At 49.7% G+C, this 144179-nt stretch overlaps 1 protein-coding gene and 1 long non-coding RNA gene across 8 annotated transcripts; one reads left to right on the forward strand and one right to left on the reverse strand.

The window, feature by feature from the left end:
* Positions 1-1690: 1690 nt before the first annotated feature.
* On the reverse strand, positions 1691-113253 carry LOC116957907 (netrin-1-like). 7 transcript variants are annotated; one of them, XM_032980415.2, is made up of 8 exons: positions 112245-113253; positions 91104-91218; positions 84539-85825; positions 49529-49717; positions 34166-34315; positions 32195-32245; positions 11032-11106; positions 1691-7739 (listed from the first exon to the last, which is right to left on the reverse strand). In XM_032980415.2, the coding sequence occupies exons 3-8, from the start codon at positions 85716-85718 to the stop codon at positions 7312-7314; spliced, it is 2073 nt and encodes a 690-aa protein (XP_032836306.2). In that variant the 5' UTR covers positions 85719-85825; positions 91104-91218; positions 112245-113253; the 3' UTR covers positions 1691-7311. The 7 variants fall into 7 exon arrangements, with proteins under 7 accessions (XP_032836306.2, XP_032836284.2, XP_032836291.2 ...); XM_032980393.2 differs by lacking the exon at positions 91104-91218; XM_032980400.2 differs by lacking the exons at positions 91104-91218; positions 112245-113253 and adding an exon at positions 86492-86894.
* Positions 46512-51667, forward strand: LOC116957960 (uncharacterized). Its single transcript, XR_004405270.2, has 3 exons — positions 46512-46600; positions 49877-49977; positions 50349-51667. It is a non-coding gene; the product is annotated as an uncharacterized LOC116957960 (long non-coding RNA).
* Positions 113254-144179: the final 30926 nt, after the last annotated feature.

Consider the following 144179-nt stretch of genomic DNA (forward strand, 5'->3'; position numbering starts at 1 on the left):
TTCACTTCATTGAGCTTTGAAACTCACGGCGAATTCCGAGTACAATTTCTGAAATTCGTGGACTTGAAAACAATATACAGTATTTCTACGTACTGTACACGAGTGTACACAGTGAATGAAACCAGTACCTCTTTGCGGGCAAGTCAACAGCGGCTGTCCTATGGATAGACTCGCCCCCACCCATAGAAATGTGGAATGTCCACCAGTGGCCCAAGGCTGTAAACGGTGGATGAGTCCCGCTCATTGGAGGGGGCACCGCTTTATACCGAGGAAGGTCAATCGTCTGTGTTGGTGGACAAGAGGAGTATCTGTGTTTTTTAAACACACTTTCTGAGCAAAGGCCCAAAACGTCAAGTGGCCAGCAACAAACTTAGCATTGCCACCCTGCCCAGGATTGACCCGGACACCCCAGGAGTTGGCATCTGTGATCGGGTGGCATAAATTTATTTGTACCAAGGTCTTGGTAGTGGTGCTGTGTAGAACTTCATCACAGTAGGCTGAACAGTTTTTATCACAGACGTGGTCAGGTTTGGTCTCCGGTGGTAAACGTGGCCAGCATGATCACAGATGCGATTGATGAGAGTTAGCGCGTTTCTTGAATTTAGCAGAGCAGTTGTAATATCGTGGGAACAGAGAGAACGAGAGGAGGGAATTTCAAAGTGGAGCAGTGCGAGGGAAGAGGCCCAAAGAGAGATGACCCGCAGTGCGGACGTCGAACACAGAGAGGAGGTTCGTGGATCTAGAACAGGGGTCGGCGACCAGACTAACAAGAAGGAGACATTTTTTGTTTTTCGAATTCCGTAACACAAACTCAACATTTAAAGAGCCGCAATGCACGTGGTAACTGACGTCACAAAGGCAGCTTTTAAAGAGCCGCGTGCGGCTCTGGGTCCCCAGGTTTCTGACCCCCTGATCTAGAACACGTGGGTGGAAACAGTGCCGGATTAAGCTGGTGCGGGGCGTGTGAGCATATGTTATAAAGGGGCCAAAATGTTTTAAAAAAGAACACTAATTTTAAAACAGACATTTTTAACTTGCATAATAAAGTAATTGTATTTTTTCATTTGCTATACAGCCACAGATAATACGACATATCGCTAACCGTAACCTCTTTGTTGAAGGCGGTATAGTACTATAGTACTATAGTAATAGAGCAAGTGCGGAATCAGTAAACCGGAATGAATAGCTTAAAAGCATTTAGCGCGGGGCCCTTGAAAGTGCGGGGAGCCCGTAGCTACATATGTAGTAGCTACTTTTGCTCCTAGGATAATCCGGCACTGCCTCTACACCACCACCACGACTCTACACGTGCGTTGACCGTGATGCATTTCTCAACTCCGTTGAGCAACCGGTAAACATTGGGGGATTGTCTTGAAACTCGCGGTGCTTCAGTAGAACGGGCAAACAAATGACGCGATGAGGCGTGGACCTTGCAGAGAACAACAAACTTGAGGTTGAGTGCCTCTCCACCCGCCGTCCCGGTATTGTGGGGGCACACAAGACAAAAAACCCCCCTCCCCCCGTGTAGCCTTCATAGACTGTTGGGGCAAGTGCTGTTAGTGAGTAGCACCTATGAAGGTCGATACGGCGCACGAGGGGTGGGTGCTCACACACACACGCGCGCGTGTGTGTGTGAGCAGTAACAGCGTCAACTATTTATTGCTTTCGCACAATGAATCTGAGGAGCCGCTTCGTTGTTGCAGTGAGGTTGCGTTTATTACGATTGATAACGACAGACAACTGTTAAAAACCAAGCAAAAAGCTTTCAGTCGTAATTTTTAAAACCTTTATTTGCTTAAATGTCCTTTAAAGTTATGCCTAATATTGCGTAAAATTGCAGATATTCACAACGCTAAGAAAATCTTCAATTTGATTTCTAAATGATAAAATAAACAAACAGTCTTTTAAATTAAATAAGATATTTATTTTATATAATGCAACGGGGCAATATATTAGTGTATAGGTAAATTGAAAAAAACAAAAAACCTTAAAAAAAAAACCTTTAAAAAATAACTACGAAACTAACATTGAATTATTGTAAAGTGTTTAAAAGTAGTAAAATAATACTATGCGTTCTGAGGTTAACACCTACTTGTGAAAGTTCAAAGGTTAACTGTGCCCTCAACTCTCACTCCACGAACTCACAGGCAAAGTGACTACCAAGCCAGGCATATAAAGGACACACAGAGGGTTACTGAACACTCGTTATATACACAACACTTTATACAAACGCATTTTACAAACCGTTTACCCTGTGACACTTGCTTCAAAACGACCGCTTCGTCTTTAGTCTACCAACGTTATAAAATCCACTTTTATATCGAAAATGCTTAATTTTAAGTTGCTGCGATGCCGCATTTAAATGGAATGCTGCCCTATTAGCCCATTCATCGGCCATTTGTTTAATGCGCTCTATGCACGGCGTACCTATTGGGGATATTTGAACAATTAAACGTCATGTTGGCCATGATAATTAATTGGATAATTGCTCATTTCAAGACACGGTCTAAATCTGGAGAAACTGACAGAGCTCACAAGATCTCTCTTTAAAACGTGACCACTCCGCTTCATCGTCTGGAAGCCCTGCAGTCCAAATGCTGAACAATATGGTTTTTATCATTGCAATGTAACTCGAACTCTCTATACTCTGTAAACATGACTAGTTGGCTCAACTTGGTTTGAATCGGAGTTGTCAGCTTTCCTGTGCATTTTCATATCCCCACCAACTTGGCACTTTCGTCGTTTAGGGCTCCACAAACCTAACTCTGCTCCACAATTGAAAGTCACACCGAGGACCGCGGCGACATTTTAGCTTTTCACTTTACACAAACTCTAACAGATGATTTTTAAACCATGCACACAATCTGCATTTACTTCTTAAAATTAAGCATTCACTTTTCCACAAGGATCATCACACGGTCGCTTTGTCGAGAGTTCCTTGTTTCATATAAAGCTTGACTAATCGTTAAAACCCTACACACCCTACAGCACTTTAATAACAACACTGCGACATCAATCCAGCTCCAGGCGGTGGGACTCTGTGTGAGATTCTGCAGAATCGTACAACACGTTTCGAGTGTGAAGCGTTACTGCATTGATTCAATATTTTATATTACCGCAGTGTAGCAGTTTATCACCGTTGATAGCTTAGATACTCTAACTGACAAGGCAGCAGTGACCAAAGATTAACATCTTATCCGATGAATACGATCGAACATCGATGCTGTAGATCTTTAATTATTTTTCACCACCCTTGTTTCACCAGGAAGTCAGCCTCTTTTTAGGAGGGACACCGCTAAGTTTTCGCAGTAGGGAGCGATGTTGCTGTGTAATCCAAATTCATGAATTTGCAAGTAATTTGTCAGCAATGGGATGTTGGGCCATTATCAGTTACATTGCGGTTTTTTTGTATTCGCTATGGGAGGAAAACCCATGCAGAACAGCGGGAGAAACATCTAAACCCCACACAGAAAGGTGCTTGAGTCGGGAATCGAACACAGGCGCGTGTTTCTTTGAGGCTCGATTGTTACGACTGCGCCACCTTGCCACGCAGTCCCGTGACAATGCAGCGCATCGCATCGGAGTCTCAAATCAATCCTGTAGGACCACGCATGGCATTCAATTGCCGTAGAGTTCTTAATGAACGCTTTGCTTTTCAAACACTACGAAATGTCCTATATGGCATCATCTGTGGTAGTTTATATGTATTAAGTGGAAAATGACAGTGGTAGTCAGGACTATTACAATTAAATCACCAAGATATTTAAAGATATCTTAAACTAGCGAAATAAAATGCGTAACTTATCACATAAAAAAAATCATCAATATCTTATGTTACCCTAAAATTATATAGAACACTTAATAATCCTGTCGGATAATTTTGTAAGACTCTGGATTATTGTAAATGTTGCTATGTAAGAGGCTCTTGCCGAGGTGCATATCACAAATGCTTTCGTCCCTTCACAAGGACTGGAAATCATCATGGTTTTACTTTAAGCGTGTTCACAACTCTGGTTTCTTAAATGCAAAACCATTTTCAGCAAGGGCCCGATGAATTCAGCTGAGTCCGAGTCTACTATATTCAAATATAAGCAAGGATTTATTTATATTCTATCGAGAAATTAAACGGTTTAATTGTTTATTTGCTAAATTGACATCCTCATTCGTATAAATACCTTAAAATATTTGTTACGAAACAATTAATCACACAACAGGGCCCACTTCCATATCTGTCTCTCCACGTAACGAGTTAAAGTATTTTTTACACATCCCATCAGCCACACATCCTTCTGGAAGCTATTTTTTCAGAAACATTGGTTCAATGCAAGGAAACCGTCTTGCAACCAATTACCACCACCACAAAAAGTTCTCCACTCTTATCTTTTATACGGAGGAACAGATATGGGAAGGAGTCATACCGTCTGATGATATATTTTGTCACTTTTATTCTCCACAATGACGCGAATAATGACGTTGTGGCATGTATGAAAATATACGCGTACAATTCGGAATCGTGTTTTGTTATTTGATCAAAAAAGTTGTCCGAGGATGCCATTGGATCGACCCTGGGGTCCAGAGCTCCCGCACCGCGTCGAGACACCACCAGAAGCACTTTGACGCTCTGCGCACTCACAAATATTTCTACCGTTGTGTCCGGTACGAAAACAATATCTACACTTTCCACGCTAGTGTTTGATGAATAACGTCACCTGGCAAGCAAACGCCAGCGACAGCAAAGCGGAGGACGGCAACAGGCCTCAAAGTGACGTGGCCCAAACGCAATGAATGCCACCCACGCGCGCGCACGCGTCTCCTGCACGACCGCCTTGCCTGCAGTGGCTCGTGCTCGGCGTTTCTTGTAAAGAAAACAATGATCAAAGGGCAGATTCAAAAGTGTCGCACATTAACCAGATGAGCGCTCTATGCTGTCAGTCATTGCCAGAGAACTGGCACTCAGCGTGGAAGATTTTGGGGGTCGCATAATGTTTACTAAAACGCTCTGAAGGCAAACATAAGAAATGGATAGTTAAGAGCTACGTTTGGCATGTGGCGATGTTTGCCTGCAAGCCATGGACAATCGGGAAGGAACGCACAGCGACACCGGGGAAGGTTGAGTGCAACCGCAGCGACCGATCCAGAACCGTGGACTGCACGGTAACGCCACTGCCCGCTTTGATCACTCCGCCGGCAGAATTTCGGACATTCCCCATGAGGCTACACGTGAAGCCGTCCCGCTGGCTCACCTCGGCGTGATCGCACAAACGCCGCCGATCAAGTGCCCGCCTCCATGCGGAAGAAGAGGATCACAGACATCATCAAAACGACGTCGTCACATTGGCCGCTGAACTGCAAATCGCGATGCCCTATGATGAATACATTTTTTCCGTTAAATTCTCGTTCGAAAAGAATCTCTACTCGAGGTATGGTGATGTCCACCGCGAGCGAAGGCAGGGGGGGCCCAGCGAGACCCCGGCTCTCTGTCCCAGTGCTGCTGCGCAGCGAGCGCTATGAGCGGCGCGGCTGCTCCAGCACTCGAAGGGGAAAGGCAAAATACGACGAGAGTTGCGGCCAGTGGCGGCGCGGTGGGAGAACGGAGCGCAGCCGCGCCCTCCCCCCGCGCATGCCCCACCACCACCACCCTGCAGGGTGCGCGGTGTCTCGATGCGCCTCCTCCTCCCTGGCCGCCTCGGTTGCAGACTTAGTTGGGGAGCTTTGTTTTTTCGGTTAAAAGGAAAACAGCAAATGCCACGCACACCGTAAGCTTTCAATGCAGCCATTCTGGCCCACCGTCAAAAGGCAATTTGTGAGATAAATTCAGTAAATGATTTATTTCGCGTTACTTTGCGTTGATTGTTATACTTTATGATTAGGTGATTTTTGTCTTGCTAGCTTCAGATAGCGATAGGACGACGCGCGTGAGTTCGTGAATTATCAGGACGGCCAGCTTTATGCGTTTACCACTACTTTGCCTTACAATAAATTCATAACGAGCAAACGTAGACGTCTAAATTACAGTGCGTTGCGTCTCTGTGTGTGTATGTGTGCGCGCGCGCATAACTTTTATACATGTGAGCGCGTTCCAAATGACACCGACGTATTTTAAAGACACCGTTCTTTAAAATGCACGCGTTGGCTGAATGCACACTCGGTGCACGTGACATAGGGCAACGTGTCTGTCCATTGCCACGTCAATTGAAAGAGATTCACCAAATTAAATAAATTCATTGTCGTCACCATCAGCCACGCTCAATCCACTGCTGGTATGAAAACCTCTCCAATCTGTCATCTCTCACGGACCCGAATCACATCCTCAGTGCGAAGGCAAATTCTAACAGGAACGGTAACAACCTGGGAGCGATCATGCAAGAGTGAGAATTAAATGACCTCCCTGGAGTAATTTACTCGTGAGAGTTGTGAATGTTACGAACTTGCAGTGAAAGTCCTTCCATTCCATATTCATTTACTGAAAGGGAATAGCGCAGGTGGTACATTGTGATCGTTATGATGGGATCATAAACGATAACTCGTTCTTTTTTCGGATTGCCCGGAACCCATGATTTGAATATGAACTGCATTCAGTTTGCTTCAGTCGTTATTCTGTGGTGGTATTTTCGTAAATCTGCCAACATGGTGTGAACGGACATGTGTAAGCTATGCGTTGTGACTGGTGATCGTGTCAACATCCCTAATGCAAGTTGCTCAGCTCTTCCCCGTCAAGATGAAGTTGTTCACTCGAGCCGTATAACATCGCAGTCATTGCTGTTATGCTTCACAACACATTAAGCATGCAATAAAAAAAACATTGTATGCTTGCTATATATGTATATACAGGCGCATACATATATACGGGGGACGAAGGTGGGAATTATAGTTTACTAACTCGTGCACAAGGACACAGACGCGGACACGCTCCGCCGATTATGAACCTGACGCTGTTGGAACGCCGTGAAAAGTGACGGGCCCGCGGCTGCAGCTTCGCTCTCCGTCGATTTTGTTTCTCCGCGCTTCTGCGGAAGTCCCCTGGCCGAGTCAAGGCCTCGACCTCGACGCGGCTCGCTCCGTTTGTCCAGCTCGGCGAAACAAAGAGAAGCGACGCGCACGCAATCCACGTGGGCCTCCCGCACGCCACGGGTCGGACTACCGGCGGCGATCCATCACGCGACCGACGCTCGCTCTCTCTCTCTCTCTCGCGACCGCAGAGGAGCACCGGGCCGGGAGGACGGGATGGGGCGGTTCGGCTCGGCCGAGAGTCGACGGGTTGGGGGGCGTTGGTGGAGAGACGCGGTGGGAGGGGGGGGGTGGAGGTGGGCCTCATAGCTTCCCGCAGCGGCCTTTCTTCTCCCTCTGCTGGAACTTCCGCACGCGGCGCGCCCACGTGTCGCGCCACTGCACCACCATGCTTGAGCGGTCGGCCAGGAGCCCTCCGGTGGCGGCGATCGCGGCCGGAGGTGGGCCCCCGCCGCCGCCGCCGCCAGCACCCCACTCGGAAGCCCCCGCCGCCCCCGCCCCCTGGTGGGCCTCGCCGCCCAGCACCAGGTACTTGCGGCCGACCTGCAGGCGCGGGCAGCGGCACGCGACGTCGCGGCTCGGCACCCAGAGCGCGAGGTCGCCGCGGCGCGCGCGGCCCTCGCCGCCGCCGCCGCCGCCGCCACTGCGGCGCCGGAACACGGCCACCACGTTCACGCTGAACTTGGTCCACTCGCCCACCGCCTCCTTCTTCAGCACGTGTACCTGGATGGCTGCGCACGCACGAACGCACGCGTGTGTGTGTGTGTGTGTGATTCGTCGTGCGGCTTTGTAGGTGTCCGTTAGAGGGGATGTTGAGTAAGAGAGAGAGCTATTGGCGGGCTGCATGATCAGTTTCAAAGCAGCGCGGGCGGTGGCCACCTCCATGCAGCTCACCTGCCCCAAGCGTCCTCAACCTGGCCATGCACCTCCTGCACCAGTGGATGATGAGTAGCAGCCCACGGTACGGTGACCAATCTCAAACCTGTATGTCATCTCTAAGTAAGTAATATGCAGGACGTTTTCATAATTGAGTTGGTTGGTCAATACCTGTTACATTGTACGCGTGCTTATACTGCTTCAGTTACAATTGGTAACTGGCATTTTGTAAATGTGACCGCCCTTTTTGTTCCAATGCAAGTGTTTGTGCCAAAAAGATGAAACTTAAAAACATTCAGATTTCCCCCATGACTCTTTGGGCCAATGTAATACGTAACTTATTTCCATATTCAAGGTGCTTTAAAAAGATGTTAACACTTCCGAGAATTTGCAACAATACCACAATAAATGTGCTGCAGCCTCCGGGCTCTGGAGACCACCTGGAGAAGATTCCAGGCCACGTGTTCACAATGATGGCGAACAAGTGGGGCCTCTGACTTGTTGAAGCTATTGACATACATTTGTTATCAAGTTACAGTGTATTATCCGTTCATTTTCCATTACAAACGATATTCCCATATAAGTGTAAAAACATTTTTAAGCACCCTGTATATGTAAAAAAAAGTTGTGCACAGGAATGTGTTGTTTTGACATTGTAAATGCATAAACAGCACAAGAGAAGGAAAACATATCCAGAAGCTCCGGAGACGGATGCCTCAGCATCAGCGTCCTTGCCAAGAAGTCCCACGGGCGTGGCTTCACTTTTACTGGGCGCATTCCGGTCGTATGAAATCAGAAGAACAAAATCCATTTCATAGCCACGTGGTTACGGGCAGAGAGCAGAATGAGTATACCACACGTGCCGCCTGAGGTTCGCACAAACAGCCCCGCCGCTGTGAACGTGCGCCACCGCGATCTGGCATATTTATCGGTGACCGCCATCACGAAGCGGTGGCGGCGGTGGCACGGAGACGGCGCTGCTGCCCGCGGGGGGTAAGTTGAGTGGGCAATTTTTTTTATTGATTTAATGACAAATAAGTGTAGTCTGCGTTCTCTATGACTTCAAATACACCACCAGTGAGACGACACTATCTGTCGAATGAACTCGTTAGGTGTTATTGTGAAGCATTATGGGTAACCGCGTGGATACGCTGAGCTGGATATAAAAAAATAAAGTTTTTTGAGTCCGACAGCCGATTGGCTGCTCGAAACCAACATTGTCCAACAACGTTTATTTCTATTCTTGGGCCTTTCGGTAAAGTCACGTAGATAGGTTCAAAGAAAAATGAAAATTACAAAAAACTACGACGTTTAGATCGCAACACAAGCAATCGTCATCGGGAGAAAAAATAGCGGGAAAGCTGCTGAGGCAGGATGTTTTAAAGGTTTGAAATGGGTCTAGCCCAAGGGTCATAAGCGACGTGGGCGGGGCTAGTGACGTTAAAGTGAGAAATTTGCATGTCAATGTAAGGTCGGAGAGCTACATTTGCCACCTTCGCAGCTTCGTCGTAGTGGAGGTAGCTCTCTGATCGTACATTGACATGCAAATTTCTCATTTTAACGTCACTAGCCCCGCCCAAGTCGCTTATGACCCTTGGGCTACACCCATTTCAAACCTTCATATCACCCTGCCTCAGTAGCTTTCCCGCTCTTTTTTCTCCTGATGACGATTGCTTGTGTTGCGATCGAAACGTCGTAGTTTTTGGTTATTTTTTGTTATTTTCTTTGAACCTATCTACGTGACTTTACAGAAAGACCCAAGAATATGAATTCCCGCAGTCACAAAAGCTTTAAGTCCAGATTTAATGTTTATTTAAGCAAGCTAACTCCGGACCAGTTTCAACCTAAATGGGTCTCCGCAGCAGAATCAGGCTTGTGAAACTCACGCTTCTGCTTTACGGGATGTCATGGCAAGAACACTCCGTCTATAATATAGGGCCTTGTTCAATGGAAACAGCGATTGGGGAGACTGCACCTCAACCCATCTGCACGCACACCAAATATTTCCACCAGGAGCAGGTCCACGCATGGGCACAGAGGAGGGAACTCACATGGATATCCCTCAGCAGGCTTCCACTCGAGTACGCACGTGCACTCTCTAACAGGTGCACACGCGTGTTTACCCTTGCACACGCGTGCGCACGGGAAAACACGCGCGCTCACTCGTAGCATGAAGCGAATGCAGGCGCAGCACACGCACGCACACAGGATGCACGCACACAGGATGCACACACACATACATGCACACACGCGCATGCACACGCATGCACAGGAACGCACACACATGCACGCACACACACTTACACACAAGCACGCACATACACATGCACGCACACGCGCACACAAACGCACACGTGCGCACGGCGGCAGGAGCAGCAGCTCATAAGGGAACGAGCTGAAGAGACGGCGTTAAACAAATGAACCAAATAAATTAAACATTTGTCATAGAAGCCCCAGGGGCCACTAAGTCCAATAGCGCTGCCAGAGCTGGCACTACAAGAGTGAAAACAAGCGTTTAAAATCTCAGATGACGTTTTGGAGAAGAGGAAATTAAATTTCTCAGCCAGACAAGCACCCAATGTACAATAACCGTCTCATTTGCCACTGCCATGGTGAATATAAACAAAAATCAAAGTGTTTAATCTCTGCCTGAGGCCTGCCCCTCCGGAGCTCATGACTGATCTTGGCAGGCTACGGCCTCTTTGAAGATGTCTGAGTGGAGTGGTGGTGCAACACTTAGCGCTACGCATTGAATTCCGGTGGCCCGAGTTTGTTTCCCGAGCACGGCTAACATCAGTGGCGAGTGATATCTGAAGCAGCACAGGGCCCCGTAGGTTACACAAAGTGCTCTTGCCAATAATATCTGGCTTACTTTGACGAACTGTGGAACAGGACCTGGCCCCTTGATCGTCCACCTGGGTGCGCTGCTGAAGGGCCCAGTGGTGCTGGAGCGTGCTTGGCATGGGCCCCTACTGCAAGGAGTGAAACGGGGCCCAATGTCCACTGCACCCCCCAACCCCCGACCCTGCCCTCGTGGAGCATGCTGCCCGGGCCCCTCTGGCCCTTAGGCCCCCTGTGTCGTCGCACTGCTGGTGCACGTCTCGCGAGCTACACCGCCGCTGCAATAGCTTCCAGCCGAGTCCTCACCGTAGTCTTTCTTGCAGTACTTCTTGATGTTGAGCTTCTGCTTGCTCTTTGGAACTTTGCAGTAGGCCTCGCAATCTGCACGCGCGCAGCCAGCGAAGAGAGAGGAACGCCAGAGGACACGAGCGTGAACGTTTATGCGCGAGACGCGTTCTCCGGGGAACACAGACAGCGAGCAGTTCACCACCAGAGCGCAAATCAACTTTGTTCGCTCGTACCTCTGTGTCACGATCTTCATCACAATGTGAGAACAAAAGAGTTGCGTCTATATTGTCATAATTTGCATCAATGCTCAGGTGTTTATTTGATTCATTTTAACGATGTAGTCAAATACATCCATAAGGTTTCTTTATTATTCCTAAAGCTTTTTATTGTTAGATTACAAAAACAAGATGTTGGAGGATGTTTATAGGTGCGGCTACATCCTTTGGGTAATTATTCCAGGTTCCGTGAGTTATAAGTGAGAACTGCAATGGTCATGTGACTGTTTACACTGGGTTGCACAAAAGTAATTTGCCGCGAATTGGTAACATTTATCACGCCGTGCCCAACGTAAGGGTTAATGATAAATGATATGCAATACAACAGACAAATGTAACTTTGAAATCGAGTGCCAAAAATATCTAAACTGAAGCCATATGCGTCATTCCTGTACCAATAATGTTTCATTTTAAACAAAAAGATACACAATAAAGAAGCAGACAATCCAGCTCCTTCCCATCTATAAGTAAACGTATTTTGTTCCACATCTCCTCAGTCACATGGCCTTCTGGGAGTGCTCATTTTACCAGCAGCATCAGCTCAACGCAAGCAACCTCTAGACTCGCGTTTACCTTAAATGTCTCATCAGCAGTCAGGCTTTGTTTGAACCAAAGCTTGCGAACTGCCAGATGCTAAGAGCCAAGGACCTTTTCTGTAAGATATGGCTCCTAATTTCAACACGAAACTATATAATACGCAACACAAAATAAGCAAAAATGCAAGTAACAAAATACGTTATATTTTCCAAAGATTATTTCAGGTAAAAAAAATATACAACTCAGAAAATATATATAACAATGTTTTCAAGGTAATTCTGTTCATGTCATTCAATACTTTACCATTTGTTTTAAGTCACATTTGTCAATAAACTTTAAAGTCTGCTTTCAGATCGAGTCTGCATTTAAATAACCTGAGCACCACTCCCCAAACATCCATTCACACCGACGGCTCCTACTTTTCCTCTCCTGATTTTGTAGCAACATTTTTGTTTTTCAACTCAAACCCCCCATTCATCCAAAAGAACAGACACGGCGTGCTACATTTGAGCGGGCACATTTTATTTTTGTATTCATTATTATGGCGCTGGTATTTTTTTGTTCGAGTTTGCGTTAAAGGCCGGTTTTGCGGCCCGGCGGTTATTTACATACTTTGGTGACATCACCCACATGGGAAAGAGCCGCGGCGGAGGCCGCGAGCGTGTCAGAGTGGCTGACCCCTCTGGGGCAGCTGCCCCCCCTCCCCACCCACCCCCCTGTGTTTGTGCTCTGCCGTGCCCCGCTCAGTGTCATGGGAACGCTCCCAAAGCATTCAAAGGGGTCCCGTACGCACACACAACAAAGACAAAGATCCCCCGTATAGCCTGAACAGACCGTTGGGGGGGGGGGGAGGGAAAATGCTGCTAGCGAGCGCGGCGGCTCAAGAGGCTGGTGCGGACAGCGTCACGCCCGTCCGCCTTTGTCTCCCCGGTGTCGATGTTTACACACGCAGCCCCACGCAATTATTATTTTTTTTATACTGGGTTGACCCAGCCGAGGCCCAGAAGCGGTTTTCGTCACGGATTCTTGGCCGTGAGAGCGAATCGAACTCGAGTCTCCTGTTCGTAGCTCAGTGCGCGAACCACGACACCACTGACCCCCCCCGCCCCCACACACACAGGCTCAGCTTGCCAGCGGCGTGGTGTTCTGTCGCTCTACGTGCCCAGGTGCCGTCACCCAAGTCCTGTTACCGGCAACGGTCAACGTGCAGTGGCGAATATCTAAACCGCTCGTAGAACATCTCCTAGGTCAACCGAGCCTTTAAAACGGTGCTAGAGGCTGCGTGCCTAGGTATCGACACTTGGAAGCCAAAGGTGGCCTGGCGTGCTCGCTAGCAGCATTCGCCTCAACGATCTGCATGGCCATCAGAGAGACCTTTGACTGCGTACGCTGTACACTCACTCTCACAGCCTGCCACAAGAGTCTGCGATGGAGGGGCGTCTTCATATCTGCACGGAATATACGCACAAGTGCTGTTTGTACAAAATGCAGTCAAGAAGTTTCAGCGCAATTTTGAATCTGTATACAACTATTTCATTATTTTAATTGCCACAAAATATAACGGCTCCTAGCTGCACTAATTGTTTTCACTATTAGTACACAACTATTATTTTCAGCTGAAAATACACCTTCTTTAGAAGGATAATGGTAGGAGTGGCAGCAGGAAATATAACGCGTCTGAATGGACACCAACTAAGCAGATGAAGTGATGAAATCATTGAATGCACAGGCGCAGGTTGGATTGCCGTTGTGCAACATCGTAATAGGTGGTGGTGGCTTGGGGTGGCCTTCATCCAGCAGCGGATTGATCATGGCCGATGATGACCGATGATGTGATGATGAAGTTACGCCATAGTTTAACTGCATATGACTCTGATTAATTATCCAATGTATAGGTAAACATTAACAGAACGTCTCATTGTCTTTCGCAAATAAAACCGCTGCTAAAGTTGCGACTCCCAGACAATGGGCAAACGACAACTGTAAAATCCTTTGCCCGGTGTTTCCCAAGCAGTGGCTTACGGCTAAGCCCCGGGATTTGAGGACGCATCAAGGAGGAAAATTCGTTACTAATTAGGCGTGTAACGAGATTAAGAGAAGCCCCCCCCCCCCCCGTTTAATTGTAGCAGCTCTCCGCTGGCACGAGCGGTGACAGTGACGCGGCTCTCGGATGAGACCTGGGTGCCCCCCTTCGCCCTACCCACCGCCACCGCCCCCTCCACACCCAGCCATCCCCTGCTGACATGCCGGCAACTTAAACCAACCCCCGGGGACAATCCCCCACCACCCCCCCACCCACCCCACCGAACGTTCACGGGTTAATTGGACAAATTAACCTTTACAAATTGGCTGTGCCGTACGACCTGGGGGGGCCTATTTTCAGAGCGGCTTACTGTGGCGGGACGAGCAGAAAGGGAGCGCACGACGGGGCGCGCAAGGGGGAGGGAGGGGGCGGTGTCGTGAATTTACAGATGAATGACAGAGGAAGCAGCCGGACAAAGGAACCGCGAGCCCGTGGCCGGCCGGGGTTTCTCGTCCGTGGAAATTCCCTCCTTTACTCGTGACCCGGCTCACTCAGCCGCGTCTCGCGGCGTGCAGGCCCAGCTCTGGGTGCAAACGCCGCCTGGCACAAATGCGGTATTCGGTTGATTATTTTTGCCAACGCTGAAAAGTGTCCAAAGAAGTGTGGAGCGACGCATACTTTGATTTCTAAAATCTGAAACTAACAAGGGGGTGCATTGTGTAAGAATGGTTTATTGAATGTGATGTAACATTTTATAGAACATCTACACGAGCGATGGCCTATCTAGCAACAAACAGCACGTGACTCTACAACATTGCTGTGACAAGGCTGCAAGCCGATGTCTCATCTCAAAATGTGCATCTGGGTAAAATAAAGTTAAATAAAAAAAACGGTCAAAATTAAAGCTATGCGCCTGCAGGGGTCAAATAGCGATTGTGAGCCCATCTCTCAAAGTGGACTTCCAAATGCCACGTTCTGCAAGAAGCCATCAACACGTGCTCACTCTTGACAAAAAAATTTAACATCTCCGTAAGTAGGCGACTTAGCAGAGAATGGCGTGGGTCGCGTCACGTGACGGGGGAAGGAATCTCGCGACACCGAGACTCGGTGTGCGCGCGCCGTGAAACGCCCCCCGCGCGCGCCGGGGAAAAACGCGCGTGAGAGAGAATCTGTGCGCTCGTGACAGGTGCTGATAACCCAGTGTCACCTGTTAGGGAGCTACGGCCAAACAAAACGAGAGAGCGAGGGAGGAGAGGAGGAGGGCAGCCTGCAGCTGTCAAGAACGACGGGGAGACACATTTGGCCGGGTGATGTAGGTTTGCGGAAATTTGACGTAAAGGGCGCTGCAATGATTGCCAAGTCCATTCCAGGAGGTGACGACACGTATACAGATTAGGAACAACAGGAGGAATAAATATGACGTGAGATAATTTTTTCACCTCTCCGTCAAATTTTTTAATGAAATTCAAATAAATTATACGTTTAGAAAAAGGTCAAACCTGCAGCTATGGCATCTAGAATAGTATTTTAATGAAAAAAATATATACTTTTATAATAGCCGCACCTTGTTTAGCTTTGCATGATAAAAATGGGAGTGTTTTTTAGGTATGTCTCATGGCAATACCGATAAACTTTTCTAGAACGTACTCATGATATAAGCTGCAATATGGTGACATGTAGCACAGTGGCTAACATACTGCGCTACGAGGCTGGCAACAGGAGTTTGATTCTCGGCTAGAGCTAACACCAGTGGTGAGCCATGTCTCGCTCTCGCTCACTCCACCAACTCATACTGGCTTTTTATTTCTTCTGGAACGCAGTTGTTTTTGGTACTGATTTCTCTTTGCTTGTTTCTTTGCTTTTGCTTTCATATCTTTCGTGACGCAGCCCACTCTTGAAACTTTGACTTTTAAGGGCATCTTCAGTTCTCACCCAGCTTAACAAAATAAGCTTAAAACTTGAAACTGACCAGCGTATGGTCAAACAACCTCTATGATTGATACAGCATGCCAAGGCCTGCATCTCGAGGTAAAATGACACAGGTCTTTAAATAATTGTTGTTATGCTGACCAGGGGAACTTAGGTGTGAGACAGATTCTGGATTCTGGACTTCACATCCCACTAAATGCATGTGCCTTCAGAGAATATACATGCATACGCCGTGCATGCACTGTAGCCTTTCCCTCATCTGATAATTGCTTGACATAAAACGCATCGAAATCCACAAGGGTTGAAGCTCCTGTGATAGTTTTGTGTGAATAACAGGTAACGGCCAGTCACGTGCAACACTTTGCGCGCCAGCTACAAGCCTTGAAGAATTATGTGGGACCGTCTATGCAACACACCATTGTCGTCGCGTGCCATGATCGATCCACTGCAGGATGAAGGTCACCCCAAGACACCTCTCACTATCTCACGATGTAACAATCCATCCAGCACCCACTGCACATGAGCTGCTCTCTTTGCTCCATCTCCTCAGTGGACGCCCTCTAGGACACGTTCCATTCCTTGGCTGCTGCTCCGTTATAATTCTTGACCATCGGTCATCGCCCCTTCTAGCCGTGGCGTGTCCTACCCAAGCCCACCGCACTTGTGTGAGGCATATTAGTTGTACCACAGTGTGATTGCTTTGAGCCTGGTGATTGAGAATGTATGCAGTACAGAACCACAGAGAATGCGATTGGTGGTGTTGACTGGGGTGGTGTTGATATTGCGTGGTCTTTTATCAGCATTGGTATTGGCAATGTCTGCTACAGATTTGAAGTACAGTAACAGTAAATACAACTATCAATGAGGATGTCCTCCCCTCTTGGAAACCCTCGAAGTCATGAGACGCGATTGTGCGAGTGTCTGGCTTGCGGGGAGGAGACACTAGGAGTCACCCCGGAACGCAGAAGGCCCCACACACGCAGATTAAAGAGTCAATTTCTCACGTGCCGCCTCCAGCCCACGCCACGGCACGGACTGAGTGAGTCCCACGAACGCACAGCAGTCGTAGCGGTACCTCCATCTGTTTTATTCCCGTGGCATTTCTATCTTGTGTTTCCTTATCGCCCAAGAGTTCCCTCCAATGGCGACTGTGATGACCGCGATGGAAGGACGCGCTAGGCGTGACCCGTCATCTCTCTGGTGGCGTCATTAATCCCTACTGCAGGTGCTCCCGAAGATCAATGGAACACAACAATCACGGAGTATGATCTCGAGCACCATTGTCGAGAATATGAGCAAAACAATGAATAATCAGACAATACACCTAGTCATATCTGTCTCTCCACGTGAACATACTAAATATTGCTCACACATTCCACCATCCACAGGGCCTTCTGAAAATTAATAATTTCCGCAGCACTGGTTCAACACAAGGGAAACTCTGGACCAGGTTTCAGCGTTCAACGTCTCGTCAGCAGTCAGACTTGCCTGAACCAACAATCCCTCGTGAACTACCTGAACATTCCAATAGAATTCCCCCGTGAGCCCGTTGGCATGGCGACGCGAGGTGCCCTCCGCGTGGCTCCCGAGTGGCTCCCGAGTGGCTCCTGCGTCACTCTCACGGCCCCGCTCGTTATAAGTAACCGCTTGCACACGCACACCTGGAATCTCACAAACCCATTGGCGCTGCCACCAATAATCTCACTCGCTGCTGTGACCGTCGCTCCCCCTTGCCAACCCCCCTTCCCCCGCCCAGCTTCCCCAGAGCCATTTCAGAAGTGCCGCTGGGGGGCCGCGAGCCCGCTCCGCTGGTTTATAAATAACCGTGTTGATTGTTTTTCGCGCAACTTAACATTTGCCCTTCTGCGAGCAGGTGCAGCGACCGGCCATCCATCAGCCGGCCCTGGGGAGAGTGCGCGATGGGCGCCCTCTTAGCAAACATTGTACGCCTTGTTGTTATTATTATTATCATGATTAAACGTCCTGAATACGGACCGATTGATCTGGGGTAGTTACCCCCCCACAAAAAAAATTCACGGGCGGCCCCGGTGTTTTTGTTTTTAAGTCGGCGAGAGCTAAAAACATTGAGCGCAGCAGGTGGTTCATTAGGCCGAGCTGCGTAATCATCGCAGCGTGCCGGCGGACAGCGCAATCCAGCGACGACATGGCCGCGGTTAAGCAACCGGTTTGCGGGCGGTGTTAGGGTTTCTTCGGCAGTCGTCGGGCAAAGCCAGAGGATGCCTTCTGGAACCAATAGAAACAGCCGGGAGGTAATTGTGTAAGAGTTATGTCTTGGCCTTTTTGCAGGCGAGAGTCCAGTTACACGGCCTGTGGAGCGAGGTAACAAATCACTACCTCCCCCATGAGCAGGTGGCGAGTCGGCTGCTCGACTTGAAACCCTCTGCGCTCATTAGCCGGCCCCACCAACCCTAAGTGTTTAAGTATGTGGGTGGGCACAGGGCTATGTTTGCCTCCCTGCCAGAAAGGGGAAGAAAAAAAAACATCCAATTTGCTTGCCTTGTTAAGTTGTTTCATAAAACTTTTCGGCGTACATATTTGTCTTTTAAGCTTGCAGCAGCAGCAGCAGTAGCAGCAGAGACGGCACTCTCGAACATCGCCGATCCACTGCAACGCTTTTCTGGAATTACGGGAAACAAGGCGAGACTTTAAACGTAAACATTGCCATTTCATCTAAATTGCACTGCCGTGGAAACAGAGACCGGGCAAAATCAACTCTGCGCGGTTTTGTTTTTTGTTCTTTAAGGAGGGAAGGATGAAGGGGAAGAAAGTGCCAGAAGCGAGAGGTTTTTTTTTCTTTACTTTCAGGGTCCAATGAACCATCCAAGCCCCTCGGGGCTCAGCGATTCTAAATCCTTTTTTTTTCCCTGAGGCAGTGAATTCTCCTTTTAATCCTAAACCCCCCGGAAGTGAAAGTGCCATCGTTTTATCAGCGCCTCATTCTCCTCTTTGTCGGCCTGATTGACGCGAGAGCCTCTGTCCTCTCGCTCGCCAGCTCCCCTCCGAGGGCGCCCATTTTCAAAGGCAGAGCCGGTTGGGTCTCTGATTTCCTGCCTAATCTTTCCGTCCCCAGCTGGAGACAATTTGCGTCTGGTGATAAGAACAAATTGCTGGATTGCTTGCTGCGAGCCCGCGGCAGCCTGGATCCATTGCTTTATCGGGCGCTGGCACGTGAGCAGCGGAATGATTTCCTGCTCGGTAACACGACTCGCGCTATGAAGTGGCTGCGAAGGGAAATGACTCTGACCGATTTTAAACCCTGGCGAATAGGGCTTTTTAGGTAACTCTTCTGTCTCTGTCTCTCACGTCCACGTGAAATGGGACGAGGGGCACAACGGCCACCCCGCGTGTTCGACCGCGCGCAGCTATCGGGGCCGCTGATTCGAGGGGTCGGCTGAGAGAGGTGGGAGCGCGGTGCGGGTGAGGAGACACGAAACTGCACACGTACGGGACAGCGAACACAAATATCCACGCCGAGGCTTGTCTGGGTATTTGTCCGCATCTGTGTTCGAGTGGCGGGGATTGCTTCGTCATGAGATCTGGTGCCGGCGTCGCATAACTTTGATAGACCTCGTACAGACTTAGAAATATGCCTGCGTTTGTTCTGCAGTGGAAACGGCGTGGCAACACTCGGCCCAATTCACACCGTGTAAGTCTCCATGACATCCAAATGAGACTCATCCCGGCCTGCCGAGTTCTCATCTGGTTAAACAATGAGAGACTTAACGCTTATTCCATAAACATCCCGATGTTCACGCTATATGCCTGTGCTGCATTGTAGCAATTCGGGCAGATCATTGAAGTACACAAACAGAGGAAGCCCGTCTCGACGTTATTCAGGGGCGTCAGCATGGCCCAGCTGGAGCGCGTTCACCGGCTGCCACGGAGGTTCACGATTCAACCCGGCAGGCCGCCCCGATTAATACTGGGCGTGTAGTAACCCATGAAATACGGTGCCCCCATCTGCTTTGCAGTTGATGTTAAAGATCCCGTGATACAATTCCAAAAATTTGGGAGACCAAACCCCCCCCCCCCATAGCAATCACCGACCACCACTCTGAAAACATGGCAGGACCCCTCCTGCAAAAAAGAGTTTCGAGACTCAGTGAGGTCCTCCTGGTTGAACAAGTGAAGTAATACGAATAACACCATCATGATAATAATGACACCCCTCCCGAGTGAGCGGCGAGCACAGCGCGACGAGCCTCGCGGTCGTAATCAACTACCGCCGCACACCGCACGCTGCTGCTGCTGCATTTACATTCAAACTTAATTTATCCCCAACAAATGTGCCCCCCTTCTCTCCCTCCCAGTGCTCCCCGCCCGTCCGTCCCGTTCAACGGGCGGCCTGTCTAGACGTCCGTCTGTGCTTCCGTTCCGGTGCTCACAATGGGGACGCTTACCCATGCAATTGGCCCGAGCCAGCGCTCAGCTCACAATTACAAGCGGAGTGATCGTCAACGCAGAGACGTATGTTGCTTGCGAATGTTATAGGCGTCGCAGTCGATCGAGAGAGGGGTGAAGCGACACCCACGTCCCGGAACCAGTGGTCATCGTCCCCGCTAACCATGACACGTCCTGCGCAACTCCAATTTCTTTTCGCAACAGCTTAACGTGACGCCTCTGACTTGCGTATGTTCTCCAACCCGCGTGTTCTGCTTCCCGTCTCTCGGTGTAATCATACCCCAGGTGTGCACTGCTCCACACGTCTCACAGCCCTTTCAGCTTACACCCCACAGTCACTGGCAGTGAACGCGTTTCTGATCCACACGCAAGGTACGTGCACTGGCTCAAACAGCATGGGATACAATTAAGCAGCGGCGCAGTGGTTTGGGCACTTTGCAACGGACTCGGGCCTGAGTTCGATTCTCGGCTGTGGCTAACAACGTTGGAGTGCGATGTCTGACGAGGTCCTGGTGATCACCCTTCACCAACCTGAATTAGACAGCGTGATGAAGTCTAGTCAAACAACCTCCATGACCGAAAGCCACAAGGATCTCTTCATCCAGGAGTGGACAAAGGTCTCTAAACTATTTGTTATTTTAATGAAATTGGTCAAGTGCTGATAAAAAAAAAACATGTCATGAAAACTATACTTTTACCGTGATCGTTACATAATGATATGAACACAATTCTTCATGCGCTGTGGATGGCGGCAGAGTGGTAGAGTACACGGCTTGTCATCTATAGCTTGTGAGGTCCAATCATAATCACACATGAACTACGGGGTTAATAAAACAAGTAGTTGTCCTATAGATGAACTAACCCCTTGCCATAGGAATTTGCAATTTCCCACACTGGCTCAGCACTGTAAACAGAAACAGCCATCACCCGAGCTTAATGCCATGGGGACATCACTTTGACTTTTCATTTAGAATTCTAGATCGCCGAGTGCATTACCACCAAGGGAGAGGTTTCGTCAAAATCTCCCGGGCGGCAGCTGAAACACGTGCTGCACTATCAGGCGCGTGAGGGGTGAGCGCCGATTCCGCTAACACGCGGGAGGGGGGGGGGCCTGCACACACGGCAGTGGCCGCGCGTGGCGTTGACCGCCGCACTTGCGGAATCATCCACGGTTGAGCCACGGCTGGATGAAGGCCTCCTCAAGCAGGGCCCATCTCTCGCCATCTCTGGCTGCTGCGTCCGAGCCGATCTCATCTCTCCATACCACGCTGATGTCAACGTTCTGGGCACTGTGAACTAGGGCTTACCGATTAATCGATTTCAAATCAAAATTTGACAAAACGCGATTCACAAATCGCAAAGGCTGCGATTTTTTGCGATTTGAAAAGTCATATTACTTTCTTATTGTAATTTTTTTTATTATAACTTTATTTATTTAACTTCACAATTGTTCTATTCTTTGGGTCTTTTGGTGAATTCCTGCAGTCACGAAAGCTTTGTCAATTGTTCTATGTTTGATTGTTCTATTTCAATTAAAACATTTTAATAAATACATGTTGAAAGCAATTAATATTTTAAGTTCTCATCCTTGCATTAGAATATATAGAGCAGTTAATATTTTGATGATATCATGTGGTAATGCTCCATCACATGTTTTAAATCTATTACACAGTGAATATTGATTGAACTGAAGCTTGACTTTAAAAAAATGTAATTGAAAATCAAATCGCAATATCTGTCAGAAAAATCGTAATTAGATATTTTCCCCAAATTGTTCAGCCGTACTGTGAACTGAGCTGTAGGTATTAGGGTCTCCCTTGGCAGAGAACTAACGTCTGTCAACGGCCTCTCATCTGGTCAAATAGCTGGATAGAATTGCATTTGTACTCGTTGTAAATTATCAATGTTTACTAGTGACATGATAAATGGGAAGGCAACTCGCCTCCATCGCACATCCATCCCTCCAAATAAAATATATTATTTTTAAAACATATCATCAGCCACACGGCCTCTATAATTACAGCAGCATTGGTTCAGCACAAATCATCTGAGCACAGAATTTAAATTTTTACACAGTTGCTGAGCACAGGGCCCAAAGGCTATAAACGTAAAGCAGCTTACAACAAATCAAGGTTGTCGTGACAAAATAAAGAATCAAGCCACGTCTTCTTCCCATATCCATCTCTCTCCATAAAAAAAAAGTATTTCTTACACAACCCGTTACCGGTCCAAAGTTGTAACCGAGTCTAACACATCTCGTGAATTGAACAAAGTTGTTACTGTACGCACTTGGGGAAGAGAGACGACGGGAGAAAGGAATTCCAAAGCGGAGCGGTGCGAGGGAAGAAACAGAAAGATAAGTGCGGTGAGTTGCAGTGCGGTGATCTGCATTGCGGTGAGCTGCAGTGCGTGAGTGTCTGGGAGTCCGAATCCTCAGCATTGGTGGCAGGAATCAACGAGTGAATTTCACGGGAACAGAAACCATGGAAGTAGCAATAGAAGAGTGATAAGGAGACGACTGAGTGCGGTGAATTAGTGAGCGATGGACAATGAATCAATCTGACTGCGCCTACACTCTATTGTCTAAGCCTGCCCGTGCCTCTCAAATCAGAGATCAGGAACTTAATTAGCAGCCCTCGTGTACTGAACAATTACACTCCGGCCACACCGTCCACGATTTCAAGGCATCGCGAAACACTTGATCGGGCGTGCCCGCGCGACAGGAAACACCGCCACCTGTTTGGTGTTAACGTCGTTAACAAGAGAGGAGGAAAATCTCCTTTAGTTGGCGTAATATTTGAAACGGCGTTAATGAGCCGGCGGGAGGCCACGCGCTGCCGCACCTCGCGCCCGTGGTGGGCAGCGCGCGGCAGCCTCGCGGTCAGCCAGCGGTTAAACCGAGATTAACCGCGCCAGGATGTGGCCAGTGCAATATCTGACCTTTGCTACCGCGGGTCGAATTTGCCCACACATGCACTCCACTCAGCGGCAGATTTATTGCCGTCAGCCGTCCGAGGTTCTATCTGATGACAGCCTCCATATTTGTGCCGCGATAATAACGATGGTATACAACAATAGTTTACAACGATGTTATACAATAGCATACAAATACAATAGCAATGCGCAGCCAACTTTGCCAATCCAATGCATGCTTCACCACAATGGTCAACTCAGGCCGGCGGTTCATGGCACAGTCCACATGGCACCACCACCACAAGTCAATTCGTGTTCGTGTACGTTAGAACTCGTGTATGTGTTTCCCCTCCTATCGCACGTGGATTGGCTGCATGCACACTGGCAAAGAAACTGAAGCATACGCTGAAAAGTGTGTAAAGAATCGAGATGACGCTGGGAGACAGAAAGAGGAACGTGGATTGGAGAACAATCGCAAGTTAGAGACATTGTTGGCTGTACAGGAATTAAAGTAGACTTGGGCAAGACGTGTCCGGGCGAGAAGGATCATGGTCAAGTATCATGACTGAGTAGCGGCCAAAGGAGGGAACACGCCCACGGAGATGGAGTCATGAGATCAGCTCGTGTTGCAGGAGCTATATGGAGGAGCTATATATCGCAGAACCATGAGAGATGGCGATCGCTTGGCAAGGCATTAATCCAGCAGTGGATGGATGATGATGGGTGCTAAGCAGAACATTTTCCCTATGAGTCAGACCTCCTCGTGAGAGTAATTGACAAGTCACGCCTTCTTTGAGCCAGGCACGGCTCAGAAACAAAGTTGGTGGAGAAATTCTGTTAATTCCGATTGACCGAGCCTGCCTCTGGCGCAGGGCCAGCAATCACAGCTGCCGTCCGAAAAAATCACTTCTCTGGAGCTATTGCCATCATTCACATTATGCCCACAGGTGTGAGACCAACTATGAGTGGACACCGATTCCTATTGCATTTGTGCGGTTGCCAGTGGCTTTGCAAATATCGCTAACATTTTTCCATGAGCATAGCTCAGCGGACAAATGTTTGCTTTGTAAGCAATTTGGATTTTTTAAATTGAAAGTCAACTGAAACCCAAGGTCCCCCTTGGACGAAAAGTATTGTAGGAAATACATTTATTGGCATATCTGTGCGGCAATGAGCAGGCAGGGTAAACCACGCAGTTAGTGTCAGGACAAGCAGCCATCAGGCTGGCCATTGCCTCGCGGATTGTGACATCAACAGTCTGCACACGCAAACGAGCGGTTTGGAATGCGTTTTGAGCACCGAATTTAATAATGAAAAGTTAAATAGCAATGTCCCCAGAGAGGAAAGTGTTAAATCAGTGCACGTACCGCGACATGCTATGACTTACGGTTCACAAACACGGTCGAAAAATACAAAACTCAACTTGAAAATTGTGCAAAGCAGCACAGATAGACGCACTCTTGGATTTACATGGAGAGACGGAAAGATGAGCCCATAGACCAGAGAACAAACGCAGATCAATGACATCATCCAAACGCTTAAGAAAAGTGAGTGGGCTTGGGAAGGACACGGCTAGAAGGGACGATGGGCAATGGTCAAGAATAATAGCGGATCAGAGAGGCCGTCCACCTCGGAGATGGAGTGTTGAATCGCAAGATCGTGAGAGGTGGCGGTGACTGGGGGAGACCCTTCATCCACCAGTAGATTGAACATGGCTGATGGTGATGAAGCTAACTGAAACACCCATGGAGGCTGTTTAGGATCTGATAAACCGTTCTACTTGGCAATGAAAGTCATTCCCCTATCTGATTGAATTCTCTTCTGGTTTGGAATAATAAAACATAGATAAAATACACTTACGCATGCAAAAACACACCCATAATTTGAAAATGACAATTTATTTTCTCGTTTAAAGAAAATCCCTATGCATTCATCATCATAGGACGCGTGACCTTGTTTGTGTAAACGACCATTGCGCCTCAGAAGAAGTATTTTATAATTGCCTTTTCTTAAAATTACTCCCCGTTGGCAAATCACACGCTTTCCAAAATAAATAAAACACAAGTGACAACTTCTACCGACGGCCACTTTCATTCAACTTCAGCGTCGTGTTTCTGCTCTGCGACTGTCGAGGGTAACTGTGGAGTCTCTGTTTGGAATTGGGTTACCGGTCGTTCTCATCGCCACTCGCGTTCACTTGGGATAGAATATTATCTTACTTTGGGTGGGAATCTTATCTCCTCGGTAATTTAACAGAGCTATTTACTTAATGCCGTAGGGAGGGGAAAAATATGTATTTGCATCAGGTACTCAAAAGGCATTCGATTTAGTAGAATTCACAATTGTTATGATAACGCTCGGTTACCTAGGGAGGATTCGGTGAGTCTCAAGACCCTTTTTCAGGAGGGTCCTGCCAAGTGTATTTTCAGTAGGGGGGCGCTATTGCTGCCGTCTATGTCAACCCAAATTAATAATTTGCAGGTAATATTTTGCATTGCGGATGCCTGGAAGGAGCCATTTCCCAAAACGTTACCTATTGTACAACACTAAATTAATGCCCGCAGTGTTGTTGACGTATGTGTTGAGTTTTTCTTTTGTTATTTATTTTCTTTTAGTAGCCTGGTAACTGCGTGTGTGGCAGGAAGAGTTTGCAAATTGCCGTCACGCCACGTAATTACGCACTTCTATGAGCAGTCACCATCACCCACGCCGGGTTTGATAAATGTCCAATAGGACCCGGAATGTTAACAACTTTGCGCTCTTTCAGAAATTTTAAAATTACAAACTTCAAATGTTGGCACAGTACATGACCTGCTTCTGTTATGATTTCACGTTTTAAGCGGAATAGTTGTGTTGCTAGATGTTGCTTGAGTATACCTGGAAGGCATTTGCCAACCACAAAAGCATGCTATATTCTTACGGTGGAAGTTTTTTGTTTTTAAAGAACTAAGTCCTCAATGAACCCTTTTTCCTAAAAGGCACCACCTGGCCTAGCTGTGCAGAGCCGTGGTTTACAAACAGCAAAGCGCTAAATGTAATTTTGTACATTCTTCCAAAGTATCATAATTTTAACAGGTGGCTCGGCGGTAAAGCGAGCAGTTTGCAGCCGGAAGGTTGCGAGTTCAAATCCTGGTAGGGGGTGACTCAAACCATTGTATCTCCGGCGGTCAATCAAATTTGTACCACTTTATGTAGGAAGATTTAATAACGGCTGTCATACAAATACAGAATTCCCACCACTGCACTGCAGGGCTGTACACAGATGAGCACAAATACCTCAATACTCACTTGAACAGAAAATCATTTCCATTTTGAGTGCTCACGAAGTAATGGCAATGGCCTTGATGAGCCGCTCGAGTGGTAAAAAAAACACAGTCGAGATGCTTGGAACGTCTCCTCTGGTTCAGCGTCCCCTGCGCATTCTCGCCACGCTTTGCCTGCTTCTATTCCCGCGACCATAGGGCAGCGCGGGACGCAACAGCGGCAGCGTGGGGCAGCGTGGGGCAGCGTGGGGCAGCAGAAGAGCGGGAAACGCCTGGAAACGAGCAAACGTCCCCAAGCCCATTAGCGGCCCAGCGTCCATCATTCATCAGAAGCTGGCGCACTTGGTACGAATTGACATTTTTACAATTTGTCCGTTGGTCTGGCAAAAAAGAAGAAATGCACAGGATCACAAGAAAGGAATCTTGCGATCATCACGCAATACTGAGAGCCTCGGGCAATTCACTCGTGAGGGAGGTGGCACGGGAGGGGAGGGGGGGGGCAGACTCTGGCTTTTTAACACCTGCTCCTTTCAGTGAGGGCGACTCTTGGAAATGTCAGCATTGAGCCACTTCACAAGACTCCCCTCCCACAAGCAACCGCTTCGACAATGGAGCTTTCTTCATCGCTTAGCTCTCATTCACACGCACGCGAGTACACACAGACACACACACGCACACACACACACACGTGCACACACACACAATAACAGCACAAAGACAAATAACCCTCGAATAGCCGACACGGACTGTTGGGGCAATTGCGGTTAGCGAGCACCTATGAGAGCGCAGGAGTTTGGGTGTGGCAAGGACCACGTCGGCCCACCTTGGCCTTTCCAGTGGTGATGTTTCACACACCGTGCCGATTACTCATTGAAGGATGCGTCGACATAAGGGAGAGCTCAGGACCGGTTCATATATTCGCCGCTGATGTTGCCTATGAGCAGGAAACACTCGCGCAGCCAGGTTCATAGGGCAGTGGAGTGCGAACCCCAGCGCGACCCTACAAAGACAAAGATCCTCCGTATAGCCTTAACAGACTGTTGGGGCAAGTGCCGTTAGTGAGCACCTATAAAGGCCGGAACGGCACACGAGGGGGTGGGTGGCTAGCACCACGCCTGACCGCCTTTGTCTCCCCAGTGGCGATGTTTTACACACCGCACCAGGTACTCATTTGAGGCTGAGTCGAAATATGGGAGGCCCAGGACCGGTTCAGTTAATTGTCACTGCGTGTTGGCCGTGTGCGGGAATCGAACCCAGGTCGCCGGGTTCATAGCACAGCATAGCGCTAACCGCTGCACTACCGCTCCCCACACACACTCTCGCGTGCACATATGCACTCGAGCACACACAAGCCCGAGGATTGTACACACAAACGAGTATGTGTACACACTCCCACGTAATTCACTCTCACGCACGTCCTCACAAACACGCAGGACGGACTAAAATACCTAACGCGGACATTCACAACGAGTTTACAGGAAATGCTCCGAATCTACGAATGTTGAAGCAGGGCGGTTTTCAGGTTCACGCTGGGGACACTCGTTTGGATCTGGATGTCGGGAAGGCATCGGGAGTCTCTCTCTCTCTTCGTACCACCATTGCCAAATCGAGGCTTTGCCCTGAACGACGTCACGCCCCCATCAGAGGCAACAACACACATCCACTCATTCTCAGCGATGGTTTTAATCTACTCTTGAAAACGTGCACCTGTAATTTTTTTACATTAAGAAATGATTGCATATCTTGTGAAAATTTAATCCCTGGGAAAACGTAAATCTGAAGAACAAAGACGCGACTTTACTACTCGGACGCCAAGTAGGAAGCGTCGAGGAATCTGATGAGCTTTAAAATCTATTTTTCACAGATGTCCAACAGGAGTGGCAGGTATCGCCACCGCAAGTGATTCGCCACGGGTACCAACGCTCTCCGGCTGCTGCCAAAGTCAGTACAGCGACGACGCCTGTTAAATATATATTTGTATTTATTTCAAGACGCATTCGGAGCAAAGAAAAGCAGTGGTTTAGTAACGTTGCGTTAATCTTGCGAGAGTCATGTCAATAACTCGTGGGTGGTCGTTAGAGCAAAGCGCAGCGGAAACCGACCATACGTTCAGGACGCTTTGGCATCATCGGTGGCGCGGAATCTCTGACATCAACTCCCGCCGCCAAACCTTGCACTCGGCTACGTGCTTTAAAACTCCCATTCGCAGCGTATGATGCGTCTTGATATTGCCCGGCTGCATTTGCAGCCGGCAATTATTTTTTTTTCCACCTGATCGTCAGATTGCTTGTGTTGTGATCGAAACGTCGTATTTTTTTCGTTTATTTTATTTATTTCCCGAAAGACCCAAAGAATATGAATTCCTGCAGTCACGAAAGCTTTAAGTCAAAATTTAGCATTTGCATAATTTATGAAAATAGAACAATGATGCCAATTTATGCACATTTATAAATGTACATTGGGTCATTCCATGTGAACTCAATCAGAACTTCCCACCTCTGGATGTTGATTTTTCTGATAGTTGTCGAGTGCAAGATTCCGATCAGGTATGAAAGCAGGTCAAAATATTTGTGCTCAGCGATGACTATTTACTTACCGTTGTATAATCAGTCCCTGTAAATTCCATTGAGATGGATCATCTCGTTTGCAAGGGTGTCAGAGTGTTGATTGACACACACACACAGCACACACACGTGATGTGTGTCTGCCCACACAGTGAGGGGCGGCCATGCCATCCACCAACTCTAACAACTCCTGTATCGAGAATTCTCTGGCAAGTAAATATAAATTAGCTGCATATCATCACTGCAGGGCATCCTGTAAAATTGTCGGGATCTCTCGTTTTTCATGGGATTGTATCTGCTCATTCCATGGCTAAGTAAAATATTCCCAGTCTAGGGGAAGATCGCTGCACATATTCCTAGCTTCACCTATGGCATGCTGCAACTTACACATTAGCCATGATAATAATAATAAAAACACAGTTCAGAGACACATTGTGTCCTCAGGGTACACGATAACACATAAAAAATAAACCTACTGCAAATCACAGTGCTTGTAAGTGCTCCTGATGCTTCAAGCCCCACGCAGTTGTACACTCTCAAATCCAAATTTGCCTCTATCTGTTTTACAAATCATCAAAGTGAGCGGACCGCGTTTCAACCGACAACAGCAGCGTAGGAAACTGAAACGGTTTTGTTCTGGAGAGAAATAAGTGTCCCCTGATGTTATCCGTTCGCTGCGTCCGTCCATTCAAGACAGAGAGGGAGAGAGAGAGAGAGGGAAGAGAAAGAGAGAGAGAAACATTGTGTCTGACATGTCCCAGCAGGGTGGTTTTCAACAACGAGCAGAACCGCGAGGATCTCGACGCAAATCAGACTCGGTTCCGGGCACGCACCAAGACGCTCGCTCGCTCGCTAGCTCGCACGCACGCTGGGAAGAGAGCACTATTCGGGGATCACCTTTCATTTAATTTAATGTTGCACGTCGTTCATTAGCCGGGAAGAGTAGGCCAAGTGTCCCATAGCGGGGCTCCCCAGAGCTCCCTCGAGTGGAGGCAGTGCGGCCAGCAGCAGCGTCAGTCGAGAGACGCAGCACTGCACCTGAACCTCTCCTACGGATCCAGTACTCAGCTCGTCAAGCCATACCAATCGCTCAACCGGTTACACCACCATATGCCTACTGCCTCTCTGTCAATCCACTGCTGGATGACGGTCTCCCTACACCGTGTCGGTCACGGGGTTATTTGACCATACTTCACCACCCTGATCAGTACAGTTTTGGTGAAGAGACCAGAATGGGTTCGGATACTGCTCGCCACTGATCGTTACGAGCCTGGGCCAGCAATCGAACTCAGGTCGCCGGGGTCATAACGCGGTGAGCTAACCGCTGTACCACCGCTCCACTCCCCCCACCCCGAACAGAGATAGTATCGGTATTTTAACGACATGATGGCACGGCGTGGTTTGCGGTGTCTGAAATAAGATGTAACAGATCGAAATCGAGAGCTAATTTAAAGAAAAACAAGAGGCAGCAGCAGGAGGAAGGGTGTGCAGGGTGGGCGGCGGGGGGGGGGGTAATCGGGGGAGGGGGGGGGACCACGAGGCCTGGACCCACTGCAACACCTCCTGCTGAAGTTAAAGTACGCACTATAAGTAATAAACGTCCAAAATACAGGTTGTTTTTTGGGTTAGATCGCGTAAATATATAAATGTGTCGTTAAAACCCACCACCACCCGACACAGCCAACTAGTAAGGGTTGTCACGTAAACAGAACGTGGCCAATTCGTCACTAGTACAGCACACTGGTGTGTTGGAGAGCCAAGCCACAACATTTACAATCTGAGTACGACGTTTCGCCAGTAATTACAACTAGCTTCATCAGGCAACAGCAGCCAGATTAGTAACGAATTGGCATGTTCTGTTTACGTGACAAATCCTGACTAAATGGCTGTGTCGGATGATGGCGGGTTTAACTACACATATATTTATACGATCTAATCCAAAAAAACCTGTATTATGGATGTTATTGGTCGCGAAATCCTACGTGTTAAACTGAGCAATAAACGACCGCTATTGGATCCGTTTGCTTCGGAGCATTTCACATCCCAAACAGGCACAGACATTGTTCTCTGTTTAGTCAAAGTGCCCACCGACCGTCATCCATATAGAGAGACACACTGGCCGATGAGCACGGTTGGTCATGTACGGTGCGAAAGAAGTCCAACATAAATACGTTCGAACGTTGCGATTAAAGCATTTACGAAGACATTACCGGCACGCTTATCTGGCCTCTTAATTCCACGTTTAAACCGTTCCCATTTCGGACGTGCCCTGACATTCCTGTGCTGTGTCCCATGGGCCAACGTGCAAATTGTCCTTTGCACGTGGAGGCTCCTCGCACGCGGAACAACGCCGTGTCGCTCTCGTGCCTCACAACGTCAGGACACGCGGCCTGGACAGCTCTTACCAAACCCTGCGTTAGGCCTCAACCTTTGGAGTCTTTGTTTTCACCATCAAAGCGATTCCCTCCTCTCAGACGAACATTGAGTCGGTACTCATCTGCCACTTAAGAGCTCTGAGCCACTTTCCTTTGGCGGGGATCGTGTTTCTTTCTAGCACAGCCACTGTTGACTTCTACACAAAGTGGTGCTAATTTTATCGACCCCAGAGGGATGATTGCCCCTCGGTGTGGGTTGTGAACTGGACACGGGCCGCCCCTTGCGCGTTGGAACGAAGCTGCTCTGGCCGATGCACAGCCTTGGCCTACTTGGCTCGCGATTTTATCCAACGGCTCTTACCGGTGCGGGCCAAGGGTGCCTACCGCACCTGATGCACCACTTGCTCCTGATTGCAAAACGATGCCGGCTTTTTTGGCACGCAGCCTGAGAGTGCGCAGCGTGTACGCAGTGTTCCTGGTTTTGTCGTGTACCTTACACTCAACAATAATCGTTCACGGGCCAGTTCAATCCCTGGCTTGGGTGGGGGAGGGGATTGATTCAGCCCATTAGCCCTCTGGAGCCAATGAAACGAGCACCACTTTGTGGGGGAAGATGGACAGTGGCTGTCCTATGGCGGTGGAGGAATCAACGAGCGAAGTTCATGGGAACGGTAACCGTGGAAGAGTGATAATGAGACGACTGACCCCTGTTGCAGTGATTCCAAAAGTTCTGTATCATCAATCACCCTGACTGCTGTACATCAAGAGCAATGGGATAGGAACAATGTGCGCCGCACACCAGGTGGACAGCAGTGTTCCCACTTCGTTTGTCCATGTCTGGTGCCAGTTGCCGTGCGTTGGTTGGCCCTGTTGCGCTCACCTGTGGAGTCGATGCTGACCGTGGGACTCGTGGGCGGAACCACGGGGATCTCTGCAGCAGAGGGACGCACGCAGACGCACGCAGACGTCAGCGTCAGCACCGTGGGCATGAGCCCCGGTTGCCGTCCGCTGGCCCAGGCGATGTTTACACATATCAGGGGGGCCAGCGATGTCTACTTCACTAAACACTCATCATCACCGCGCAAAAAACGACATTGACACACGAGGTTTTTTTTTGCTTACATATTTGTACATATTTTATCACGAAAGTCCATTCACCAAAGGAAATGAGGAATTGTATTTCCTGTACAGATTACGGTCTCCCAGTCATGGGGGTTGTTTGGCTATACTTCACGCTGGCCATTGCTGGCACATCCCTCGGTTTCGTAGCGCAATGCGCGAACTGAGGTGCCACTGTTCCACCATGGAATGCATTTAAGCGTCCCAGTTATGAACCATCACCTCCGAGCACTGCTCAGCGCGAGACACAACCCAGCAGATCGTCTCGGCGGGAAGGTCAGCACGGACGGGCCGGATGTCCACCACACAGCGGATTAATTCACAACGCGTCCACACGCCCCAACTGAGGCCCATGCCACGGTGACCCAGCGCTGTGGTGTTGCGGCTCAGGTGAGATCGTGGGCCTTGGGAATTGTTTACATTTACCCACTCGTTGCTGATTGCACAACATCCCACCGTCATTTAGAATGAGCCACACGGAATTTAGTCTTTTTTTTATTAAAGCGACGACGTGTCCCATTACTACCCCATGTATGTTGAACTTATTTTGCACCGGACGTATCGGAAGTGCGGAGCCCTCGATGCATACTATACCCATGTGTGCGTTACAAACTTTGAGTCTTGCAATGAGTTTTGCAATTTGTACGAATAAGGTTATGTAATACAACAAAAATGATAATTATTATATGAAGTATGCCTTGGTTTCAAGTGGTCCTCTGGCCTTGCACTTTAAAGCTGCTATTGTAAAAAAACGCATGAGTGATTTCAAGTAGTTTTTTTTATTCCAAGAGAAAATAAGAAAAGAATTAAAAAAAACCCTTATATATTGGGGCTTTGCACCATTGGGGATTAAAGAGAGATGTGGGTTTCTGTCTGTGAATGTCAATCCATGACAGATCTTGTTTTGCTTGGCACGCAAACAGATACTAAAGTCCTTTAATCAGCAGAAGAAGAAGAAAAAGCGTCCTGCAGGACAAGCCGACGAAGTGAGCCTCAATAACTCCTGCTTCCCCCATGGGATTGGGAGGCGACTCTCCCACTAAAAGTTCGGATGAACGATGACTAGGGCGACCGTCCTGAGCACCGCTCACCACTCACAGGACCTCCAATGTGAGACCCTCCAGAGACGCCAAGAATGTGACATCAGAATGAGACAATGTGGGGTTCTGTTGTTATCATCATACGATATGTATCTATATTATTCCCTGTAAGTTTGAAGAACATAGCCGATGATGTTTTGTAGAAGTTTCTTGTAAAACTGGTGGAAACATCCTAAGTCATGAAACCTACCGCTGTTGCTAAGAAATTGCATTGCACCGTGAACTGGTATCGGTATTGCTGTGTTGACCTCGATTGCTGTATGCTACGCAGTTTTGATAATAGACCGCGGCTGCCTGACAAACGTCTCTGAAATTAAACGCACTCTGCTAAGGACCCAGTGACCCGAGTTTGATTCCCACTCACGGCAAACACCAGTGATGATTATCTGAACTGGTCCTGGGCCTAACCCTAGGTCGACTCAGCTTTAAATGAGTACATTGTGCGATGTGTGAACATTGCCACTGGGGAGACAAAGGCGGCCGGGAGTGGTGCTGGTAACGCACCCCCTTCAAAAGGTGCTCACTAACAGCACTTACCCCAACAGTCTGTTAAGGCAATACAGGGGATCTTTGTCTCTTTATGTTTGTGCACGTGCATGTGTGCGTTTGCGTGTGCGCGCGTGTGCACGTACTTATGCAGGGCGCGATGTGCGAGCGGCTCTGCTGGAAGCCCTTGGCACAGCGGTTGCACGTGTTCCCCGTGACGCCGTCCTTGCAGGGGCACTGCCCCGTCGTCTGGTTGCACGTCTTGCCCGCCGCGCCAACCGGGTGGCAGTCACACGCTGCGCATCCCGCCGGCACGGGCGTGCACGGACAAACGTTCAAAGCGAACACAAACCAGACGCAAATTAAGCACAAACCAAACACAAGCGGGACACAAACACAACGCTTCCGTGCCGGCGTTGCTCTCAGCTACGCGTGATTCGCAGCGGTGGAGCGAACGGTGGAGCGAGCGGTGGAACAAGCTGTGGCCCAGCGGTGGAGCGAGCAGTGGAGTGAGCGGTGGAGCGAGCAGTGGAGCGAGCGGTGGAGCGAGCAGTGGCCCAGTGGTGGAGCATGCGGTGGAGCGTGCGGTGGAGCGAGCTGTGGCCCCAACGGTGGAGCGAGCGGTGGAGCAAGCGGTGGAGCGAGCGGTGGAGCATGCGGTGGAGCGAGCTGTGGCCCAGCGGTGGAGCGAGCAGTGGAGCGAGTGGTGGAGTAAACGATGGAGCGAGCGGTGGAGCGAGCAGTGGAGCAAACGATGGAGCGAGCTGTGGCCCAGTGGTGGAGCGAGCGGTGGCCCAGCGGTGGAGCGAGCAGTGGGGCGAGCGGTAGAGCTAGCCTCTCTCTCCACCTCTGATCTTATCAAGGCACATTTCAAATAGTTCAAACAACACTGGCTTGTGGCGTTTCACACATTCAACAGAAGGTTACATTTCATAAAATTACTGTTCAATGACAGTGAACTAAATGTCTAAATCAGGTTATTTATAGACACTGCAAAGTACAGATCGCCACGATAGACACGCACGCACACCACAATGTGTATTCTTAAAGCAGCTTGAACCCATAAATGTGAAAGCAATGCTCGTGAATATGGCCGTGGACATCTAATCTGCTTACACAATTGCATGATTATTGAGTTACAGTCACGAAAGACACATCTCAGGACCTAATGTGCGCATAAAGCACCTCAACACTCGCCAGCCGATACGTTGAAGGGGACACATTGAATGAGTTACCACCCCAATTCATCGTTGTTTGCCAATTGAGGCATCGTGATTTAATCGCCTTGGCAACTCCCTAAAATGTTTCAAAAGCAACTTAGAAACAAAGTGGCTGCAGAGCGGGTTAAAAAAAAAAACAACAACAACAACATAGTGTCCCTCTCTCCGTTTTTCTCTCCATCTCCCTCTCTCCATCTCCCTCTCACCATCTCCCTCTCTCCATCTCCCTATCCGGGCTCGAGAGCGTGGCGTGAACGAGCGGCAGCCTGGAGACCGCTCCTCCACACGACTAAAAGCACACGACTAAAGCCCATACAAAATGGAAAAGTTCAGCCGGTGGTGGTTTGAGATATAAGCAAAAGTTGCAGGTTATTTAATAAAGGGTACTTTGTGATTTTTATCTCCGAATTGCTGAGCTGAGCCGAGCTGAGCATTCTCATGAAATGTTGCTCGCTGCACGAGGGACGGTATTCGGGAACGAGGAAGGAGATCGCAGGCTCCACTCAATTTTCAGTTGAATATTTTAAAAAAATGTCCCCTTGCCAAAATGAGTAATAGCCAAGAGTGCGAGTAACCAAAACCCTTCACAAGTAATAAGCGTATAAACTAACATGGTGCGTGCATTTGTACAAGCATTTCACGTCATCTGCGTGTGAATAAAATCCAACAGATTCGAAAAGTCGCGATAATGGAAGCCACCTGCTTGTACTGCACAAGTATTACAACAAAATCCAAACAAGGGGGAATCCACGCAAACAAAGCCACTGCCAGCGTGCATAGCACTTTGGAGTAGAACGCCGCTCCGTCAAGCATGCGTGGAGTCACGCAATCACAATAAAATAGCCGTCCCCTTCCCGTACACGTCTCTCCACAGCCCTCGCCGAGTGCATTTTGTCAGCAGAATTGATTCGATTCAAGCAAAACTCTGGAGTGATTTCGACATGCAGCGTCTCATCAGCAGAGCCAGGCACGTCCAAACCAAATGCTGGTGAACTTCCCGATGCTTACAGGCAAGGATCCTCTCAAATAAAAAAAGGGAATTGACGATACAGATGAAATAAACGTCTAATTATAATCCTCATTCATAAATTTGGTATGTGATTGGCTGTAATAGTGGCTTAGACTGAGACAGCCGAGAACGGAATGCGGAAGGCCTTCCAAAGAGTCCTGAACTATATCTGCGAGCGCCCTGCCACCCAGCTGTTCTCCCCAGCTGTTCTCTCCAGCTGTTCTCCCCAGCTGTTCTCGCCAGCTGTTCTCCCCAGCTGTTCTCGCCAGCTGTTCTCCCCAGCTGTTCTCGCCAGCTGTTCTCCCCAGCTGTTCTCGCCAGCTGTTCTCCCCAGCTGTTCTCCCCAGCTGTTCTCCCCAGCTGTTCTCCCCAGCTGTTCTCCCCAGCTGTTCTCGCCAGCTGTTCTCCCCAGCTGTTCTCCCCAGCTGTTCTCCCCAGCTGTTCTCCACAGCTGTTCTCCCCAGCTGTTCTCCCCAGCTGTTCTCCCCAGCTGTTCTCCCCAGCTGTTCTCCCCAGCTGTTCTCTCCAGCTGTTCTCCCCAGCTGTTCTCCCCAGCTGTTCTCCCCAGCTGTTCTCCCCAGCTGTTCTCCCCAGCTGTTCTCCCCAGCTGTTCTCCCCAGCTGTTCTCGCCAGCTGTTCTCGCCAGCTGTTCTCCCCAGCTGTTCTCGCCAGCTGTTCTCCCCAGCTGTTCTCCCCAGCTGTTCTCCCCAGCTGTTCTCCCCAGCTGTTCTCTCCAGCTGTTCTCCCCAGCTGTTCTCCCCAGCTGTTCTCCCCAGCTGTTCTCCCCAGCTGTTCTCCCCAGCTGTTCTCCCCAGCTGTTCTCCCCAGCTGTTCTCCCCAGCTGTTTTCCCCAGCTGTTCTCCCCAGCTGTTCTCCCCAGCTGTTTTCCCCAGCTGTTCTCCCCAGCTGTTCTCTCCAGCTGTTCTCCCCAGCTGTTCTCCCCAGCTGTTTTCCCCAGCTGTTCTCTCCAGCGCTGCTTTTGGGCAGACGTGTTTGGAGTAGGGAAACATCCATATTAGTTTGGAAATAAAATATCAAGCTTTACAAAACAATTAACCTGGTGTACATTTTAACAAATGTTTCACGACATTATTCAATTATACAGAGCAAGCCACCCAAACTTCTCTGGAACCAAATCCAGTTTGTTGAAAAAATATCCGCAAGTGAATTCTGCCCTCTCTGCTTTCCCTCTGTCCACGGGGGATGCGAGCTGCTGGAACGCGCGCCACAGATCTGGCAAGGAGGAAAGTTGCCAGATCTGAAGGGTTTCCAGTGCCGGGCTCTCGACAGCCCTCTTGGACATCCTTCCATCAGATAATCCCGCAAATCCAGTGTGCTTAGCTCCCTCTGAGAACTCCTCAGGGCCATCCCCCCCCCCCCCCCCACCGCTTCCCAAAGGCTCTGGCTACCCTGTCATGAGTCACGTCTACTGCAGAGACGCCTTCTCAAGACGTTTGCATCTGTTTTAGGCAGGCATCCTATTTATATATTATGAATAATTAAATAAATATGTATTGCTTCCCCGTCCAATTGCCATGAAAAAGCCGACTTGTTGTGCACCTGTACAGATTAGCGTTGGGAATTTGAGTGGCGTGTAGTGATTGGGTTATTACTGAAAATGTTAAACAAATCTTTATAAAATTTAATCATGGTTTTACGTCTTAGCTCAATATAAATTTGGTGTTCTCTTAAACGTATATGCTAAAAGTGTGACGGCATATGTAGAGAGCTATCATCAGATCGCTGTGTCCGAAACAACGCGAGCAGAACGGAGGCAGACTGAGTGTGTATGGTCGTGCAATCATTTCCAACAAAAATATTCATTGCAGATAGCGTCACGCCAAAATTGTCACTCAATAAAATGTGTCCTTCTTAACAACACACAATTTGAGTGTCAACATAATTATTCAGGGGCACAGATTCATCATCACTTTTCCATCACTCCTACCACGGTTACTGTCCCCATGAACTTCGCTCATTGATTTGTCTACCCATGTTCAGGAATCAGATTACCAGACACTGACTGTTTCATCTCATCCTGCACAATGCAGCTCACAACAGCCCACTCAGTCACCCACTAAGCCACTCACTCACCCACTCATTAACTCACTCACCCAAAGACTCACCCATATACCAACACACTCATCCACCTCACTCACTCACCCACTCACTCCCCACATTGCAGGTCACCTCACTTCTTCCTCTTCCCATGCACCGCTCCACTCCTGAATTCCCTCCTCCCATCGTCTCTCTTCCCAAGCTCGTACAATAATAATATTAACCTCGCTCAATTCAAGAAACACATTAACTCATCTATTAAATAACTTTCATAGTGCCATTGGTTGCTGGCCCCTTGACGTTTTGAGTCTTTGGGCTGCCTCTGTGCTCAGCCAATCTGTTTGAAAAAAATTAAGTTTCCATTCGTTTCCCACGCTATGCAATCAGCCGGCCTCTCCTAAGCATTTGGCACAAGCTACTTGACCGTCAAGAAGAACAGAAATGGCTGCAGCTTTGTCCATTCTTTGCCAGCTCCCAAACTGTGGGTCACAAAAGCAGTCCTGGGGTTAAGTATAGCCTTGCAATGATCAGATGTCACATCTCAGGAAAGGAACATCAGGAGGTCAGAGGTTAGAAGAGCGGCAGCAGCACATGGCTATGAGGTCATCGAGCAGGTGTCCGGATCGGTGTTGGATTCTCGACCCAAAAACAATGTTTCCTGGAAACGGAGTAAGAAATAAATTAACAAAGAAAAGATGTTGGCAGCACAAAGATACGATCATGCCTCATGTCAGATACGAGACTGGGAAGAGGATTAAGCTGAAATGCGTGAGAGTTGCGGAATGTATTTTTAAACGGCCCCTCGAAAAGAAGTGTCTGCGTGCGTTTAGTGGCAAGCGATGCCGCTGAGAACATCTCGGAGATGTCCATGCGCGCCACGCGAGGGGGGAAGCACTGCGGGTTCTTGAGAGACGAGAGCAACGCACATCGCCCGCCGCCCGTGCCCATGCCGTGATGCTCTCTCTCTCTCGTGGGGAGGCCTGCACCGGACTCGGCGCTCGGGGTGCGAGGAACACGGAGGCCCCCTGCGGCTTGAAGCATCGCTCCACTCTCCGAGGCATTTCTGTTTAAACCACTGTGGCTCTTGTCAATTATTATCGTTCACATGTTTTTTTTTGTGATGTATTCATATGTCTGCTTCTCGACAACGCTGCTTTATATTCGGCTATTGTTAGCTGTATTTGTGAAGTAAAAATGAGTAAAGTGCTAGAACGTTCTCTCTAGCGGAACGTCCTTTCTGATTGGCCACCAGTTCTCTCTCATTTACCACCCTGTACCAAATCTATGAAATCATCCACGTATTCCTGCTCCTCCTGCCTACTCTCCTATGAGAATGACACATCACAATGCCTACCACAAGCTGAGACTGGTCCAGAGTGTGGCTTGATTTTAACCGTGCTGCTGAAAAAAATGCACTCCCAGAAGGCCGTTTGGCTGATGAGATGTATAAAAAATATTTCAAACTGTATGGAGAGACAAATATGGGGAGACGTATTGTCTGCGTATTTATTATAATTACCATTTTTCATGCATTTTACCATTCTGAATGGTATATGGGAAACTCTCATACAATGTACTCTTGAATGCAAAAAATACAATGACTTAAGGAGAAACTACGAATCAAAACGCCCATGATCACTGTTTGTTGCTGGCCGCTTGGTGCTTCTAGGCGACGGCACTCCTCCTGCCACGTGGGGCCCCGCCACGCCTCGCATGATGCAAGCGCTCACTCCTTTGGTTTTACACGCAACGCTTTCATATATATATATTTTTAACCCGAGATATCTGCTTCGTACACATATTCTCGATAATTAAAATCCCCCTTTTTGATATCCACCACCTCCGTGTAACCCTTCTACGGCGTCATTGATTTCTATCCGGCGAGCCTAATGTTTCCGAAAGGGAGACTTCTCGCACCACGCGCCGCATTAGATTTGGATTTGCGCCGACCTTGCGCTCTTTGGCAACGACTTGTGCCCAGGAGAGCGGCTACAAGCGGCTCGCAGCACCGGGCCACACACAAAGGAGAACGCTACTCTGCCCGAGTAACCCCGAGCGAACATCTTCCTGGCTTGTCGCTTCCCCCGTAAACTCCGGAGCACGGTGAAATCATCGCGTTCGGACATCATCCACACGGCCGATACGGTCATCTCTGCGACTGCAGAAGGGAGGACGCCCGCCCGCCTGCACACCAAGGCGATAGAACGGCGGTGGCTATCGAATGGCTAAAGAACCCAGACGTCAATTTAGAACTTTTGCTGCCGTTCCAAAAATCAGTCGCCTCTCCCGGCAACACGCCGTGCAAAAGAAGGAGAAGACGAAGGCTAAACTGCTCCTCCTGACGCACTCATCTGGCTCAACCATCTCGATATAAAATCACAGACGTCGCTCTACATCAACATCACCCGTATGATTAAGACTAAGCCCTAGCAAGGCCTCGGGGCAGCTCGCGCAGCACGAGGTGCCAGCTGGCAGGGTGGGCTCTCCTTTACTTATGAAACAAAACGGTGGGGGAGGGGGGGGGGGAATAAAAAAAAATAGAAAGATTAAAAGTGTTTTTTTTTTTACTGTAAGAAAAGCTCTTGGGTAGACTTTTCTCTGGCTGGCTGATGTTGGAAGAGACTGGGATTGCACTGGCAAGTCCTTGCCAGGTTCAGTCGGGCGCTGAGCAACCACTGGCTTGCTCTCTGTTTGTGCGCGGCCCGAAGGAAATTAAATTTGAGGTCCCTTCCACACGTGGCTGCGTGCGCGCACTGTGCGTACGTGGACGTGTGTCTACGTGCGCTGTGTGTGTACGTGGACGTGTCTACGTGCGCTGTGTGTGTACGTGGACGTGCGTCTACGTGCGCTGTGTGTGTACGTGGACGTGCGTCTACGTGCGCTGTGTGTGTACGTGGACGTGCGTCTACGTGCGCTGTGTATGTACGTGGACGTGTGTCTACGTGCGCTGTGTGTGTACGTGGACGTGTGTCTACGTGCGCTGTGTGTGTACGTGGACGTGTGTCTACGTGCGCTGTGTGTGTACGTGGACGTGTGTCTACGTGCGCTGTGTGTGTACGTGGACGTGTGTCTACGTGCGCTGTGTGTGTACGCGGACGTGTCTGTGCGGAGGGAAAGTGTTTATCTGTTCGAGAGCACCCATACGCGTCCCCTTGTGAATGCGCCCAGCGGCATATGGTCCGTGTTTCCAATGTTACATTCAGGAGTAATAATGATCCTAGTTTATCACCGAGGAAGCTTCTCGTATTTCTCTCCATCTTTACGCAAACCATGCTCACCGATGCAGTCGACAATGTTAATGCAGGGATGGACCTGTACACCATTGCTGTTGTCAACTCAAAATTGTTAATGTGTCAACTTTTTTTTTAAGTTGTTCAGGCTTTATCGGGGCACCACAGTGTAAATGTATCTATTTTATTACAAAATTAGTCAATCTTTTTGCCCAACACCATTGTTCTTGCCCTGACTTCTATTCGCTTCCTTGTTCTTACTCTTCATGTTGTTGCTTTTTGTCATTGTGGCGACCGTAGTCACTGTTGCAAATTGGACTGTCCTAGCCTCTTCGTTCTCACCTGAAACATCCAAATAGTACTACATAAGCTTCTGCGATATTTATTCATGATGTAGTGTTCGGGCTCCGAAATAGGGCCCTACGTCGTCGGGTAATTTGCTTTGCCAAAAATGTGGCAAGTTGGAGCAGAGCGATCGAAACGCCGAGCCTTCATTCATTAATGAGCAGGTGCGCCGTGAGAAAGGAAACGTTTTCAAAGCGCAATGCGCGAAGTAGCTCGGCCTCTTAGATCCGGAGGAAGAGGGGGTTGGGGGGAGGGGGGAGCTTTCTGCAGTAGCAGCGAACGAATATCCAGCGTGAGACGGGCGATGTGTGCGCGGTAAATGTTTGTTTTGTTTTTTTTTAACACGCGAACGCAAACATTGTAAGTCACGGCCTGCGTTACGACACGCCGTAGCCATCGGCGGATGGCCACAGTTTTGACACGAAATGCCGTTGGGGCCGCAAGGAGCCGTTGGGCGTTGCGTGAACGCGGCGCCTCGGGTGCTGGTGCGTCTCGGCCTCCGGGATTGAGCTGCGCGGGTGGTGTCAAGCGGAGCGGCGGCCGGACGACCAAGGGTGAAACGTCTGGTTTACAGAATGCACCGGGGCGAGGAATTCCGTCACAGAACCCCCTCCACACTCTCTCTTTCTCTCTCGCACCAGGTGAGAGGAGGATGAACCAGGCCGTCCTGGGTGTCTGATCCGTGCCAGAGAGGGCATGGTGGCATGAATGGGTTGATTCTCTTTTCTGTGCGGGCCCCATTTGTGTGTCCACAGTCAAATGCCCCCCCCCCCACCCACCCTCGAACAAAGCATGGGCAAAGAGCATATCACTTCCGCATGTTTAGATAACAACATCAATAAGTGGACAATATGCCTTCTTCCAATATCTATGTGGATGGAAATAAAATTATTTTTCAAGTGGAGGGACAGATACATTAATGAGGTTCATTTTCTGATTGTTTACTTTGTTACTTATGTTACCCACAACGACACATCATTATTTCACATTAAAGTTGTTGAGCAATAATTTTGCCACATAGGCAGACAAAGCATGGAGGCTCATGCCTGGTTTGACGGCTCGCGTAGAGATTGGGGAAAATCTCAAATGTTCTGGGTGGCGCGTTAGGAAATGGCAGTGTGGCGAGTGTGTTGATAAATTCATCTGTGCAGACCTTTCAGTTGTACCTCGTCATATGGATATTCTCCATACATCCTATCTTTTTCCCCAAAGCAAACACTTCTTACAAAAACTGCCCAGATATCCCAACGCAGGGCCCTGTTCACGAGTCTTAAGGCCGAGTGAGGAGTTTCTCAACAGATGTATTCTAACCTTGCACATGATGGCGGCATTATGTTCAGGAGGGAAATGTCACGGTCGATGCCTGCTGGCCATGAGAGGGCTTCAGGAGACAGAGTTCGTTTTAGTTTTGCACAGCCCACAGTGGCTTCACTCTATGGTCCATAGCTTGGGTTTCATGGCTACGATCGCACTACAACGATGGCTTGTGTCCTTAATTTTACACCCATGAAGAAGCTCTGCACAATGGCCTTGTTATCTTCTGATATTGTTGATGGTTACACCTGGTTACACCAGTGAAAAATTTACATGGCTTCTAAAGTTGACTTAAAGCTTTCGTGACTGCAGGAATTCATATTCTTTGGGTCTTTCTTTTGCCTCAGCAGCTCTCTCGCTATATTTGTTTCACCTGATGACGATTGCTTGTGTCGCGATCGAAACGTGATAATTTTATTATTTTTCTATCTACGTGGCTTTACCGAAAGACCCAAAGAGTATGGCTTCTAAAGCTGAATAAGTTCTATTTAGCAGCTTTATTATTAATGTCCCACGTACTTATACAATAAAAGTGCATTACTAATCCATAAAATACAGAATAAGTGCCTCGTTATAACAGGGACAGTCACGACTGTGACGCAGGGGAGGTAAATCCCCCAAAGAAGTCATTTATTTCCTGCTCTTTCAAAAAATCCAATGCGTTCTCAAAACGAGAAACAATGAAAAAAAACCGTTTCCGTTCACTCGAGGCCAAACATCACTTTGCCGTGCGTCGACTCATTTTTTTATCCTTTCCGTACACCCCCCCCCCTCCTTCCCCCCTCAACATTGCACGCGTGGGATTGCTGCTCTTGGAAATTGTAAAAAAAAAACGTTCACTTTTAATTTAGGCCGTAATCCTTCAAATGGGCCTGTTTATATTGCTTTCCATCTGAATGGCCCAAGCGTTGCCATTGTTGGCCACACAAATCGAGCGCGGACAAAAGCTTTTCTCTTGCCACTCCTTTGTTTTCCGAAGAGCGTTCCGCCCTCACGCACAACGGTGAGCCGCCCCCTCTCGCCGCTAATCGAGATGAATTTGTTAGCAGCAGGCACTCGATCACCCCCCACGGACACCTCTTAAAGTGAGCAGAGGTCAAACGTGAGCCTCGTTTGGACACCAGTGACATGGATTTATCATCGATCTTCCTCTGAAACCCCAGGAAGTAACAGATTCCTAAGACAATTAAACAATAAAGAGCCTTCATATGGAGGGAGAGACATGAGAAGGAGGCGTATGTTCGGCTCTTTAACTCTGATGTGCATCATTCGCCGTACTTTTGATAATGGTTTTACCCAAAACTTGCATTCTTTTCCTAAGACAGAAGTGACAAGAGTTATTGTGCGGTTGATGTTGGCTTGCGCTGTACGCGCAGGCGTCCATGTGCGCGAGTGGAAGCTCCTCCACCCGCTCTATGTACGCAGAGCCAAATTCGGTTTCTTGAGCACGAGACTCGAAGTGATCTCCATCGGGCATCGAGGCGGTGCTCATTTCTCGCTTAAAGCCTTGAACCAGTAACAATAATTCCACATACCCATGGTGGGGGAGAGTGGTGGTCCATCGGACCACCACTGCTGCTCTTCCCCACCGAGTGATACTCATCTCACCGACCTTAGAGGGAGGGATTATGGTCCGAGTAAAACCACTCAACCAGGATTTGAACTCAGAACCTTCCAATCGCGAGCCACTCTCTCTCTCTCGAGCGTTGGTGCCACGTGGCCGATGAAGTTTAGTCTGTGATCGGAACATGGTTCTCCGCTTCAGAGGCAGCCACGGTGGCTGCCCCTCCACGCAGACTCTTGTTTGCTCCCACAGCAACTCTCGTTCAGTTCCCACGGCGACTCTCGTTTGGCTGCTACGGCAACTCTCGTTGGCCTTCCACGGCGACTCTCGTTCGGCTGCCATGGCGACTCTCGTTCCGTTCCCATGGCGACTCGTTTGGCTGCCTCGGCAACTCTCGTTCGGTTCCCACGGCGACTCGTTCGGCTGCCACGGCGACTCTCGTTGGGCTCCCACGGCAACTCTCGTTCAGTTCCCACGGCGACTCGTTTGGCTGCCACGGCGACTCTCGTTGGGCTCCCACGGCAACGCTCGTTCCGTTCCCACGGCAACTCTCGTTCAGTTTCCATGGCGACTCGTTTGGCTGCCACGACGACTCTCGTTCGGCTCCTACAGCGTCTCTCGTTCGGCTGCCACGGCGACTCTCATTCCGTTCCCACGGTGACTCTCGCTCGGCTGCCACGGCGACTCTCATTCCGTTCCCACGGTGACTCTCGTTCAGTTCCCACGGCGACTCTCGCTCGGCTGCCACGGCGACTCTCGCTCGGCTCCCTCCCATTGGCTTTGGTGGCCTTGGTTCCGAGTAGCTCACCGTGACCACAATGCGCTTGGCGCTCGGCCGTGCCCCACGCTGCAAGTGCCGCTAATTAGTCCCCTGCACGTCGCTTGGCTCACCGTCTTGGATTTGGTCGCGCTGCCCTGAAGATGTGTACCAATGCTAATGTTTCCCCGAATACAAGTTGAGCAACATTTAATTATTCACATTATGTCTTGGAACCAACGATGGTATCGTGTTGCAGGAAATCTCAATTTAAATTAATAAAATCAATCAAGTTGACAATACCCCCTCCTTCCCAAATGTGTCTCTCCATATGTAAGTACTGTAACGTAATAATTGTGTTCCTTGTATTTTCTGTAAGCAGGAAAACAACGCTGTGGCATATTCTCCGTAGGAATGCCAATGGCGACGTTGTGCTGTGATTTATGTCCATTTATGTCGGACTAGGTACCAATAAGCAATACGTTTCATGCGGTACAATAATCCTGGCAAGCCACAGCAAACGTTAACCACACATTAAGTCAAGTTGGCCCATTCAAGTGACATTGGCTTTCACAACTAGACCATCGCCAGAACCTCCACGAGTGTTGAAACGTGAACCGGCAATCTCCTCCCCACAGCTCGTGGCTCAACGCGCACGCACGGAGGCCGTCCACGGAAAAAAATGAGATGGAGAGGAAAATAAATTAAAGCTATTCGAAACAAACTACACGAGTGTAAATGATATGTAGAAAAATATATAGAGTGGTAGATGTTTGTGCTTGAGCTGTCACAAGCTACGTTATAACCTAAACATGGGGAGCAAGGGAGCGGCCCATGTTATCCTGACGCTTTGCTGAAGAGTGAAAACTCCCATTCATTAATTAAAAAAAGAAACACATTAATTTATAGTCAGCCTCACAGACGGCTGAATAGGAGGCATTGTATTGCAAGTTGCTATTACTCCTTTGAGCTTAGGAGACGCACGCTCAACACGGAGTCTCTGCGCAGAGTGGACTCTCTTTTCCGACGAGGAGTGCTTCAGTCTTGGCAGCGACTTGCCGGAGGGAGTTTGAAGGAATCTGAGGTGAGAGCGCGTCCAGGCGGGATGTGGGAGTGGGCTCTGAGGTGGTCGTGCTCGTGGCACGAGTGGTGAGCGAAGGCTGCTCTCATCAGCAGAGGAGTGATGGCGATATAAATTATATCGTGCATTAAACTAATGTTGTTGTAACAAGACTGATGGGGAGGGGGAGCGTTATATTTCCAAATGAACAAATTAATTACAAAAAAATAACATAATTATGGAAGAGCAGTGGCGCAGTGGTTAGCACACTGCGCTCTGAGTTTCGACACCTGAGTTTGATTCCCAGCTACAGGTGACATCCAGGATGAATGATATGTATGTATGTTGAACTTCTTTCGTACCATACATAGCCAACCGTGCAAATTGGATGTGCCGGGGAAGGACAAAAAGCAGTTCTGAACCAGCCCCCGTGCCACCCTTCACCAATCTTGACTGACTGACGTAGTGACGACATCGCGTTGTTCTGCATACGAAACGCGTGGTTATCGTAATGGGTTCCAATGTTAGGCGTCCATCAGTGGCGTTACGAGCGGCGTGCACGTCGCTCTGCGAAGCCGCCGTTGTGTGCGAGCCACCACGCCGGGACCACCGCCTGGCAATCTACGAGGCGCGCACTGCCAACCGAGCCTCTCGGCGCAACTTCAGATGGAAGCCCGGCGCGTCGCTCGCACCGCAGAACCCAACAACGTGCCGGAGTGTGCTCACGCCGTTCCACCAATCTAGCCATCCGCAAGCTAAACAAACACACACACACACCACGGTTCTCTTTGTATTCGTTAGCAATGGGGGGGCAGGCGGGAGACCAAAAATTTGCTGACAAAAATGTCCATGATCGCAGCTGACAATGCGAGTGCCCTGGATCTACCATGACAGGGCCGATAACTTGAGCCCAGGAGCGTCACAAAAAAATATACATTGCACCTCTTGGCTCGTTATAATCTACATTGTACCTCTTGACTCACTAGAATCTACATTGTACCTCTTGACTCACTAGAATCTACATTGTATCTCTTGACTCACTAGAATCTACATTGTATCTCTTGACTCACTAGAATCTACATTGTACCTCTTGACTCACTAGAATCTACTCTACATTGTACCTCTTGACTCACTAGAATCTACATTGTACCTCTTGACACACTAGAATCTACATTGTACCTCTTGACTCACTAGAATCTACATTGTATCTCTTGACTCACTAGAATCTACATTGTACCTCTTGACTCACTAGAATCTACATTGTACCTCTTGACACACTAGAATCTACGTTGTACCTCTTGACTCACTAGAATCTACGTTGTACCTCTTGACTCACTAGAATCTACATTGTACCTCTTGACTCACTAGAATATAAATTGTACCTCTTGACTCGTTAGAATCTACATTGTACCTCTTGACTCACTAGAATCTACATTGTACCTCTTGACTCACTAGAATCTACATTGTACCTCTTGACTCACTAGAATCTACATTGTACCTCTTGACTCACTAGAATCTACATTGTACCTCTTGACTCTCTAGAATCTACATTGTATCTCTTGACTCACTAGAATCTACATTGTACCTCTTGACTCACTAGAATCTACATTGTACCTCTTGACTCACTAGAATCTACATTGTATCTCTTGACTCACTAGAATCTACATTGTACCTCTTGACTCACTAGAATCTACATTGTACCTCTTGACTCACTAGAATCTACATTGTACCTCTTGACTCGTTAGAATCTACATTGTACCTCTTGACTCGGTAGAATCTACATTGTACCTCTTGACTCACTAGAATCTACATTGTACCTCTTGACTCACTAGAATCTACATTGTACCTCGACTCACTAGAATCTACATTGTACCTCTTGACTCACTAGAATCTACATTGCACCTCTTCACTCGTTAGAATCTACATTGTACCTCTTGATTCACTAGAATCTACATTGTACCTCTTGACTCACTAGAATCTACATTGTACCTCTTGACTCACTAGAATCTACATTGTACCTCTTGACTCACTAGAATCTACATTGTACCTCTTGACTCACTAGAATCTACATTGTACCTTTTGACTCACTAGAATCTACATTGTACCTCTTGACTCACTAGAATCTACATTGTACCTCTTGACTCACGAGAATCTACATTGTACCTCTTGACTCACTAGAATCTACATTGTACCTCTTGACTCGTTAGAATCTACATTGTACCTCTTGACTCACTAGAATCTACATTGTACCTCTTGACTCACTAGAATCTACATTGTACCTCTTGACTCACTAGAATCTACATTGTACCTCTTGACTCACTAGAATCTACATTGTACCTCTTGACTCACGAGAATCTACATTGCACCTCTTGACTTGTTACCTTTCGTCCGCGTTGGGTGAGTAAAGGCATTCTGGCCTCCGCAGGGACTCTCTCTTAGACATAGGTCCACGTGCGACGCAACCACTCCACAGGACACCAAAGTAACTCGCCATTAACCAGGAGGCGATAATCACGAGCATCAACTGCAGGCGACGATGGAGGGATTCGGCGCTGGGTGCGGCGCTACATATGTAGTAGCTCCATGTGTAGTAGCTACATATGTAGTAGCTCCATGTGTAGTAGCTACTTGTGTAGTAGCTACGGACCCCGCACTATCAAGGGCCCCGCGCTAAATGCTTTCAAGCTATCAAATTCCGGTTCAGTGATTTTGCTCTTGCTCTATTACTATAGTACTATACTGCCTTCAACTTTTATGAACGACTGGGTGTTTAAGGTTAGCGATTTGTCGTATTATATGGCTGTATAGCGAATGAAAAAATACAATTACTTTACTGTGCGAGTTAAAAATGTATGTATTTTAATATTTAAGTGTATTTTTTTTATTTAGGGCCCCTTCATAACATACGCCAAAGGCCCCGCGCTAGCTTAATCCGACACCGTTTAAACTCACGCTTGCAGGCCTTGCGGTCGCTGATGTGCTTGCCGAGGTCGCGGTAGAAGCCCTCCTTGCAGTAGTGGCAGTGCCGCCCGGCCGTGTTGTGCCGGCAGTTGAGGCAGATGCCGCCGCTCTTGCGGCCCGACAGCTTGTACAGCTCCATGTTGAAGCGGCACTTGCGTGCGTGCAGATTGCAGTTGCACGCTGCGGTGACACGATGGGGGTGGAGGGGTGGGGGGAGACATGATCAGCACTGTTGCCGCTGCTGCGCGATGGGCAAGCACGAACATCGTGGGTATCAGAATCAGAATATTTATTTATACCGGAGGATTCCGATGAGTTGTAAAACTCTTTTTTTCACAGGTGTAAAAGCGGCACTCGCTGGGGCTCCCACGGCGTGAGACGCGCTTCGGCCGCTGGGTCACAAACGTGGCCTGGGCACAGACGGCTGCAGTGTGGAATGGGTAATTATAGAAACGCAAAACATTCCCCAATAACGGCCTTAAAAAGGTACACAACAAATAGCAGGCGACGTTTTGGGTAATGACCCTTCACCATAATATTATCAACTATTTTTTTATAAAGTGGTTTCCTCTCAAGGCTGCGGTGTTATTTGACGAATGTGGTGGGGGGGGGGTTTTGTTACTTGTGCACCACTGCCAATGTGGCATCACCAAAAAAAATGTTGATAAATTATGGTATTATTTTTGCAACGTGGACCGTGGACAAGCGCAACTATTGTGAGGTGAGACAATCTACAACCGGTAGATGACAAAAAGGCAGGGACCATTCCGTTTCTCCGACTCCTAAACGTGTTGTGCGTGGCTCTCGACAGGGTCGAGGCCAAGTGGGAAGGGCTGTGATGATTCCCAACGAGCAGGGGAAGGGAGGAGCGGATGGGGAGGACGAGGAGGTCGACGCCACGGCAACGAGGCCAGGGGAGGAGCCGAGCGGCGCGACCACGACGGAAGGTCTTGCATCGACTCGTGTGCACGATGTCTGGAATCTCTAGGCCTAGGATCTGTAACTCATTAAGCACACAGACGTGCATTTGTTGATGTGACACTGACGGCGAGCTGATTTTTTTTTTGACGCAAGTAAAATCTTCACCGGTCCCGGACACCCCCATCATTCCACAACCCGTACTGACCAGCGAGGGGAAGTATGGTCAAACAGCTGCTATGACCGACATGGCATGGGGAGGAATCTTTCATCTTGCATGCATTGACAAAGGGCTGTAAATTACTTCCATCATCATTATATATACTGCTTCTGTATAATACAAAAGGATGTGAGAGTGCCCATATACATATAAAACTGGGGTTTTTTGTACAATATTATGACTTTTAGTAACATACTCTTAGTTAAACACGTGATGCACGGTCCCAAAGATATTTTAATGTTGTTGCTTCTGACCACTTTTACCGTTGTTGTTGTTTTTGTTGTTGTTATAAACGACGTTCAACATCGCCGGCAATCCGCTGCCTTTGTGGCGAGCGTTGCTTCGCAGCGCGTGTGCGAGGACTTTCAAGGAGCTCGTTAAGCCTCCCCGAGGCCCTTAATACGCAATGTTCATTTTAAATTGGGGCTCATTCTGAAGATACGAAGCAGACCTCGGGCTTTAGTCATCCCGTTAATTACCCTTACGATTGATTAATGTAAATCACGCGACGGCTGAGCTTGCGTTTTCTGATGTCTGGGAGCTTCGTTACCCCGGGGCCTTCAGACACCGTCACGTGTCCACAAAACGAATTTTCCTTCGGAAATTTTCACCATCTGTGTCCTTACGCTTCCGACTGCTGTGCCATTTTACAGTTTTGTGTGTGTTTTAAGATTAGTTCCTTTATTGTTTAACGCAAAGTTTAAATTGTCAAACAATTCATAATCCAGACCCATTCGCGCTTCGCGAATGCTCTGTGGCGTTATTATGTTTTATTTTTTTTAGTTTGTAAAGCAATCTCCGGGGTTTTACCTCGAGTGTTTATGAGACGAAATTATTATACGCGCATTTGTTGAGAACATAACGAACAAAAATAAGCAGACAATACGCCGCATTGTATCTCTCCTTCACAAACGAGATGTCCATCTCCACGGAGTTAAGCAGACGAAATATTTTACTCGACAAGCCAAGAGCTTAAAGATCCACAGATGTCGTTCGCTGTGCAGCACCACTTGAGATTCCATCTCGCGAGGCGGTGGCCTGTACGATTATAGTATGTTTGTGCCGGATGTACCGATATTTAAAGTATTTAGCACCGTATGTAATTAACCATGTTAATCGGGCTGGCCGACTGCGCGTCTCAACGGCTAGCGACAGCAGTAGGTTCATTTAAATTCCAGTTTCATCATTGACCGAGCAGATTCATAATGAAAAAAATAGGTTCTCAAGCTTTTGTCAACATTCTGGCACGTCGGAACAAGAATAAAATATTCGATTAAAATCTCCTGGAACAACCTAGAGACATTTTTAATTGAGGGTAAGAATCAAGTGGAATTAATTTTCACGATAATTTTCCAATAATTTCACAAAATGATGAAAACACAAATTGTGGACGTGGATCATCTATTTTTCTGACATAATCAGCATCCACACAGGTGATTCGAAAGCGTTCTTTACCGACCAGCCATTTTAGCTTCGTTAAGGGCCACAAATCCTGAAATAATGAAACGAACAAAACCGGCTTGAGAAATAACACGACCGCAGCTGAGGTCACGATTTACAAACCCAGAACGTAAATCATGAAAAATCGTGCAAATTATAAGTGCCGAAATGACTTGGAAATTATTTGTCAAATGCTCAGTTTATATGCAACGCCTGTGGTGATATGGAGACAAAGAGGATCCAGAACTGAAAAGTAAACCTTATCAATGTTTTGTTGACAAAGAGAACGGAACCAAAGACAAAGTGTGCATAGATGTATGACAAAAATTATGTTTGTAGCTCTAGTCAACACTATGTTTATATCATTTTGAAGTGAGCTGCAGCTTCTATGTAAAATGTAGAACCTGTCAGGCGTGGCAAACGTTGAAACCAATCACCGTAGTCCTACTCACTGTGGATGTGTTTTTAAATTATTGATAGCACCTACGCTGCATATACAAACACGACTTCAAAGCAGCTCTATTTATTTTGTAAGATGGCCATGAATAAATGAATGCAATTTGCTATTTCTTACTTCTCTACGCCTGCAGCAAGGACACTGCTTTTCTTTGATCTCACAAGGCTCTCAACTCTGCCAAGATATTTCACAGCCAATGGAATAACCGTGCCGGGCCCGACCTTAAACAACGCTGCGCTGCTGTGTTTAGTTGCGCACGGCCGACTCACTCTCAGGGTGATGCACTGAAATGGGAACAGAGTTGGTAAACGCTGGCACTCTATGCCGGCACTTCTCACAACACAACACGTTTTGTATTGTGTTGTGAAAAGTTACATTTCAACCACTCGTAATACGTATTCATATTTAACGACACGACCATTTATTTAATGTGCATACACTGCATGTATATTAGTTCCCACCGTACTTTGTAAGTAATGATTGAAAGACCACGACCGCTTGTTGACTGACAAACTCCATCGAGAAGATCTGCCACTGCACGATAAGCCCAGAAACCCGCCTTCGACTCCCGGCCACGGCGAGCACCGCTGGTGAACCCCCCACTGCACCAAACTGCACTGATCAGTGTGGTCAAGTATGGTCACAACCATCTCTCACTGTTCGACGCAGCCTGGGCAGGCCTTTTATCCAACAGTTGATTGACAAAAAGACTCAACAGTGATTAAAATATTTGAAGCTTTCGTGACTGCAGGAATCTATACTCTTTGATTATTTCGGTAAAGTCACGTAGATAGAAAATTAATAGATCACGACGTTTCGATCGCAACACAAGCAATCGTCATCAGGTGCTACGTCAGCAGTTCTCCTGCTGTGTTTGTTCCAGAACTGCTGTGTTTGTTTCAGAGCTGCTGTGTTTGTTTCAGAACTGCTGTGTTTGTTTCAGAACTGCTGTGTTTGTTTCAGAGCTGCTGTGTCTGTTTCAGAACTGCTGTGTTTTTTTCAGAACTGCTATGTTTGTTTCAGAACTGCTGTGTTTGTTTCAGAACTGCTGTGTTTGTTTCAGAACTGCTGTGTTTGTTTCAGAGCTGCTGTGTTTGTTTCAGAACTGCTGTGTTTGTTTCAGAGCTGCTGTGTTTATTTCAGAACTGCTGTGTTTGTTCCAGAGCTGCTGTGTTTGTTTCAGAACTGCTGTGTCTGTTTCAGAACTGCTGTGTTTGTTCCAGAACTGCTGTGTTTGTTCCAGAACTGCTGTGTTTGTTTCAGAACTGCTGTGTGTTTGTTTCAGAACTGCTGTGTCTGTTTCAGAACTGCTGTGTTTGTTTGAGAGCTGCTGTGTTTGTTTCAGAACTGCTGTGTCTGTTTCAGAACTGCTGTTTGTTCCAGAACTGCTGTGTTTGTTTCAGAACTGCTGTGTTTGTTCCAGAACTGCTGTGTTTGTTCCAGAGCTGCTGTGTTTGTTTCAGAACTGCTGTGTTTGTTTCAGAACTGCTGTGTGTTTGTTTCAGAACTGCTGTGTCTGTTTCAGAACTGCTGTGTTTGTTTCAGAACTGCTGTGTCTGTTTCAGAACTGCTGTGTTTGTTCCAGAACTGCTGTGTTTGTTCCAGAACTGCTGTATTTGTTTCAGAGCTGCTGTGTCTGTTTCAGAGCTGCTGTGTTTGTTTCAGAACTGCTGTGTCTGTTTCAGAACTGCTATGTTTGTTTCAGAACTGCTGTGTTTGTTTCAGAGCTGCTGTGTGTTTGTTCCAGAACTGCTGTGTTTGTTTCAGAACTGCTGTGTTTGTGTCAGAGCTGCTGTGTGTTTGTTTCAGAGCTGCTGTGTGTTTGTTTCAGAACTGCTGTGTGTTTGTTTCAGAGCTGCTGCTTGTTCCAGAACTGCTGTGTTTGTTTCAGAACATCTACGTGTTTGTTTCAGAACTGATGTGTTTGTTTCAGAACTGCTGTGTGTTTGTTTCAGAACTGCTGTGTTTGTTCCAGAACTGCTGTGTTTGTTTCAGAACTGCTGTGTTTGTTTCAGATCTGCTGTGTTTGTTCCAGAACTTCTGTGTTTGTTTCAGAACTGCTATGTTTGTTTCAGAACTGCTGTTTGTTTCAGAACTGCTGTGTTTGTTTCAGAACTGCTGTGTTTGTTTCAGAACTGCTGTGTTTGTTTCAGAACTGCTGTGTTTGTTTCAGAACTGCTCTGTTTGTTTCAGAGCTGCTGTGTGGTTGTTTCAGAACTGCTGTGTTTGTTCCAGAACTGCTGTGTTTGTTTCAGAACTGCTATGTTTGTTTCAGAACTGCTGTGTTTGTTTCAGAGCTGCTGTGTCTGTTTCAGAACTGCTGTGTGTGTTTCAGAACTGCTGTGTTTGTTCCAGAACTGCTGTGTTTGTTTCAGAACTGCTATGTTTGTTTCAGAACTGCTGTGTTTGTTTCAGAACTGCTGTGTCTGTTTCAGAACTGCTGTGTTTGTTTCAGAACTGCTGTGTTTGTTCCAGAACTGCTGTGTCTGTTTCAGAACTGCTGTGTCTGTTTCAGAACTGCTGTGTTTGTTCCAGAACTGCTGTGTTTGTTTCAGAACTGCTGTGTTTGTTTCAGAACTGCTGTGTCTGTTTCAGAACTGCTGTGTTTGTTTCAGAACTGCTGTGTTTGTTTCAGAACTGCTGTGTTTGTTCCAGAACTGCTGTGTCTGTTTCAGAACTGCTGTGTTTGTTTCAGAACTGCTGTGTTTGTTTCAGAGCTGCTGTGTTTGTTTCAGAACTGCTGTGTTTGTTCCAGAACTGCTGTGTTTGTTTCAGAGCTGCTGTGTCTGTTCCAGAACTGCTGTGTTTGTTTCAGAGCTGCTCTGTTTGTTCCAGAACTGCTGTGTTTGTTTCAGAGCTGCTGTGTGTTTGTTTCATAAGTGCTGTGTTTGTTTCAGAACTGCTGTGTTTGTTTCAGAACTGCTGTGTTTGTTTCAGAACTGCTGTGTCTGTTTCAGAACTGCTGTGTTTGTTTCAGAATTGCTGTGTTTGTTTCTGAATTGCTGTGTTTGTTCTAGAACTGCTGTGTTTGTTTCAGAACTGCTGTGTGTTTGTTTCAGAACTGCTGTGTGTTTGTTTCAGAGCTGCTGTGTTTGTTTCAGAACTGCTGTGTCTGTTTCGGAGCTGCTGTGTCTGTTTCGGAGCTGCTGTGTTTGTTCCAGAACTGCTGTGTTTGTTTCAGAACTGCTGTGTTTGTTTCAGAACTGCTACGTCAGCAGTTCTCCTGCTGTGTTTGTTTCACCTGATGACGGTTGCTTGTGTTGCGATCGAAACGTCGTGATCTATACATTTTATATCTACGTGACTTTGCTGAAAGAACCACAGAGTATAGTAATTGAAAGCTGTCCCTTGAGTTTGATTCCTGTCCATAGCTAACATAAGAGGGGACGGGGGGGGGGGGGGGATATCCTTGATATCTACATTGGCTCCCCTCTTCACCGGCCCACATACACACGAGCATGGTGAAGTATGGTCAAAAAGCTAACACATGTTATTTGGGGCTGGGCATCAAAATGGCCTTGCCATTTCATGATCCACACACGGGCACGAGTGTGAGTGGGTGTGGACAAACACGCCGAGTGGTTTTTATCTGCTCAGTTCACATATTATACCGCATTCTTAAATTCCCTATTTGTATCGAAAGGGTTCGTAAGTTTACCATTTCAAACATACCACCTCTCACACACATATACCATTAATATCACTACTCGCCGAGTCAATTATCATGGAATAATTACTGAATACTCTGTTCATATATATGCACAATTAGCCTGTGGCATGCACTGCCGTAACTCAATAACGTCAGCCCTAATTAAACGTCATAGTTGCCGTATTATGTTAAAAGCAACGAGTTCAAGGAAGAACCAGCATGGCAATGGAATGACATTTATTATGCAGGCAGCCCTAATTAAGCATGCAGCCCTAATTAAGCATACAGATTAGTTAATCATTTAGGAACACAGTGGCTTGTGCTCCGTATATATATCACTTACGCTCTGTTTGCGTTCGTTAAATATAATTAAATATTCTTGGTCTATTTGCTGTGAATAAGGGCCCTTGTCTGAAACGTTGCCTGTGATATATTTATCATAAAGGGAATGTCCTTGCCTATAAGATCGGCAGTTGGTTGATTCAAGAAAACCTGCTGATAAGAAACTGTGTGTCGAAACCAGTCAGGAGTTTAATTATCTTCAATCAATTCTGCTGCAGTAGTGTACTCCTCGAAGGCCGTGTGGCTGATGGCTTGTGTAGGAAATAATGATACCTTTTACGTTACGGACACGTGAAAGAGACATATTTTATTATAATATATTTTGTTAATCGTATTTTTTTACTTAATTTGACTAAATTCCAGTACTGAGAATAAAAAATATGGGTGTGGCTGACATTCAACTAACGGCCTCAGAGCAGAGTGTGTGGGAGTGTGCGCCCCCCCCCCCCCCTCCATTGTGATGGACACAAAAGCATCAGCAGAATCCCTGCCAGAAACCCCTTCCACGGCCATTTTGTGGGATTTCCGAATGGATTCTCCATCCCATGGGATGATGCAAAGACCACCACTGGAATGCATTCGGGGGGGGAAGGGGGGTGAATTTTATTTTAAATGTCACGTGTGACCCTGGCTCAAGGCTCTCTGCCTCACCAGGCGCACACTCGCCACGCCCAGCACACACTGGGGCCTGTCAGAGCACGGACTCCAACCTTGTGAGGCTCGCACTACATTGCGCATCAAAGAGTCAACAGTATTGCACCGTTTTGCCAGTATCAGTGGCAAAAAGGTCCGATGGACATAACTGCTCAACCCGAGCTATTCACACGTTGATATTTGCATTGGCTTTTGTCGTTCTCTGCTCTGACACTGGTGAGACAAGACCACGGAGTAGGCTGTCTCTGTTGTAGGCCAATCGCTTTCAAAGACAATGCATATATTATCAGAGCACGTTTGTTTGAATGTTTTTAGCGACAAATATGTGTGGTAAGTGTAGACTTGATGCCTTGTAAATAGGAATCTGTTTGGTGTTAGGAACATCTTCGGTGTTAGGAACATCTTAACGCCGTTTTTTTTATTGCCATCAAGAATGTATTGTTCATGCAAATGATATTCAAATGTATTATATTGCACCGTGAGGCTGGTGAACGAAACAAGACAGATCAGACAATTCAAAACATTTACGACGCACACTGCAAGTGGCACTTTATACACAAAACAATAGAGCACGCGTATTCAGTGGAATCGAGGAAGCTAATTGGATCCCAAGTGGGGTGAACCGTGACAGCTGTTCTCTACAGACTTTCGTCTGTTTGTTGGGAAGGTTTTTTTTTTTACGGATGTGGTAGAGAATGGGATCAAGGCATAATTTCCGACACAATGCCTTAGCAAATGCAAATGTGTGTACTGTATTACCTGCTATGATTCCTGGTTCAGATATGTGGTCGTGAACAAAACAATATAGAACACAAGCTAAAATGTGAGCAATGAAGCATGGAGAGATGCAGGAGTGGAATTAAATTGAAACACAAGAAGAGAAACACATGGATTAGAGAACACACGCAGGTTAATGGCATTCATCCAGCAGTGGATTGATCATGGCTGATCATGATGATGCAAATTCCCTGCAACGCCGGCCATTGCAGAGGCTATCGGAGCAATTGAAATGAAATTGGACGATTATGCATTTTATCTGCAACATACATCTCAAACGGTGGCCAAATGCTTGCGCTGTTTACTTTTTGTTATGATTGTGACTATAAATAATGTATTTGCGGTAGACTTGCTATTTATAACTGGAATTCCACAGGGAATAAACACAAACCAGCTAATGTGTGTTGACATATGTGGGGCCGATTAAAAACGGCCCTTTTGAAATGGTGCCCGGGAGAGGAGTCTGTGTCGAAGGCATGGCACAAGCAGAGAGAGAGCTACGGTCGACTTCGGGCGAATATCCCAGTCTGAGGACACGATCAGTAAGTGTATATTGATCGCATTAATCGGTCAAGTCCATCGATTTAGGTTTCTTTGACCAGGCAGTGGCCACTGCCAGCCAAATGTTCCGTTAAACATTTTGAAATGCACTTGCTTTATACGTTATTGTCGTCAGCCTTGATCTGTCCGCTGCTGGATGAAGGCGTCCACAAGCCGTCCACCGTCTCTCGTTGTCTTGCAATACAATAATTCATCTGGCTTCCGCACAGGAACTCATTTCATTGCTCCATCTCTGCGGCGGTCAACCTCTCGGGCGTCATCCCATCCTTTGACTGCCACTCCACCATTAGACTCGACCATCGGCGCCCATGCCTCCTAGCAACCTGCCCTGCCCAAGCTCACCGAGTTGTAAGTTATTCGAGACGTGGCTGTGAACCCACGTCGTACCGTAGTGACTGTGAGCTTCGTGTGGCCTCCAAGGGCTTCCGCTGGTGTTTTTGGTACCATGAACACAATTGACAAGTGGCCAGGAAAGGTCCGTGGAAGGTCCCCATGCTAAGCACTCAAGCCCCTTCATCCGGATATTGCTCAACGACGGCTTTCAGGTTCCGCTACGGCCAACACGAAACGCCTGCCTCAAGGAACTTGTTTGCCTGATTGTGTGAAACAAACATCACGGCGACGTCACGAATTCATGGTAAACATATTGCAGGCAGCCTCCCCCCGCTCATGGTGCTAGGCCAAACCGCTTTGCGAGACAAATAATAACGAGGAATAGGAGCCTGCGCCGCGCTCGGGGCGCGCGGTCGGGGGTCGGGCCGCGGAGGGGAAATCAAAGCGCGGTTTGGCCAAGAGGGACCGGTTCTGGCCGATGGCCACAATCATGGCGAATTAGCCGAGCGATGACAGAGCTCACTTCAAGCGCGCTCAGCAAAACACGCGCGCTCGCGTCAATTGCCTTGTGTGTGGGATAGTGACAAGCCACTGAAAACCATTTTGGTTTTATTTTGTTTAAACATGTCAATCCGTTTTCCATGCGGGTGAGATCTGTACTAATTGCTTACGAGTAAAGCACAGTGTGTGCTGCTATATTATTATTCCTTCTTATTTGTGTGTGTGTTTTTTTAAAATAAATTGGCATATATAAAATACACATTTTATTCGAGCTCATTAGAAGCCATATTGCAATGAGTTTGCATATGAAGTCAGGTCGGGGCAAAACTGTATGAACGTTAATCGTGCATGCCAAATAACTTCACTGGTAGATGTGTGTATGTATGTTGAACTTCTTTCGCACCGTACGTAACGAACCGTGCTAATCCACTATCATACCCACTCACTACACTGCAGGTCACCTCACTTCTCATTCTGCTTCTTCCCTCTCATTGCTCCACGCTGGAATTAATTTCCATCGTTTCTTCACCCAAGCTCTTACAATCATAACCTGGCTCAAATCCAGCAATGTTAACACTTTTTATCTGCTACAACTGTTATCTGTTACAACTTCTATCGTGCTGTTTGTTGCTGACCGCTTAATGTTTTTGGCCTTTAGGCCTGTGCTCAGCAACTTTGCAAAAAAAAACAAATTAGGACAAGCCTAAACTTTGCAATCGTAATACTTTCATAAATCTAGACTGCCCTATTTATATATTTTTTGAGCGACCCTAGATCGATATTCTTAACCATAGCCAGGGGACTGCCGTACAAGACAGTCTCACACTCACTGCTCTTGGGGCCATCAAACGTGACGAGTCGCGTTCGCAGCTATTCCCACTGACGGCGGCAATCCCCACGGGGCTCTTTAAGTTCACGCCGCTAACGAGCGACAATTACAGGGCCCGGCTCAAGTAACGACCCACGAGTTTCAATCCCCCACGAGCCGGGCATCAGCTGTGCCGCTCGCGCTGCGTGACCGGGCCAGGTGGAGGAGGGGACGGAGGTGTCGGGGCAGAGGGAGGGAAGAGAGGTGCGGAGGCGAGGGACGAGGGGTTACCCCAGCGGTGGCAGCAGCAGCGGCAGCGGCGGCTTCTATTTTCGAGGCCTCCCACCCCACCACCCACCACCCGCCGTCACCGTTTTCTTTAAAGACACGTTTCATTGTGTTTCCCCTCCATCGCACGATATCACACCGGGCGTAGCCACCCTGCTGGAAAGGAACGCGGCGACGCACGGATAGGGGTGGCGTTCGAAGGCCTCAAGCGCCGATTGGATCGGCTGATTTGGGGGGGGGGTGTCCCCCTTTGAATGGAATTGTAGTCATTTCAACTTGGGGACTTGGTCGCTTGCAACCGGGATGACAAACATCCACGGAAATATATTTTTTTTTGGGCACGCTCGAAAGTGTTTTTTTCAGTCGCCAAAAAAAATATATGAAATAAATAAGGAGACACACTTGAATTACATTTGAAATATTTGGACTCGCGCTAATGACAGGGATAACTCTTTTGTACGAAGCTGTGCCAGTGAGTTTCTTGAGTTCAACTGAGGCTGTGCACGATACTATCAGCAGATGTGGTTTTATGATTTCATGGTAATTGCAGGATGTGTAACTGAAAAGCATCACTCAGCATTGCAGTTCGTGGGGATGTGACAATCCACCGATTCGTCGGTTGATTTTCGTCTCGCAATGAACGATGTGTGCAAGGTATCGTGTGCTACGTATTTCATTTTCGTATCGCGAATTTCGGTGACCCCTTCATCCACTTGAGGCGCTATAATTCACCATGACATTATACAAAGGGTGGGCTCGTTACCATGAGGAGCGAGTGGATGGAAGCAGGGTCAGGAAGATTCGAGAGACAAACACACACAAAGAAGACAAAAAAAACACAACACACACATAAATACAAACACGTAAAGTGATGGTGCAAAGCAAGCCATGGGGCCAGGTTTCAGACTCCTGACATTTGGAACGTTATGCCGTCATCGTTCGAATGCCCACGTGTTATTGATGTAACTTTGATTTAATACAAACACAGGCCACAGCCTGTAACTGTAAAGCGTATTAATAGTACAATCACTACGTAAACATATGCGTACATATTTTTAAAGTGTTAAGAAAATAGTTATTTTCTAAAGAGTTTTTATTTATTTATTCATTTTTTTCGGGACTCAAATGGCAGCCAGCTTTTTTTTTAATAAATGTTTTTTTCGTGCTATGTTTGGATTTTGACACCGCCGCTTTGTTTAGCAAACGTTGGTTGTTGCTAAGGTGAGAAGATCATACTTTTGGCTCGACCCGTCTTGCTGCAGTGAACACGCTACCAACAAACACGTGCTCCAGCCAGTCGGCGATGACAAGGTTAGAAAGACTCGCGGTTTACAAGCGAGCTTCCTGGGCCGTGATTATACAGTTGGTAGCGGTTACATTAGCCACATAAGGCGGCTGAGTGGTAGAGTGAGCGGCTCGTAAATCCTCTTAGGGAGTTAACTCAGTCCATCAGCATACCTCCCTATGGGTAGATAACATGAGTACCACTTTATAAAGAAGTCACTATAGCGGTTGTTCAATGGAGAAATTCACTTGTGCCATAGGGATGTGGAATTTCCACCACTGGCTCAGGGCTGTAAATAGGAGAGCAGTGCCTCAATTCTTACAGAGCAGGAAATGCCTTTTTACTTTTTCTTTTTAACTGTTGCCAAACGCATTTGAGGAGATAACCGAGTGATCGTGTTAAGTGACGCGGTCTGATCATTTCTGCGATTACAATCGCAGAAACTTTCGCGAAGATTTTAGTAAAATCGCTTGAGAAATTCCGAGAGACGGAGTTCGATTCCCAGTCAAGGTGGCTGACATCTCGAGCAACTCTCTCGCTCTACATTTTGTTGGCTAACGATGACTGGCAGCGGTTACACAGCAGACGGTATCCGTGCGTACTACGCTTGTCTGCGCGGCTCTGCCCTCCTCTCGCGGGGTACCACGCCGTGAGCCGGCACAAGCTACGAGCATTATCCACGGCAGATGCACCCAAGGAGGTAATTGGGGAATCATTGTATTCAGATCGCCCGTCGATCCCACCGCCATCGCGTGCAATCACACTCCAATTTCCTCTGCCGGACACACCTGCCGCGGATAATTTGCGCATCCCATTGCAGATCACGGCGCCTCGCCACACGGGAGACGAGGCGTGCGACACGGGGGCTCCTCGCGCATTTAAAAAAAAATGGGATCGGTTCGAACGTGTAAATCTCCGGATGTCACATCTTATTTGAAACAAAAATGCATTCTTGCAGGACACCCGCGGATTTGCGAGATGCGACGATTTTCTTCTTCGAAATCCCAAGAACGAGTGTGGCTTACGGAGGTAATCAAAGATCGCCCCAACACGTCAGCGTAACCGACATAGCTATTGTCCGAACACGAAGTCTGGAATGCTACAACAACAACAACACAAACCCGCACACGTACGCAAGATCAACTCTCGCAGCCCTTATTACGGGCCAGAAACGGCCTCGGGAGGAGCAACTGATTTGCGGCCAAATTATGAGGATTGTTGAGCAAATCGGGCGGCTGTTAAACGACGACGCGAGTTGATGCGCCGCGCGTCGGCGTGAGCCGTGCGGCTTGCGATGTTCCGTGTGGGGTGGGGGCGGGGTGGGGGGGTGGTGGTGCTGCGGGTCCGCGGATTCTTTCACGGGCGATTGACTTGCGGCTGATTTATGCGACACCAACTTCCCGTCCGTGCCCACCTGGCTCCGCGGGAGGTGCTGCGTCGAGCGAGACGAGACACGCGCGGCGCCCGCTCCTCGTCGCCCATCAGCGGAAAGGGGATTTTGTTTTTACGTCGTAGAGCAACAGAGGGTGCAGGTGCTGCCCTGCGACTGCTTGCCCAATGCATGTGGAACGGCCTCCACTCGAGCGAGCTCTAGAGGGCATTTGATCTACTCTGCCGACACGTTGGCCTCACGTGTTTGGAAGAGGTGGGCGGACCCTCGCTCTGCCCCAACCACACGAGGCCTGCCCACCGACAAACTGAAGTGAACCCACGTGTACAGTACTCCCTGGGGGAACAGAGATGGTGGGATTTGAGAAACCTCATTAATGATGGTTGACTATGTTGAATTGTGCTGTGATCCTTTTACCATACCGCACACGCAATGCACAACATCTCATTTGAAAACATAAACACTACGCGCGGGCGTGTGTGCGATGGGTTCAACCGAACCTTTGCCACTTGCATCGGACGGCGTTTGCGTGACAAGTGAGTCAAACAATACATTCTAAAAATGAAAGTCAACAAAAGACGACCGGAGAACGCCGCCTTGAAACTCCGAGGGAAGGGCAAGTCGTTAAATTAAACATTGCGCAGGCATAGAGTGAAATAAGCCGGCGATGGAATCTGCCGTGAGAGCGTGTTTGACCAGCTGGTTGCGGCAAAGGTAAACATTTGAGCACTGTGGAGGGAGGAGGAGGAGGGTGGGGGGCAGACTCGTTGAGGCCGTTACGACCGCAGCGCCCGCGGGTGGCGGCCGGAGAGCCGACCCCAGCGTTTAGCCTCCAAGCTCCACCGCCGAGCAGGAGGAGCGGCAAGCCCCGCAGAAGCCACGCCGCCGAGGCCGCGGAATGAAAGAGAAATCTCGACGCTGCGCGTGCGTGTGTTTTAAATCTCTCGCTCGCTCTCTCTCTCTCTCTGTGTCCACGTACAACGACACTGCACGCGTGCGCCTGAGTCCTCTGGGCTACTAAGGAACCCCGCGTCGTCCCGACAGGTGATCTTCCCCACAAATTGGTACCACTTTTTGGGGAAGATCAGCAGTGTTTGCCCTACGAAGAGACTCGCCATTGGCATAGAAATGTGAAATGTCCACTACTCGCTCAGGACTGTAACCAGCGGATGAACACGACCTCAGTACTGATTTGAGCAAGAAACCACCTGAACTCAATTGAACACAAAAAGCGTGACTTGCTGACTGTGATGTGCCTATTCCTGTTGCGAAAGGCACATCAATCCACCGCTGGTTGAAGGAGGCTACCCCGTGCCATGTTGGTCATGGGGGTTGTCTCACCATATGTAACCGTGCTAGTGAGTGCGGGCTGGTGAAGTGGTTACGTGACCAGGAGCACATGTTCGGATATCCCTCTTCGCCACTGACTCCGCGCACAGAGGAGCGCGCTCACTCGCTGCACCACCGCTTCACCCCGTAAAAAGAGGCATTACGAGCTACCGAAGACAAACAACAGCGGACGATGACGCGACAGTTACGGAGGGGCGCGCGTTACGAGCGCCCCGCTCTGCACCTCGCCCATCGTGTGTGACCAGCTGCTGCTGCTGCTGCTGTTTAGTTTGACGTGAAAGTGGCGCGGAGGAGGAGGAACTCGGCTCTGGAGTCGCGCTCGCCTTTCTTTGAACAAAGCAAACACGGCGCCTCGTCGGCGCTCTCTCCAAGCGACGCGTTCATTGAAGGCCGTGATATTCCCTTCAGTCGAGGTCGCGACCTTTATTACGGCGAACGAAACGGGAGGGAGAGCGACGCGGACGCAAACGGACAGCGTCGAATCGGGCTACGCTGTCCGTTCGTTGTCCCCACCCCCCCACCACCACCCAAACACCTCCGAGTCGTTTTCCACATTCCACGGCCCACGCCTGTGCACGGAAACAACATCGCACGCACCTCGGCGCTTGTCACCCACGGTCAGATTCCCCGCAGCTCCCCCCGAGCCCTCTCCAATGGCTTACCAGCACGAGCGAGCAAACGGAGGGCCGCACATCCACCATCGGAAGGTCGAGAGTTCAAGGCCTTGTTTGGGGTTGACTCGGCACATCATCTCCGTGGGTAAAACAAGCATCGCTCTGTGGAGAGGTCAACGGTTGATGTCCTCGAGATATACTTGCCCCTGCCATATGAACGTGGAATTCCAATTTCTGGCTCAGGCCTGTTAAACAGGAGATGAGCACCACTGCGATGCTCACTTAATCCAGAAAAAAAATTGTTTTGCAAAACACGTTAATCGATTTCCCATTACATCATGGCAATACATAGCATGAAAGAGCCTTGCTTCATGGTAACACGCTATGGCAATCCTCGTGCAGACTCTATTCCAGAATCTCCCCGTACGCCCTTCGAGATCCCGTGCGTCCCATAAACAATTCGTGTCCAGATCCCATCGGGGATTATTTTACTTCTCTATTACGAATGGCTCATGGAGGGGTGGGGTGTACGTTGGGGGTTTCCTTGCCCAACCCGGGTCGGTGCCCGCGCGCGACCGGCCTGGAGACGACACCAGCGGCCCGTGCACAAGCGACCCCGGCTCGCGGCTCGCTTTGACCACAGCCACCCTCTCCCCAGAACCACCCCCAGCCACATGGCCCAACCTCCCTCCCTCCCTCCCAGCCACATGGCCCAGCCACCCCCATGCCCTGCAGCTACCTCTGCCCAGTGCTCATTCGTGCGCTATGCCAAACTTGGACATGTGCTTGTTTAATAAATTAGGCTTCTCAAAGCCCCCATTTAATTTTCCCGGTTCCTGAGGACCCTTCCCTCGTTGGGGTCAATATCAGGAGAGGATTACGCAGTTACGTGCTGAGAAGCATCATTACAAACACACGTTTCGGTAACAAGGCTGCTGCTGCTGCTACTGCAGCTGCTATGACCAAGGGGCGGTTTTCACTGTGTGTTAGGGGTGCTATCTTTTCCACTTCGGATCAAACCCAGACACGCTTCTCATTCAGCTTAGGTCTATTATCAAAACTGCGCAGATTGCACTAATAAAGTGCACCACTAAAACCAGTACAAGGTCTGGATACGAATAAATTCCTGTCACCCGGAGACAGATCCCAACTCCAGGACTGTAACGGGCTGGACAGGTGGCAACCCTTCACAGTATGCTGACCACTTGGGACGCTTTAAATGCTCCACGCTTGTTCTGATCCCTGCGAGTAGTTAATGAATCCTATTGTAGGAAGATATCATTATGTTTGTACATGATAATTATTTTTAATTTCTTTTTTAAGTTTACTGATTTACTTATGCAAATTTGTGTTATTCAACAGATCTAAAAAAAAAGAAATCCTCATATCAGCACGTTGTAAATACGCCTCGATGACGTCACACCGTGAAGATGGAGCTGCGAGCGTCACTATCGCTGCACCCAGAAGGTCGCCACGACGCATCGGCCTCGCCACCACACGCGGCTTGCGGTGACTCTCCATGGGACGCGGTAATGGAGGGAGCCCGCGGCGAATCTCAGACACCGACGTCCCACGGTCTGTCCTCAGCCCGAGACAAGCTGTGGATTACCATCCAATTAAGTAGATTCTTACGCTGGTGACCAACGGCGATTTCTTGCCCAAATAAGAATTGTAGCACGTGTCTCGACTCCAGCTCTGTGTACAGCCCGACAGACAGAGCCAGTGGTGAAAATCCCACATTTGTATGGCTGGTGCGAGTCTATCAATAGGACAACTGATGTTAGCTTCCCCACAAAATGGTACTATTTTATATATCCCAGAGGAATTATGAGCTTAGTCAACCCACAACGAGATTTTATAATCGCCCGTTCTCCCACTTGCTCTACCCCTGAGCCAGCTGGCTGGGTCTGCGTGGACAAACGCTCGTTATAATTTATCGGGAACCCACGGTTCGTTTTTATTAATCCACTGTCCACAGGGCATAGCGAATGCAAATGAACGCGTCACGTCTTCATTTATGAGAGGGCATTCCGCTGCTTTGACGTTTCGTCCCACGGTCATGGTTACGGGGTGCGTGTGCGCGCACATGTGCGCGCGCGCGTGCACGTGCTATCGATTAGTTTTCGAACGCGGAGTCACTTCAACATTTGTCCTGGGCACCTGGCTACCATAACAACAACACAACAACAACAACAACGTGAAACCAGCGCAACTCGTTCCTCTTCGGCCTCCGTCGAGGTTGTCACAAATCCCCAGTCCTCATTTCAACTTTCTCAACAACAAAAAACATCTGCCGGACGAAAATATAATCGCTCGGAGGGGCACGCACGCTGCACACGTGCGGTGTGTGCTCGCACGCTCGCTCGCTCGCTCGCTCAGGGAAGCTGCCCTGTTCGTCGGAACCCGTTCTGCTGTAATTTCGTCCGTCACGTGAACTCACTTCGTGGCCCCGTGCCGCGTGCAGTTCTGACAAGATGCACCACGCCAACGCGCGATAAGTAAACAAACATTCTCTCGGGAGATGAAATAGCACCAGAGAGTGACACTAAAAAGAAACGGAGGAAGAGCCTCACCGCTGATTTGTAGAGCGAGTGGTTTGCAATCTGAAGGTTGCTGATTTCAAATCCTAGTTTGGAGTTCACACAGCCCATTATTCCTCCGAGAGTCCAGAAAACAAGTACCACTTTTTGGGGAAGACTAACAGTGGTCATCCTGTGGACATATTCACCTCCACGATAGGAATGTGAAATTGCTCAGGGCTGTAAACGAGAGATGAGCATCAAATACGCAATGCTCATTTGAGCAGGAAATTGCTCATTTGACTTTTAGCAGGATCAGCAGAAATCCACTGTCCCAAGCGAGCCGAGTCGCACCAGCAGTTCAATAGATGTATGGAGCACCGGCTTTAGCTACGGCAACCCGAAGCACCACTTCCCCGCATAGCACCAACAAACTGTTGGGGAAGTTGCTGTTTGCGAGCACCTATTAAGGCCGGAACAGCACACGAGGGGATGGGTGGCCAGCACCACGCCTGGTCGTCTTTTTTTTTAATTATCAAGTCGACACACAGCACCAGTTACTCATTTAATGCTGAGTCGACCTAGGGGAGGCTCAACACCGGTTTAGATATTCGTCGGGTGTTTTGCCGTGAGCGGCGATCGGACTCGGGTCGCCGTGTTCGCAGCGCTACGCGCTAACCACTGCGCCACCGCTCCTCACGCACGCACACGCGCGTGCGATCCTGTGTGTGCGCCTCGCCTCACAGGAGCCTTGGCGATTCGAGGCGTTATCTCCTCCCATCCCCCCATACCCCCATACCAGGACACACCGAGCGGAGAGCAAATGCTGGGGGATGTTTGCACTGTCGCCTGTTTGCAGTCAACGATGCAGCGAGTGAGGCGGGCAGGATGATAGCTCTCCGGGTGATAAGGCATGGAGCAGTCCCTGGGTGAATGGCTCGCAAAAGGTGAATCAACTCATTAACTGCGCGAGGTCCACACCGCCAGCTCAGCACCGCCGCACTGCCTATCTTTCTCGCTCGCACACATCGATAGAATACAACGTCAAGCTGTCAGGGTTATTGATGGTCCAGCACTCGCTGATTTAACTTCAGTCAGTCGCTCACTGGTGGCCAGTCGCCTCCTTATCACTCATATCGCTACTGCTATGGTTACCGTTCCCGTGAACTTCACTCGTTGATTCCTCCATCCATGTGGAGGACTCGGGACTACCAGACACTGTTTTTTATCTCTCATCCCCACTGTGTTCAACCACTGCACTGCAGCTCACAACAACACACCCACCCACTAACTCACTCACCCACCCACCCACTCACTCACCCACTCACTCACCGCACTGCAGCTCACAACAACACACCCACCCATTAACTCACCCACCCACTATCTCACCCACTCACTCACTGCACTGCAGCTCCCAACAACACACCCACCCACTAATTCACCCACTCACTCACTCACCGCACTGCAGCTCATAACAACACACCCACCCACTAACTCACCCACTCACTCACCGCATTGCAGCTCACAACAACACACCCACCCACTAACTCACCCACCCACTAACTCACCCACTCACTCACCGCACTGTAGCTCACAACAACACACCCACCCACTAATTCACCCACCCACCCACCCACTAACTCACCCACTAACTCACTCACTCACTGCACTGCAGCTCACAACAAGACACCCACCCACTAATTCACCCACCCACTATCTCACCCACTCACTCACTGCACTGCAGCTCACAACAACACACCCACCCACTAACTCACCCACCCACTATCTCACCCACTCACTCACTGCACTGCAGCTCACAACAACACAGCCACCCACTAATTCACCCACCCACCCACTAACTCACCCACTAACTCACTCACTCACCGCACTGCAGCTCACAACAACACACCCACCCACTAATTCACCCACCCACTATCTCACCCACTCACTCACTGCACTGCAGCTCACAACAACACACCCACCCACTAACTCACCCACCCACTATCTCACCCACTCACTCACTGCACTGCAGCTCACAACAACACACCCACCCACTAATTCACCCACCCACCCACTAACTCACCCACTCACTCACCGCACTGTAGCTCACAACAACACACCCACCCACTAACTCACCCACCCACTATCTCACCCACTCACTCACTGCACTGCAGCTCACAACAACACACCCACCCACTAATTCACCCACCCACCCACTAACCCACCCACTAACCCACCCACTCACCCACTCACTCACCGCACTGCAGCTCACCTCACGTCTCTTTCTGCTTCTTCCCCGCACCGCCACGTTTTGAAATAAATGCTTCCCATCACCTCTTTCCTAAGCTCTTATAACCTTGCTCAATTTAAGAAATGTGTCACCACTCATCTGTGCTTAGCAACTCTATTAAACTATATATGTGCCGAGTGAAATTAAATTACGGAAACAACCACCTCTACCTCGAATACAACCACGCGTAGTCAATTGCAGTGCACTTCATTAAAAATATAGACACAGGGTTTGCTTCATTTGCGCACTTTTCAAATATATGAGCGGCTTGTGTTTTCTCAGCGTGGTATTTGACCTTTGTATCCAAGCAGAGGCGTGAATCGCTCCTCTTGAGTGCCGCTATATTTGCCGTCTCGCTTGAGGTCGGCTCTCTGTTACGTTTATAGACGGCTGATTTATTGTCGATATCTTTGTCGCTGTATTGGCTATTATTAATTGCTTTACGCATCATTACTGCTTTGCTTGATTTGTTGTTCATCGGTGTATTCTAGGATAATGTGGATTATTTTCACTTTTCATAAACGTGCGGTGGACATGAATTCCTACCGAGAGTTTCCCCGTTTCCTTTGGGTCCCTGCAGAGTAAAGTTCCATCTCAAACTACCGGTCAATCTCTCCGTCCGCTCAAGAGAAGGGCCATTGCCTGAAACTCCAGGCTATTGATGGTGAAAGTGAGCAGATTTGACGACGGTTGCGAGTTTTTGTTGGATAATCTCATTGCGGCCCGCTGCCAGCTAAATCCCGTGATTCTATTGTTTTAATAACCAGGTGCACTTAACGATGCCATACACTGTTATACACATTCTTAAGGTGAACACGAGTCACCCCATAGGACACCCACTGTTGACTTCCCCACAAAGTGGTATTCATTTTACCGCCTGCCCGGAACAATGATGGGCTGAGTCAGTGCGGAAAATAAGACATGATAACAGCCTGTGATAAAAACAGATGTATCAAAAACACGTCCCTGCGAACCCGCAGCCGTGTCTCAAAACGTTAGCAACGCCTTAATGCTCTCGGCCACAGCCATAGCCGAGCGGTGACGGTGCCGTTCATGAGTGGCCGGATGGAGCCGCCTCTTGGTCGCGGTCAGCTCCTGGCAGAGGCGCCTCCGCTGAACGCGTTCGCCCACCAAACGCAGTGCAGCTGTTGGAGGGAACAGCGATTGCGGGCGCCACGGTGGCGAGATGTTAACTGCCTCGCCTGCTGTACAAGAAGCTCGTGGGTTCGTGCCCGACCCTGACGCCTGCTGTATAGTTGGAGTTTACGTGTTCTCCCAATGGTCGCGTGGATTTTTCTCGGGGTCCTCTGTCTTTTACTTTCCACATTTAGAAACGTGCGTTGAGAGTAATTTGGCTGCTATGAATTTCCACTTGATGATAAGCTATCATTCGTGGCCAGGTCGCTTCTGAAAAAGAACTGCATATCTCAGTGGGCTACCTGGCAAGTGTGGCTCACCAGCCACACATCAACCCAACTTTCCAGGCAAGGGCACAGGGACCATCACGAGGCTCTGAGGTTCTCAGTGCGAATCTTTGACCGGGCTCCAAACACTGATTAGCACGGTTGGCTACGTACGGTGCGAAATAAGTTCAACATAACATACACTGGTTGAGATGTAATTGTTGCAGGTGCTGCTACTCAAGCTGTTCAAGCTGCGGCACGTACTTACTGCCGCTTCCCCTCTGTCCTAGTATAGGAATAGGAACGGATCTGCAAGGAAGATGATAAACTCACATTCGTCAAGAAATACTGAGGCCTTAAAAGATAACATATATAATAGACGACGTTTCGGGCAATGGCCCTTCGTAAATTGAAAAGCCAGAGAGACAGAGTTAATAAGAATTAGAGATTGTAATTAAGACCTTGGGGCCTAACGAGAATTAAACAGGAATAGCAACGGAAGTTGACAGCGGTTTTTCTCTGTATTGACTCACCCCTGCAATAGGAATCTGGATTTTCCAGCACTGGCTGTAGACTGTAAACAGTAGTCGAGCACCATCTCAGTGCTCATTGAACCGCAGGACATCACTTTGGCTTTCGAGTAGGAAGCAAGTTGGCTGCACAAGTATACAAATGCATGTCTGGGTGTTATAGGTACAGACCAAGAACGGACTGTGGAATGGGCATTGTTCACGCCTCAGTGTCTGCTGATGCAATGAGCACCCCCTGCCTCCACGCGCCCTGAGCAGAGCCCCACCCCCCGGTGTGAGGCCGCCCCGCGCGGGATTATCACCTCCATTGTCCAGAGGCCGGGCTTCCCAGGGCCCTCCCTGAGTAGGAAGGAGACTCAAGCTAGGAAAGGAGCCTCGAGAGTCCAGCAGTTTGAATTCAACTGAGGCCCAGTGGTAGGCTTCTAGGGACAAATGCTGTTTAAATGTGCCCCCCATTTGTATAACTCAGGTATATCTTTCCTAAAACCCTCATTCCTCACAAGCTCATCATCCCTCCGTGGTCAATAGAATCAGTACCCCATTGTGGGGGGAGTCAACAGTGGCTGCCCTATGGGGAGACTCACCCTCACCATAGGAACGTGGAATTTCCATCATTGCATCAGGGGCTGCAAAATCTCATTTTGAACAGGAAATCACTCTGACTTTTGGCACCTCACGCAACCTCTTTCGATCTAACAGGGAACGTCGCATGGGTTTAATATTTCATCAAAACCATGCGAGTAGTGCTTGGATGCACCTGGCAGAGGCGAGCCGTGCGGGCAGTGGCAGTGGAAAGGCGGCAGCGGTGCGGCCGTGAAAGCTCGCGCTGTGCGTTACCTCCTCGGAGCAAATCAGATTACGTGGATTTACTTGTTGCCGAGCGCCTTAACGCCACGCTGACAGGTCTAGGCTCTAAAGCAATCCCCATCGTTCTCGTGCCCCGTAACGCACAGATTACATGAAACCAGTTTCATGCCAGACGTCACGTGAGCATTGATTGACGTGGCGCTCGTCTCCAGCTTACAACCCCTGGAGGCAGTGTTGGAAATTCCACATTCCTATGGCATGCAGGAAGGACAACCACAGTTGGATCTGTCCCACAGTGCAGTACTTATTTGCGAGTTAACGCCGTCCCAACCAGGGTTTTAAATCGCACGCTCCGGATTGTGAGCTGCACACCCCGACACGGAGCCTCGTGGACGGTGTGCGCACGGAACGTCGCAATTGGCTCCCGAGGGGCGCTATATCACCGCCGTGCACGTTTTGGAAGTTTAGGAAACGCGTGCGGCGATTTTTTTTACTCAAACACGAAGAGCTCTCAGTCTTTACTTAAAGCTTTCGTGACTGTAGCAATTCATATTCTTTGGTTCTTTCGGTAAAGTGACGTAGATAGGTTCAAAGGAAATGCAATTAGTATTTTTTTGTTATTTTCTTTGAACCTATCGACGTGACTTTACCGAAAAACCCAAAGAATACGGAGAGCGCTGCAACGAGAAGTCCCTGCGTGCTAACGGAGGGGCGATGACACCTCCTGGGCACCTGCTGCCCACTGCCACGCGAGATTTGTGCTCGTCAACAAAACCGCGAGGGCGCGACACTAACGACCCGCGGTCTCGCCAGCCCGAGGGCCTTCAGCTGCAGCCACCCCGCTTACACTTTGCCCACACAAAACACGCACACACAGACACACACAGACACACACACACACACACTCAAACACACGCAAGCACACAGGCCTGCATACAACCCTTTGTCTCCAATTAATTAAGGGTCGCATTCCGAGCCTTTCACGATGTCCATCACTGCGCGGTGTGTGAGCGAGTCACCGAGCCACCGAGTCGGCGAGGGAGAGCGATTGGGACCTACCACATCAATGCCGAGGGAAACACAAAAGCCGTGGAGAGTGCGGTGGGGGGGGGGGGGGGTGCCCGGTCATTGGAGACAACAAGGGAGACAGAATGCGGGGGGTGGATGAATGGGCGGCCCGCCTGTGCAGGCTCGTGAGCGCCGACCCCAATGCCCTCACGTGTCGCACTGTGAATCGGGCTGGTCGTCTGTGAAATTCCACCGTATGTTAATTAAAAAGTTAATTACACAAACATATATCTCAGCCACAGAGAATATTGTCTCGCGGTGCATGAATCCGTCTCTGCTCGTACACAACGAGTTGATCTCAATGGTCCATCCCATCGCTCCATCTCCGCAGAGGATGGCTGCTGTTTGGGGCGTTCCCTCCGTTGGTAACCCTGCCATGGTCCCTCCTGGGTCACGCGACTTGCCCAGCCCAGCAGCCGCTCTCGCTCACCGAGGGATTTTTCTAGGTGGTGTGTGTTCTCCCATCGCCCTGCACTCCCCAGCAGGAATCTCTCCACGCCGCTTTGTCAGTGTCCGACCCATGTACCATTGCACCTAATGTGCCCCGATGCAAAATTGTAAAGCCACGAGGATGAGACGAGGATGAGACGAAACATGTCCAAAGGAGGTAGGTCACAACCGCTTGTCTTGCGCGCGTTATGGAAAGTGCACAATCCACCAAGCCTTCGGTACGCGACACTGAATTACCACGCCAGGTGTGCTTCACGTGTGATGACTATGAAGCTGATTAATCACACGTGTCCACACGCACGCGGGTGGTCTAGCTCCTCCCTCCCAGGTACAACGCGCTGGCACGGGAGGCAGTGCAGCTGCGAGAACGCCCTGATCGACACGATTTCATTAAAACAATAAAAGTCCACGCTTTACACATTTCTCTTCATCGGGTATTTTTTTTTAAATCACTTAAAATCAGATCACTTTCAAGGTCGTCGCAGCGTTCGACTGCGCCCTCAACGTACATTTGAAACAACTTGACAGGGCATGTGGGACACATCATAGCGCGAGGCACCGGGCCACGGTAAGAGTAGTCACGATCCATCATAATTCACACGAACTTACAAGCGTTGAGGAGCAATGGCTGTGTTGGGGTGGCAATACTGTGCTTATATTTAATACATAAAACATATATACATTTTGGGGGAAATAAAATTGCATTAACAGCCCAAAATTGAAATCGATTTTTTTTTTTTATAACCAGACTATGACTAAATCACCCCGAATATGCCCTGCCATGTCCGATCTTAGACGCGAAGCAAAGTTGAGGCTGGTTACTACTTGGACTGGTGACCACGAGTGATATCCAGGTGCCTTAGGTGCGGGGTTGTGAGCTGGCCATGAAGCGGCGGTGCAGCAGTGAGTTCTTGTACAGAAGATGATCGATGGATTCGCTCCGCAGTGTATGTGGAGCGAATCCACCTCGGCATAGATGTTGTCCCCACGTGTGTGCAAGTTTTCTCCGGGTGCTCTCGTTTCCTCCCACACGAAGCCAAACACCCACGCCAAAAGTCTTGGTCTCAGGGATACTCTCTTAGGTAATTAATTAAAGGCCACTCGTTCTAGAGAACGCACGACATCATCCAACCCGTTAAGATAAGCGAGTGGGGCTTAGGCAGGAGGAGTCACGGCTAGAAGGGACGATGGACGATTGTCAAGAATAACAGCGGAGTGGCAGCCAAGGAACGGAAGGCGTCCGGAAGGACGTCTCCCGTGGAGACGGAGCAATGGGATCGGTTCATGTGCAGGTGCTGGACGTATAGTTGAGGTGGCAGGCAGCTTGCAGAGGCCTTCATACAGCAAGCGGTGAATTGGCTACGGCTGATGATCATCATCATTACAATAAAGCCGTAAAAATGAAACGGACTGTAACACGTGTGTTTCTAGAATAATTAATTGAAGCATTCTAGAATGCTTTAATTTAATTTCAGTGGCTTGGCATTGTTTAAAAAAATATATGTTCAAAAATACTTTCGTGTGTTAATTTGATTTCATCAATAAACACCGCGTGTGGTTTGCCGATGTAAACGTTTCAATTCCCCCCGAAACATCGCAAGAGTGCGGCTGAGAAGCGCACCGCGGCGGTACAAACTCGAAACGCAATCGCCCACGGCGCGTCCGCTCGTGTGTACGAAGGTCGTTAAGTGGCCAAATGAAGAGCGCTTCGTGTTGCTCGGGGCGCGAGTGTCATTTCTCACGAAGCCATGGAGCCGGGCCCCTGCAGCTGCGATGTACGTGGCCTGTCTCCCAGCACCGTGGGGGCAGCGAGGGGTTGGTGGATCACACGAAAAGTCGTACAGCTGACTCCCTACGCGTGGGCATCTCCTGCTTTGCCAATATGTGGCAGCGCAGCAAGTGAGTTAATTTCCATCCGCTTCCATCTGTACGGGGATTGAGTGTCAGCCCACCTCCCCCTAGGTACTGCGTTTTCCTCCCACATGCATGGACACTTGTTAGGAACGCAGTTGGCCAAACATGTCAAAAACAACTGTTAGCTTTTGACAATTAATGTTAGAATGTTCTTTAAATCTGAATTTTTTTTATCACAATATATGATTCCATAAAAAAAAATTCATTTAGTGCCGAATACAGAAGGACTGAAAGAAGACAATGAGCATGACGGCTGTCTCTTATTTTCTGAAGCACACCCACGAGTTATTTCTCATTAATTAATTAAAGTAAAAAAAATATATATATATTTTGGATCAATGGGCCCCAAATACATTTTGTTACATTGCATTCACTTTCCCTGTGTTCTTGTCTTTCAATTTCAGCGTGAAATTAATGTATAGACATCGATCAGAATGTATTGAACGCCGTGGTTCTGCTCTGCGGCGACGAGTTGCCGGAGTGCGGCTGTCTGCTGTTGCTCACGGAGCAAGTTCTGCATCAGCCAGCGCTCGGACTCGACATCGACGTCCTGGCGAGGAATAGAACGAAAGAGGAGAATCTTTCCGATCACTGTGCCCTGGAAAGGCAAAACAGTGAAGATTTGGAATTGTTACAGCCATCGTGTGCTCGCGGAAAAAAAACCCCGTACAGTCCCCCCAGCGATTGCTTCACGCTGTGCAATAGACCAGGGTATTTGGGCACGATTATGCAATCGCATATCGCTTATTGGTCATTTTATGAGAAGCTTTAACCTGAACAACGTTTACAGCAAGCTCAGGGTCACCTATCCACAGAGGTTAGTATGAAAATCACCTTCTGGTTATGGACCTAAAACAGGGCAGCTGCCACAGTGGTACAACGGTCAGCAGCTTGCTGGACTCGCCATGCAGAACGCTCCGGTTCCATTCCATCTCCTGGCGTGGCGGTTTCAACAATGGGGAGGGGGTGGCGTAAGTAGCTGAAACCCTCCACCCAGCGCCTCATCTGTCCACCCAGCGGGTGTCAATGGGTTCCCTGCAGTGGGTCGATCGTTTGGTGGGAAACGTGTCGGTACGTCGAGCTCTCTCCAGCACGGCTGATCAACGTGGAAGAGTGGACCAAATAGCGTCTCGATGTCGCTCTGGTGGAGGTCAGCTAATTGCAGGGCAGCACCTTTAACTACCTTGTGGCTGCACCCAGCACGACTGCCGGAGAGAGAAGAGGTGCGGGGTAGTTGACCTCCGGGGCGAGGGTGTCTCTCGCAATAAGAGGGCGCCGCACCCTGTCATCAATTGGAAGCTGAAGCCGTCCGAATTATATTGCCTTTTGCTCTCCTGAACCCTCGAGTCGATCCGTTGACCCGGGATTTTTTTACGCTCCGCTCCCACCGTGACAACACGAGCCTCCGACTCGGGGCACCCTCCCACCCCCCCCCCCCCCAACTCTAGCCCGCGACCGAGCGTAGAAAATCTCTCGCACCTGCGGGGGCGATGAAACCGGAGCGTCGCGAGGAGCGGGGCACCCTCTCCCACCGCAGCCTCCGCAACCGGCGCAACCCGTGCGGCCGGCCGGCCGGCGCGACGGCGCGGCCCTGTGTATTTGCTCTGGCCACCTCCCCTTTGTTTTGGGGTCTGGCTTTCGCACCGGGCCGGGGCACGCAGAGGGCAGCTGCGAGCAAAGCGGGGCTTTGTGCCTCAAGGAGCGTAGGCCCCCCCCCCCACCACCACCGAAGGTACGGGCCGAGGAATTCGGACCCAATAAGCTCACAACAAGGGTTACGGGGCCGTTGAGAAGAAGAAGAGAAAATGATACCGCAATTTGTAACGTGTGACGGACGAACGGCACCGCTGAGCGCCAGAGGGAAAGATTTGCTCGCTGCCTTCCTTGTTTTGGCGTTAAGCCGTTGTGGGTTTTGAAATCCCTTGCCAAATTCTTCGGCCCATTTAAGCCACTCCCCTACGAGAGATCGGGTGAGTGGAGGAGGCGAGGAAGCGGAGAGCGGAGGGAACGGCAGTCTCCGCTTTGACCGATAACATTCAGACGTACATTTTTTTTTTTACATTCGTGCATCTAACTGGCTTGAGACTCAAAAGTGAAAGTAATTTCCTGCCCAAAAGAGCAATGAGGCCGTGTCCATTCCCTGTTCGCAGCCCGGAGCGAGTGGTGAAAATTCCACATTCCTATGGCAGAGATATCACCCAATAGGACAAGGAATTATTGTCTGCAGTGTCAATTTCTGCATGAAGGACGGCATTGGCTGTCGTCTTGATGTGAGCTCCGCCTTCTGCAGTGAGATCGTTCAGTGTTTGGAAATTTCTAGAATTTAAGTTTTGCCAACCAGCTGGCTCAGCGGTCGCGTGAGCGGGTCGCAGTCGGAGAGTTGCGAGTTCATATCCTGCTTTGTCGATTGCCTCAGCCTATCATCCTTTTTGTGGGGTCGATAAAATGAGTGCTCCTTTGTTACGACGTCAACAGTGGTTGTCCTACGTATAGACTCACCCCCACCATATGAACGTGAAATTTCCACCACTGGCTCAGGGCTGTAAACAGGAGATAAACACGACTTTGACATAAAGGTACCTGGGCTATGGGTTGCAGGCACAAGCGCAAACGGGTGTTTTTTTTTTTAATTAACGGAGCTCGTGAGATAAAGACAAAGGCAGACAGGCAGGCAGGGGATGAGGGAAGCATGGTCCTTGCCTACACTCTGTGCCAAGGTCAAATTCTCTGGCCCTGCCAAGACACACCACTCTTCTAAACCATTTTCATAAATGATTTGCTGGAAACTGTAGAATCTATGAAAGTTGCCAACGGGCTGCAGTGTATCCCACACTGATAAGAACAGTGCGAGATGGGCCGAATCAAAACAACACAGTTTAAAAAGCAGTCTCCAGCTGTCGACACGTGAACAGAGGGAGAGAGAGAGAGAGATCTTGTCTCGACGCTATATTTTAGGATGTAATTGTTCCCTTACTTGTTAAGGAGTTGAAACACGGCAACAAAAAAATACAGATTTCTTAAGATGTTTTTTTTTTGTAATGGTAAGTTGTAAAAAAAAGAAATTCTTGATGATAAATTAATGAGCAGGTTTCTTTCATGTTGGTATTTGCTTACATTCTGAGGGTACAGAATGGTTTGAAAATGCAATAGCCTTATTGGTAAAAAAAAAACATTCGCATAGACCATGATGTTTAATATTCTATGAAGAAGGGCCATTGCCAAAACAATAGCATGTGCTATAAAACAGTATATACATACTGTATATATATACACACAGTATATACAGTATATATACGATGTATATATACACACAGTATATATATACAAAACATAGCCTGTGATATATACAGTATATACTGCGCTCACCACTGAGCCACCAATCCCGCAAATAAGCAAGCAAAAGACCTGTAAAGCCTCGTGTGTGATCAGCGAAGGGGTTAAGTCCTGCCGGAGTGTCTGCCGCTTCAATCGGAGTCGGGTGCGACCCGCAATGGATTAGAACCTCCCACTGGATGAGCCGCCCTTAAATGGCGCGATGCGAATTGCAAACAAATTCCGCGTGCGAGAATTGTCGTCTGAGCGACGGAATCCCATTTTTCTTCTGTTGAATGAATATAAATTCCTTAATGTGGTCATTGTTAAAATAATCGAACCAGCGACCTCTGGATTGCAAGTCCAGTGTGCTAACCATTGCACGACCTCAGGTCACTTCGTAAAGTGCCATCTTACGTCATTGCCATCGCGGTCCAGATCTCTTCCCTATTCGCACCACAAGGTACCTGAATGAATGTGCAACTGGATTAGCAGTTTCACCGATATCCTGTGAAGCACACGTGATCGTGACGCAGCGTGCCGGGAGATAGGAGCAGCAGAGACTGGCGTTCCCGTTATCGACTGCACAGACTTTTACTCCGACGGCAGATGTCCTTGCTAACCATCGTGATGAGGCATTCTTTCTAGGGATGCAGCGATATATTTTACTCAAACAGCTCAATGAGCATCATCGTCAATCATGATCAATCCACTGCCAGATATAATGGCTCCCAAACCCGCCACCGCCTCTCGTAAATAAGTGATGCAACGCGAACCGATCTCATTGCTCCATCTCCCAGGGAGACGCCCTCTCATGAACATGCCTTGGCTGCTACTCCGTTATTACTCTTGACCATCGTCCCTTCTAGCAGTGGCGTGTCCTTGCCCAAGCACACTTCTTAACAGTTTAAATGAATGGTGTAATCTCAGATGAAATTTTACAACGAAAACAAACTAATTTTCTGAAGTTCTGATTGGCTCTGATTTCCAAACATCTACAAATCCCATGACATTCCACGCCTAACAAAGTAATGCGGATGGAAGCTGCCAATTCAAAGTTTTCAAGGTTTTTTTTATAGACTGCATATTGTTTGTAAACTTCTCTTGCATTTTTTTAATGGTTGTGTTATTTTAATTATCAACATGAAGGAGAGTTTTGTTGCCAAACAAATTGGCGAACTTTGGGTTAGAAAAAGTGAAACGTACACTTCCAAAACAGTCTCACGACCAGATTTCTGGTCAACACAGGCCTAGGAAAGATCGGTCGGCATGAACTCCAGAGCCACGGGAGACGCGCAACGACTGAGGTTGAGAACGGTCTCTCAGGGCAAAACCTCGAGCCACATCTGGAGGCAAGGCTACAACAATAAATAACCTCCGGCTCGCGACGGCCCCTGTGCACGGACATCTCACGCAGAGCCCCCATTCCGAAACGGCAATCGAGCGCTCGTTGCACCAACTCGGCCATCTGGTGACAAATCTGAACGAGGTCGGAGCTCCGCCCCTCCCCCCCCCCCCCGATGATGGCCGAGTGAACAAAAATTAGCCCGGAAAAAGTGAGCAGATAATGATCTGCTGCGCTGCTCCTGCTGCTGCTGCTACTGCAACATCGGCAGTGGTGTACAAACACATTCAACAACAACAACTAATACACAGACACATTCAACAACAATAACTAATACACAAACATTCAACAACAACAAATTCACAAACACATTCGTCAAGAACACTGTGGCCTAAAAAAGAAACGCTGTGTATAAAAGGCGACGTTTACGACAATGACTCTTCGCCATAGTATAGAGAGAGACCAAGGGAGGTGTGGTCATAATTAAAGTAAAAGTATCGTAGAACGGCACGTGGAGAGGAATATACGAGTGAAACAGCGAGTGAAACGTGGAAGAACTAAAACCGCTACTCGCTCCACCGCGCTCACTCGTTCACGCAGAGGCAAAGGTCGCTCCCCGTATAGCCTCAGCAGACTTTCGGTGCAAGCGCTGTTAGCGCGAGTGTGGGACAGCAGCCGTGAGGACAGCGCCAGATTATCCGAAGGTTTAGCCCACGGGCCGCCAGCATCGGCCCGCGACCAACGAGGCCAACACAAGTTGCCTAAAGGCTTACATTATTACGTTGCATAGCGAGCGAAATTGGGTGTTTCGGTAAAGTCACGTAGATAGAAAAAATATAATAATAAATCACGACGTTTCGATCGCAAAACAAGCAATCGTCCTCAGGTGGAAAAATAGACCCAAGATTATGAATTCCTGCAGTCACGAAAGCTTTAAGGCAAAAATATATGTTATGTTAACCAATTAAATTAGTTATATCGCAAGATAAAACCTGTCGGTCAAAATATCCTTAATTAATTGCAATAAACAAATCATATTAGATGTTCTCTACGTATTCATCGGTTACAAAATAAATACTCAGACATTATGCCTCCTCTATTTTTCTATCTCCACACCTTAACCATATTTCAGCAGCATTGATTTAACAGAAGCAAACTCCGCACCGTGTCTTTGCTTGTGCTCCTGTTGAACCAATGCTGCCTGAAATTACACGCTGCCAAAAGGCCATGTGTCTGATGGGATGTGTAAGAAATACTGGCATGTGGAGAGATGGATAATGTGACGGAGAGAGTGCGTATGTATATTGTACTACGGTCATGAATTCGACTGCTTTGATCATGGGAAAAGAAGCGACGCTAATCTCGTGAATGTACGTCCACGGAAGAGACCTATCGCTGTTTGATAACCTATGCAATGGTGCCTTACGTTTAAAGGACATAACCGGCATACACATGAAGAAAATAACGGTAAGCACATTCGGATTGAAGAAAATAAAACGCGAACTATTTCCGCTGAACAGGAAAGGAAACCGGATATCAGTGTAACCATTGCGAGAGGCGTAAAGCGACACGTCGTGCAGAATACCATACATAGTACGGCACAGGCTGCACGTTAGCATCGCGTTTTACGCCGAGATGTCGATACACGTGCGAATGCTCGGCCAAGTATAAATACACCAGAGACTGGCAGCTGACAAGCCGCTGTCTGTGCCATCCACGCGCGTGCATAGAGCACTGGGTAGCACTCGACATGGGCATTCTGCTGATGGTTTAAAAAAAAAAAACGCCTAAATATAACGACACAAACGCGCGAACGCGCACACAGGTCACGCGCAGCTCTTGAGAGTCGCGCATTCAGAATGTGCCCTCGCGTCCGTTGCCCCGATAACAATTCGTGGGGAATGCGTTGCAAAACGTGCGTGAGCAGGAACGTTTTCAATCAGAGCAATGCATTGGAAGGGCCCCGCGCATTCGATCGGCAAAAAATGGAAGCGACTTGTAGCGCCACGTACACCAGAGAATAACTTCGACTCATTGAGAAACGCCATAACTGTGGCCCCTCAATAAGAGAACTGTGCCACCCCTAATTATGAATAACTGTGCCCACAACTGCACCCCCTAATCATAAAACGACTGCACTCCCGTAATAATATCATTGCTACATCCCTAATAATGAAATAACTGTGCCTAATAAGAGAACGGCTGTACCCCCCCCCGTCCCCGTCCCGATAATGGAACAGAACCCTGTACAATAGAATGACTGTGCTCACGAGTTAGAGAAAAATTGCGTACGCTTAATAAGATAATGTCTGTACCCCCCTAGTCATATAAACTGGCACCCCTGCAACATATAATCACTATAACCCCATAATATAATCACTATAACCCCAGAATATAATCACTGTGCCCCTTAATAAGGGAACAAGTGAGACACCCAAAAAGCGAATACGAACGCCTCGGGACCACGCACCACCAATCAGCACCACTTTCATCCCCAATCAGCACCACTTTCATCCCCAATCAGCACCACTCTCATCTCCAATCAGCACCACTCTCGCCCCCAATCAGCACCACTCTAATCCCCAATCAGCACCACTCTCGCCCCCAATCAGCATCACTCTCGCCCCCAATCAGCACCACTCTCATCCCCCATCAGCACCACTCTCATCCCCAATCAGCACCACTCGCACCCCCAATCAGCACCACTCTCATCCCCCATCAGCACCACTCTCATCCCCAATCAGCACCACTCTCATCCTCAATCAGCACCACTCGCACCCCCAATCAGCACCACTCGCACCCCCAATCAGCACCACTCTCATCCCCAATCAGCACCACTCGCACCCCCAATCAGCACCACTCTCATCCCCAATCAGCACCACTCTCATCCCCAATCAGCACCACTCTCATCCCCAATCAGCACCACTCGCACCCCCAATCAGCACCACTCGCACCCCCAATCAGCACCACTCTCGCCCCCAATGAGCACCACTCTCATCCCCAATCAGCACCACTCTCACCCCCAACAGCACCACTCGCACCCCCAATCAGCACCACCAATCAGCACCACTCGCACCCCCAATCAGCACCACTCGCACCCCCAATCAGCACCACTCCCTACACCCATTCAACTCTACTCGCACCCCCAATCAGCACCACTCTCACCCCCAATCACCACCACTCGCACCCCCAATCAGCACCACTCTCACCCCCAATCAGCACCACTCTCGCCCCCAATCACCACCACTCGCACTCTCAATCTGCACCACTCGCACCCCCAATCTGCACCACTCGCACCCCCAATCAGCACCACTCGCACCCCCAATCAGCACCACTCGCACCCCCAATCAGCACCACTCGCACCCCCAATCAGCACCACTCTCACCCCCAATCAGCACCACTCTCATTCCCAATCAGCACCACTCTCACCCCCAATCTGTACCACTCACACCCCCAATCAGCACCACTCGCACCCCCAATCTGCACCACTCGCACCCCCAATCAGCACCACTCGTACCTCCAATCAGCTCCACTCTCGCCCCCAATCAGCACCACTCTCACCCCCAATGAGCACCACTCGCACCCCCAATCAGCACCACTCTCACCCCCCAATCTGTACCACTCACACCCCCAATCAGCACCACTCTCGCCCCCAATCAGCACCACTCCCTACACCCATTCAACTCTGCTCGCACCCCCAATCAGCACCGCTCGTATCGTGAGTATCGTTGGAGCCCCCCGCCCCAACCCCCCTGCGCGCCGCACGCCGCACGTACCCACGCACTCGTTGGCGTCGCGGGCGGTGGCCCTCTGCCAGGGCCGGTCGTGGTGGAAGGGCTTGCACTGGTCGCAGTCGGGTCCCGCAGTGCTGTGCTTGCAGTCGCACGCCATGGCGCCGTCCCGCTCGCCGCGCACGCAGCGCGCCGCGTGGCCATTGCACTTGCAGCGGCCGCCCACCTGCAGGTCGGCCACGGCGTAGAAGTGCGAGTCGCGGGCCCCCTGCGACAGGTGCGGCAGAGCCCCGGGGCCCTCCTGGAGGGGGGACTCCGCGGCGCCCCCCGGGTGATGGGCGCCGTCGTCGTGTGGCGGCGGCGGCGGCGCGGGCGCGTGGAGGCGGCTGAACACCACGCGGATGTCCGTGGCCGTGACCCAGTCCTGCAGCACGGGGCTGCTGTCAAAGTCGTGCGCCGAGGGGCGCCCGTCCAGGGTGCTGAACGCCACCAGCCCGTCTCCTGCAGCCGACGACGATGAAGAGGATGCGGCCGCGGCTCCCTGCGAGCGCGCCTCGAGATGCGCGTCCGTGCAGAGCGCCTCCTGCTCGTTCTGTTTGGTGACGGTCGCCCTGTTGGGCCGCGCGTACATCTTGCGGCACTGCGTCGAGTAGAACTGGAAGGGCACCCACGTTTTGCCGTGGTCGGCCGACTTGAAGATGGCCATGGACTCGGGGCGCACCGAGCAGAACTGCAGGCTCACGTAGGTCACCTCGAACTTCTTGCCGAGCGCTAGGCTGAGCGTGACGTTGAGCGGGGGCTGCACGTTGCTGTCGGACTGCCAGCACGTGAGGTTGTGCGGGTTGTTGAGGTCGGTGAGGTAGGCGGGAGGGTGAGCGCGCTTCGGGTCCGAAGCGTCGCACACGTGGCACGAGCGCACGGCGGCCACGCCACCGCCGCGCTCCTCGAGGAGGCCACCCGAGCAGAACCGCGCCGGGGGCTTCCCGCACGAACTCGAGGCGCGCACCTCCCTGCCGAACGCGGCGTTCACGAAGTCCGGGATGCAGCGGCGAGGGTTGCCGGCCTCATCGCTGCACGGGTCCGGGGGCAGGCCCTGCTGCTGCGCGGCGAACATGCTGAGGCCGTAGCGCGAAGCGGCCGAGCCGCCGGCCGTGCACCACCCGCAGAGCGCGCACAGAGCGAGCAGCAGCCCCGCGACGCCGCCGCCGCCGCCGCCGCGCTCCATCGCGTGGACGCCGCGGGACGAGAGCTCTGGGACGCGTCCACTCCTCTTGGATCCGAACGCAGGCCCCGGATGCGAGCGGGGAAGCTTGAGAGCGGTCGCCGGATGATCTGCGCCGGAGTGAACGGGACAACAGAGGGGTTTCGTTGAAAGGTCAGCGTCGCCCGCCGTGAGCGCCGGCAGTGCGTCTGTGTGCGGCTCCGAGCGCTGCGGCCCCAATGTGACCGACGAGTCGAGTTGAGCGTAAGAAATATCTCGATATGAAATCAATATCACGATCACGTGATATACTTTTTTTCTGATTCGAGCGGCGATATTGAAATGGAGGAGGCAGTGATTGAACGAAAAAGGCGATAATTCTGCTTTGCCTTCTGAGTCCTCCTCTCGGCAAAAATCCGAAACTCACGTCCGAGCATAGAGACATTCAGTCAGATGATTAGAGACAATTTATAAAAGTTCTACGTGAAAAATATATCGCATCGTAACGCGAACAGAGCGCGACAATTATCGCGCGCACGTGAACATACACGCCACGATGCGTGTATACAAATATACATCAGCACACACATACATCACAATACGTGTGTATATATCCAGCACGCACGGGTACCGATATATTGTGATGGGCACTCGTGAAGATTAAAAAAACACACGCGTACGAGACGACGGCGATCTTACGAGCCTTCAGAGACGTTGCGAGCTCGCGCCGTGCGTCTACCGTGGCTGAGGAGCGCAATGCTGCTGCACCTGCAGGCGAGCGGACTGCGCTTCGCTACCTGCAGCGGCTACTGCTGCATCTCCAGCTACTGCCGAGAGGTTAGAGCGAGACGGCGCAGTGGTCCCGGGTAGGGCTGATGGGTCGCGCTACCTCCCACGCAGCTGCTTTATCGGCACAGCGAGAGAGAGGGGGGGGGGTGAGTAGGAGGAGGGGTTGGTGGTGTAAATGAGGGGAAGCTTCACGCACAGTTTAATTAGAGCCCGGTTTCACCACCCGCCTCGACGCACGGCCCCCAGCCCTCATTAATTTATTTATTTGAGTGTCGCTGCCCCTAGCGCCCTGCCCTACTCCCCGTTAAGAAGCAGCCGCACAGCGTTGGAGAGCGCCGCGAGGGGCCCCTGCGGTTTGGTTAAACAGCCGTGGTAATATCATCGTCGTCGCCGTCATCATCGTCGTCGTTTTAAACACCGTCACGGCACAGACCCAAAACGCCAAGGGCCCCACAACAAACAGCGCTATTGAAGGTGTCATGGACAAGGCTTTCAATGTTATAAGACACTGGAAATCACTCTATTACGGAGAGATATGATTTCTATGCCACGTGTATGATATACGAATATATGTCGTGGCTATTAGCGCAAGGCGTACGTGGTTCAGTGGCACAATGGGTTAGCGCGCTGCGACCTGAGTTCAATCTCTTGACTTTACCGAAAGAACCAAAGAAGATGAATCATTGCAGTCACGAAAGCTTTAAATCGAAATTTACTCCGACCATGGCTTATACATAAGTGGCGAGTGATATATCTGGAGCAATCTCCCTGCACCATCCCCTTCACCAACCCGCACTGACGAGTCTGATGAAGCGTGGTGGTGCGGCCAGTCGACACGCAAGAGTGAGTGGGGATGCCTTCATTCAGCAGTGGACTTACAACGCAGCGTGTTAATGCGTGTTTGTCTTCAGAGTAGCCGAAAGGTAACGGCTTGGTCGCGCCTCTAACACCCGCGTGACTACTCATACGCCACGTGAATCTGGCTACGGCTCGAGAGTCCATCACTCTGTAGGTGGCAGTCTGCATTGTCCGGCGGCTGTTAATGCGTCGGCCGGGAGCACCGTTCGAGTGGCGTTCCTTATCAGCGGCGAGTGGACGGAATATATACACACACACACACTCGGAACACACACACACACACACGCGGAATACACATACACACGGAACACACACACACACACAGAACACACACACACACGGAACACACACACGCACGGAACACACGCACGCAGAATACACACACGCACGCGGAATACACACACACACATGCGGAACACACACACACGCGGAATACACACACGGAACACACACACGCATAATACACACACGCGGAACACACACACACACAGAATAGACACACACACGCGGAATACACACACGCGGAATACACACACAGAATAGACACACGCACGCGGAATACACACACACGCACGCGGAATACACACACACACATGCGGAACACACACACACACACGCGGTATACACACACGGAACACACACACGCATAATACACACACGCGGAACACACACACAGAATAGACACACGCACGCGGAATACACACACGCACGCGCGCGGCAGTAAGGCCGATCAAGGTGAATCGTGAACACACAACCACGAGTCCCGCCCCCACGATGTGTATTTGGTGTCCGCGTGCATTGCCGGTCTCGGAGAGAGGTGTTGCAGTGGCGCTCCGCTACGAGCCCCGGGCCACGCGCGTTCGATGATTACCGATCACGGTTAACATCAGTGGAGAATATCTGAAATCGGTCCAGGGTCTCCCCTAGGATCAGACTTAAATGAGTTGTTGATGCGGTGTGTAAACCATCAACAGTGTGGGGGGGGGGGGGGCTGGCAAAGGCGGGCCGGGTATAACGCTGGATACACCACACTCTCGTGCGTCGGCCAAATCTTAATAGGTGATTGCAAACCGCACTTATTGCCACCAGGGCCGGATTAAGATTTTGTAGGCCCCTGGGCTACAGATACTGTGAGGCCCCCAGTAATAATTTCAAAAGGAAAACAGGGTTAAAGAAAAATCTATTTATTTTTACAAGGCTAACAACAAATAAAATTCAGCATTCACAAGTAAAATAACTTTTCATTTAATCTCTGGAGGCCCTCCAGCTGGCGGAGGCCCCTGTGATGCAGCCACTAAAGCCCCGTGCCTTAATCTGGCCCTGATTGCCACCAGTCTGTAAGGCACGACACGAGGTGTCTGCCTTGTGTGTGTGTATGACAAGCCGATATAAATACAAACCTCTACGAGCCTCACGTTGACCCCGCGTGTTCGCGAACCCGGAGTTATTGTTTTAATAAAGCGGCTTACGTGTAAATAAACTGCGCGTGGAGTTTACAATGAGGCTCTCGCTCTCTCCCTCTCTCACTCGCTCACACTCGCCATGCAGAACGCAACCAGCCCCAAGGCTCGGCCGGGTCAGCCAAGGCGCAACACGGGCGTGGTGGTGCAGGAGGATGATTGACTTAGCCCAGCTCAGCTCCCGTGTGCGACTCCCGTTGGGAGCCGCGATTTCTCTCCCCCGTAACCACGCGCCGCGCTCTTCCTCTTATTCAGCACGGGCCCAAATGCCCGAAAATGTTCAGCGGCCAGCAACAAACAGCACTATCGCAGTTTTATAGACAGGTAAGAGTTCCAAGGTCCAAGCATAATTCTGCGGACACGTGCCTGGTGGATTTAATTAAAATAAGTAAATTAAATGTTAATGAGGTGAGATTAGAAATTGAGCAATGTACAAAACGGCTTATGGCCACATCGCCCGAAATGCGCCGATCTCTCTCTGATTTCGGAAGCTAAGCAGGTTTGTACCTGCACAGCGCTTGGATGCTCACGTGGTGGTGAGCAGAGGGCGGTCACACAATCCATAATAGATGTTTTTTTGGGGGGGTTAGATCGCGTAAATATATAAATGTGTTCATAATAAAGGTTTTTGGGTTAGATCGCGTTTATTTATAAATTGCAAAAGCAAAACATTACAGTAAGATTGGGTACAGTACACAAAATTCAAAAACTAGTATCTTGCACTAAAGACGCATTACCTAAATTATCAACAGAAGGTGTATATCGGATTAATTGTTTGTGGCAGCTGCTACATTGGACAGACGGGACGTAACATCAGCGTAAGACTAAAAGAACATCAGAGAAATATTAAATTATCTCAAACACAACTGTCGGCAGTGGCAGAACATGCTTGTCAACAAAGGACACTCAATTGATTTTGACAATGTTGCAGTGGTGTGTAAAACTAATTATTACTGGCAAAGACTAATTAGAGAATCCATTGAAATTGAGAGGAACAAGAATAACTTTAATCGCTCTGGCAGCTACAGGCTTAGTGCGGCCTGGAAGCGTATTATTAAATAATACACGTTACATTTTGATTTAAAGAATTACTAATCTACAACTCATTACTAATCATAACCAATGACTGATTACTAATCGATTATATAATTACAATACCCTCCCCTCCGCCTCTAATCACTGCACCTGATATGAGTTAAGTGATGACGTCACCCTGCTGCTCTATATAAAACCGGGAGCAAGCGAGGGCTTTACCATTCTGGCGAATTGCCCGATGATGCTGGATGTATTTACCAGCAAAACGTCGTACTCAAACTGTAAATGTGGATTCACTCTTAATCACACCGGTGGGCTAAAGTAGTGAATTGTCTTTTTGTCAACGTGACACTTTTTTTGCTGATTGTCCGTGTCGGGTGGTGGAGGGTTACGACACATAAATAAACGCGATCTAACCCAAAAACCTTTATTATGAATAATATTGGTTGCGAAAGCCTACATGTTAAACTGATATAAATGTGTTGTTATACCCGCCTGATGAAGCAATATGTAATTACGGGCGAAACGTCGTACTCAGATTGTAAATGTTGTGGCTTGGCTCTCCAACACACCGGTGTGTGTGTACTAGTGACGAATTGGCACGTTCTGTTTACGTGACAACCCTTACTAGTTGGCTATGTCGGGTGGTGGCGGGTTTAACGACATATTTATGTATTTACGCAATCTAACCCGAAAAAAATCATTTATTATGGACAAACAACCGTCTGAATGGGTTTTGATCGTTCGTGTCTCATCGACGGAGTCGGGCAACTTAAACCAACTGCTCGTGACCTGCTGCACCTTCGTAGGCACGGCCCCTCTCCCTGCTCAAGATGGGTCCTCGTGAGCAGTGCGGACAACCAATGTGGGCCAGGGTGTTCCAGACAGTGGGACAGCAGTGGAGAAGAGTCGACCCCCCCCCCCCGCCCGCCCCCTCCTACACATCAAGCGGATCTCCCCTCGGCGTGAGCTCACAAATCACGGCGCTCGCCTCAATTGATATCCACAGTTGCGCCGGCAGGAGGTGCTGGAAAGAAGCGCGCAGGCCAAGTTGCGTGCGATATCCAACGGAGCTTCTCGTTCAACGTGCGCATTTGCTGCGGAGAAATGATCGAGTTTACGTCATGGCCGATGGTGTTTACCGAGGCGTGTTATGTACATTGGGTGGTGGCACCGCCGGCATTGGAAAGTCGGTGTAATAATAACCGGCGTGTGCAATCAAACAAAAGGTCGCCACGCAGGAACAACGCCGCTCGTTTGGCCGCACCTCGAGAGTTTTCCGGCCATTGGTCGCACACCCACGGCGCGCCCTCTCGACTGGCGGGCCAAACGCGGATCCCGGGAACGCGCTTCGGGTTGGCCCCACCGAGAATCGGATACCGCTGGTGGAGACATCCAGGTAACATGACACATGTTCGCGAGACAACATAAATCATTTTAACACAATTGCTGAGCACCGGCCCGAAGATCCAACACGCCCAGCGGCCGGAACAAACGGCACGGCCAAAATTGTAATCGAAAAGAGTGTAACACTTTTCTTAAATTAACCGAGGTTAGTATAAGAGGTTTGGAGAAGAGACGATGGGAGGGCATTCTAAAGAGGAACGGTGCGAGGGAAGAAGCAGAACAAGAGGCGTTGTGAGTTGCAGTGTGGTATTTGAACATAGCGTGGATGACATCCGAGTCCTCCACATGGAAATTAGAATCATTTGGTGAAGTTCACGGGAACAGTAACCATAGTAGTAGCGATAGAAGAGTGATAAGGAGTTGACTGCACGCCTGTGAGCGAGTGCCTGAAGTGAATCGGTGAGTTATGGATCAAGTTAATAAATGAGCACATGTATGCTCATGGCATTATGTGGCCCATCGGAAAACAGATATGCACATTGTGTATATTTATATAGCCTTGCACTACACGATCGCAGTTGGCGTGGATGCAGTGCGAAAAGTAGGGAGGAAGTGTGGGGGTGGAACGTAGCTCGTTCTAGTTACCCCCCCCCCCCATACACGCACCTCCCCCTCCCCCCCCCTTTTGCTGCCGCTCCCCCCGGGGTCTGATTGGGATCTCATTCCGGGCTCGCCGCCGCGCGGCCTTGCGGACTGCCCGCTCGAGTGTCAACGTGCGTCACGTGTCGCGTTGCGTACACGCCGCGTCATTCGTGCGAATTGAATCTCACCACGCAGCAGTGAATGTGGTGCGCGCGCAGTTTACGTGCGGCGGGGGGGGGGGAGTCGTGGGGCGATGATCCACGGATTATATTTACATTATTGTGTAAACCACATGCAAATTATATGCGCGAATGTTACGTGTTAGTCAAATGGGGCTAACGCAATTGTACGAACGGGACGGCATAAAATAAACCCGGGAAGCAATACTAATGAGACGATAGAGACTGAAAACGAGGCGACAAGTACCGATTTATGAATGGAATTGCGGAAGAGTTCAATGGCTCGCCGAGTCGGGTCAATTTTAGTCGCCTGGCGACATTTACGCTGATTTATGCGACAATGACCCCCCCATAGACATTCACGACGGACGGAACGCGCTGTTCGTGTAACAGGTAGATTATAGAATGGCGCGCACATTTGCACAATAACTGATGGTAAAGCATTTCAGATGTCGTGAAATACGAGACGCGTATCACCCCCTCCACCGCGACTGATGAGAACCAGATTGAGAAAACATCCCCAGCCAGAGTATGACACCTTTTCATTCCCTGTTTTTAAACATGCACTGAAAGTGTTCAGCCACTTGCTAATCCTCTGCCAGATTGATGCCCCTCGGCAATGGGAGTTGTTTGACCATACTTCACCGCGTCGATCAAATGCGTGTTGGTAAAGACAGGAACTGGCCCACGACCGGCTCGGGTATCACTCGATACCGATGTTTGCCGTGACCGAAAATCGAGCCCTCTACCGCTGGTCGTGCATTCGCTATTCGATTTAATTATCGGCCACGGCCAACATCAGCGGCGAGTGAAATGTGAACCCGTCATAGGCCCAAACCCAAGCGCGGTGCGCTAACCACTGCGCCACCGCTCCCGTACGTGCCCCGTTACGCAAAGCTGTGCGCGGCACGAGGGCGCGGTGCTGACGAATGCATCGGACATCGGAGGTTCGGGGCGCAGCTGAGAAGCGTTCAAGGGGCGGGGGGGGGGGGGGGCCGCGGCTGCATTGAGCGGTCGCGCGCGATTGCTCCGCGCCGCGCGAAATCGAACGAAGAACTCTCGCGCGCTTCCCAGCGAACGATCGCCATCGGCGCATGGGAAGCGAACGGCGGCGCGAGCCGCGGCACTCGGTAGCAGGGGCCTCATTGTGCGTGCGCTTTGCTTCGTCCTTGCGTTTTGCTTTGCCGGAGCTTTCTTGACGTTCTCGCAGCTGTAGTTCGCGTCTTCCAGCAGAGCGCGTGATTGTGCTGGCGGTGTTGCGTCGAACTAGGATCCATATCCTACAGAGAGCGTCCTTGCCTACAAACATCTGGCAGTTGACCACCATTGGTTTCGGAGACCTTGCTGATGAGACGCTAAACGTCAAAACCGGTCCACGGTTTGCGTTTGTTAAACCGATGCTGATTAACGAAATAGCACTCTCACGAGGCCGTGTGGCCCTATGGGACGTGTAGTAAATATATTATGTTATCGTAGTGTTTGCGCAGAGGGACAGGTACCGGGAAGGGGCCATATTGTCGGGGAGATGGGGTCGAACCGGCACCCCGTGGATTACGCTCCAAATCACTGCACCGCTGCGGTAGCTCCTGTACATCAACACAGCACACGCCAATGGCAAGGCCACACCTGCGCGTTCACCCTCTATAACAGCGTTAGTCGACCTTATTCTTATTGGCTGCGTGGCCTGCTCGACCGCGATGCGGGGAGGACCCGCACGGGGAGCTCGCTCGGCTCGATGGGGAGCATTCGAGGTAAAGCTCACGCCGTGGATCGGCTGCGCGTGGCTCTCACGTGTGGACGAGCGAACTGCGCCCAGCGCCAATGTTTATCGTGCAGTCGTTCATGCCGGCGGGCATGCATTGCGCGTTATCCATTACAAAACGCAACCACCGATGCTCCGAGCTGGATTTTTTTGCCACAGCCCTTTGAAACGTCTCCCCCGGCGAACCCCCCCTCCCCCCCAGCCCTCACCACCCCCACACCGCGTGGCGTCGTCGGGGTTCTTTGAATATACTTCACCACGCTGGTCAGTGCGCGTTGGTGAAAGGGGGAGAGGCGGAGGGGACGAGAGCGGTTTAGATGTCACTCGCCGATGATCTCAGCGATAATTACCGGGAATCGAACTCATGGCGCCGGAGTCAAAGCGCAGCGCTCTAACCACTCCGCCGCCATCCCTCACTTCTCCGTGGTCAAGTCGACGTCGTGTTCCACTGAAATGAGCATTTGAGGCGGTGATCATCTCAAGTTGACATTCCTGAGCCAGCGGCGGAAATTCCACGTGGATACGACAACAGGAGCGATTCCATCTGCACGCGTATACCGCGCATCGATATTAACGAGTGCGTTACCCACGCGCGCAGGCGCTCGGACGAAGCCGATAACTTGGATCCATCGTGATCCTACAACGTGGCGCTGCCAGCAGGGCCGGATTAAGGCACGGGGCTTCAGGGGCTGCAGCCCAGGAAGGGCCTACAGAGATTAAGTGAAAAGTTATTTCATTTGTGAATGCTGAATTTTATTTGTCGTTAGCCTTGTAAAAATACAATTAGTTTCTTACCTTGTTTTCCCTTTTGAAGATATTACTGGGGGGACCTCACAGTACCTGTCGCCCAGGGCCCTACAAAATCTTAATCCGGCCCTGGTTGACATGGCCAGGAGCTCCGCACGTGCCGGAGCGGCCTAGCGCCCACGCCTCGTGCACGTGCGGCGGACACGATCAGCGGCACGCAACGCGTGCAGGAATGGTGATGTCACCTTGACATGCACGTCATGCGGGGGGGGGGTCCTCATTGTTCTCTGTTATTGTCACCCCTGATCGACGTTGGGTGATCGTATAAGCGAAATATGTTCACTTGCGATATATGTGCAGTGTGAGTTGGGAGCGGCAGTGTTACGGTTAGCGCACTCCGTTACGAACCTGGCGGCCCGGGTTCGATTCCCGCTCACGGCCAACATCAGTGACGATTATCTGAACCGGTTCTGGGCATCCCCTAGGTCGATTCAGCCTCAAATGAGTACCTGGTGTGGTGTGCAAACATCGCCATTCGGGAGACAAAGGCGGCCGGGTGTGGTACTGGTCACCCAACCTCTTGTATGCCGTGCCGGCCTTCATAAGTGCTCGCTGACAGCACTTGCCCCAACAGTCTGTTACAGCTTTACGGGGAATCTTTGTCTTTGCAGTAGGGGAGCGGTAGGGGAGCGGTAGGGGAGCGGTAGGGGAGCGGTAGGGGAGCGGTAGGGGAGCGGTAGGGGAGCGGTAGGGGAGCGGTAGGGGAGCGGTAGGGGAGCGGTAGTGTAGCGGTTAGCGCTACGCTGCGCTACGAACCTGGCGACCTGGTTTCGATTCCTGATCACCAGTGACGATTATCTGAACCGGTCCTGGGCCTCCCCTAGGCCGACTCGGCCTCAAATGAGTAACTGGTGTGATGTGTGAGCATCGCCACGAGAGAGACAAAGGCGGCCGGGCGTGGTGTTGGCCACTCACCCCCTTGTGTTCCGTGCCGTCCTTTATAGTTGCTCGCTAACAGCACTTCCCCCAACAGTCTGTTAAGGCTACACGGGGGATCTTTGTCTTTGTAGTGTGTGGGAGTATGTAATGTGTGTGAAGTGTGAGTGAGTGTGTATGTATCTGTGTGAGCGTCGACCGGGACTTCAAAAGGCGCTCGCTCACAGCACTTGCAACAGCAAGCCAGTTTTGTCCAGATGGGAACCTTTGTCGTTGTATGAATGTGTGCGTGAGTGTGTGTGTGTGGTTGTTATTTGTGATTGCGAGCAACACAGCACCGGTAGAGGAACAAAGTCCAACGTTTCATCTGTAATGGCCTGGTTTGGGGATCTTCTATATGCCCGAGGATCAAAGAGAGTGCAAGTGAATGGTAGAAGACGCCAGTGCTGCGAGCGTGTATGTGTGCACAAATAACCTGTAGGCGTACAGCTACGTAGCCTTCTGGGGGAAAGTGCTGTCTGCGAGCTCCTAATGGTGCACGTGACAAATATTTCAACTGGGACCAGTTGAAATGTTTGCCACTGTTTTTTGGCCGTGAGCGGGAATCAAACTCGGAACGCCGGTTTCGTAGTGCAGAGCACTAATCACCACGCTCCCCCCTCCCCTAAAAAAAAGATAAAGATCCCTCGTGTAGCCTTAACAAACTGTGGAGGCAAGTGTTGTTAGCGAGCACACCTATGAAGGCCGGAACGGTACACGAGGGAATGGGTGGCCAGCACCACGCCCGACCGCCTTTGTCTCCCCAGTGGCGATGTTTACACACCGCACGGGGTACTCATTTGAGGCTGAGTCGACCTAGGGGGGAGGCCCAGGACCGGTTCAGATAATCGTCACCGATGTTGGCCGTGAGCGGGAATCGAACTCGGCGTCGCCAGGTCCGGTAGCGCAGCGCGCTGACCGCTACGCCACCGCTCCCCACACGCAGACACAGAGGCACACGATTCACGTTGGTAGTAAATCGGGGATCAAACCGCCTTGGGAGGACGCTGCGGGTGCACGCGCCGTGTGCGTTGCGTTGGCGGGTTCTCCGTCGTCGTTGTTGTTATTTAAACATGAGGAAGGCATATGTGACCCGAAGGGGGCAATAGCTTTCCGGAAAGTGCAGTCAGATCTACGCGGAATAAACACGCGCGCTCACACACACACACACACTCCCACACACTCCACAACGACAAAGATCTCCCCTATAGACTTCACAGACTGTTGGGGCAAGTGCTGTTAGCGAGCACCTATGAAGGGAATGGGTGGCCAGCACCACGCCAGGGCCTCCTTCGTCTCCCCAAAGCTGATGCTTTATACACATCGCGTCAGGTACTCATTTGAGGCTGAGTCGACCTAGGGGAGGCTCAGGATCGGTTCAAATATACGCTACAGTTGTTGGTCGCGAGCGGGAATCGAACTGTAGTCATCGGGTTCGTAGAGCGGTGCGATAACCACTTCGCCACCGCTCCCCATCACACATACTCAATGACTCACGCATAGTGCCTCCCCCCCCCCCTTTGATCAGCACAGGAACGACAGTAGCCGCGGGTGTCATGATCGCCGCATGGCAACGTCAACCGAACGAGAAGTGGCCTACGTGATTGTTCGTGGCCAAGTCATCGCCGAACAGATACAAACTACACTGTAAACATTATCCGGACACTCCGTAGTTTGAATAACAGCACACATACCTGCTCTCCACACCGGCACATGTACTGTACTTCTGAGCAAATTGTAACGGGGTCTTAAAGACGCTGACGATTGCTTTTGATATGTGCGTGTGTCTCACGCAACGATCCCCCGTGCAGACCAAACAAGTTGAAGAGAGAGCGCTGTTCGTGAGCATCTATTAAGACCATTATAGCGCACGAGGAAGTGCTGGAACCAAAACCATGGCTGGAAGTCTTTGACTTTTCAACGCCCCATGTTTCCACACTACATCGAGTATTTCATTTAGGGCTTAGTTGACCTCGGGCAGGCCCCAGTGCCGGTTCAGACATTCGTCACTGAGTGTTGACCGTGAGCGTCATACGAACGCGGGTCGCCGGGTTCGAATGGCTCTGCGCTAACCACTGCGCCACCGGCCCTCCCTCTCTCGCCCGCCACACACAGAGATCGCTATCGCTCTGCGCGCATCGCGGGATGCGGCGCGAGCCACTTAACCTGATCCACACACCCCCCTCCCCCCCTGCATATCACGGCTGCCTCATTTCAAAGGCACGCGTTGCGTATTTTAGGAGATTGCCTGAGAACGTCACCATTACCAACCTCTCTCTGTCCACGGGCTACGCGGCAGGGGCCTTTGACGAAACGTTTGCCTCTTCGATACGTTTCCCTTGTAACTTGTTTCTATTTTTTGTGACGTGTGGTTACGCACAACTTGTCAACGCAATATCGCGAGAGGAGCGGCTGCCGATCGCTCCTCATTGCCGTACTTTGCTGTCGCCACACGGGCCCGAGTGCGAGTGTCCGTGACGACTCTGCGCGTTGCTCAAACGCACGCAACAAAGACAAAGATCCCCCCCCCCCGCGGAGCGTGCAGAGTCTGCGGGGACAAGGGCTGTTAGCGAGCGCCTATGGAGACCGGAACGGCGCGGGAGGGAGTGGCGCGGCCACAACCCAAGCCCCGGCCGCCTTTGTCCAACCAAAGCGCGCGATGTTTGCACACGACACTAATTTAAGGCTCAGTCGACCTAGGGGAAGCCCACCCATACACACACGTCACTTTAAAAAAATATATATATATGGCCAGGTGAGAGCACAATTATTGTTTCCATAAGAGACCCGAGTTTAAACTGCGACCACATAAAACAAAAAAACCTTGTTCTACCCTCTACGAGCTGATTGATATTCTTATATATAACTATAGATAAGTAACACACATATATACGTGTGTGGTGTATCTCTCTGTTTCATCACATCCACACAGATAACCACCACACTTGCAGGTCACAACAATACGTGCAACTCAACTCACCACACTCACTACAGATCACGACACTCAACTTTCTGCTTCTTCCCTCGCACTGATCTACTTCGGAATTCCCTCCTCCCGTCGTCTTCACAATAATATCCTATCGCTGTGTTCAAGAAACGCGTGAACTCTTTACGACTGCGACTTGTCATCGTGCCGCTTGTTGCTGGCCGCTTGACGATTTGGTATTTGCTCATCAACTATATATATTTTTTAAAAACTTTTTTAAAATGTGCATAATCTGTCCTGAGCAATGGAAAAATATCATGATATAATAATGCGCGTGTGTATATATATACAGCACAAAGCAGATATTACAAACATTAACCAAGATTCGACAATCGCAAAACATAGGCAGGAAAACACACACAGAGGCAAGAAAGGCAATTTAAAACATTCCAACATAAGATTATAACACTAATTAAACACACACACACACTGGGGTATAATTACATTATTTGGTTGATGCTGCGTTTGCAGCGCTGCAGAAGCACGCAACGGACAAACCCAACACTCGTCGTCAATAGCACTAGCCGAGAAGGAAGAACAAATATTATAGGCGACGTTTTGGGAAATGGTCCTTCCTTGTGTGCTACGAAGGTACTACTAAGTAGCGCCGTTGTCGGAAACGAGATGTTATGAACTAGAATGTGAGTTTTGTACACGCGTATAAATGTGCGCATTCCGATTGTCGAGCGCAAAGATGCCGCTGTTCTCACAGAGGCCGAGCAAAAAGGAGTCCGCGTGGGTGTGAAACGTCCCAGTGAGCGCCGTTCGTTCTCCCGCGAGAGCCACGCTCTGGCAGCGATTCGCCGATTCGGGGCTCCGCTTCACCCGCTCGTCATCCTCGCTCGAGTAACGTGGCATGCGCATCGTTCATTCCCCCGCGAAATCCGCTGAGCCCGGACCTAAGAGCTGCCGTGACTCCCTCTCCCCTCTCTCTCTCTCGCCCCGTCCCCCTGCTCGGGCATCGTGGAGTTACAGAGGAGGGCCACGCACAGATAACAACATAACGTACGGTCCCTGACCATGCCACTGCTGGATGAATGCCTTCCCGCGCCGCGCCGCTCACTGTACGCCCATGAGGCGGTGACGTGGCTGCTTGTTGCAGAGGTTCACGGTTCAAAATCCGACAGGCCGCCCTGGTTATTATTGTGGGTGTATTAACCATAAAATACGACGCTCGTCTGCTTCCCAGTGGACGTTAACGATTTCTAGACCCCATTCGAGATGACGTTATACAGTAGGTCATTTGTGTGCCGCGTCACGGTCCAAATTTTCCAAATTCGAAAGAAAAAAAACATTCTCGCAAATTACTCGCTTTGGATCACACGCGGAGATATGGCCCCCTGCTGCGAAACACAGAAGCCCCGTGGTGATCACCCCGCGCTCTGGGAACGAAAGCGCCAATAGCCAACGAGCCAAACGATTCGCTACTACAATACTCACGTGCATATGAACGGCGCGTCGAAACGCACATTGCTTTGCTCGTGTTATCCTGATGGCATTGGTGCAAGCGAAACCGAACGAATTGATTCGTGACCACTCGTCATGTCTCTCCGGGGTATTTTAATATTCATGCATTTGGCAGACCTGCTCACTATCCCCGAAACCCCCACAGCCATGCAGAGCTCGGGCGAGAGATCAAATAAGTCGTCAAATCACGCGTGACGCATGGCGTGTGGCAAACACGGCTCGCCCGAAGGGCAACGCATGAACAAATAAATAATACCCTGACATATTCTTGGTTTTTTTCCATAAAGTCACGTAGATATAAAATAAAAAATAAAATAAAAAATACAATTTTCATTAAAAATAAAAATAATAAATTGAAAATAATAAAAGCAAAAAACCCACAAGAATATGAATTCCTGCAGTCACGAAAGTTTTAAGTCAAAATACCCTGCCAAAAAAGATTCGTTTCATGAGCGGTACGAAAGTGCAATATTCAGCACGCCGCGACCCTGCGATCTGTCCCACCCACGTTTGTTTAAACGCGGGCGAATCTCTCGACTTGACCGGGACTCGACTGGCAGCGTGCGCCCTGCTCAGCAGCTTCTGGCCCTTTCTGCTGCTGCCTGAGTGGTCTCTGCTCAGCAGCTTCTTACCCTTTCTGCTGCTGCCTGCGTGGTCTCTGCTCAGCAGCTTCTGGCCCTTTCTGCTGCTGCCGTGCGCTCTGCTCAGCAGCTTCTTACCCTTTCTGCTGCCTGCGTGGTCTCTGCTCAGCAGCTTCTTACCCTTTCTGCTGCTGCCTGCGTGGTCTCTGCTCAGCAGCTTCTTGCCCTTTCTGCTGCTGCCGTGCGCTCTGCTCAGCAACTTCTTACCCTTTCTGCTGCTGCCTGCGTGGTCTCTGCTCAGCAGCTTCTTGCCCTTTCTGCTGCTGCCGTGCGCTCTGCTCAGCAGCTTCTTACCCTTTCTGCTGCTGCCGTGCGCTCTGCTCAGCAGCTTCTTACCCTTTCTGCTGCTGCCTGCGTGGTCTCTGCTCAGCAGCTTCTTACCCTTTCTGCTGCCTGCGTGGTCTCTGCTCAGCAGCTTCTTACCCTTTCTGCTGCTGCCTGCGTGGTCTCTGCTCAGCAGCTTCTTACCCTTTCTGCTGCTGCCGTGCGCTCTGCTCAGCAGCTTCTTACCCTTTCTGCTGCTGCCAGCGTGGTCTCTGCTCAGCAGCTTCTTACCCTTTCTGCTGCTGCCGTGCGCTCTGCTCAGCAGCTTCTTACCCTTTCTGCTGCTGCCTGCGTGGTCTCTGCTCAGCAGCTTCTTACCCTTTCTGCTGCCTGCGTGGTCTCTGCTCAGCAGCTTCTTACCCTTTCTGCTGCTGCCTGCGTGGTCTCTGCTCAGCAGCTTCTTACCCTTTCTGCTGCTGCCTGCGTGGTCTCTGCTCAGCAGCTTCTTACTCTTTCTGCTGCTGCCTGCGTGGTCTCTGCTCAGCAGCTTCTTACTCTTTCTGCTGCTGCCTGCGTGGTCTCTGCTCAGCAGCTTCTTACCCTTTCTGCTGCTGCCTGCGTGGTCTCTGCTCAGCAGCTTCTTACTCTTTCTGCTGCTGCCTGCGTGGTCTCTGCTCAGCAGCTTCTTACTCTTTCTGCTGCTGCCTGCGTGGTCTCTGCTCAGCAGCTTCTTACCCTTTCTGCTGCTGCCTGCGTGGTCTCTGCTCAGCAGCTTCTTACTCTTTCTGCTGCTGCCTGCGTGGTCTCTGCTTAGCAGCTTCTGGCCCTTTCTGCTGCTGCCTGCGTGGTCTCTGCTCAGCAGCTTCTTACCCTTTCTGCTGCTGCCTGCGTGGTCTCTGCTCAGCAGCTTCTTACTCTTTCTGCTGCTGCCTGCGTGGTCTCTGCTCAGCAGCTTCTTACTCTTTCTGCTGCTGCCTGCGTGGTCTCTGCTCAGCAGCTTCTTACTCTTTCTGCTGCTGCCTGCGTGGTCTCTGCTCAGCAGCTTCTTACTCTTTCTGCTGCTGCCTGCGTGGTCTCTGCTCAGCAGCTTCTTACTCTTTCTGCTGCTGCCTGCGTGGTCTCTGCTCAGCAGCTTCTTACTCTTTCTGCTGCTGCCTGCGTGGTCTCTGCTTAGCAGCTTCTGGCCCTTTCTGCTGCTGCCTGCGTGGTCTCTGCTCAGCAGCTTCTTACTCTTTCTTCTGCTGCCTGCGTGGTCTCTGCTCAGCAGCTTCTTACTCTTTCTGCTGCTGCCTGCGTGGTCTCTGCTCAGCGGCTTCTTGCCCTTTCTGCTGCTGTCGCGCTCTGTGGGCGTCCGGCGCGACCCGCTAGCCCGGCGGGGCCACCCACGGGAACTGCGTCGAGCGCTGTGACCCACGCAGTGGGGCCCAGTCCACTGTTGGATCAGGGGACTCCCGGCGCCGCGCGGGTCTTCGGGGTTATTTTGACCATACTTCACCACGGTGGTTAGTGCGGGTCGGGGAAGACAGCGAGTATAGACGCACAGTATCACGGTGCGTTGTGTTGCACTGCCTTCTGTTGTTGCCTGTCGCGTATCCCATGCAGCAGCCTACTACACAAGCCTACTACTGTGCTGTGTGTGGTGGTCGCCCATCCGAGCGCTATGCAGGCCCAACGCTGCTTAGCTTCCGAGATGAGTTCGAGGCGAAACGCACGCGCGCAGAGTGTATAGACTATAGAGTGTTCGTGTGCAGTGACCGAGAGGCGAATTGGTGGATTAATCGTTATTTAGACGGAGATTTAAAAAAAAAATTATCACTCATCACATTCGTCAATAACACTGTGGCTTTACAATGAGTATATCAGCCGACGTTTCGGGCGATAGCCCCTCTTCATAGCACGCGCGTTGAGTGTGTTTGCTTCTCGCGCTTGTGCACCACTACCAAGGCAGTTTCACCAACATCATGTGTCGCACGGAGGTCACGCAGCTCCTCCCCGTCCTGCGGCGGGGAAAGGAGGAAGTGCAAGCGGTTCAGCCGAGCCCACAACAGCCAAAAATCTGCTGTCCCTGTCTAGGGGGGGAGGGGTGCTGTTCAACCCTAGCACATGGGCGAGAAGCCGTGGATGTGTGACGAGTGCGGCAAGACGTTTTCTCGCGCTCGGCCTACAAGTATATATGTCTTCTTTTCCGCTTGTGTGTTAATCTGTGTTTACCCCGGATATTTTAGAGATGGAAATTCTCCTGCTGTGTATCCTACTGCTGTCCCTCCCGGCCATATCTAGTGCCACACTCAACTCTACAAACAGCTACCCTCGTTACTTTGCGTCCATACTTGTTGCTCGATTTGCCACTACACCTGCTAATGAAACAGCTCATAGACACTTCTACACTCCATCATTGTATCCTTTTAAACCCTATCTTTGTCCCATTACTTCACCAGCACTCCTTCCAAACTTCATTCTGCTCTTAAAAATAAAAAAATAACACCATCTGCGAGCTACTGCTATTCGTCCAAGGTTCGCCGCTCTTCATCCTTTCACTGAAAATACTTATGCAAACTATTAATTCTACTTTTTTTATTTCTGGGTGGTATTGAGCTTCATCCTGGCCCAAATGAAAATAACTCGTATAATTCTGTAGATTTTTCTGGCAGGAAAGGTTTTGGTGTTCTACATGTCAACATCAGAGGGCTTGTGATTAAATTAAGTCAACTAAAACTAGAAGTGGCAAATCTTGACCCAAACATTTTTTGCCTAACAGAAACATTTCTCACTCCTGCCGTCAATGACTTGCAGATTGCGATTGACAACTACAACCTTTTTGGGCTTGACCGAGGATCTAAAGGAGGTGGAATTGCCATCTATGTTCGTAATACTATTGCATGTTCACCAGCTCACTCCTTGTTTAAAAAATGTTGCTTTGAAGGTCTGGCTCTCAAAATAACTCTCCCAAATAATCAACAGATATTGGTAGTGTGCTGCTATCGACCACCTAGTGGGAAGAATGTTGAAGCTGCATCTGCACTGAGAGAGCTTCTTGGAGGCCTCCCTAAAGGTGAAATAGTTTTAGTGGGTGATCTAAATTGGAATTCGCTAAACCCGCCGGCCGTGGCCACAAATTTTGCAGATTAATTTAATCTCTTTCATATTTTTAGTTCTTTCGGTAAAGTCACGTTGCAGGGAAACAATAAAATAATAAAATATATATAAAACAATAAAAATTCTCACGACGTTTCGACCATAACGCAAACGGTCATCATCACCTGATGGTCAACATCACCTGATGATGACCGTTTGCGTTATGGTCGAAACGTCGTGAGAATTTTTATTGTTTTATATATATTTATTTTATTGTTTCCCTTCAACGTGACTTTACCAAAAGAGCTAAGAATATGAATTACTGCAGTCACGAAAGCTTTAAATCAAAATTTAATCTGTTTCAATTAATAACTGTCCCCACAAGACCCAACCTAAAAAAATCCGGGACAGTCATCTCTGCTTGACGTCCTATTGATAAATGCCCCTCACAATTTCACACTGACTGGTGTTCTGGGTAATAACCTTAGTGATCACTCCTTCATTTTTGGGGTGAGATCATAAGCCAGACCCAAAGCCCTCCCTAAATTGGTTGAGAAGCACACTTCAGCACTCAGGCATTTACTAATGATGTGCTTCACTCGGATATTGACAAGGTCTGTGATATCCCCAAACTGACTACGGCTTGGGAGACCTTCAGGTACACGTTTCTCTAAATTCTTAACAAACTTGCTCCGTTGGTTAGATTTAAAACTAAAGGCAACCGCCCACCATGGTTTGATCCTTTGATTACAAAGCTCATGCAAACTAGAGACAAGGCTTGAGCATGTGCTCAGAAAAGTAATTTGGTAAATGACTGGCTAGAATACAGGATTTTAAGGAATAGATGCGTCAAAAAATACGGCATGCAAAAAATGTATACTTTTCCTCCACTCTCCTGGAATCACATGGAAATGCCAGGATTTTCTGGAAAACAATCAAATGTATCGAAACGGCATCCAAAACAGACAATCTGCCCGTTGAGCTTAACCGAAATGGGGTATATTTTTCAGATCCCAAAAAAATAGTTGACAATTTTAACCTTCAATTTTCTGAAGCTGGTAATCTTTTTGATAATGTATTGGGAGTCACCCCGGCTCATGCAAATTCCTACACCCCTGTCCAAACATTAAACGAATTTAGTTTCCAGCCAATCCACGAATGTAATGTTCTGAAACAACTGCCCTACCTCAAAGGGTCCTCCTCTACCGGAGCAGATAGTATTCCCGTCTTTACTCTACTAACTGTTGGTTACCTAATATACAAAAATATAGCCCATATTTTCAACCTGTCCATCAAAGAAGCATCAATTGCTCTAGAATGGAAACATTCCTATGTCCGTCCACTTCACAAAGGGGGCCCTAAAGATGATCCAAATAACTACCGACTTATCTCAATTTTGTCCCCGTTAATGAAAATTTTTGAAAAATTATTGACCTACCGAATTAGCAGTTTCCTGTCCAACAATCTACTACATCTAAACAATCTGGGTTCCGAAAAAAATACAGCACCACATCTGCTGCATTAGACTCTCTGAATCACATTTACAGTAGCCTTGATAATAATCAGTACTGTGCCTGTCTTTTTCTAGACCTGTCCAAAGCTTTTGATACAGTAGACCACAACACCCTGCTTAGTAAACTGAGTTTCCTCGGTTTTTCAGAAAACGCAGTAAAATGGTTACAAAATTACCTCTTTTCTCGCACCCAAACTGTATTCACAGATGGTTGGAGGTCAAACAGTGTTAAGATAACAAAAGGAGTTCCACAGGGTTCCATCCTCGCTCCCCTTTTGTTCTCTCTTTATGTCAATGACTTGGGCACTGACCTGGATCATTTCACGGTAAATCTTTTAGCAGATAACACTGCTGATTACTGCTGCCCGCTCTCTGGATGACGTGATTGCTAAGCTACAGGGTGATTTCAACAAACTACAACATCAGCTAGTTGCTCTTAAACTAGTCCTGAATACCTCCAAAACCAAGGTGCTATGCTTCTCACCGGGACTAAAGCAGGAAGTTATTTTTCCCCAATTACATTCCGTAAATAATTATCAAATAGAGCAAGTCAAGATCTATAGGTATCTTGGGGTCATCCTGGATTCAAAACTGAATTTTGAAGATCACATTGATTATATTGGTAAAAAGACAAAAATAAAAATTGGTTTTCTGTATCGACACAAGCACTGCTTCCCCCCAATGCTCCGTTTGGAATTGATAAAAGCTACCATACTGCCGCTACTTGACTACTGTGATATCGTGTATAAATCAGCCCCAAATACTGTACTGAAGAAGCTTGATTCCATCTATCACTTGACCTTAAGATTTACATTGAACTGCCCATATAGGACTCACCACTGTGATCTCTACATTGGGTCAAACTTAACATCTCTTAATGTTCGACGGCTTGTGCACCAGATCTTATTTATTCACGATGTACTTACAAAAAAATCCGCAGACTACCTGCTGGATCTCCTCATTGTTTCAAAGAACAAATTTGACCTCAGGTCTTCGCTCATTTACCAGCTTCACATTCCCTATTGCCGTACAAAAACTGGAGGAAGGGCCTTTGCTATTGATGCCCTCAGGGTCTGGAATGCTATTGCCAATAAACTGCAACTTGAATCGCTATCAATGAGATCTTCTCTCAAAACTGCTCTAGAGGAGTTTTACACCCCTAGCTGCCACTGCTATTCATTGGCGTAAAATAAAATGTTTCGCTCCGGATGACGCTGCAAAGTATTATCTGTATTTTGATTTAGCGTGCTGATCTTAAAGGTGCATTGAAAAATTTGATACTCCAACTGATGCTTCTGTTATGGAGTAACTCATGTAGCCAGTTATGACTCTATGATTTGGTGTTACATGTTATTTATGTAGTTCATTGTAAAAAAACTCGGTCACAGTCCCTGTGACCACTGTTACGTTGCAATTATGGCTTTATTTTTTGGTGATTTCGAAAACTTTTTTGGTTTGGACATTTGTTTTGTTGTAGTACGGAGTTAGACTGATGGCCTTAATCTAAGTTTTGTTGTGGTTGTTATTGTTTGACTTGCATCCCACTGGGATTTTTTGCACACAGCGTTGGTGTACGGTGCTTTTTTTCAGGAATATTTTGCTGTTTTTTTTTCATGGATTTTCTGTTTGCACAGTCACACATAGTCACTTTAAGATGTTTTTCTTGTTCGTGTTTTTATTTTTTTTGTTTGTTGTGGTTGCACCCGATTCAAGAGCCGAATGGCTCACAGGGCTATACCAAAATAAATCAATAAAAACCCGGGGGCCCATCCTGCGATGTTTGGCAATCAACAGACGCGCGCGAGGGCTGCGCATTATCTCGTTTACACGCGGATGTGCCGAGTAGGCGTTAACGTCTCCTCGCCGTGGGTCCATGAGGGGAAGGGTGCGGACGGATAGGCCAGGGGGAGGCGAGACGCGAGGAATGGAGGTTGAGATCAAAAGTTGTTCAACTGGACGCAAACGAATCGGTAGCGTGGTTCGTGGCGAATCGAAGTGACGCGATGGGTAAGGGGGGGGGGGCACACGAATCTGTGCCTCCCCGCGGAGACCCTGAGCCGAGATTGAAGGCGCCTCCCTCGCCAGAGCCCTCACCGATTGTTTTCAGCTACTCGCTCAACGATGACGAGCGGCCTCATTATTATCACTCTTCGTGGTTCTCGCGAACAAAGGCCACGCCTCTCAACTCTCCCTCGCAGCTCACCCTGGACTCGCGAGGCGTGGGAATGTTGAGAAGTTGCTGCGGTGCCCGTGTGCTAGAGGCAAGGGCCCTCTGTTAGATGTGGGGCCTAGTTCAACGCAAAACTATAAACTATGCAACAACAAAATAATCACTGGCGTCGTTTGTGGGGAATATAACAGATGCATTGGCAAATCATTCGCCTTCTACACATATTTGTCTTTCCTTAAAACAAAGCATGTGTACGCTTCCCAAAAATATGTTATTTATACGCGGAGAGAGGGAGTTTTGCCCCGAAATGAATTATACTCTGCATATGCGACTTAAAGTCAGTTTCCCGTAACACTGCTGAAGACACATCGAATCACCACTGCCGTATGAAACGTGGCGAGGGTGCAGAAAGCGCCAAATGCACCCACAAGAGAAAGATCCCCCGTATAGCCTTAACAGACTGTAGGGGCAAGTTCTGTTAGCGAGCACCTATCAAGGCCGGAACGGTACACAAGGGGGTGGGTGGCCAGCACCACGCCCGGCCGCCTTTGTCTCCCCAGTGGCGATGTTTACACACCGTAGCGCAGCGTAGCGCTAACCGCTACGCCACCGCTCCCTACACCTGTGCCTCTCCCACACGCACCTGTCTGTCAGTCTATCTCGCACGCCCCTTACCGTTCGTTCATACTCATAGCTCGGCGCCTGTCTGCTGAATTTCGCCGCGTTGCGTGAACCCCGCGGATAGGGGACGCATCCGCAGATGAGACGCGCGCATTCAACTCGCGTGAACCCGCGTCAGCTTCACGTTCACGTACGCGACATCGGCTCGGGACGAGCGTTCTGAGGACGCGCCTCGCTACCACCCTCGCCACCTCCTCTCCCCGGCACCCTTTGCGCCGTCCTCCCCGTGGCTTCTCCGTGTCCGCCTCCACTCTCCCTTCACGGGCCGCAACGCAACCGCACGCGTCTCTCCATCGGTCACGCGAAATAATTGTGAAACATAATTCTAAAGGAAATCGCACGGAGTTATCGAGCGGCGGATGAAGCGCGTTAAGTCGTTGCACCTGTGTATCGGTGTTAACCCGCGTGCGTTCCGCTCAGCGCGACTACCACAACAGCGTCTGCACGTGCGCGCGGCGCGTGAAGACGCAGCACTCGAACCGCGAGATTCGACACAATCCACTTGCACCTGCTGCTCCTGCTGCGTTGTCAGCGGCGCGCAAAACATGAAGAATAACAGCCAGCACGGTCATCAATTGGACAAACGTGTCAGGCAATGGACCGAAACTTCGCTTTCATAGCACATGCATGTGACCAAGAAAGACCCGTTGCCCGAAACGTCGCTGCCAGCGCCTCCGCCTCTGCCCGTCTTCCTCTCGAGTGAGCTCCGAGCCGACGGCTCTGAGGTGGCCACCGGTCACGGGCCACGTCGACTTCGCACCGCGTCTCAGACGAGGTCACACGGAGCCGCGCAAATGCCGCACGCGGCGCGCCGCGGACCTCTCGCGCGGCACGCCCCCGAGATACGGGGGAAGCCGTTCGCTTGACACCGTGCGAGCCGCTTTTGCGCACGTGCGCGTCCGTCCGTGTGTGTTTGTGAGCGTGTGTGTGTGTGTTTCTGTGTGTGTGGGGAGCGGTACTGTAGCAGTTAGCGCGTTGCGCTACGAACCCGGCGACCAAAGTTCGATTCCCGCTCACGGCCAACACCAGTGACTAGTATCTGAACCGGTCCTGGGCCTCCCCTAAGTAGCCTCAGCCTCAAATGAGTACCTGGCGTGGTGTCTAAACATCGGCATTAGGGGGAGACAAAGGTCCTGGCCACCCAGCCCCTTGCGTGGCGTGCCGGCCTTCATAGGTGCTCGCTAACAGCAACACGTCCCGACAGTGTGTACAGGTGTATGAAGGAATGTCGTGTATGTATGCGCGTAGACACACGCAAGCTAACAGGCGCGCGCGCGGAGTGAGCGCCACGCGGAGTGAGCGCCACGCGGAGTGAGCGCCACGCTGAGTGAGCGCCGTGTCAATTACACGCGGTGCCCCACCTGCGTATCACTCGCCCGCTGCTCTCCCTCCCGGCACCACGCTCTCTCCCACCCTCCCTGCTGCTCTCGCTCGTTTTCTCAAGCGGCGAGGGCCCAAGTCAAAACACGACCGCTGCTCCCATGGATGTGAAAGTAGAAGAAAGGAAACGGGACTCCATCCTCTCCACCCCCCACCCCCCCCCCCCCCCGGGTGCTGGGAGACTGCAGCTCCGCGGCCACCGCCGCCGTTTGATTCCCGTGCGAGGCGGGGCCCGCGCGCCGCCTGCGGCAACAGCAACAGGGGGGGGGGGGTGGTGGCTGCGTGCGGTGCCCCCCGCTTCGGACTCGCTCCGACAGAGGCGCCTCGCGGCCCCGAACCCGCACCTGAACCCGCACCCGCACCTGAACCCGCACCTGAACCCGCACCTGCGCCTCTTCCGACTTGGCCGACCTCCCCGGCGAGAGAAACAGAAAACAATCTCGCTCCAGCTGCTGCTCCTCCTACTGTTGCTACTGCTGCGTGGGAGGGGGGGGGGGGGTCCTCGTCGTGTTTAATGAAGCATGTTGCGAGCGGTGGCGCTGTGGGTTAGCGCAACGCGCTCATAATCCAGCGCCCCACCTGAAGTTGACTACGGCGAACATCAGCGGCGAGTGGAATCTGAAACGGTTATGGACACGCCCCCCCCCTGCCACCCGCACCTCTCCATCAACACAGCACTGACCGCCGTGGGTGAAGTATGGTCAAACACCCCCCCCCCCCCCGCCGTGATCAATAGTCGCCCATTCGTGGAATTGACAAAGGGTTCGAGGTGCATTTGAAAAACGGGAAACTCGGTGTGTGGCTCCGCCCTGTGCAGCCCGCACAACACGAGCCCGCCACGAGGGCCGCTGCAGTGAATCTCACACCCCCCCCCCCACCCAGCAGCAGCAGCAGCAGCGTCCTCTACACGGGGCGAGTGCACTGGGCAGAGCGGCTAAGTCGGAAACAGGGCAGGGTTTCCGAATAATCGAGGCGCGTGCTTTTCATTAGCGCTACAGTTTGCACGATTTTCAAAACACTTCTTGTGCCCGTGTTGGTTTTGTTTTTTTTAGAGTTCGGGATTTGTTTTGGTTTTTGCTCACGACACGAGAGGCGGCGTCCAGAGCCGTGATGGAGGCCGCGTGTCGCCGGCATCGCCGTGAGACACGCGGCGTGGGCTCGCTCGGAGTCGGCCGTGGGTCCGCACAAGTTAGCCTCGTCGTGGATTATTCATTTATTTGTGTTCTGCAATTCTTCATCTTTGCGTCAAACTAGGACCCATGTCTGCTACGCTCCGGCAATTCACCGATATCGATGTTAAGAAGCCCGACTGCTGACGAGACGCTGAATGTTTGCCGCGTACTCAACGACTCATGTTGATGAGATGCACGAAGTGCGCGTTGGCTGATGAGATGTGCTTAACAGGCGTCGTGTTTCTGCGTCGAGTGGCAGGGTTTCAGAGGGAGGAGGCGGCGTGTTATCAAGTTATTTATTCTGATTTTTAACCGCGCCCATAATAGGGTTTTTTTTGGGGGTTAGAACGCGTAAATATATAAATGTGTCGTTAAAACCCGTCACCACCCGCCACAGCCAACTAGTAAAGCTTATCACGTAAACAGAACATGCCAATCTAACCCAGAAATCCTCTATTATGGATGATATTGCTCGCGAAAGCCTCCGTGTTACATTTAACCGCGTGTTTAGCGAGCATGTGTGTGTGTTAAACAACACTCGCACTCTTCCAAACTCTACTTTCAACAGTAGTGTTGGCGTGATAGTTGATAATTATAATAATACAAAAATTACGACCCCTTTGTGAATCCACAGTTGTATGAAGGACACGAGAGATGTTTGACTATACTTCACCACGCTTGCCGTCTAGAGAGGGGCTGAGGCAGCATTTGCCACCGATGTTAGCCGTGGTCGGGAAACGAACTGAGACGAGCGGGTTTATAGGCGCAGTGCGCAAACCACGGTACAGCTACCTCTACCCACGCACCCACGCGGCGAGCGTGAACACGGATCGAACCGTGGCGTTTCTCCACCACCTCTCCGATTCCAACCGAGATGGCACGGGGAACCACTTGGAGACGTGAAATCACTGTTAATTAAATGGCCTTTGGCTCTTTAATCCACACGCAGCACCTCTACGTTACAGCGCACATGACATACCAACATGTCAAGAGCCATTTTACTAAATACGCCGCATTAACGAATTAAAAGCCAGTATTTGTACACATTTAAGAGCTAACACGCACTGACCAGCATGGTGATGTATGGTCTAATGAACTCCCATGACCGACACGACGTTGGGATCCCCATCATTCAGCAATGGATTGGTCATTTTTCTTAAGACGAATATCATGAATGACGTTACTTTATACGTGAATTGAAATCCTTACACATGGTTAGAATGTCCCGCAGTGCGTACTAGGCATGCGCCGAGCGCAATACCCGCTCAAAATCTCCGCTGAACTATGGGCAGAGGCGCAAAGGGGCTTCCATAGAGAAACGCCGGCACGGCCAGACACGATCGAATGAATGAGGAATGAACGAGAAAAGAATGAACAAGCCCTCGGCAGAGAGAGAGAGAAACTCACCACAGGTCTCAGCCGTCGCGCCGCGTAGCTCCTTCCAAGCCGGGGCAGCTCACGCCATTCGCACCGCGCCGCGCTCCAGGCGGCGGTCGGGCTACATGTGGACGCGCGCTCCTTAACGCTCCGCGCTCCGATTCCTCTTGAGACAGAGAGAAGCGCGAAGAGGCAAAGAGTGGGGGGACGGTGAGAGCAGAGAGAGCTAGGGGAGAGAGGTACGCTCAGCTCGGGAGGAGGAATCCTCTCTCTTGGTGGAGGAGCGCAATGCACTGATATGCCACGGGCGCTCACCGCCGCTAATATACGGCGCGTGCATTACGTAAGACGTGTGTGTGTGCCTGGCCTCGCTCCAGCTCACAGAGGAGGAATACGCGGCCAGCCCACACACACACACACGCATACACAAGCAGGAACACACACAAGCATACACACACACATGAACGCAGAGGAACACGCCCGGCCATCCCACATGCACACACACAAGGCAAATATCCCCCGTATAGCCTTAACCAGGCTGTTGACTCAAGTGCTGTTAGGCCGGCGCGGTAAACGAGGGGCTGGGTGGCCAACACCACTCTCAGCCGCCTTTGTCTCCCCAATACTGATGTTTACACACCGCACCAGGTACTCAGTTTCATCGACTTGGGAGAGGCCCAAGACTGGTTCAAATATTCGTTGTCACTTATTTGTCGTGAGCGTGAATCGAACGCGGGTCGGCAGGTTCGTTGCGAAATACGCTATCCACTACACACTCGCTCCTCACCATACACACACGCTTACGGGTACACGGGAACGAACACGTGCGCACACCAATACATGCGCATGCGTAGCAACATGTGCACACACTTCTATTAACGCACAACAAATATAAAGACAAAGATCCCCCGTTAATCCTTCACAGATTTTTTGGTACAAGTGCTGTTCGCGAGCATCTCTGAATTCCGGCACGGTGCACAAGAGGATGTTTGGCCAGCACTACGACCCACACATGAACGCATGGATACACCGACAGAACACACACGTACATAGGAACACACTAACACACGTGTGCGCATTCGCAGTATGGAATGCGCCACATGAGCGCCTTCGTTTTTTTTTTTTGCGCGTGCGGAATTCCTCGCGTGCGCGGGACTCAGATGGATACGCGGCGCGCGTGCATGATGCCCGGGCGAGTACCCGCACAGTGAATATTCATAGTCATCATCCTGGCCCGTGTCTCGCTGGCTCTCTCTCGGAGCCAGCTGTACCCGCAGCTTGAGAAGGACATCCACTCCCTACGCGACGCTCTTCCTCTTATTCTTCGTATGATTTCTGCTGGTGTAGAGCAACAGCTGTATCTTTACATTCAGGACGTTGCAGGAGTAGCGGAGTGTATCGCTGCGAAGATGCTCCCTTGATATATAACGCCATGTGTGAGTCTATGGGTATCTGCGCAGGTCTGTCGATCTCTGTATTTTTCTTATTCGTATGGCCGATGTTGATGTAGAGCAACACGTGCACGTTTACATTGAGCAGGCTCGAACAGATCACTTCGTCAGAAGTAACGGAGTGGATCACGGCCGTCGTTCGTCTTCGTGAATCGGGAACCGGGTAGACGTTACACGTCCCATCGTTCCGTTCGGAGTGACCACGGTCGCCGCACACTGCCGGAAAGTTTTTATTTATTTTTCCACGTGTACATCGTCGTCAAGTATCCGCATCTGCTGCTGCTGCTGCTATGGTCAGTGCAGCGAATGCGGTTGAGGGTTCGGGGCGATGAGATTCGCGGAAGAGCTTCTATGCCCATCGTTACTCAGAAGGTAACATTATCATTGGAGTCGCTCCGGAGAATATAAGTAACAAATTAAATGAGCGGACAATTCCCCTCCATCCCATAGCTGTCCTTCCACGTAAACATATATAAAGTATCTATTAACACATCCCATCAGCCACGCGGACTTCTAGGGATACACGATTTCAGCAGCGCTGCTTCAGATCGAACAAACTCCGGGCAAGTTTCGACACTCATTGTCTCTTCAGCAGAGCCAAGCTCGCTTGAATCAATGCTGGTTAACTGCCAGATGTTTGCAGAGAAGGCCCCTCTCTGAAGGAATTTGGCTCCTTGAATATGTCTCCGGCAGACGACGGGTAACGAGGTGCAATTTCGTGCAGCGCTCTTGTCCATCAAAGTTTCGACTGCACCGCTTTCTTGCGTAACAAAAAAAAAGTACAAAGGCGCAGTCCTGCAACTACTGGCTCACGCCACTGCTCACGAAGGGTCCTCCACCAGAGCGACCTCCTAGAGGGTTGCTGGAGACTGGCCAGACGTACCGAATGAAGTGGGTGCGTACCCACACTTTACCCCACCGCACTCGGTTTGCCCATCCCAGCCTGGATGTGGTGAGCCCACTTACACTGCTGGGCAACAAGAGGCGACGGCGGGGGGGGGGGGGGGAGGGCGGCGGTATGAGAAACATTCTCTATCGTGACTTAAAACTTTCATGACTGCAGGAATTCATATTCTATGGTTCTTTCGGTAAAGTCACGTAGATAGAAATAATAATTTTTTTGTTATTATTATTTTTTCCTATCTACGTGAATTTACCGAAAGAACCATATAATATTCTCTTTCGTCTCAATCGTGCCTCGCCGTGCGCTAACAATCCAACCAGCGACCACTGGATCATGAGTCGAGTGTGCTGCCCATTACCCCACTGCGGCAGCTCCTGCTGTCTCGCGAATGCGAGTTGGAGTCACGTCGAGTCGCACCTCACGCTGTGAGTGACTCGATCGTTAACCGCGTGCACTCTTTTGCGAAATGACGGCCTCTTGCCGTGTACGCCGTGTCGCTAACCACTCCGCCACCGCTCCACACGCGCGCCGTACAGCGGTCAGAAATTGACGCGAACTTCTGCTCAAATGGGTTTTTAGGCATTGGTGCTCGTCTCCCGCTTAGCAGCCCTGATGCAGTGGTGGAATTTCCACATTCCTATGACGAGAGCGAATATTTTTATAGGAGAAGCACTGTTGGCTTCCCAAACAAGTGGTGCTCATTTTTATCGAACCAGGTAACACGATGGGTTGTGTCGAGTCCGTAACCAGAATTTTAACTCGCGACGTTCTGATCGCGAGCCGCTTGCTCCAGCGCTGGGCCACGTGGCCGGACGCTGGTACCGAACGAGGCATTCCACCTTTAGCTGCCCGTGCGACGATGGTCCATGTGGCGCGCTCGCTTCGCGTTGTACGCGCGAGTGCGCGGTGTTTCCAAAAGGCCACGAGCAGAGTCACGCGGAAGAGTAATTTGACTTGTATGCGAGCTGACACGTTCGCGAGCCGTCGGTAGTTTTTCTTACAGTTTCAAGCTGTGTGTGATTTATATTTCAAATCTGCAAGTGCTGTGAGCGAGCGCCTATGAATGAAGGTCGGCACGGCACACGAGGGGGTGGGTTGCCAGCACCATTATCGGGTGCCTTTGTCTTCCCAGTAGTGATATTTACACACCGCACCAGGTACGCGTTTATGGCTAAGTCAACCTAGGGGAGGCCTCAGAACCAGTTCAAATATTCGCTCCGATTATTGGTCGTGAGCAGGAATCGAACTTGGGTCGCTGGGTTCGTAGCACAGTGCACTAACCATTGTAATGTTGCTCCCCACATCTATACATACACGTGTGTGTGTGTTACTTCCATTACACCTACATGAGCACGCACATGTGGAACACATGCTGTGTTAAACATTACGATTGTGCTACCTTACAGGCGGGAATCACATTTCAACAACATCATCATCATCAGCAGCATTGATCAATCCACTGCTGTCAGATGTGCTTGCCGGGACCGCAGCCACGGCCCGACACATGCAAATGTAAACACGTTCAATCACTGACGATACTCGCACACACAAGGTGCCTTCACCGGCGCAGCATAGCAGCAGCAGCAGGGCCAGCATACTTTGCACGTCGAGATGACATCACCGTTCTTGCCCACATTCTCAACACGATGGCCGCTCTGAGCTGCTGCTGCTGCTGCTGCCGCTGCTGCTGCTGCAGGAGGTGGCGACTCGTTCTGTCCGGGCGGCTCCGCGCTCCAGCGGGCGGCTCGCAATCTGAAGGTTGCGAGTTCAAATTCTGGTTGAGGGGGTTGACTCTGCCCATCATCACTCCCTCTCTGGGGTCGATAGAGTGAGTACCACTTTGTGGGAATTGAACGGTGGTTGTCCTGTGGAGAGATTCGCCTTCGCTGTAGGATGGGAATTGTCTAAAACAAAATTTAGCGAAATAAAACAAATTGGTGCATGGGGTGGCCAAGAGGTCAGAGCACTGAGTCGGCATCACGGGGTGCAAATCCGGGCAGTCGCTCGCGATAAAACCGCGGTCTCGTGGGAAGTTGGTGGCCTCATTCTGGTCACCAACGGTGGCACACAAAAAAACCCCGTCATTGTAAATGACGTTAGTCAAACTCCAAGTTACGTCTGCTCAAATTGCCATCCCGCCTCCCGTTTAACAGCCCCGAACCAGCGGTGAAAATTACAAGGTGGATTGTCTGCTATTTAATGTGTTACTTATATTCTCCACGGCGAAGCCACTGATCACCTTACGGCTATATACAAAGAGGAGGCGCGCTAAGGATGCTTGTATTCCCCCTTGCAGATCGAGTGGTGAACCCTGGATAGCACGGCTAGACATAGTGGCGTGTTCTCCTAGATTGAGGAAGAGCGCTTCACGAGTCCTACGCATTCATCTGCGTGGATTAGGGCCAATTATTCCGGTGTCAGGGTACAACGCAGCACGCGTTCGACACGAGACGACGGGACGCGTGTCTCGCTGCCTGCGACCGAATCAACGTGAACGCGTCCACCTTGTCGCCGAGTATCTGGTAAGCTAAGCATGGCCGGTCCTGGTTACAAACTGAATGGATGACCGCGCAGTGCGTACCAGGTGTTGTTGGCGAGGTGCTGCGGGATTGCACATGACATGGCAGCAGTGCCGGATTAAGCTGGTGCGGGGCCTGTAGCATTTGCTACAAACGGGCCCTAAATAAAAAAAAAAACACGTAAATATTAAAACACTAATTGTTTACTTGCACAGTAAAGTCGTTTTTTTTTCATTTGCTATGCAGCCAGATAATACGATAAATCGCTAACCTTAAACACCCCGTCATTCATAAAAGTCGAAGGCAGTATAGTACTATCGTAATAGAGCAAGTGCAGAATCACTGAAGCGGAATTGATAGCTTGAAAGCATTTAGCGCGGGGCCCTTGCATATGCGTGGCCCGTAGCATATGTAGCCACTTTTGCTGCGAGGATTATCCGGACACTGGGACCCAGCCCCCAGGGGGCTCTTTCTGCCCGAGCCCGCGGGATGAGCGCCGCTGCCGCCGGCTCCTCGGACCGCCCGTGAAGCGCGCCCTCCCGTGGACGCCCCGGGGGCCACAGCCGCCGCGCGAGTCGCGGAGCGCGTGAACCCTCCTCTCCTCGTGAGCCCACCACGAATGATCGTGATGCAGGGCCACGCGCCTAGACAGCGGAATCGTGCGAAATGTGCTCCTCGCTGCAAGGCAAAGGCGCGGCCCTGCGATTACTCGCTCAACGCCACTGCTGGCGGAATGGCCTCAGCAAAGGAGCGAAACTCTAGATGGGTGCTGTGGGTCACTCTTCCGTGTTGGAAGAGGTGGGAGTCACCCACACAACAACACGCCCGACCTGTCGATCGGTTGACTGTGGTGAACCCATTCATGTTGATGGACGAACAGAGACGTGAGGGAACCCAGTTAGACTGCTGGGTGGACAGAGGTGGTGGATGGGGGGGGGGGCATGAAAAACTTCCTCTATCGTCTCAGCTGCCGCGCCGGGAGACAAGGACAGTTCTGTTGGCAAGTTCCGCGTGCTGTTAACCATCACAACCACGGCAGTTCCCTCGTCGCGGACAGCACTCATGTCAGATTGAGTACGGCATAAGCACAACACCTCAAACCAACCACATTTGTTAATAATCCTGCTTCATAACAGAAACAGATGCTTGACGTTTTAGGCAATTGCCCTTTTTCAAACCACACGGCCCTTCCTCAAAGAGCAGAGGCACATCTAGACATTCTGCAGCGGGGGCGGACCCGACATTTCCAGCGATTGGCACGACATTATATTTATATATGTAAACCCTGCTCCATGTGTTTTCACTGCTAATGCGATTTTAGAAAGCAATTTCCCATTTCTTTTACACCGATTATCGATTGCATGAAAAACACAATAACATTCGGGGTCTGCATTTTTCAGAGATTATTAAGAATAAGAGAGCCATTGCCAAACACATCATCCAGCTTGTCTGTTCGCCCGCTGCAGGGCCGCAGCCGTGTTAATCATTAACGAGGCACGTTTTTATATTTGCGCTCCACCTCGTTCCACGTTTCCTTTTGTTGTTTGTTGTTGTTGCCCTTCATATGTTGAACTCGCGCAGCGCGGACCATCCTCGCGCACCACACGGACACACACCTTGCAGAGTGGCCGGTTCGTCCCTTAGCGGCCTTGCCGTTTTTGAGGACGCGGCCTCGTAATGACCCCGGGTGCGACGACTGTGCCGCGCACACAAAGATGGGGGGCGGGGGGGGGCACCGTGACTTGTCGTGCGCGCGTGTGGCCAGGCGCAAATTTTTATGGAGCTATCGTGCAGGTGTTTTCAACGCGCGCGCGCCCCGTTTATGGCTGCTCGCACACCCAGGTCATGCGGGGTCACGCAGATAACGCCCCGAGGCGCGCTCCGTAAATGAAAGCTCTCGCTTTGTGCGGAAACCTTGAATGGCCACACGACCTGGGATCGTCAGCTGAACCGTGCGGGGAAACTAATAAAACACACACACACAAAATGTAACTGGTGTTAGCCAATCATCCAAATTCTTAAACAAAGACCTGCAAATAACTAAAATTGGCATTAAACGCTCACCCTCTACTGTAAACATTTGGCAACCCTCCTGCAAAGTATCCTGAGACTGCGAGGCTTTCCTGGGTGAACAAGCGTAATAATAATGACAATTACCAGCAGGACATAACATTTTGAGGCTTTGAATGCCCACCCATTATAAGGCATTGTCATTAGGCATTGTCATTAGTGTCCAATAACGCGAACGTTGAGGTCACAGTATTTGTGGTTGGAGACACAAATTGATTGTTGGGTGAGGCCACATAATGTCTTCAACAAACTTACGCCGCGGGAATTGTTCTTAAACGTAACGATGAGTGAACTGCAACAATAATTATTATTGGCACGTTGAACGCTCGTACGCACGTGACACTGTTTGTTTGGTTATGTCCGATGGTGGAAGGTGTCACGACACACATTTGACTCATTATTTCATGGCCTAACCCAAAAATATATGATGAATTAAAACAAGTGAAAATTACTTTTAGTACAAAATTTGAAATTTAAATGCCATCTTTAGATTAAGGTATTAAATTAAAATGACAGTGTTCGTTGCTAAACATTCTCCCTGCCTTTCTTGGCCACATTAGCGGCAATCCATCCACCTCCACCCATGTCGAGGACTCACCCGACCAGACTGACTGTTTCGTCTCTCATCCACACAGCGTTCAACCACCACATTGCAGGTCACAACAACTCACTCACGCTATGGAGAAGATAAAAAAACGCAACGCTCACAAGGGTAGACGTTGCTTAAACATCCAGCCAAGGACATCACCCGACACGGAACGAGCTCCCCCGTCGTACCGCCCGTGAACAAATGCAAGGGTCAGCTGATCACGGTCTGTTCCATTGCCTGAAGTTTACCACAGCCGCAGTTCCGACTGTCCCCCAAAGCCGCGCCAACAGACACCCACCGGCGCCACCACCGCTCCTCCCGAATGATGTTCCATTACAGCGGGCCCCCCCCCCCCCCAGCTGCTGCCCACGACGGTCGGGGTTGACCCTAGCCCAGGCGTTGGCGAGCGGCCAAAGTCCTCGCGGATGGGCAACGTGGTGTTGGGGAGGAGGGGCTCTTTGTAGTCTCGCACCGTGGGAAGCACAACGTGCGTGAGTTCAGGCGGTCGCGGGATGTTTTAGGAAGTCCGGGAAAATTCCATTGATGCCTGCAATGTGTTCTCGCTTCGTAGCGGCCAGGGCTTTATCGGCCAATTGTAACTTGGACAGTGCTCTATATTGTTGGCACCTGCACGTTTTGGCATTGGGGCCTGTGCTGAGCAACTGCGTTAAACATATATAAGTGTATGGCGTAAATAAACTATACAAAATGATATTCCAGCCATTTGCAAGCCACTGCTGGATGAAGGACTCCACACACTGTGTCATTCGTGCGTTGTTGTTGTTGTTGTTGTTTTTTTACGACAATAGTTCAGCACGTTGGTCACTGGGGGTTGGTGAAGAGAGGGGGGGGGGGGAGAGCGACCCAGTCGTGAGATCACTCGCCACTGATGTTAGCCGTGGCGGGGAATCAAACTCGCGTCACAAGGTTCATAGCAGAGTGCGCTGACTGCTCTGCCACCGTTTCACCCTCGTGCCTGAAAAGTTGGAGAAGATCTACATCTTTTGATTTAAAGCTTTCGTGACTGCAGTAATTCATATCCTTAGTTTTTTCGGTAAAGTCACGTTGAAGGGAAACAACAAAATAATAAAATATATATAAAACAATAAAAAAATTCTCACGACGTTTCGACCATAACTCAAACGGTCGTCTTCAGGTGTGTTGGTTTGCAAACCAACACACCTGATAATTTTTTATTGTTTTATATATATTTTATTATTTTGTTGTTTCCCTTCAACGTGACTTTACCGAAAAAACTAAGAATAAGAGCTACATCGTGAACATGTTTGTACCTTTCCCAAAATTAAGAACGATATTTTTCACTTAGCCAACTAAGTTTGCTAGAATTGCAATACATTCCACACAGAGGCAGGCATAGACACAGCTGCTGGCTATTGCACACGTTAATACATGCGTTAAGAAAACAAATTTTACGTCTTCTAGACGACCTGCCAGATACTTTGTTGCAAGTCTTTTCTTTTAACGTTACGGTATAGTAGGGAATGCACACATGGGTGTGTATGCGGGTGCATGGAATGGCATAGACGAGAGACACGCTGCAAATGACCAGTGGTGTGAGTCTCATCCTTTCACCAAACATTCCAATTCAAGTGATCTCCTGCTCACACGAGCATACAGACATTGCTCATCTCCTGTTTATAACCTTGCAAAACTAGGGGTGTAAAAATTCCACATTCCATTAATGGGGACGAGTTTATCCATAGTATAACCACTTGTTGACTTCCCCACAAACGGTACTTTTATCGACCTCCCAAAGGATAATGGGCTGAGTCAACCTGCGACGAGTTTTTTTTTTAATTCCCAACCTTTCTATCGCTCTACCGCTTAGTTGCCAGGCATTGTCACCAAACTTTACGTGCGTAGAGTTTTAAAGTCAACCATGATGACCTCGTCGTATAACGGAATCGGGAATTATTTTTTTACAGGTATGATGTTTCAGCACAAATCCATGCATCATTTTTTTTTTTACAATGGAGCGAACTTGAAAAAAACGCCTGGCTCATATTAAACAGCGATTGATTAATGGCGGCCTGAATAGCAATTGTTACAGTAACCACAATTTTCACGGTCACAATTAATAATCGTGAATGGGGAATCCACACGCAGCCCGCCGGAGACATCGCGGCGATGATCCTCGACGTCCACGGTCAAAGAGCCAAGCGGCATGAAGTCCGCAACGGATCCGAGTAGCGGGTCCGTCGCGTGATGAAGAACAGCAGGCGCGCATAGCCCGGGAGATTAACACTCGGCCTGGGAGAGATTGCAGAATTGACAAAGCGCGCACATTTGCCACACCGGCATGAAATGCGTTACGGTTCGCGTTTTCATCGATTTTCGAGCGCCGTCGCGCCCGGCTTTACTCATTCCAACGCACATACGTTTCGGAGTTGCCACAAACTGAGAGGGCGACCCAAGGGAGACTCGTGCAGTGGTTGACCGTCACCGACGCTGATTGATCACTGAAGCTTAACGGCCCCAGCGTGAGCAGAAACCGCGGATGTGAGCCGTGTCACAGGAGCAAAGCTGCTGTCGATTTTTTTTTTACCTTTTAATTCATACAAACTGAAATTGTGCGATCAACATTTCTGGCATCGCAGGATCGTGAGAGGTGGTGATAGTTCAGGGAAACCTCCATCCAGCAGTGGATTGACCACGGCTGATGATGATGCAAAGCATTTAAAAAAAGAAATATTGCCAAAATGCCACTGAGGTCAAAACAACTCATCTTGACCCGACATGGTCACTCAACTCGATCACTTAACTACCGTTGACGAATCCACCGACTCCTCAGATCTTGGAAACTAAGTATGCTTGAGCCTGGTCAGCACTTGTATTGGTGACCACCAGAGCTTGCTAGGTGTTGTACAGAAGGTGTGTGACTGCAAGGTGGACAGGAGATGACATTGCTGAGTGTCACCCCTACATATGCGAAGGTTGTATCTGGGTTGTTCGGTTTCCTCCCACACAAGCCCAATTCTCATTCATGGAATTGGCCAAACATCTCAATGTAGCAGGATTTTTCTCAAGCAAGAGTTTGGAGACTCGGAAACTCTTGAGACCCTGCACTTGCTTGCTCAGTCACTGCTGGTGGAAGGGTCTCCACGACAGCGGCCTCGACGGTAATCGTGATTCATCTCAACACGTTTCTCAAGGTCATTCGCAGCATTAAGAAAACAATGCCGGCTGATGGTCCCTGTTAGGGTTTAGGTTCGTTGTACAATGGCCGTGGATGCGATTTCACTTAATCACGTGTAGAATTGATTCCAACAATCACGTTTTGCTTCCTTGGCTTCTGGAATCAATTGTTGCAATTGATTGCAGAAGAACGTATCTGGGTAATTATATCTGGAATAGATTTTGCCAATTGTGACCCTAAATCCTGGCAAAATATATGGCCGGAGCGTGAAAATGTAAACGCTATCATCCCAGCGCAGCCTGATCAAGAGCAAAGCACAATCGATGGTCGAGCGGCAGAGTAGTGTTGTCTCGAACCAGAACCCATATATAACAGATTAGGTCCTTGCCTATAACATCTGGCAATTAATCGGCATTGATTAAAGCAAGCCAGACTCTGCTGATGAGACACCGAGTGTCAAAACCGATCCAGAGTTTGCTTGTCTTGATCCAATGCTGCTGAAATTATGTACTCTTAATAGCCCGTGTGGCTGATGGGATGCGTAAAAAACAGACTTTCATTGTTTTACATGGCGGGACGGTTATGTGAAGGAAGCGAATGTCTGCTTATTTATTCTTTTACTTATATCATCCGTAATGAGACGAATGATTAGTTCTTGCTGCAAGACGAGCAGGAAGCGAAAGTAATGAGCTACACAAGATGGCAAAGGAAGCGTGTGGCATTGAGACAACTTAACAATGGCGTTAATCATTTCAGAACCTTTGTCAATCCCCTGCTGTATGAAGGCCTCCCGATGTTGCGTCGATCAGTCACGGAGGGGGAGGGGGGGGTTGAACATACCTCGCCACGCTGGTCACAGTGGGAGTTGGCAATAGGGGGGCTTTGAGGACCGTTTCGGATATCACTCGGCACTGACGTGAGCCACGGCAGCCAATCAGGGCACTGAGTGTAGTGCAGTGCGCTAGCCACCGTACCACCGCTCCCTTCTGGGACAATTAACGCAGTCGCTGAGAACAGGCCCAAAGGCCCAGCACGTAAAGCAGCCAGCAACAAGCAGCACTGCTGTCAACGCTGTAATCTATGCGAGTTCGCACAGTCCGTTCGACTCCTAACATGAGGCAACTACTTTTGCAGTATTAACGAGCACGAAAGGACTGCGAACCGAGGAGGGCACAGCGCAGATGCCAGGCAGAGCGCGCTCCAGGCGGAGCGCTGTGCCCTTCTGAGATGTCTCGCAGCGAGCACCGCAAATCCGCCGAGCGCCTTGAGGTGTCCGCACACTGGCACCGGCGCAGTTCGCGTGTCCGCCAAAAACACGAGGCGATTTAGCTCTGAACGTTCACCAATAAACTCGCTGCACACGTTTCACATCCCACCCTTATCAAACAAATGACTTGAGTTATTTCTGCGGGCGTGATTTTTAATTGACGCGAAGCGTTTCCATCTGGACGCGCACAAAACCGCGCGATGTGAAAGGGGGTGCCGTATTTCTCACAACGCGCTCTTGATGGAAATGGAACTTAAAACAAAAAGTCACCTCATATTTATCTGCACCGGTCGCACCTGCACTGCTGGAATTAAAAAAAAAACTGTGTCAGATCACTTTGCGCGTAATGAATGGAGTCTTGGGCCAGGTTCGGTTATTTTCGCGTAAAAGCCATTAACTAACAAAACTGACAGCGCAAAAAAAGGCAGCGGTAGCTTGGGCATAACCCAACACCCGGGGCCGCACCACCACCAATAAATCAGCCGGCAGCGGCTACACGCCGACCACAAACGCCAAACGCCCGCGCCGCGTTCAACCGCTTAGCGAGCCAGCGGTAACCACACACAGACACACAGAGCTCCCCCATTAAACAGCCGCAATGAGCGCCAGTCGCGGGCACGGAGAGGTGCGCACAGGGCGCCCAAACAAGCCGAGCACTGAGCCAGGAGTGGCCGTTTCTCGATAGCCGTGCCGCTTGTTGCGAACTGACATTGTACAGCCCCTGTGTCGAGCCCATGGCAGATGGAGGCCTCTTAGTGCTGTGTATTCTATGTCTCAATGGGGCCCCGCTTTTGAAGGATAAACTGAGGGCATTGTATGGATAAAGATGGATGTTTTGTACTCATTAATTATTTCACTCGCAAAAAACAATTGAGATTGAACGTATCGTTTACTTAACATTATGGTGGTGGTGGGGTTTGAGTGTTCCAGTGACCATCAGAGCTATGTCGCCATGAGTATTGTACTCCTGATAGGGTCTCCCTTGGCCGACAGGTCTGGAGGCGGGGGGGGGGGGGGTTCCAGACAAATAAAAGGTCCCAAAAAAGCCCCTCATGAATGGTTACAAAAGTCAGAGAACCTTGCCCGGACAAGGCATACCGGGACACACCCCTGGAGCCAGGCATGGGGGTGATGTTTCCCGGCAGGCGCCTGGTGGCCGGGGTTATCCACGCAACTCGGTGGGGCCCAGCCCGAAATGGCCACGTGGCGCCGTCCTGTGGGCCTCACCATCCGCAGGACGAAGGGCAGGGGCGGGTGCGATGCCAGTATGGCAAGGTGAGGGATGGTCTCAGATGGAATGGACCTTGGCGATGGACACTCGCTATTGGGATGTGGAATGTCACATCACTGGGGGGGGGGGGGGTGGGGGGGAAGAGCCAGAGCTGGTGGAGGAGGTGGAACGGTGTCCACTAGATATAGACAATCTCACCTCCATACACAGCATTGTCACTGGAACCAAACTTCTCGATCGGGGGTGGTCTCTCTCCTTTTCTGGTGTAAGCCCTAGTGAGAGGCCCCAGGCGGGTGTGGGGATACTCACAAGCCCCCGACTAGATGCTGTTCAGTTGGAATTTGTCCCAGTGGATGAGAGGGTCGCCTCATAAAGGAACGTATATTACTGTTGTCTGTGTTTATGCACCAAACAGCAATTGAGAGTATTCGGCCTTCTTGGAGACGGGTGCAGTGCTCGACAGAATGCCACCTTCCGACTCCATAGTCTTACTGGGCGACTTCAATGCTCACGTGGGGAAACGATGGAGATACATGGAGAGGCGTGATTGGTAGGAATGACCCCCCCTGATATGAACCCGAATGGTGAGATATTATTAAATTTCTTTGCTAGTCACAGAATGTCAATAACACACACCATCCATAACAGGTTTTTAATGGGTTAGAGCGTGTACATGTATAAATGTGTCGTTAAACCCACCACCACCCAACACAGACAATTAGTAAGGTTTGTCACGGAAACAGAACATGTGAATTCGTTACTAGCGTAGTATCTCGAAATTACTCACACCGACACGGAGTAACAAATCACCTACTTACACTTTATTAATCTTACTCCCGTACCAGTTGTAGGCACACCTATGACTGCCTCTCACTGTCACCACACACGCAACCACTTCCTCCTACTACCCACTCTCATCTACTACCCACTCTCATCTACTACCCACTCTCATCTACTACCCACTCTCATCTACTACCCACTCGCATCTACTACCCACTCTCACCTACTCTGCACCTCACCTACTCTCTCCTTTCTCGCCGCTGCCCTCTCCTACGCTGCCCCATACCCACTCACCCGTCTGTCCCGGGCGGGGGGTTCAGCCAACACCCGCCCGGCGATGGCGTGAGGGGCGAGGTCCCGTTGACGGCTCGAGCGGCAGCGGCGAGATGTCTTCTTCTCTCTTTGTCCCCGAACAACTCATCTTTGCTCACGCACACTCCCGCTTATATACCCCTCCGCATCCCGAGTCCTCACGTGCTCCGCACTTAAGCTGTCACCTCCACGGCGTCTCTTCCACTCATTAATCCCTAATTATCGCCCCCATCTCCCGTCTCAACCGGTGCCAACCTCCTGCCCCAAAGCGCACACCTGCTCATCCTCGATTGCACCCGCTTCTCCCCTGCATTGCTACCGGCTCTCCGGCACCAACCTCATGCTCCTACTCGCACTCCTGCTCGTCCTCAATAGAGGGATGGATGTGATGACGTCACTTGAGAGCCCTATTTGTGCAAAGGAGGGGGGGTAAATTAATGCATATAAATTACAATGGGTAACCATTGCCGGTTGGCTCATTCACATGGTAATCGACGCACATTATGCATGTCCATTGTTCTTGTACCTCCTGTCGTTTGCGTGCAATAACATAGCAGTATACACAGAATCCCAACTGATGTATGGTGACCTGTATAGGTATGCATTCAGATTGTAAATATTGTGGCTTTGCTCTCCAACACACTGGTGTGCTGTACGAGTAACAAATCGGCATGTTCTATTTATGTGACAAACCTTACTAATTGGCTGTGTCGGGTGCTGGCGGGTTTAACAATACATTTATATATTTACGCGATCTAAACCAAAAACCTTGCATTATGGATGATGTTGGTCGCCAAAGCCTACATGTGAAACGAACACACACCATATTTGGACACAAAGATGTGCATGAGTGTACTTGGTACCATAGCACCTTGAGCCGAAGTTCAATGATTGACATCATAGTTGTATTATTGGACCTAAGGCCGTATGCTCTGGACATTCGGGTGAAGAGAGGGGCAGAGCTGTGAACTGATCACCACCTGGTGGTAAGTTGGATCCGACGCTTGGGGCACCGACCAGATAGACGTGGTTTTCTGGGAACGTCTGGCGGAAGACGCAGTGCAGCAATAATTAAACTTCCACCTCCGGGAAAATGTATCCTGCACTCCAGAAGAGGTCGTGGACAATGAGTCCGAGTGAACAATGTTCAGGACCTCGTTCGTGGATGCAGCTGCAAAAAGCTGTGGCCTGAAGGCAGTTGCTGCCTGTCATGGCGGCAACCCTAGGACCCGCTGGTGGACACCAGTGGTGAGGGAAGCTGTTAAGATGAAGAAGGAGGCTTTCTGAGCTCTGCTCGGAAAAAAAATATCCGGAATCATTTGAGAGGATACCAGCTTGCCAAGAGGGCGGCAGCTGCAGCAGTCGCTGAAGCAAAAGCCCGTGGCGTGGTAGGAGTTTGGAGAGGCCATGGAGAGGGACTACCGGGCAGCCTCAGAGATGTTCTGGAAAACCATCCGAAGCCTCAGGAGGGGTCGACGGGACGTGGCCCTGGATGTTCTCAGCGAGGGCAGCGGCGTGACATTGACCTCAACTAAGGAGATAGTCGAGAGGTGGAAGGACCACTTTGAAGAGCTCCTCAAACGGTGGATATGTCCTCCTCTCAGGGGGCAGCCCTGGAAATAGCTGGTGGGGTGGGGGGGGCTGTCCGGATCCATCACGGCTGCTGAAGTCGCTGCAACGGCTTAGGGCCTTCGTAGTGGCAAGCTGCTGGGATGGACGAGATTCGCCCAAAGTTATTGAAAGCACTGGACAGTTTAGAAGTGGCGTGGTTAACATGCCTCTTCAATGTTCTATGGAAGGCGGGGGATAGCCCCTCCGGATTTGCAAACTAGGTCGTAGTTCTATTTTTAAAAAGAGGAGTAATGGGTGTGCTCAAAACTACTCAACGTCCCAGGTAAAGCTTCTGCCAGAGTACTGCAGAGGAGGTGGTCCTGCCTCATCTTCAGCAAGAAAAACAACAATCTGGATTCCGTCATGGTCATGGAACAATGGACCATCTATTCCCTCCCACAAATATTTGAGGGGTCATGGGAGTGTGCTTATCTCGTCTGCCTCTGCTTTATATAATTGGAGAAAGCATTTGACTGTGTTCCCTGAAATGTCTTGTGGTAGGTGGCGCAGGAGGATGATGTTCCAGTGCCACTTCTATGCGCTATCCGGTCCCTCTATTCCGGGAGTGAGAGCTGTGTCGTATGCTTAGTGTGAAATCAAAGTCGTTCACTGTGGGTGTTGGACTCCGCCAAGAGCACGAAGGGGCAGCCGAGGTCTGGAGAATATCCAGGACAGGGCCATGGAGATGGCGTTGCAGCTTTTTCAGATGATGTTGTCCTATTTGACTCGTTAGTCTGTGATCTCCAGCGTGCACTTGAACGGTTTGATGGCGAGTGTGAAGTGGCTGGGATGGGGATCAGCACCTCTAATCTGAGGTTATGGTTCACTCCCTGGAGATGGTGGATTGTTATAGCCAGGTGAGGGGGGAACAGCTGCCCTAAGTGGAGGAGTTTAAGTACCTCGGGGTCTCTTTCGCTAGTGATGGTAAGTGGGAGTGGGAGATCGGCCGGCATATCGGTGTGGCATCTGCAGTGTAGCAGGCACTGTTCCATTCCATGGTAATGAAGCAGAATCTGAGTTATCGAACAAAGCTCTCAGTTTACAGATCGATCTACATTTCCACCCGCACCTATGGTCATGAGCTTTGGGTAATGACTGAAAGGATGAGATCACGGGTACAAGGTGCCGAAATGACGTTTCTCCGCAGGGTTAATGAGCTCACTCTCCATATCAGGTGAGGAGCTCGGAAGTCCGAGACAGCCACAGAGTCGAGCCGCTGCTCCTCAGGATCTCGAGGAGCCAGTTGAGGTGGTTCGGGCACCTGGTAAGGACGCCCCCCTATAGACTCCTCCTGCAATTCTACCGGGCACGTCCCACTGGGCAAAGACCCCGGGGCCGGCCCAGGACACGCTGGCAGGACTATGTCGCTCGGCTGGCCTGGGAATGCCTGGGAATTTCCCAGGAAAAGGGAGATCTGGACCGCCATACTCAATATGCTGCCGCTGCCACCCTCGCTAGGACAAGCGGAGTTGGAAATGAATGAACGTATCGTTTGCAAGCGTGCCCAGGCATTGGTCGACTTGTGCATAACAAGCACGCAATGACACGTGTCTACAAAAAACAATTATTCTTCTGTAACCTATACACAATGCATTTATGCAACGAATGTGACACTCAGTCAAACACATGAATATAAATTATATAAAAACACACACACTTAAATACATCGCAAGTTGCTCACGTAATTCAGCTGGACACCGGACGCCCTCGTTTAAAGGTCAGCACTTATACTTGACGTTGGGCACTTTTCAGATTTGCAACTTTCCACACGGAACTCATTAATGCTCTAATTTAATCATTCCTGTTTTCCAAAACAAACACAAATAGCGAAATGCCGAGATATTGATGCAAGTCACCACCACTTCAGCAATGCAGCCATTTCTACACAAGCATCGCCAGCTGGAGGCCATTGCACCATAGACATTCAGTTTGGCCGTTGCAACATCTGAACACACACCCGTTTAGGCAATGGTAAATTTTCTGATGTAAGTTATTGAAATATATATTTTTAAAAGCGGTAAGGAATTTCAACATCATGGAAATTTGAAAGGTCATGTTTTGAAATAATTTCAAAATATAGCTGCATATTTTGAAAGAGTACAACCATAATGCTAATGCAGGTTCCAATGTGACCAAGATCGCGATCTCGCCACCGACACCACCGCCCCTCGCGGTCTGGCCTCCGCCAGATCCCGCAGCGACTGCACAAGAAGCACGTAGTGACCTCCACAATCTGCCCGAACGGTATCCCACCATCGGCTCTTCGGTCTCCTCTGCCTTTTGGTCTCCGGACTGGTGGAGGCCACTTGATTGCCGGTCTCGGAAATCGGCCCTTCTGCCCCATCCTGCCCGATATACAACACTCACCTGCCAAGTTCCCTTCTACCTTCTCCTGTCTTGCCACACAATTTCCAGCGTCCATCTCAAACACCACTTATTTTTGATCTACTTCGTCGGAGTCCCGCTCCCTGATCCGCACAAATACCATTCTCTTTGCACGCAGATTTCTAACTCTGCCAATATGTACGGCGAGACCAATGCACCTCTCCTCCTCCATCTCACATCCTTATTATGGACATCACTGCCGTAGTGCCCAAGGCTCGCCTCAACCACACTCCTCCGAGCGAGACTCATGATGCCACTCCATGAGGCCCGTGTCTAACTCCTGCCATACTCCTACTCGGGGTAGCGGGAACCTTCAGACTCCAGTGTGCAGCCGCAGCGCCAGCGACCACCAACAGCTGAGTGGATCCAGTCGAGGTCAGGGTACAATGCGAGCTAGGCCTCGATTCCTCTGTACAAGGGGCTCAACACACACGCAATGATCCTGTCCAGTCCTGCAGTGTTAAACTATTCAATAGTCATTGCACCTGTTTATTTGGGTAGACATTACGTTCTGAACGAGGACCATGCCACCAATCGGTTTGGTGCGCATTCCAGCGGTGGGCAGGTGCAGTCCAATTAGCGATGCAGGTGTGGGGTGTTAATTGGAGCTAACTGTTTCTATGTAAGTGGTAAAATAATGATTTGAAGCTTTCGTGACTGCAGGAATCCATACTCTTTGGTTCTTTTGATAAAGTCACGTAGAGACCTGATGGCTCGTTGGGACACTGTCTACAGGAAAGCCACCCACACGGATGCCTATCTAAAGCCTGACCCCCACCACCATCCAGCCCAGAAGAATTCCCTCATCAAAACACTACACCATAGGGCCCGGCCCATTGCATCTCCGACCAGCACCACCTAGCCAGTGAGTTGGAGCACGTACACCAAGCCCTCAGGATGAACGGACACTCTGACTGTACAATCCGCAAAGCTGTCTCCCCAGCCATGTGGAGACAACCTTCTGAGTATCCAACCAAAACCATCACTTTACCATACATAGCAGGGGTTACCAAAAAGACTTCCTAAATCTTAAACAAACACAAGATCCAGGTTCGTTTCAACACAGTCCACAAAATACGTGATTTGATCCCATCCTTAAAGGATGTGATTCCTGACATGCAATACACTGGTGTCTACAAACTGAGTTGTGGTTGTAGCAGCAGTTACATTGGGGAAACGAAACGACATGTCTCGGACTGCGTTCGTGAACACAAGGCAGATCTGAAACACGGTAGGACCAATACCTCTGCCGTTACTGATCATTGTTTTAACGCTGTGGGCTCACACGAAATTGATTTTTCCAAGACGAAGGTACTCTGCAAACCCACCGGCTACCTTCAGAGATTTGGTCATGAAGCCATCCATATATATATAAACACAGACACAACTTCAACCGAGAAGATGGGTACAAATTGAGCAGTCATTGGAAGGACGTTATTAACCAGGTAAAGTCTTAACTGACTGTGATGTTTCCATCCTACCTGCCTATGTCAGCTGTTATTTCCGACTATCTGTGTCTCTCTATGTCTCTGTGCCTCTCTCTTAGATCTTTCACATGCCCTTTGGATTGCACGCTAATGCTCACATGCCCTTTGGATTGGACTTTCATGCTCACATGTCCTTTGGATTGCACTCTGATGGTGCTAATCTCTCATTAACACTGCTGTTGTGCGCATATGCGGGGATGATACTCTTATGCGGCGACGGAAGCTCATTCATGCTAATCTCTCTCCCTAATCTCTATCTCCCTAATCTCACCCATTAACACAACTGACGTGCTTGCGTCCGTGGATGGAATTCCTTTCCAGCTCAGACCCCGCTTGCTTGCTCATCGCCACATATAAAACCTCTTGTTGTAACTGCTCTCTCGCTGGTTCAGCAGTTCCACTGCTGGATTATATTTTTCGCCTGAGGACGACCACTTGTGTTGCGATCGAAATGTCGTGATACATTATTTTTTATTTTGTTTTATTTTTCTACCTACGTGACTTTACCGAAAGATCCAAAGAGTATGGTAAAATAGTCTTCATCCAATGTACAATCATCATCATGATCAGCCATGGTCATCCCACTGCTCGATGAAGATCTTCGCAAGTCTTTGTCGTCTCTTATCGTCTTACGATGCAACAATCCATCCGGTACGGGCAGCACGCGAGCTGATTCCATCACTCCATCTCCGCGATGGACGTACACTCGGCCGTGATCGTGATCCCGACCATTTCGACCCCGTATGCACTCTCTAACTTTGATTAGAGAGTGCATACTCTCTATCAATCTTACCTCAAAGTGCACTTATACACGTATGGTATTACAGGCATGCATTTCACACAAATCTTATTTTATTAATACCATCTCCACATAAACATTCGAACCCCTAACCATCAAATAAATAGATCGGTACCAATCGATATTCGTTCAGAAACAGCACAATTCACTCAATGTGTCACAGCCATTGCAACAAAAATAAAGCAGAATTTGAAAAAAAATATCTGATGGTATGCTGGCTTCGCTCAAAGACATCAAAGTCCACAACAGCCACAGTTAGAACGGCAGCTCGTTTGTTTCCACGCACACACACGCAGCTCCGAACATCACAACCACCACCACCAGAGCGACCCCCACCACAGCCGATGAAACCATGAGCGCCAGACTGGGGATCGTGAAGACGGCCTCAGCGGTGTCATTACTCCCACACTCGCCATTCGGGTTGTCCAGTGCCCTATCTGCGGATGGCTTCACTCAGCGCCGGTCCACCCCAACGCTATGAACGTGCGCGTGCGGAATGTAACCTGGGTAATGCGCGTGGCGCGTAAACACCTCCTCCTCCTCATCCTCCTCATCCTCCTCATCCTCCTCATCCTCCTCATCCTCCTCATCCTCCTCCTCATCCTCCTCTTCATCCTCCTCTTCATCCTCCTCATCCTCCCCATCATCCTCATCATCCTCATCCTCCTCATCATCCTACTCCTCCTCACCCCCCTCCTCCTCATCCCCCTCATCCTCCTCCTCATCCTCATCCTCCTCCACCTGTTTGTTTTGGATGGGCGCGGGGTGCCGCTGGAGAGGATGCCGCCAGCGCCTCTCCAGTCCCCGCGCTCTGCCGTGCTAGGGCCACGCTCTTGAGCGGCGTAAATCTTTGAGAAGAGCGCGTGGGGAGTTTGTGGAGGTGGTGGTCAGGCATCTGCGGCTGATGACACGAGCACGGGATGTTGGTGTCTTGACAGATTCAAGAAGAGAGTAAAATTCCGATTAACATATCGACAGAACGCGCGCTCTAAATGATTCTTTCTGAATCCGACAATCATCCTAAGTTCTATTCGTTGGCTCACCAGCAATCAGTCGCTTCATTATCACCCTAATCGCGTTACTACCTTGGGTAGTGTTCCCGTGTGTTTCACTCGTTGATTCCTCCACCCATGTTTGAGGACTCGGTCTTCCGGACACGTACTGTGTCATCTCATCTACACTCTGTATCAACCACCGCACTGCAGCTCGCAACAACACACTCACTCACCCACTCACCCACTCACTCACCAACTAACTCACCCAACCACCCACTCACTCACCGCACTGCAGGTCGCGTCACTTCTCCTTCTGCTTCTTCCCTCACACTACTCTAAAGTGCCTAGCAATCCCCTCCCATCGTCTCTGTTCCCTAAGCTCTTACAAAAACCTTTGCTCAATGCAATAAACGTATTAAGTCATATCCATAAGAAATGTGTTAGTGTTGTTTGCTGCTGGCTGCTCGAAATGGTGGGTCGTTGTACCCATGCTCAGCAATTGTGTTTGCAAAAAGAGCAAGGCCCTCGTGGGTGTTCTGGGGGGAAATAATGAAGAATTACACACACAGTATTTGCACACTATTATTTTGTTGTTGCATGTGTGGCAGCTTGAGCGATTGTATACAATGCACCATTTTATTTCATCACTATCATCGGCGGTGATCGATGCGCTGATGAATGCCGTTCGTTTCAGAGCCACCGATCGATCCGCGCGCCGCGTCGCATCATTTAGCAGCAAAAGGTCACGGCCTCGGACATTAATTACGATCGGTCTTCCATCCACGCGGATCCATCACCGGCAGACCCAACGCAGACTTCGCACTGATGCTCGACACCACCAATCACGGCTCACGGCACCCGTCGGGAGCAAGGCGGTCGCTGCGTGGGGTCGACGGTGCTGCTCCACCTCTCCGATTGCCCGCGTCCGGCCTCGCTCACCGACGTCTGATGCCAGCTGTGGTTTATTATCCGGGTTGCCATCACCTCGCCACAGCACCCAACTCTGGCAAAGGCAATACTCCGCTGCGGACTTCACAACGCTTCGCTGTGTCCGTCAGGCGAAACAGGCACCGTGATCTCCTGCTCGCGTGCGCATTGAGATGGTGTCCATCTGCAATGTAGGGCCTTGAGCCAATGGTGGAGATTTCTCATTCTTATAGTGAGGGCAGATAATTTAGTCACTGTTATCTTGCCCACAAAATGGTATCCGTTTTATTCTGCCCAGTGGAATGAGTCAACCCATGTTGAGGGTTTGAACTCTGGACACCCTTGCAAACTGAATGTTCCATCTCCAGGGGGTCTCTAGGAGAAATATTTTTGTAGCTTAAATTAAACAAAGCCTCCAATTGCAAGCCGATCGCTCTGCCACTGAGCCACCTGGTTCTGTGCCGGTTAGGGGTAACACATAGCCAGAAGACGGCAGCAGCCTTCCAGATATTTGACTCAAAACCCAATCACTGCTAGACCTGGGGTCAATTACAAACGTAATTGTGTCATTCACAATGAATTGCAATCACAGTGTAATTGTAATTTCGGTTAACAATGCGGCGCTAATTGCAATTATCGTTAACCCCAGGTCTGGTCGCTGTATCGCGTTCTCCGTCAACAGTCAAGGACTTTTTTCTGCTCAAATGAACATTGAGGCGGTGCTCATCTTTTGTTCACATCCAGATTCAGTGGTGGAAAACTTCCCATTCGCACAGTGGGGGCGAGTCTATCCATAAGATAATCACCGTTTACTTCCCAACAAAGTGGTGTCCATTTTATCAATCCTCGAGCGATGATGGGCTGAATCAATCACAGGCAAGATTTGAACTGGCCACCTTCTGTTTGCGAGCCGCTCGCTCTACCGGGGAGCTACCCGGCCGGTTTGTGACTCCAAATATAAGATTCCATTTATTTAAACCGATTTTTGATACCGATTGTTGTTTGTGTTCGCTCTGATTCCAATTTGCTGAACTCGTGGTGCTTTTCATGTCATTACTTGTTAATTTGCTAATTCGGGTCACGCTTGCTAATGAGATCCTCCACTTGTCTTTGGAGTTCTCACCTGCGCGGTTAAACAAATAAACTTGAACTTGAATTGATCTCTGTGTGGTCCAGCAACGAGCCCTCCCCCCCCTCCTCCTCCACAGCCGAGACCGTACTCCGGTGACCCCTCGCGTGGCGGTTCACTCCGGCACGGGGCGAGAGCGCCGGAGCCGACGCGCCCGCCGCTTGTGCGGTCACCAAACGCGGCCGAGTGCAGCTCATCCAGCCACGAGCCGGACATCCCCGCCCCACCCACCACGCGCTCACGCTCCACCGCCCCCCCTCTCCCTCTCCAGTCCTATCGGCTGCACGCTGACCAGTGTCGAGCGCGCGCGCGCTCGCTCGCTCGCTCGTCTGCGCACGTGTAAATGTCAGGCATGTCCGACGCGCATTCCGACCCCCGGCGCACAGGTGGGGGGGGGGGAGCACAAAGGAGCCGTTCATGCGCTGCCCTGCACCTGCAGCCAGGGAGGGCTCCGCTGGGAGGAGGGAGAGTGAGTGGGTGAGTGGCTGGGTGGTTGGGTGGGTGGTTTGCCAGTTGCGTGGGTGAGTGGTGGAGTGGCTGGGTTCGTGAGCGCTTGGGCAGTTGGGTGAGTGGGCAGTGGTGTGGCTGAGTGGGTGGGCGGTCGGGCGTTTGGGTGGTTGTGTGGATGGGTGAGTGAAGGCAGCGGGCTTGGCCTGTGTTGGCATGAATTGCATATAAAGCTATACCCATCGGTGCTTTATTGTGTACCACCTGCTATGACATTTGAATTAGTAACATGACAATTTTACGGAAACATATACAAAAAAGTGTGTCGTGAAGCATCGAGAGATGCATGCTTGGGCAGTGCGGGTTGTCATCCACATTGGAACGCCGTGATCACAGTCGCCGACCCGGTCGCTGTGAGCGGCACGCTACCGATTTTCAAGCCCATTCACCGCATACCAAGTTTAAGAGAAAAAATTGGGGAATTTTTTATTCTTAAAAATTACATAAAGTGGCATGAATAGCGTGCAAAAGTGGAATGCGGTGAAAGGGTTTTAATATCGGCAGCCTACGCTTCCAGCGGCGGTGCTGGCAAGCCCGCGATGGAGCGATTGGGATATAATGAAGGTAAAAGCGCAGCCCTGTAACTGCTGGTTCACGCCACTGCTAACAGAAGCGCATCCGCTCGAGCGAGCTTTAAAATGTATTTGGTCTACTCTTCCACGTTGACTAAAGCTTGTGAAAGAGGTTGGCGTACCCACACTTTGCCACACCGCACGCGACCTGCCGATGGACCCATCTCAACTGCAGGGTGGACAGAAGCGGTGGGGGAGGGGATTTGAGAAAGTGCCTCCATTGTTTCAGCGAATTCGTTTAGCTGGTGGTGCTGCGTTAGTAGTGGCGTACAAATGCCAAGGAGAAACGTTCAACACGATCGTCAATAACGCTATCATAAAAGGAAAATACACACACACGCACATATAACAGGCAACGTTTTTGGCAATGGCCCTTCTTCACAGCACACTGAGGTGGAATACATCCAGTAACCCCTGAATTGCAAGTCTAGTGTGGTAACAACTACACGACCGTGGCAGCTCCGTTGGAACTGATCTGGGAGAAACGAGGCGAGAGAGAAAGTCTCATTCGAGGGGGCGAGCAGCAGCAGCAGCACTCGCCTGGAATGATCGGAACCCGTCCCGATTAGTTCCTGATTGCGGCTGTGAGGCAAAACAACATCGCCGAGCCACGACGCGGGCTGCAGCCTAAACACGCTGTGAGCAGCGCGGATGGAGCACCGCGTGGGCCAGCAGTGCCCGGGCACCAGTGCCGGATCAAGCTCGTGCGGGGCCCTAAATTAAACAAAAACACGTAAATATTAAAACACACACATTTTTTTACTTGCACAGTAAAGTAATTGTATTTTTTCATTCGCTATACAGCCAGATAATACGACAAATGGCTAGCCTTAAACACCCAGTCGTTCGTAAAAGTTGAAGGCGGTATAGTACTATAGTAATAGAGCAAGTGCAAAATCAATGAACCGGAATTGATTGCTTGAAAGCATTTAGCGCGGGTCCCTTGAAAGTGCGGGGCCCGTAGAATTCGTAGTAGCTACTACACAAGTAGCTACTACGCATGTAGTAGTTACACAAGTAGCTACTACATGTGTAGTAGTTACACAAGTAGCTACTACATGTGTAGTAGCTACTTGTACTACGAGGATAATCTGGGACTGCCGGGCACGCGGTGCCACGTCGCGCGCTCCCGACGTGGCACCGCGTCGCCGATGCAGCGTTGCGCTTATTATTCGCAGTTTGTAGCGATAATTCGAGACGTGATTAATATTCCACGTAATTCAACATTCGTTTCACATCGAGGCATCGAGCAAGGAGTACAGGCGCGAAAATAATCCTTGAGGATTAGTCAGCTACTGAAGCACGTCGCACAACAGTCCCGGCAGATGGAACATATCCGGCTTCCTCGTAACACGTGAAATGTTGGATCAACGTTGGTTCAACGGTTCCAACTACATGCCAACCAACGTTGGCCCAACTGCGTTAACATCCGCGCCCGCGGACGGCGCCCTCCACGGAGGAGGTTGTGGGAGCGTCGGCTCGCTCACGTTGACAGCTACGTAAAACGATGATGATTGATTATAAGAAAAGAAATATATATATAACTCCGGCCCGTACCGCAAAGTATCGCAACGCACGGCCTAAATATCCTCCAGAGATACCGGGACAAACTGAGGCCTTGACCCTCACTGACGCAAGATGGATACTGTTTCAAAAAAATTACATTCCGCTGGCCATATATTCGCCGTAAACACGCACGCCCATCAATCATTAATCGTCAATCATCGTAATTCATCAGCAACTTTTAGAGTTTCAATCACCCTTCCGGCCAAGGAATATTAACATTGATCCGATCGGCCTCACGAGGTGCGGGGTTTTGAGCTAATTTTCTGGGATGACAGATTCGTGTGAGAAGAGGCAGTGCCTCGGTCAATGTCACGTTCGAGTGTAAGGGGGATACTTGGTCACGGGAATTATCATGAACACAATTACATTGTTTTTATATTCGCGAAAACGTCGTGAGATTTGTAAAAAAAAAACGGAATGGACTGTTCTTAATTGGTAAAAAAAAAATAGTGGTTTGCTGGTCTTATGTACGACATGAAGCTTATGGGTGACTGCGGCGTTTAAAATTAAATAATAATTTGATGATGATGATGGGTATTTGGTCTACTCTTCCACGTTGACCACGCGTGTGATGATAAATAGCAAGTCCTCATGAATTGGTAGAAAACTCAAAGAATGCATCTTAGAAAAACGTCCACCACTGCGATTGGATCTCTTCTGTAATGTAGTTGGTTTTGCTCTCATATATTTGCCACATTATTGTACTTAGTTGTCATGCTATTGCTTTGTTGTTGTGGTGACCCAGGTCGTCATGGTGATCCAGGTCATCTTCGCAAATGAGACCCCTACCCTGGTAGCGCCAGTCTTCACCAGGTTAAAAAAAATAAACCTGAAACTTTATTTTCGAGGCCAATGAGCTCGTTAAATGTGTGAAGACCTCAAATTACACCATGGGACCTCCTTTCCCAGTACCACAATATAAGAATAGGTACTCTTTGTTTCTTTCGGTAAAGCCACGTAGGTAGAAAAATAAAATAAAACAAAACATAAAATAAATCACGACGTTTCGATCGCAACACAAGCGGTCGTCCTCAGGCGGAAAAAAATAATCCAGCAGTGGAACTGCTGAAACAGCGAGAGAGCTGTTACAACATCAAATTAAATAGAAAACGTCTAAGACTCCAGATTTTGAACGTTGTTTTTAAATCGCAATGTGCCATAGATGTGAAACAATGCCGGCAAAGCACGCCTCCAGTATTCCTTTGTTTTTTTCAATCAACTTTTTAAAAATGAAATGTAAATTGAGGTGGCTGTTACGCTGCATGGCTCACGCGCTCGCAATGGGTGTCAGGATGGCACTGATGATGATGAGGATGATCACGACCCTTGGATTCACGCTCCAGTATTGTTTACATTTTGCGACCTAATAAGTAAAAACAGTGGTTCATCTGAGAGGAGAGCTACTGAAACAGAGTGGACTTCACACCCCACTGGGTAGAGAATGTCCGATTATAATTACAGACACAGACTTGTATCAATAGGGCACGTAAACCCCTCAAAGCGCCTGGCATTTCATCTCAACCATGCCATTGCCAGGCTCGAGTTGTCTTCAGTTGTTTTGCTTATGCTAGGGGACCCGCTGATGGCAGCTGTCCCTGTGCGGCTCCAGCCTTTACACATTGCCACCCTGTGAGTGCGCATTGTTGCTGTTGGTCATTCCAATTATGGAATTTCAAATTAGCATGTTGCTCTGGAAAATACATTCGGGTAATACGTATTTGTTTGCAAGACGATATATGCACTAATTGCGGGCTTATATTGGCAAACATATACTGCAGTGGTACAGCCATGCAGCGTGCAAAGGCAGTGCAGCTGCACTGAGGCCCGGGCGCCAGGCTGTGATGAGTGCAGTGGGGAATGGGATCGAGGCCTCATCTCATTCTGTACACCGGGGACCTTCACCCGACCACGCCACGATCTGTTCTCAGTAACGCGAGCGCAGCCCGCTGCGGTTATGGGCGATAGGGGCTGCTCCTGGCGCTGTGCTGGCAGCTAGACAACGGAGATTTGCATGCCGCGGGCTCACCTCCTGCGGTCCCACGTGGCTCCGGGTGAGTTAAACGCGTTCGAAAGAAAAGAAAAAGTCTTAAAAACCGCAACGTTTTAAAATCGGACACATTGCATGTGGTACGCATTTAGTGGCGTAAAAAACACACGACGAGTTATGATTTTTATGACGCCCGTCCACGTGCTGGAAGCATCTTTAAATAATTTACAAATGAGTGGGAATTGTGGAAATGGCTCCAATTTACAGAGGTCATAAACATAGCATCGTGGCCTTCGCCTTTTGCTGAGCATAGCCTCGACTCGCTGTGCAGAGAACAGCCAACGGGACTGAAAACCTGTTGGCGTATGGGTTTGATCCCAAGTTCATCCTCCCCATCATCGGCCATGATCAATCCACTGCTAGATAAAGCACCCCCCTCCTCCAAGTTGTCGCCTGCTCTCATGATCCCGCGACGTAACAATCCACTTGGCACCTGCACACGAGCCAATTTCATTGCTCCATTTCCGCGGCACACGTGCTCTCGTGTGCGTGTTCCCACCATTGGCTCCCACTCCGTTGCTGGTCATCGTCCCCTCTGGCCGTGACGCGTCGTCCTGCCCGTGCCCACTCACTTCCCTTCGCCATAACGGTCGTGTGTCTAACGTGCGCGTGTTCTCTCATTTCACGTGTTTGTCGCTGTGTCTCTCTATCTACTCGCAGGCCATTCACACATCACTTGCCGTGGGGTAAAATGTGGCTATTCAACACATTTTTTTCCAGCATGGAAGAACAGGACTGCGTTCCTTCTGAATTACAAGGCCCTTCTTGATACTATTGGTGTTCTGGTCCCACAGTAAAGACTCCAAATTCCAATTGCCAGTACCATGCTCCTCAAGTGGCAACCACCAAATTAACCTTGGCTGGGAGACAAAGGCACTCATTTGAGGCTAATTCAACCTAAGGGAGGCCAGGACCGGTTCACATAATCGTCACTGATGTTGGCCGTGAGCAGGATTCTAACTACGGTCGTCGAGTTCGTAATGCAGCGCGCTAACTGCTACAACACACACACACACGCTAACCCACTCATGCACTTACGCACTAACCCACTCACTCACCCACTCATTCACTCACCCATTCACTATCTCATTCACTCTCCACCCTGCAGATCACAACACTCTGTTTTCTGCTTCTTCCCTCGCACTGCTCGTACAATGATAACCTCGCTCAATTCACGAAACGTGTTACACTCTCATCTATTACAACTTTGATAGTGCTGTCCGTTGCTGTCCCCTTGTCGTGTTGGGCCTTTGGGCCCTGTGCTCAACAACTGCGTTAAACAAACCCCATTGCGAGCGGCACACTGGCACACCAACACTCGTCTTGGGCCGCGTGCACGACAACTCAACGTGGATCCGGTCTGTGGGAGTCGCGGTTAACCCCACGCCCGCATTTCATGCCGGAACTCTTTCTTGTGCGTGCGTTATATTGCGCAAAAGACTCGCGTATTTCGATAGTTGTTATTTGAGACGAGGCGTGGGGAGGGGTAAGGGGAGGGGTGGTGGTGGGTGGGTGGGTGGGGCGGTTATTCGTCATTTCCAATAACACGGAGAGGGTCCTCCCTGGAGCTTGTTTTGGGGTTTTCACGCAGCGCAGACCTGGGAAGACGCACGGCGACTCTGTTGCAGTCGAGCGGTGATGGGAATCTGTTCGGAGTTCCTTTGCCTTGCGATGGAGCCCCGAGGGACCGCTCGTGGCACATCCCCGCGTACGTTTGGCCCGATGATTCAACAACAACAAATATATATATAATCTCCACTCTCCTACCATGACGATCCTCGCACACAGCGGCTGCTGGACGTGATATCAGAGTGGGCCCGCACCGTTGTGAAGATGTATTGCGTTTTCTCGAGCGGAGCCGTGCCTGGCAACTCACGATGGCTGCACACGCACGGCAATGCTCCATTGCATGACCCGCGGGGTCATTGGAAACTATCCACAAACACAAGGGTACCACACTTTCAAAAACTAACTTTTTTAGTTTCAGTGTTACTTTGAAGTAATAATACGTAATTTAGTGCAACTGTTACACTTGTATATCCAGGAAAGCCTCACTGAGTCCCATGGATCTTGTTTTTCTTTTTCTGGAGGGTCCTGCTAAGTGTTCGGCGTTGGGGTAATGATTGCTGCTTTGTGTGTTTCCCAGTTCAGTGATTTGTGACTGCTTTTCACTTTCGTAAAATTTGGACCACAACGCCGGCACACAGTGACTTCACTTTTATTCGAACGATGTCACGGAATCTTTAACGTCCACTGTCAGGCACACAACGCTAATATGGTAAACTAGTGTAATTTGCCGTCGTATGAAAGACTAGAATATTAATATTGTATTGGATTTATTTAATAAAACATGTATTTATATATCACATTTGGTGTAAATTGACGATCATCTCCCAAAAGTTTACCTTGAGACGAATTTTGATGAATCAGCATTTTGATGTATGTTCGATTGTTGCATTTTGGCAAAGCAACATAACGTTGTTCATGAGAAAAAAAAACTGTTTCATTGAGATAAAATCCAGCATACTCGAAAGTTTGTCCTTCTGGCTTATTGACAGTCATCGCAGATGCAGGAATGATTGGAAACTGTCTTCGCTTCAAAATAAATGGTATATTCACATCAGTCGGTGCCAGATCAATTATCGGAATGAAGACAATATCTCCACGATTGGATTCTGAAATTATTTCAGCCACAATAAAATTACCGTGCATTTCACGAATCACCAGACGCGTGCCACTGCATAATCCTTTTTGTGGGGGGTTAAGATTTCGGACCAGCATACCAATGGTTCCGTTTTTCAAAACCAATTTATGAGGTGGCATTCCAGATGGTGTTAGCCTGTGCAGAAATTCTGCTGGATAATTTTTGACGTCACCTGGATCCACGTAGCCTACCCAACGTTACACACATCGTACAGAGTAGAATGCGTTAGGCACAGATCACCAATGCTATATGCCAGATTCAAATGGTCAAACGTCGCGTGTCAAAACCCTGATGATAGCCATAATAATTAGAATGTAATTCGTATTCAACTAACGATGCAATTAATTTACGCAGGATAAAATTCGCTGCAAAAACTAGTATCAAGACTTCTTTTCAGAAGTGTCCTGTCATGGGATGTCTGGCAAGTTCGTCTTTAAAGAGCATTTTGCTTTGGCCATAGCAGCCAGAGGACATCCGCCAGGAACACAAGAATCATACTCAAGGGTTTATGGGTCCATGAACCCAACTATGAACGAATAAAACATGTTCCAGGGCGGTTAGCTGTAAAAAAAAAGATTGTGACTGAACTCCCTGGCGCTAAAGGCAACAATACTTCTGTAAGCCATGTTATGTTTTACTTTCAAGATCGAGATACCATCAGGGCACCACCACACCTCGCCAACGATACAACCCTCCGCCAGATCCCACAGCTGCTGCACATTCAACACGAAGCGCCCTCCGAGATCTTCCCTGACAGCATCCCACCATGTCGCCTTAGGTCTCCTCTTCCCCTTAGTCCCCGGACTCGGTGAAACCCACCGCAGTTCCATTCTCGGCAATCGGCCCTCCCCCATCCTGCCTAACATCTACCCCACTCGCCTGCCTTGTTTTATTCCCACTCTCTGAGTCGCTCACCTTGCCCGCATATCGCGGGCGTTGGGGCAGGGAAAACACAT

The sequence above is a fragment of the Petromyzon marinus genome, chromosome 3, assembly GCF_048934315.1.
Source record: "Petromyzon marinus isolate PM22_M1 ecotype Great Lakes invasive population chromosome 3, UKy_Petmar_22M1.pri1.0, whole genome shotgun sequence".
NCBI lineage: Eukaryota > Metazoa > Chordata > Hyperoartia > Petromyzontiformes > Petromyzontidae > Petromyzon > Petromyzon marinus.

What these genes read in the sequence shown, in the direction of transcription:
- LOC116957907 (XM_032980393.2), bottom strand. Translation starts at nt 85,718, where the DNA reads ATGGAGCGCGGCGGCGGCGGCGGCGGCGTCGCGGGGCTGCTGCTCGCT. An exon ending in CGACGCCAACGAGTGCGTGG is followed by an intron (nt 49,718 to 84,538) that starts GTACGTGCGGCG and finishes GTGTCACCGCAG; the next exon opens with CGTGCAACTGCAATCTGCAC. An exon ending in CGACCGCAAGGCCTGCAAGC is followed by an intron (nt 34,316 to 49,528) that starts GTGAGTTTAAAC and finishes CGGGATGCGCAG; the next exon opens with CGTGTGACTGCCACCCGGTT.